General features: G+C 33.7%; 13 protein-coding genes and 1 long non-coding RNA gene across 26 annotated transcripts in view; 9 read left to right on the plus strand and 5 right to left on the minus strand.

The window, feature by feature from the left end:
* The window catches only part of LOC111695281 (uncharacterized), a 14215-nt gene extending 14022 nt beyond the window's left edge, over positions 1–193 (plus strand). For both annotated transcript variants that reach the window (XM_023464539.1, XM_023464540.1), the window contains one exon: positions 1–193. This exon is cut by the window's left edge and continues 116 nt beyond it. The gene's annotated coding sequence lies outside the window, so the exon portion shown is untranslated.
* A 998-nt stretch (positions 194–1191) lies between these two features.
* Positions 1192–10542, plus strand: LOC111695309 (acyl-CoA:lysophosphatidylglycerol acyltransferase 1). 3 transcript variants are annotated; one of them, XM_023464582.1, is made up of 14 exons: positions 1192–1215; positions 1534–1635; positions 2221–2326; positions 3464–3564; positions 4044–4090; positions 5074–5147; positions 5482–5582; positions 6291–6375; positions 7005–7085; positions 7379–7438; positions 7802–7902; positions 9429–9498; positions 9707–9949; positions 10165–10542. In XM_023464582.1, the coding sequence occupies exons 2-13, from the start codon at positions 1583–1585 to the stop codon at positions 9908–9910; spliced, it is 1083 nt and encodes a 360-aa protein (XP_023320350.1). In that variant the 5' UTR covers positions 1192–1215; positions 1534–1582; the 3' UTR covers positions 9911–9949; positions 10165–10542. The 3 variants fall into 3 exon arrangements, with proteins under 3 accessions (XP_023320350.1, XP_023320349.1, XP_023320348.1); XM_023464581.1 differs by having other exon boundaries at positions 9707–9948; positions 10154–10542; XM_023464580.1 differs by having other exon boundaries at positions 9707–10542.
* LOC111695302 (uncharacterized) lies at positions 10473–28613 on the plus strand. 3 transcript variants are annotated; one of them, XM_023464568.1, is made up of 17 exons: positions 10473–10557; positions 10891–10968; positions 12119–12157; positions 12857–12976; positions 13204–13420; positions 13774–14987; positions 15444–15621; positions 15951–16238; positions 17607–17824; positions 18337–18601; positions 19664–19803; positions 20855–20958; positions 22323–22636; positions 23195–23336; positions 24318–24496; positions 25895–26031; positions 28053–28613. In XM_023464568.1, exons 2-17 carry the CDS (start codon positions 10894–10896, stop codon positions 28320–28322), a joined length of 3900 nt encoding a protein of 1299 aa, XP_023320336.1. In that variant the 5' UTR covers positions 10473–10557; positions 10891–10893; the 3' UTR covers positions 28323–28613. The 3 variants fall into 3 exon arrangements, with proteins under 3 accessions (XP_023320336.1, XP_023320338.1, XP_023320337.1); XM_023464570.1 differs by having other exon boundaries at positions 20858–20958; XM_023464569.1 differs by having other exon boundaries at positions 10502–10557; positions 10885–10968.
* LOC111695312 (phosphopantothenoylcysteine decarboxylase) lies at positions 24693–42105 on the plus strand. Of its 2 annotated transcripts, XM_023464586.1 has the most exons (10): positions 28745–29722; positions 30372–30476; positions 30819–30871; positions 34072–34131; positions 37544–38399; positions 38530–38617; positions 39258–39351; positions 40231–40292; positions 41127–41235; positions 41869–42105. In XM_023464586.1, exons 5-10 carry the CDS (start codon positions 38297–38299, stop codon positions 41956–41958), a joined length of 546 nt encoding a protein of 181 aa, XP_023320354.1. In that variant the 5' UTR covers positions 28745–29722; positions 30372–30476; positions 30819–30871; positions 34072–34131; positions 37544–38296; the 3' UTR covers positions 41959–42105. The 2 variants fall into 2 exon arrangements, with proteins under 2 accessions (XP_023320355.1, XP_023320354.1); XM_023464587.1 differs by lacking the exons at positions 28745–29722; positions 30372–30476; positions 30819–30871; positions 34072–34131 and adding exons at positions 24693–24697; positions 35589–35594 and having other exon boundaries at positions 38295–38399.
* LOC111695305 (cytokine receptor) lies at positions 41969–50120 on the plus strand. The gene is made up of 8 exons (XM_023464574.1): positions 41969–43587; positions 43763–43910; positions 44918–45017; positions 45782–46071; positions 46429–46606; positions 46759–48009; positions 49019–49098; positions 49450–50120. Exons 1-8 carry the CDS (start codon positions 41988–41990, stop codon positions 49547–49549), a joined length of 3747 nt encoding a protein of 1248 aa, XP_023320342.1. The 5' UTR covers positions 41969–41987; the 3' UTR covers positions 49550–50120.
* Positions 45746–67823, plus strand: LOC111695307 (late secretory pathway protein AVL9 homolog). Its single transcript, XM_023464576.1, has 13 exons — positions 45746–45751; positions 56567–56719; positions 59005–59093; positions 59595–59684; positions 59959–60048; positions 60168–60420; positions 60849–60979; positions 61363–61618; positions 61710–61775; positions 62903–63130; positions 63354–63557; positions 65938–66104; positions 66254–67823. Exons 2-13 carry the CDS (start codon positions 56572–56574, stop codon positions 66458–66460), a joined length of 1929 nt encoding a protein of 642 aa, XP_023320344.1. The 5' UTR covers positions 45746–45751; positions 56567–56571; the 3' UTR covers positions 66461–67823.
* LOC111695308 (39S ribosomal protein L38, mitochondrial) lies at positions 51149–56567 on the plus strand. 3 transcript variants are annotated; one of them, XM_023464577.1, is made up of 10 exons: positions 51149–51294; positions 52347–52472; positions 52584–52645; positions 53103–53208; positions 53476–53579; positions 54218–54593; positions 54792–54941; positions 55358–55498; positions 55862–56002; positions 56291–56567. In XM_023464577.1, exons 1-10 carry the CDS (start codon positions 51181–51183, stop codon positions 56396–56398), a joined length of 1428 nt encoding a protein of 475 aa, XP_023320345.1. In that variant the 5' UTR covers positions 51149–51180; the 3' UTR covers positions 56399–56567. The 3 variants fall into 3 exon arrangements, with proteins under 3 accessions (XP_023320345.1, XP_023320346.1, XP_023320347.1); XM_023464578.1 differs by having other exon boundaries at positions 54218–54588; positions 54787–54941; XM_023464579.1 differs by having other exon boundaries at positions 51205–51287; positions 52340–52472.
* LOC111695313 (uncharacterized) lies at positions 64059–64990 on the minus strand. Of its 2 annotated transcripts, XR_002763840.1 has the most exons (4): positions 64905–64990; positions 64443–64843; positions 64255–64335; positions 64059–64105 (listed from the first exon to the last, which is right to left on the minus strand). It is a non-coding gene; the product is annotated as an uncharacterized LOC111695313 (long non-coding RNA). The 2 variants fall into 2 exon arrangements; XR_002763839.1 differs by having other exon boundaries at positions 64255–64843.
* On the plus strand, positions 67803–98149 carry LOC111695303 (putative elongator complex protein 1). Of its 2 annotated transcripts, XM_023464571.1 has the most exons (19): positions 67803–67911; positions 68879–68947; positions 69030–69138; positions 69539–69709; positions 70298–71452; positions 71524–71647; positions 71982–72069; positions 72369–72464; positions 72801–72917; positions 73564–73765; positions 75710–75820; positions 76032–76197; positions 92389–92534; positions 93398–93607; positions 93710–94153; positions 95238–95413; positions 96144–96342; positions 96566–96741; positions 97972–98149. In XM_023464571.1, exons 1-19 carry the CDS (start codon positions 67823–67825, stop codon positions 98021–98023), a joined length of 3900 nt encoding a protein of 1299 aa, XP_023320339.1. In that variant the 5' UTR covers positions 67803–67822; the 3' UTR covers positions 98024–98149. The 2 variants fall into 2 exon arrangements, with proteins under 2 accessions (XP_023320339.1, XP_023320340.1); XM_023464572.1 differs by lacking the exons at positions 67803–67911; positions 68879–68947; positions 69030–69138; positions 69539–69709 and adding an exon at positions 69920–69965.
* LOC111695306 (papilin) lies at positions 76199–82699 on the minus strand. Its single transcript, XM_023464575.1, has 11 exons — positions 82490–82699; positions 82003–82186; positions 81261–81654; positions 81001–81190; positions 80706–80828; positions 80205–80373; positions 79489–79646; positions 78731–79250; positions 78222–78351; positions 77497–77680; positions 76199–76723 (listed from the first exon to the last, which is right to left on the minus strand). The coding sequence occupies exons 1-11, from the start codon at positions 82500–82502 to the stop codon at positions 76494–76496; spliced, it is 2295 nt and encodes a 764-aa protein (XP_023320343.1). The 5' UTR covers positions 82503–82699; the 3' UTR covers positions 76199–76493.
* On the minus strand, positions 86065–90492 carry LOC111695311 (cyclin-dependent kinase 20). 2 transcript variants are annotated; one of them, XM_023464583.1, is made up of 9 exons: positions 90160–90492; positions 89769–89902; positions 89460–89571; positions 88835–89014; positions 88134–88319; positions 87913–88005; positions 87092–87164; positions 86976–87027; positions 86065–86541 (listed from the first exon to the last, which is right to left on the minus strand). In XM_023464583.1, exons 1-9 carry the CDS (start codon positions 90274–90276, stop codon positions 86442–86444), a joined length of 1047 nt encoding a protein of 348 aa, XP_023320351.1. In that variant the 5' UTR covers positions 90277–90492; the 3' UTR covers positions 86065–86441. The 2 variants fall into 2 exon arrangements, with proteins under 2 accessions (XP_023320351.1, XP_023320352.1); XM_023464584.1 differs by lacking the exon at positions 87092–87164 and having other exon boundaries at positions 86452–86541; positions 90160–90491.
* A 7646-nt stretch (positions 98150–105795) lies between the features above and the next one.
* Positions 105796–115053, minus strand: LOC111695325 (histone-lysine N-methyltransferase ASHR1). 2 transcript variants are annotated; one of them, XM_023464604.1, is made up of 10 exons: positions 114920–115053; positions 114272–114507; positions 114086–114166; positions 110364–110572; positions 109150–109183; positions 108537–108636; positions 107996–108041; positions 107649–107735; positions 106788–106915; positions 105796–106077 (listed from the first exon to the last, which is right to left on the minus strand). In XM_023464604.1, exons 1-10 carry the CDS (start codon positions 115033–115035, stop codon positions 105903–105905), a joined length of 1212 nt encoding a protein of 403 aa, XP_023320372.1. In that variant the 5' UTR covers positions 115036–115053; the 3' UTR covers positions 105796–105902. The 2 variants fall into 2 exon arrangements, with proteins under 2 accessions (XP_023320372.1, XP_023320371.1); XM_023464603.1 differs by having other exon boundaries at positions 114086–114175.
* Positions 115054–119549: 4496 nt separating this feature from the next.
* Positions 119550–128359, plus strand: LOC111695284 (S-modulin). The gene is made up of 10 exons (XM_023464541.1): positions 119550–119860; positions 120586–120703; positions 121665–121783; positions 122598–122713; positions 123623–123723; positions 125025–125035; positions 126214–126363; positions 126805–126891; positions 127818–127892; positions 128037–128359. The coding sequence occupies exons 1-10, from the start codon at positions 119799–119801 to the stop codon at positions 128107–128109; spliced, it is 912 nt and encodes a 303-aa protein (XP_023320309.1). The 5' UTR covers positions 119550–119798; the 3' UTR covers positions 128110–128359.
* A 6378-nt stretch (positions 128360–134737) lies between these two features.
* Positions 134738–135524, minus strand: LOC111695285 (uncharacterized). The gene is made up of 2 exons (XM_023464542.1): positions 135352–135524; positions 134738–135188 (listed from the first exon to the last, which is right to left on the minus strand). Exons 1-2 carry the CDS (start codon positions 135522–135524, stop codon positions 134738–134740), a joined length of 624 nt encoding a protein of 207 aa, XP_023320310.1.
* Positions 135525–142402: the final 6878 nt, after the last annotated feature.

Here is a 142402-nt window from a genome sequence, read left to right on the forward strand (position 1 = left end):
ACTTGTGAGAAAGTATATATTGTATATATATATATATATATTATCAAATGCATTTCAAAATTAAAGTGGGAAAAATTGTCAGTTAAAATATTTATCATCGTAGATAAAGCAGTGCCTAATAATTGGGAAGTAAAAGTTACTACTAATGTTTTTATGAAAATTTTGTATGAAAATATAAATACAATTTAAATAATATCATAAATGTAGAATGAAGAGTTATCTGAACATTCCCTTCTATCTGGGGACCAATTCCACGGGGTGGGGGGTCAGTTTTTTCTTTTTATTCTAATGCGTATGAAACCTGATAGTCTGGATAGGAAGATTACTTAGTTTTAGAATCTGAAATTTTGCGGTTAAGGAAAGATACGAAGGTGATAAAAACCATAGTGTAATTGGCATTTTTTTTGCGTTGTAGCCTAATTTAAAAATATGAAAAATACTAGCCTAATTTTAATACACACATATAAAATATACAGGGTGTTCCACATCAGATTTTAGATCGTCATCGAGTCTAAATTAAGATTTTCGGGACTAATTAGAAAATTTAAGAAGAATGAAAAATCAACATTTCTTGTAGAAAATATTAGGTTTTTCGAACATTATTTGTTTATTTTGACGTTAAAGTTTGGAGCTATCTGATATGACATGTGATGCTCAGAACTAAGTTAATATTAATCTTGGGAGTTTTCTTCTTCAGTTGGACGAGTTGGACAGTCGGTTGAATGTTAGATAGTTTATATTGAATCCTACAGAAATTTACGCTCTGCGCAGAGCACGGGCTGGTTGCCGTAAATAGTTCTCGTAAAACTTTGTGTATTTTAAGACTGTAAATTGAGACGCTTAAACCAAGTGTTAAATGCATTAAAATGGTTCAATTTGTGGATAAAATTAATTAGATTTTTGCTTTTGCTTTTTTCATTTTTTCTGATAAAATGTAATTTAAATCTATAGCATCTTGGAGGTAATATCGAGGCGGGGAATGTCAATGAACCGGTTATAGAAATTAAAATAGATAATTCTACTATACTGTAGTTCAAATGCATTACTTGGGTCCGTCCTAGAAAATGATTTTTGGGCCCCCGCCCTCGGGTCTGTCCTAGTATACGATTTTTGGTCGTTTACTAGGACAGAGCGATATTATTATTTCTATAAAAATTATTTTAGGGTTTTGTTAGGTTAAGACAATGTCTGGGCCGAGCGCTGCGGCTAGGACAGGTTAGGGGGCTGAGAGCCGCGACTAGGACAGGCTAGGGGGCCGGACGCATGATAAGATGTATCAATGTGTTACATAAGATATACCATGTACAAAATTGATCGGAGGGGGGAGGGGGATTTATAGATATTTTAAAATTGATAGTGTTTATTTTTGGATTAAATGTGGAAAAAATGTTTACTTTCTCCCAGTGAAATATAGTGTTTGTTTTTAGAATTTTTGTCACAAGGTTTAGAATGTACAGATTATCATTTTTATCTCAGTTTTTTTTGAAGTTGCAAATGCTATTTTTATATTTACTGAAAATGATTTTTTTTCAGTATGCTTAAGCTTTGCTTAGTATAGCTTGATCGAACAAATAGAAGTAAAATGGAAACTCGAACCAAAGAGATATTGGTTCGTTGGGCCACCTACTTCGGCAGGTATGTTTCTTGCAGGACTTACTCCAGGGATGTATATTTTCTTCAATACTTCCCTTTAGAAGATCATTCAACCCAGAAAATAGGTTAAGAGAAGTATCAAAAAGAAAGTATAACTTGCATTTTGATGTAAAATTTGTTATTCCCCCCCCCCTCCCACATCATTAAGAATAATTTCCCCCATCCCTATTATAGCCCATTAGTAAATTCAGGGTGGGGGGGGGGGGGTTACTCATATTTAAACAAACTTGAAATAAAATATCAACCCTTCATTAATTTTTGTTGCACCATGGATGATATATTATTATTATTATCTTTATTACAGTATAAAAGAAAGACTTAACTTTCTTTTAGTGGGTATACTCGAAACAGTTAACGCAAAACCAGTTAGATGAACAAATATTAACTAGATGGTCAGAATTCATTTTTAAAAAGTAAATAATATTTCCAGGCCCCAGTGAAAATATTTACTCCAGTTTTTATCTGTTTTAAGACATCCCTCAAATTATCTAAATTGGATCCTTAAGGTCGTCTTCTACTTCCAAATATATTCTTGCGACCACTTAACTATGTGTTTAAATGTTTTAGGACGGTTTGGGTAGTGCTCAACAACCTTTATGTAATTCCAGCCCATATTATTATACTCACTCTCTTCTCTCCTTTAGTCTACTTTCTTCCTCAACTTTACTACTTGGTGAGTTAAGTAAAATGTTTATTCATACACATTGATTGATCATTGAAACAATGTTGTACGTTGAATTTATTCTCTATATCATAATAATTTCTTAAATTTAGTGAACAAACCAACTAAAGATGCGAACAAATAATACAAAATTTTACATTTTTGTCATATCAGAGAAAAAGTATTCAATGAAATATTTCTCAATTTTGAATTTGACATTAAACGTTTTTTTTAATGTAATATGATAAGAAAAGTTGGGTTCTTTTCAACACTAAGAAGAATTGTTCTGTTATCAAGTATCTTTTCAAAAACAAATTGGGAATTAATAAAGTATTATTTCTCAAATATTCAGCCAGGTACTTAGTTGACATGTATATTAAATCTAGATATCTATAAGTATACACGTTTTACATCATTGTATATTTGATTGCATTTTGATTTTATTCACAATTAACAAATTCATTTAATAAAATCTAATGAAATATAATAATACTAGGCTTTTAGGTCGCCCGTCTTCTATTTAAATTGTGAACATGTTCTTTTTGTTTACATTTTAAAACAAAGAAGAAAAAAATGTTGCGGATTTTTAAAAAAAAATTGCGGATTTTTAAGAATTTAATTTTTTTTACAAAATTAAAAACCTTTAAAACACATTTATTTTTTATTTTTATCATTCATAAACCTTCCATGTGGTCACGTGATGTCCCACACAAAATTTGGGTCCGATCGGTTCAGTCGTTTTGACGTTTATTGGATACAAACAAACAGACAAGCCAAATTTATATATAGACTAGAAATTTTGTCTCTTACATTCATTATATATTTGAATACATTTGTCTATTACATTTATTTCAATACANTTAATGACAATCGAATTTTGATAGAGACAAATATTTGAAATTTTGATTTTTCATAAACCTTCCCTGGGGTCCCTAGATGTCCCACAAAAAATTTGGGCCCGACCGGTTCAGCCGTTTTGACGTTTATCGGATACAAACAGACAGACAAACAGACAGACAGACAAGCCAAATTTATATATAGATGTTTCCAGTATGATTGCTCAAATGTATAAAGTAAAGTTTTTTTGGAAAAGCAAAACTTCTATATTATATTTTATTTTTATTTTGATATGATTTGTTCTTGTTAAAGCTGGAGGAGACAATGTTTACCTGGATGCTGTCCATGGTATCCTGCTGGATTTGGAGTGCCGGATACACTATACTAGAGTCAGGAGACTCATTAGATCAAAGGTTGGTGGGAGAGTAGGAGAGGGTTTGAGTTGTGTTGGGTTTGGTAGGGTGGGGTTAGAGAAGAAGTAGAGAGAGTGGGAGACTAGGCGCTGTATATTACTTGAGGTGAGTCGAGGAATATAGAATATAGATTTAAAGCCCATATAGACAGGGGGCCTGGGTGCAAATGACAATTTAAGGAAGGGGGAGAGAGGGGGTGGGGGAGTGAGTTGAGATTAATTATGCTTACAACGGAATGGAAATTTTAACCTTTTAATTTAAATGGGTAAATCACTATTGCTGGTATTGTTTTTTGGTCTTCTGAGTTTTGGAGAGTTGAAAAAACCAAAAATTTGATTTATTTAACACTTTCATTATCAACAAGATTTAAAAATTTTCAACGTTAATAAATGAGATTTTAGAACTGCAAGGTGTTCATGAAATGAAAAACTTGTTTTAGAAATAAAAAATTGAAAATTTTGAATGTTTTTATGTTTTAGTTTGAGGGAACGAATTCTCTTCATGCCTAACCATCAGTCCACTGCAGGAAACCTTTATACACCTAGCAGTTACTTCTGGACAAATCGCGTTGTTTGGAGTAAACTTCCATGCAAAGAAAGAGAGCATGCCCGAATCACATTGTTTCCCTTGAAGTCAGTGCTTAGGATCCGGATCCGTTGGATCCGCAACATTTGGGCTGCCTGGATCACTCTTGAAAATCAAATCTAAATTCTTAAAAAAGAGATTATCAAAACTTATCGCTGAATGATTCATCAAGTTTAAGCAATGAAATAAGCGAAAAAAAGAAGATTAAATGGAAAATTATTGAATTTTATGACCTGGAAACCTGATCCGTCCGGATTTGGATCCGGATCGATATTTTTCCATTGCGGATACAGTATCCGGATCCGCATTAAAATTATATGGATCCTTTGCACTGCTTGAAATCTTTATCTGATCAATAATGTGTGAGATATTGTCGGTTTTCTAGATTAAACGTGTTTTAATTCTGATAATTCTATGATGTTTTCCTGCAGGAGAAATGTTCAAGCTTTTTTGTAGAGAAACCACAGTTGAAAATAAATATTTTTCAAAATCATAAGCATTGATTTATAATTATGCTTGATCTGACAAAGTTTTAAGGGTACTGTTGTGAATGAGGCATTGCCACCTTTTCACGGAGTGACACTTGAAATTACACTTACAGTTCCCCTGTGATACTTTAATTTGTGAAAAAGAATTATGGTTTTCCCGGGATTAAATTATAAATATTTCTAAATTTTTTATTGATTCATTTCGTTTTTAGATTTTTAAACCATATTTATTTTTATAAATTCGGATTCATTTATTGCGGCTAAAGTTCTAACACCATTTCCGTTATGTATTTAATGATTATTATGCAAAAATGTTATAAATAATTAAAACTTTCAAATATCCGAACGCGGCTTTTTAAACACAGTTCGAAAATTAAGATCTACATTGATATTTCTACCCTTTCATATTGTTTGTTGAGTATAAAGGTGTTGTTAGATGTTCCGTTCCTGATGACCTTGTTCACCCCGAGGTTTGGTATGGGGGGAAGGGTCATGTGGCTCATGGATAAGGAAACCTATATTCTTTCTCACTTCTTTATAATTCATGATGATTGATGCATTTCACTTTAGTCATAGAAACCTTAAAAATTAATTAGTTATCAAACTTAATTGGTCATAATCTTTTTTTCCCCAATATACCGGGGTATGTTTTTTTATTGAAAAATTACCCCCCCCCCATCCCCGCCCTGTTTAAGATAATGTTTTATGAATTATGTCAGGTTTGATGTGTGTGAAAAAATAACGATTTTTTAATGAATTCTGGAATACAAATTTATATTTTTACTTTTTGGTCAAACTTCTGAAGTTGTTGTATATTTGTTTGAGAAGAATATATAAATATTAGGTTTTCAAATACACAAATTTCGGAGCTTGCTCCTGGATTCATGATGATTTTTTTATCCAAGCTGGCAAACAAACCAGAGATCGATCCTTAGTTGAACTCAGGTAAAATTTCAGTTGATATTTGAGAAATAAATCATTTAATCAAATACTGTACCCCCCCNTCCTTTCTTAAGAGTTAAAAACTAATAACTTGCTGTTACGGTCATTGATTGTTTTTTTTTAACCCAAGAAATCAGTTTTAAAACCATTTTTCTGTTATCTTACAATCTAGTAAAAAGGACGTTTAATTGTTTAGTCGATTTAAAAAATAACATTTAAACAAATTTAAACTTTTCAGAAATGCATAATTCTAGCATGGATAAAAATATGATTGAATAAAATGTATATTTTGAAGGAAGTTTTATTTTAGGAAATATCTTGACTTCTTTCAATCCAATATTCTTTAAATATTCCTCTTCAAAAATATACTTGAAATTTACTTAAAATTCATCATATTGGCAAGTCTCAGGGACAAATGTTAACACTGATAACTTTTCGCAAAGACATTTAAAAATGATAAATTTTTTTGTTCATTTTGAAAAAAAAAGAAAATGTGAAAACGAGAAACGTATCTGCATAACCAAAGTTTTAAAGAATTAACGTAGCGTAGGTTAAAAATTTAAAATGTTTTTATTTTTAGGGATGAAATTTAAGATTTGTTCTTTTTAAAAGTTCTAAATCTAAGAATGTTTTTCTTGTTTTAAAGTCGTGAGAAATATCCATATAATTTGAAATTATATTTTCCCGATTAACACACTGATCGTAACCTAGGGAGCACTTGACCCGTGTATTCCAAACCAAGCAACGTGACTGCCTTGTTCTATTCCCCGAAGGAGGATTCCTAAGGAAAAGAAAGGTTAAGTTTTTACCCGTTTAGGGGTATATATTTTCTTAAAAAATCATTTCCACCTCCTCCCCCTTGTTCGATGACAATTTATCTACATAGGTTTCATTTGCAATATTAGATAAATTCTTAGAAAATTTTGTTCTTTGGTCATTTTTACAATAGTCGGATGCTTAGCTTGGAACATTTACAGATAGATTCGAAAATGATACAAATCGGCTACACAACATAATTTTAAACGAATTTGCTCAGAAATTTATTAAAAAAACTATCTAATAGTTTGTCGTGGTAAACCAAATAAAAAATGAATAGCAGTGTTCCAAGAAGTACAGGGTGTCCCACGAAACATGACAGTATGCAAGAGGCCTTGAATGTCGTCTTGATTTTTGATATAATTTGCTGCTTTTATTTGTCAACCTAATTTTAGAAGTAAATTTCTAGAGATAATAATCACAAAATTCCCCTAGTCCTGCCATTTCCAAAATGTGGTCTGCATTTTTTGTGCTTTCAATATTGCCCGAGATATGAACAATTTCTAATAATAATAATAATAATAATAATAATAATAATAATAATAATAATGAATATAATGATAATAATAATGACAATAATAATAATACGCTTGAAAACCCCAATTTCAGGCTGTAAGTCAGAGTTTTGCAAAAAAGAACGATCTACCTCTGTTTGAACACGTGACAGTACCTAGAACTGGAGCACTCAAGGTAGAGTTTCCACCAGAATTCCGGGTTAAGGTTTACGTAGGAAATCATTCGGATTTTTTCCTTATTTCCATTACACTAATGGAACGGAATTCCGAATCAGTTTTGGACCGATCGTTTTTCCGGAACCAGGAAAATTTTTCGGGTTATGTAACGTATAAACTCGGAGAAATTCCGGTTTCAGTTTAATTTGGTATTATCCCGGAAGGAATTCCACTGAACGAAACAAATTTCCGGATAATTTAATTTCTAAAATAGAATTTTCCACCCCGGAATTATGGAAACTCTAACTCAAGGTTATTATGGATGTACTCGGTCCATCAGGAACCTCTCCTACCTCCACTCATATTAAAAAGGTACAACTGGATTTATTAAACGGGGGTTTGTTCACAGGAACCTCATTGGGCCTGAAACAGAGTATCGCAATAAAACCCAGTATCGGAAACACGGTTTCATGAATTGGGTCAGGAAGTTTTGTAGATACAAATATCATATCAATATGAAAATGATTTAATAGGTTAGTATTTTTGACATATTTTTTTCTTCGGTCAGTTTCTTTTTTTTTCTTCAAATTTTTGAGGAGAAATTCTTGACCAAAATTTACATATTTTGGATTTGTAGGATTCAGCATTAATTGTACTTTTAGCATTTGGTTTTGAAATGAGATATTTCTGGTCAACAATTGATCTACTAACCGACTTTCATTACTTTCCCTCCAGGTTGTTGATGTCACAATTGCCTACCCTGAAGGAAAACCTTTGGATCTTGTTTCAATTATCACCGGCTGGAGACCACCATGTACTTCTCATGTACACTACAGGTAAACAATGTAAACGTACAACTTTTTGAACTGTACAAATAAATCGTCCATCTTTTTTTGTTGCCTCGATTTTTCTCTCTACCATATTTTTCAAAGATAAATCCTAAAATATTGACATTCTTTAGTTTTCAACATTGATATTTGTCGTGATAAAATATTTGTCAAGTCTAAAAATGAATTCAAGAACGGTTGTAAATGTATATGTTGTATATTTTTTATCCCGTGAATGTCTGGACTATGTTTGTACAGATCAGCAATTTAATAAAATCATCACCCCGATCTCTCTCTAATTTTTCCTTATTATACATCTATGCATTATCGATATCTCTGTAGGGGTAACTTTAATTGAAGGATTAAGCATAAATCCTCAATTTTAAAATTGCCCACATTGGATGTAAAATCAAGCGTCCACACAACTAGCTTTTCTTAAACGTTTAGAATTATTTTAAAGGGAGTGACCGGCTATGTAAGGTAGTTGAACTGAGTATGCAGTATGCAGATTCATTTGAGACATATTAAACTCATTAAAGATCTGTAAATCCTGAGTTTGAGCGCAAATTCGACGTTCAAAACTCCATTTTTGGGGGTGGATACGTTTTCAGAATTAGTTTTTTAAAATTATTAAATACCGACGACATAAAATGTAAAAAAAGTTCTACAATAAACTGCAGACGTCATGTATAGGAACACGTTGAGAAAATAAAAATTAATCTTATCATCGAAAATAAGTAATCTTGTTCAATTATTAGTTTCTATTTTCTCATTATTCTGGTTCCTCATTATTCACAAAGATCTTCACAGATTTTCTAGAATTATTATTGAAAAGACGACATTTGAAGAATTTGAAGAAATCTGCGAATAAATTCAAAGAAAATTAGAAATTCAATATAATAATGAAAACGAAATAATGGATTTTAGCGTTGATTTATTGACAAATTTCTTTTGAGAAATATGTTCCTAACCATCTAATTAGATTACTTTATAATTTTTACTTTATTTTTCGTTGTCGTTATTTAATAATTTAAAAAAAAAACTATTTCTGAAAACGTATCCAACTCCAAAGTAGGAGTTTTGATAGTCGAATTTGCGCTCAAACTCAGGATTTATAGATCTTTAAAAAGTTTTATAAGTTTGAGTTGAAGATAAGACTTGAGTAGAAAACTCATGAAAGTAATGGTTGACAATTTAGATAGAAGTTCTACGTCGTGTCTGTATATTGTATATTCAAATACTGTATATTGTATAAACTCTATCAATTTGTTCCAGCATTTAAGTAAGTAGGTGTATAGTGGAATATTATAGTGGATATTTCATAAATCTTAAGATTAAAAATAGTATTAAAACTTCAGCAAATTGGTTTTCGTAATTGATGGATAATGGGAGCATTCTTCAGATAGATCACAGACTATGTCTGAGACACGCTTGGACTGAAAGATGGAGCCCTAAATGTATCCAGAAGAAATTCTGTGTCTATACATTCTTTGGATTGTGTAATCTATCCAGAGATAAAAGAATATTATATCTAGGGTGTTTGATGTGGAAGAGTTGCCGATGGATCCTGACGAAATGTTTAAGTGGATGGTTCAGCTTTATCAGGAAACCTTCTCTTGATAATTTCTAATTTAAACTTTTAAGTTTTAGAAAAGTTAGTTTTCCATGTAGAATTTATTTATCTTACTTGTGAATTAAATGATTTTGAGCCCAAGTCTTATTTTTAATAATGAAAGGTTGACAGCTACTATTATTATTATGATAAACAAATTATTTACAAATCTGGTTAAATGAAGAGAAGAGTTTGGTTTAGGACAAGGAGAAGATGCTAGAGGAGTTCTACCGGACCGGAGAGTTTCCTTACACCATGTTCAATCCCGGAGCTGAAGCTCCTAAACCCATCCAACATATTCCGCTCCGCTACGCTCTACTCAACTCTATCTTTATATTTGCAACTCTCTCCTTGATTCTAATAACTTACAGTCTAGTCACCTCTCTTAAAAACTCGATATATTAGATATTCAGTATTCTATTCGGCAACTATGTTGAAATACAGGGATTAAAAAAACATTAGGATTAAGTTACGACCTTTAATCTACTTTAAAATTAACACACTAGGATTCAAAATTCTAGAGTAGCTTTTTCTCCGGCTCAATGGGTTCCGAAAGTGTCTTACTGAAGCTGTGCAGATTTTAATGTCACAAATATTAAATAATGACAATTTCTTTTAATCTTCACTTAATTCCCATGTTTTTTTACCGCCCTGTACATATTGTTAAACGGTCTGTGTACTCAGTACACAAGTTTCGATATTATATTATTGATTGATAAACTGCACAATGCAATATTACAATATTTATTCATATCCGGCATTAATTAAACTGCTTTCTTTTTACATCACACTATACTACTTATGATCACAATTCAGCCATATTAAAGGGATTGCTCACGGTTTTATTTAGAATATCGGCCTAAACAAAGCAAAATATGTCTTAGTTCATGTACTGTTTTAAGATCGTGGGCAGTCCCTTTAAGCCCGAATCAATTGAATAACCACATCGCTATTCTAGTTTTTCAAATTATGGTCTCGTTAATTTGTTTGTCTCGTTATTATTCTGTTATTGGTCCAAAATTCTGTATACTTTCAGATAGATCGATAGCAAGGCAGCTATGCATTCAATTCAGACGAAAGTAATATCGTAGTTCCGCGCAAATCAATAGATTCATCACATTTACATCTAACTTTTCCATTTAAGCATGTTCAATCAATGACATCTAATTGGGGATCTGTCACATTTTTCTCTCTATTTTATGTCATGCTAGTTGGACGAACATCAAATAAATCTATTAGAATTATTAATTAATGACTTCTAGATTTAATTCCAACTATTTTTATGATTTTAAGTAAACCTGGTTTTACCTGTTCCTTGTTCNGAGATCTTTACTTCTATAGTATTTATTATTATTGACTGAATTGAATGTATGGTGTAACTGTAGACAATGTTTGGTTCTCCGGGGGAGGGGGTAGTTAGCTCCACCTCCCAAACTTTACACTCACTTGAAGAAGAGAGTAAGGTAAGTTTTCGATTATTCTGAATACCCCCCCTTTCCCCCCATTTCAATTTCTTCAATAAAATCTAAAATCGTTATATTTAATCTTTTAAAAGCTACCAATTTTAGATTTTAACTGCTGTTCTGAAAGTCGCCATTTTTAAATAGGCGCATTTTCAAAAATAATAAATGTCGACATTTTCAGCTTTGACCATAAATCTTCTCTTGGGTCATGCGAGTTCCCACTTAAATTTTGGGCTTGATTGGTTTAGCCGTTTCGACGTTCGTTGCACACAGACAGTAATGAAAAGGGGATGGTGAAGATGTCCTTTTTGATGAGGGGGGGGGGCGGTCCCTGCCTTTATTTTTTGTTTAAATCTTCAAACAAATGCATATCAAACGAAAGCTAGGAACCCAGGCAATACTATGGCAGTAACGAATTCAGTGTTTGACCTTCTAATTATCATTAATGACCTTAAATGACCTCCAAATTGAATATTTATTGACCTTGTAACAATGAACTATAGGCACTTAATATAAAAAAAATTAAACACACACATTAGTTGCAAGGATTATGTTTGCCCTATTCATTAAACACCCAGCTTCTACTTTCCTTGATACTACTTAATTCCCTGGGTTCCTAGCTTTCTTTTGATATGCATAAAGCTATAGTTAAAACATTTTCAATTTGGAGGTCATTATAGGTCCTTATAGGTCATTAGAAGGTCAAACACTGGATTCGTTTCTTCTACTTTATTCCTTGGGTTCCTATCTTTCTTTTGATAATTATATGCATAAAGCCATAGTTTAAACATTTTCATTTTAGAGGTTATTATAGGTTGTTAGAGGTCATTAGAAGGTAAAACACTGGATTCGTTGCTGCAACTGTATTCCTGAGGTTCCTAGTTTTCGTTTGATATATATAAAGCCATAGTTGAAACATTTTTATTTGTCAAGATCATTAGAGGTCATTTAGGTCATTAGAGGTCATGAGAAGTCATTATTGTCTAATTTTAGTCTTATTTAGGAAATTCAAACACAAATTAGACGTGCAGCCAAAAAATTGGACGATTTCAACCAAAAATGAAGGCAGGGACCCCCCCCCCTCATCAAATAGGATATCTCCACCATCCCTTTTGATATTTAATTTTTCTACTAAATCTTATTTTTTAAGAGCAAACTGAAGGATACTAAACCTGACTCCACAACACAGGTTTAAATATTTCATAATTATTTGTTTAAGTGATGTGATTTTTCTCAGTTCAACAAAGTCTTCATTATTACTCCCCCCCTTTCCCAACCAATCTCAGGGAAGGGGGGGGGGGAGTGGGGAGAAATAACGTGAGAGTTCAGAAAAAAATGTCTGAAATGAGAAGAAAAAACTAGAAATATCCAGAAATATTTAGTTTTCTCCAAATTTTTAAGTTTTTCCTTGTTTTGTCAGTATAAACCAGATTTTTCATATTATTTTCAATTTTATTTTCATTCAAATATTAACTTTTCTCTCTCAATTATTAATTTAATGGAGTGTTTTATCAAGAGAAATCTAGGGTTTAATCAAATTGTTATTCTTTTTTATCCCTGGTGAACCATCATAAATCTTTCGTGTTTGTTTAATTACCAGTTGTAATGGCTTCGGATTCTATATAAAAAAATGATGTATTTTTTAACTCTAAGGGAGATTTAAGAGAGGCGCAATGAATAAAAAGTGTGTTTACAATTAACAAAAATAAAATCAAGTATTTTCATAAACCCTTCTCTGCAGATTCTTAAAGCTTGATTAAAACCCGATTTTTACAGAAACATCAGATGTACTAACTTTCACTTTTGTGATGATTTCATAAAAGATCATGTTCAAGGAACACTGGACCTTAAGATAAAAGAATTTTTAAAAATCATACCGAATGTATAGGACGGGACTAGTGCTGAGTTTGCTGCGGCGCTGACCGCTAAGCTTCATGACCTGGATACTCTCCGTGCATCTCCGGATCCTCTTGGGGATTATGAAAATCCCTCCAGTATGGAAACTCAGGTAATATATGCTCGCGCTGCTCCACCCCTTGCAGTCAAAATAAAACAAAATTCTCATTTTTGTAGCGAAATAAACTTGTCTTTGCTTATTCAATAAAAGTGTTAGGAAACGAAATTCTGAATGAATTAACAAGAAGTTAACAGTAAACGGTACTTTTGGTAAATATTAAGTGTCATAATCTTGTTAGACAAAATGTTCTAAATTTGTTACCTTAGTTATATTACCAGGGGGACGCACTGTGCAACTTATCCGGACCTCCCAGTGTAGACTCTATAGATCCTATAGATGTTGATCTACCCGTCTCTCCAGACTCATACGTTGTACCAGACTGTCCTTCCTACCTACCTGTCCTCCAGGACTACGGTCCTGTTTTAGAGTACGGTCCTCCCACCAACCCTGATATTGGAGATCTAGAGGTTCTAACAGTCGATGATACCATCACAGGTAGAGTTGAAAATTCAGTCTTTAGAAATACAATTTGAAATATCTTTTCCTTTATTAATAACTAGCTGAAGTGCCCGACGTTGCCCAGGATACTCATTTTTAATTCCGCCGTTTACCCGCACTTGGTCGATTTTACCGGGAAACTAAATTTTCGCTTTAAAAGTTGACCCACTCAACTATGAGTCTCAAAATCAAGCCAAGACCATTTACGTGGTTCTCCCGAATTTACAATTATATATATATATATTTATATATATATATAGAAGATTATCACGTTTTATCAGAATACTTCGTTTTGATAAAAATATAGAAATGCTGATTTCATTTATTAAAGTGCGTTTTATTGAATTCAGGAAGTCTGTTTGCTGATGACTCTGAGAACCGGAACGGTGATGTGATGAGCGAGGATGCAGAGGCTGGAGTTTGTGGACTTCGGAACCTGGGTAACACATGTTTCATGAACAGTGGCCTCCAGTGTGTCCTCGCTACCCCCAGTATCATCCAGTTCTTCCTGAACTTCTCCCCCTCTGAGTTGAGTATGAAGGAAGTTGACCGGAAGAATAACACTGGAATTGCTCTCTCTAAATCCTTCGCAGCTTTAACCAGACAAATATACAGTGGAAAATACAGTGTGATACAACCAAATAAATTCAAGGATACATTGTCAGAAAACCATTCTCAGTTCAAGGGGTTTAGACAGCACGACTGTCAGGAGTTTCTAGCACTCCTACTTGATTCTCTTCATGAACAATTGATAAATATTCAACCTGAACACAAGGGTCCACTATCCGAGTGCACAAGTATGGAACTCCACACTCCTCACTCAACTGAAGTTTCCTGTGACGGGAAGGATACTCTTTTCAGCTTTAATGACAGCGGAAAACTCCTAAAAGACGTTGATAGCGTTTCCGACTTGGATCGTGCCTATCCTTGCCAGGACCTGGAGAGCGTGTCAAACCTCGAGACCAACGTGAACGGAGACGGGATGGAGTCTCGAGGTTCAGCTTCTCCTAAATCCTACACCAGTCATAGTTCTCTAGAGGATAAGTTTCCCTCGAATATCCGTATGGCTCCTATACCAGAGTGCATTAAGACGACCTGGAACGGCGGGTCCCGAGCCAGTATTGCAAGCCTGGACAGTCACACCACCGAGTCTGATCTAGATCTTGTAGACGATGATAGCGTGGGACTAGTGACAAGTAATCTGGTCTCAAACGATCAGCTGAAGAAGAAGCAGGTCGTGTTTTGTGAGAACAGTGTCTCCCTGAACTGTGGCGAGGAGTCCAGGAATAACGCCGTGTCTCCGATGAATGTCGGAATAGAGGATTTTCTGAAAGAGCATAAAACCCTGAACGTGAACATGAATATTACAGAGGGTTCAGGTTCATCCCTCAACAACAAGATTAACTTTGACAGTGAAAAGTTCTCTAGGCACGGGTATATGGATAACACCCGTCCATCCGCCACCATTGAAAACCTGAATGCCAGGGAGTCCCACAGTTTAGAGAAGAACATGAATGTAAAGCGGGTGAAAAGCTGTAATATTGAGGTCGAGGAATCTAAGCAGGTAAATAACTTAAATTTTTAACCGACGGATCTCAGACCATTTGGTAAAAGATTTATCTCCACGCGTGAAAAAAAAGAATTTAAACTCATTTCATCCATTTAAAATCTTGGATGCACGATGGTTGGAATACCTAAACCCCAAGTTTCCAGAAGAAATTCTGTGCCTTTGCATTTTTCGGGATGTTTAATGCAAATTTTTTATCAAGAACTTAAAAATTGTTAAAAGCATCTTCTATCAAGTGTTTGTAGTTTTTTTTTCTTTGGATTGAAGATTTTTGTTCATTATGATATATTGCACCAATATATCTTCTTCAATTTGTTAATAGAATTCAGAAAAAAATTTCTTTTAAATTTTAAATCTTGAAACTGCAGAATGGAAGTAGGACAGTCCTAGAGGCAAGAAGTCTGGTTTGATTTGAATTTAAGAATCTTTTTAAAAAAGAAGTATTTTTTCTAGTTTGAGCGGGAGGATAAGTTTGGGAAGAGAATACGGTTGGAGTCCAACGAGAAGAATGTGTTAATGGAGACGGAGAGAAGAGAATGCGAACAGGACAGAAGGGAGGGTGAACAGGAGAGGAAGGAATGTGAGCAGGATGTACTGGATAGTCAAACAGAGCCCCCTTCATGCTGCTCAGGTATCCTTGACTGATTTTGACCGTCACTGAAGCTTTTTTCTAAAGAAATTGGGGGAAAATCAAATAATTTTGGGAAAAGTACGAAAACTCGATAAAAAAGGTTACAAGTTAAATTCCGTTCTTTTTTTGAAAATTATTAACCCTTAATTTTGCTTCCTTCTTTTCACTGAGGACAAAAAATTGTTTTCTTTTTCTTTGCAAAATGCCAATTAAGATCCTTCTTAAATTTCTTTTGAAATTGGTTTTAACTTCGCAATTAATTAAATGTTGGGAACATTTTATAAAATATTCGAACTATATATAAAATTCCATGTTTCTTTTTATTTTAGAAACAGCTCGGGATCCTGCTCGACTCAAGGAAGCTATAGAGGCGGACAGGTACTGGGAAAAATATCTGTCCTTGAACTCCACCGTCCTCGCGCACACCTTCCAGGGTCAGTTCAAGAACACAATCATCTGCTCACAGTGTTCACACATCTCCGTATCTTTCGAACCCTTTATGTACCTCTCTGTTCCTCTGCCTAGAGCTAACGATCTACAGATAGAGGTTACTCTGGTTCAGGCCAGGAAGATTCCTGTCCAACACCTCGTTACAGTCTCCAAACATGATACTATAGGTAAGCTCATGGAGTATATATTTCATTTTAGAATTTTCCCCCCCTCCTCCTTAATTCTTTTATTTACAAAATTAGAAACAAGGGTTTGATCAAAAAGTATCAAAAGGGGAAAATCCTTCAATTTAATCTCCGTTTTTCTATTTGTTCTACCTAAATCTTTGAAAATTATGGTATGGGGAGGGGAAGGGGGTATAAAGTATTAACCCCTGGTTAGTCAGGTCTCAATGGTTAGTTCCAATTGATGTTACCTAATGATTAATATGTTAGTTTGTAATATAGTTATTCAGATCTTAATATTTAGCGGATTTTATAAAAAAAAGTTTCGTGGATTTACAAAAGATTCAGAAATCGAATTTTTTAGACTTAAATTTTTGAAAATTTGATCATCCATAAACCTTCCCTGGGGTCACGTGATGTCCCACAAAAAATTTGGGCCCGATCGGTGCAGCGGTTTTGACGTTTATTGGATACAAATAAACAATCAGACAGACAAGCAAAGTATATTTATAATTAAAGTATTTAAAACATTAAAAATACGATTATATTTCTACGTATCATTATTAATTCATCTTGAATGAATGTTAATTGTTAAAAAATATATTTTTTAAATATATTATTCTTTGAATCTTTCTTAATTAATTCATGAAACAGAACATTTGTTCTTTGAATTGTGGTACAGGTTCATCAGTTTGATTTTGCTGCAAACAAAAGATAAAGTAATCAACTCAATTAAAATTAACAGTTATAATGACGTATTTGTCAATGATTTTGCACCTAAACTTGCAAATATAGATTTTAATTAAAGCAGTTCACACCTAGCTACGTTCAATGTTCATTATAATGGTTCAATTATTTTATCTTGCACAACAGGGCTAATTTAAGTAAAAATGTTTATTTTAGGCCAAAGAATATTTAGTGATGTGCTTTCAATTGGTCGTCGTCTTCTTTTATTTTCTTTCATTCCCAAAGTTTTAAGAAAGTTTTCTAAACTTTTCATCCTAAACATTTGCTTCTGTACACAAAATCAAGATTTGCAAGAACACGTTGCAAAAGCTATCCCCAAAACGATGCAGAAACGAATGTGTTGTAACGATAGTTTTTCGATCGTGTTTCCATTTTTTATGGTAACGATATTGGAAACACTGAGTATATTTAATTCTTATGATTGGTTTAATGCACTTACTCCGAGTTTTTAGGAATATCTGCAAAAGATGACTAAAGATTTATTCTGTCATTTGTGCATTACACTCTTCCAATCATGTACTCAATGACTTTAAATGTATAACACATCAAACGAACGAACACATCAAATACGGTTAAATAATACAAATTTTTTTGTTTGAAAATATTTTTAAGTTAATTATTTAGGAGAAATCCGTTGTCAGATAGAGAGACGGTTGAGCGGTTGTGATTCTAAGATTATATTTGGTGAGGTAACCAAGCATAGGTTGACCAGACAGCTGGAGGACACGGTCTGGGTCAAGTTTATAAACACAACCAATAGGAAACTCTACGCTATAGAACTTCTAGAACTATCTCTGGAGGGGGAGGAAACGGCTGAACCTGATCCAATCAAATTAGCTCAGGTTAGTGCGTTAAAATATACAAGGATAGACAGATAAACGACAAGGTTGATTACAATAATTACAACTCAAATTTCATGATATTGATTTAGTTAGTACAATCGTTGGTTTTTGTTTCAAAGCAGATTGCAGGGGTGTATATTGTTAAAAAATAACCAAGGTTTTTTTTTCGAAAATTCTTTGGGAAACCCTTAACCATTGGATTTGAACTTATACTCTTTTATTTTCCAATAAAAATGTTTACTTTCCCTAACTCGCAAATAAAACACAGAAATTTTTTTATTCCTAACGTAATAAGGAAAATAGCAAATATTTTGAGGTGGAGGAGGAATGATTTTTAGAGAAATATTTATCCCTTGCATACTTTTACTTTGCTGCTAGGAAACTTCTGATCATAAATTTACAGATTGGGTATTAAGTTATCATTAAAACTAAAAATACACCATTTACATAGAGTACAGTCATACATTGCAGATCCAGTTGAAAAAGTTACAAAAAAGTTTTATCTTTTTCAGGATGAAGAGATTCCCGATCAAGAGGAGAATATGGAGGGTGTGAGCTCCTCAGTTCTTGGTTCATTATCCAGTCAGCTGTCGGTGGGAGATGGAGGGGGTCTTCTCTCTACTGGAGCAGATGGAGGTAGTCAGCTCTCTTCTGGAGGAGATGGTGTTAGCTCCAGTATGCTCTCCTCCTTGTCCAGTTCAAGATCTGATCTCGGAGCTACAGTTAGTTCTAGCACCAGTACAGGAACACTTACAGAGACAGGAACTCTTACTGAAGGTAAGTTCTAGCACCAGTACAGGAACCCTCACAGAGAAAGGAACTCTTACTGAAGGTTAGTTCTAGCACCAGTACAGGAACCCTCACAGAGAAATGAACTCATTCTGAAGGTTAGTTCTAACACCAGTACAGGAACCCTCACAGAGAAATGAACTCTTACTGAAGCTTAGTTCTAGAACCAGTACAGGAACCCTCACAGAGAAATGAACTCTTACTGAAGGTTAGTTCTAGCACCAGTACAGGAACCCTCACAGAGAAATGAACTCATACTGAAGGTTAGTTCTAACACCAGTACAGGAACCCTCATAGAGACAGGAGCTCTTACTGAAGGTTAGTTCTAGCACCAGTACAGGAACCCTCATAGAGACAGGAGCTCTTACTGAAGGTTAGTTCTAGCACCAGTACAGGAACCCTCACAGAGAAAGGAACTCATACTAAAGGTTAGTTCAAGCACCATTACACTCATAGTATCTTTAAGGATAAAATATATACTCCTAATTTTAAGTGGCGGAGTTCGCTAAAAAAAAAATAATTATTCAATCCATAAACCAATAAATTCAGCCTTTTACACATTTGATATTAAGAGAGGCTGGAGCTGGAATGTAGATTAAAAGTAGCTGAATTATCATTGTAATAAGAGGGACTGGAGTGTGGAGAATGGAAAATTATCATTGTGTGAGGAGGGACTGGAGTAGTAAGGGAGATTTACAGGAACACTCAATATTATCATTGTATTAGAAGAGACTGGAGCTTGAATAGAGGATTAGAGAAGCTGTAATATCTTTGTATTAGGAGAGACTGGAGCAGCAATGGAGGTTTAGAGGGGCTGTAATATCATTGTATTAGAAGAGACTGGAGCTTGAATAGAAGATTAGAGGAGCTGTAATATCATTGTAATAGGAGAGACTGGAGCAGCAATGGAGGTTTAGAGGGGCTGTAATATCATTGTATTAGGAGAAACTGGAGCTGGAACTGAGGGGTGGAGAAACTGTAATATCATTGTATTAGGAGAAACTGGAGCTGGAACTGAGGGGTGGAGAAACTGTAATATCATTGTATTAGGAGAAACTGGAGCTGGAATGGAGGGGTGGAGAAGCTGTAATATCTGCCTGGAGGATATGGCGGATTCCGACCTGATAACACACATACAGTGTAACTGTATTATCTGTAGAGACTGCCTAGAGAGAAGCATCAAGCATCAGGCACATTCACACTCTGAAATATAAAATTATAAGGAACTGTTAAACGTTTAGTTTAGTAGATCGCCATTTAATTAGTCACATCGAATAGTAACAGCATCACATTTTACTACTTTAAACTCGATCTGATTGAAATTATCATCGTTATTAAAAGAATGTTACAAGGTTCTTTTTACTACATACTTAAAAATTAAATTATGCTTTTAATTTTATGATAAGAATGTCCCCCACAAACTGTTTTGATTATCATCATGATGTTGAAAAATCTGAAATTTCATTTAAATATTTTTAAAATGTTAAATTTTTCATTTATCTGATAAAATATTTATAATTGGAATTCTCAAGTGGAAACTGCGCAAATATAACGTGACTTAAATTCTCGACGATAATTCTGTAAATGGGCGAAACATTTTGAATATTTTGGTAGCTTCTATATCTTAATATATAATAAAGTAGTAATCTCTGTTTGTTTGTACGTCCAAATCATAACTCGTAAATTTTACTCGATTGGCCTCACATTTTGATAGGATAACTTGGCAGAACCACGGGAATGTTCTTAACTTGGTTTAAAATTTAATGTTAAGTAAGTTGGCTTATTTAAAGAAATTTTAGTTGTTAGGCAAAGCTGGGTTCCCAAGCGAGTAGGAATATAAAGTTACTAGGCGGCGCCCATCTATTATTTCAACTTTTAATTGTGGCTCTATCTGTAAGCATCTTCTCTTTGTACAAAATAAAACAATTACGGGGATTTAATCATATTTTTCCGTGGATTTTCAAAATTTGACGAAAATCTAAATTTGTTGGAAACAAATTTTTCTAATTTTGAGCATCCATAAACCTTACCTGGGGTCATGTGAGGTCCCACAAAAGATGTGGGTCCTATCGGTTTATCTGTTTTGACGTTTATCGGTAACAAACTAACTGACAAGCAAAGTATATATTTATATATTTATATTTATATTGCAATATTAAAACATTTTTATTTAAGTGTATGTTAAATCTTATTGTTACTTCATTTTCCTTATATTCACATATTTGACGAGTGTGTGTGCAGCAGAGTTCTGAGTCCGGAGCAAAATGTCCGGTTTGTCTCCAGGAGTGCGAAGAGAGTGAGTGGTTACAGCTAGATCAGTCGGTCGGAGTCAAACCTCCGCTCAGGTTAGATTCTCTCTCAGGATTTACTCTAGCTCCGTAGAGATGAATATTAAGTTTGGAGACTGCTCTCTTATATTTCAACATTTAAGAGAGATCAAGTGTTAAAAATACTCAACTAATTAAATATTTAGAAAGACTCCAAAAGTTGGATTATGTATTATGTGTACCTGAGGCCAAATTAAAAGAATTTGAACCGCGGCTTAAATTTAAGCCGCGGCTCAAATATGGTTGGTTCCACTCATAACTGTATTCAATTTTTCAAGATTAAAGCAAGCGCTCACTTGAAACCGGTTTTTGGCAGATTTAAGTTGCGGCTCAAACTCATTAAATTCGGACACTGTTTTTATTCCTAACAATAACATCTCTTGAAATCAGAAGCCAGAAAAATATCTAATTTGACTAAACCGTAAACAAACAGCATCAAGATGGTTCTCTATATTTTAATTTCTATTATTTGAATCTGTTCAAGAAAACATTTTACATCAATTTTTCGTTAAATTTTTTTTCCAAGATAAATCTTTCTTTTCTACATTTGATTTTGGTTTGACAATCACGTAATATTTTAATTATAAATATTAAAAATTATAAAAATTAGGTTTTTGTTATTTATGCTTTAAACCCGTTGTTTTTTAGTTAAACAAATTAATTTATAATAATTATTAAAATCCCTCCATATCAGGTCGATATTTGATAGAAGTGAAAGCTTTTTTTGCAGATATGAATATTATATATCTATTGCACATTTTATTTACTTTCTACACTTAGCCTTTTGCAGACTAAATTTAAGACTTTACTCTCAAAAACCAAAACCATACTCGAAGGAAATTTATTAAAATATGTTTTAACTTAAATAAATATTCTTATTTTGTCGGCAAACGAAAGTTCTGGACGCAAGCAATGAACCGAACTTTGAACACTCGCTACAAATTCTGATTGGTTAATCCTTATATCTTTGCAACCTGGTACAGTCGATATTTCAATTTTTAGATTCTGCTAGATAAAATAATATAAGTTTGAAAGATTAAAAAGATTATCAGGTTGCCAAGATGTAGGGTTCAGAAAATTTGAATTTGTTTTGAGTTTACAGTTTCTTTAAGAGCTTTTTTTGCAATAAAATAATTCTTCCGATAAAATTAACTTACTGATAAAAGATATTTGATAGTTGAATTTTAATTCTACTACTGTTTGTGGTTCTAAAATATGCTTAATTCAGAGGGTTTTTATGAATATGTTTTAGTTTTTTCATTAATATATTTCTATTTAGAACGATAAGGGGGGGGGGTAGGGAGATTTATCTTAGCAGTGTAGTATAACTGATTTCCACGCAATCTTTTTGTTTGTTTTTATTATTCTAATTATTATTTCAGACTGTTGACAGTTCCTCTAGTTTTCCAAGTTGGAGTAGAAGATAAATTCACAAACTTCGGTCATCCTCGGGTTCTCAAGATTCCAAACTGTGTTAAATATTCTCGTTTGTTGAACCTGGTCCAGGGCCTGGTCCCCGGGGAGGAGGGGAACCTGGTCCTAGTCGACGAGAGCGGAGAGAAGTGTTCAAGGTGTGAGCACGGAAACAGGTGTCGAGGTTGCTCTGTGTCTAGTCTAGTAGATGCTGGAGATATAAATCTTAAACCTGGAGATAAACTTGCTCTCAGGATCAGAGCAGCAGAGAAGAATCTTTTAGGGAACTAGACAATAGAATCCAAGCTGATTATTGATTAATGGGATTTTTAATGTTAGTTTTGTGATATTTCTCCATCAACCATTAACAAATGGACCATTAGCTGACAAGGATAAAAGAGAGAGCTTAAGCAATGTTTCCATTATTCTTACTTGGATTTTGAGTTGAAGAAAGTCACAAAAATGTACTACGACAGCTCTTATGATTTTTCAGATTTTATAAGAACAAAAGTCCGTCATTAAACTTTTTCATGAACCTTGCGACTTCCTTAACAGAATAAAATGGTACCATTTACATTAAATTAAGTATTGTTATCACTTTTCGAAAATTAAGAGTTATGTTCTTTGGGGATCTTGGATTGGTTTACTGAATTTTTTAATTCAGGCTTTTTTCTTTAATTTTGTCTTAAATCTCAAACTTTTTTCATTGGACAAAACGCGATTAGGGCCATTTCTAACATTCAGTGTTAGGCATTTCTAACACTCAGTGTTAGAAATGGGCCATACACCTGTTTTGGAACTTATGTCCCCTGTTTTTATATTCTATTATGTCGGTTCTTAGAAGATTGGAGCAGGGTTCAACATGATCCATCCATGGAGGAAGAGAGGTTTAATACAAACCTAAACCTATATGACTGTCTCCAGGCCTTCTCCTGCAGAGAGCTCCTGGATGAGAATAATCCTTGGTTCTGTCCAGTCTGCAGGTGAACTAATACTAACAGCAACAAATCATCTAAAATTTAAAGGAATAAAGAAATAAAAAATAATCTAGATGTATAACTTCGAGAACTTGTAGAAGGTTTTTAGGGTAACTTATCTCGATTTATGAATTCAAAAACTTTTAATCGCTAAATATGAAATATGCATATTTAAAAAAACGCTAATTCCCGTCATTCCGTTAATTTAACCGCATTCTATTAGAATTATCGTTTTTATTTCCGAACTATTTGAACTGATAATTTTCATTCACTTTGCTGAAGAAATCCGTGACTCAATTTAAACTTATGTTGCAGTCACAGGGTCAAAATATTTTGTAAAGAAAGGCAAAGATTTTTTTCTTTCATTAAAAAAGATTTAAAGCATACCGCCATGAATCGCTAATGGAATGACATGTGATTTAAAAGAATGGATAAGTTAGAGTTAAAATGAAATTGGGTTGAGTTGAACTGACAGTGAATGAAAATGTTCTTGAGATAATGGTTGTAGCACATGCTTGGAACTATGCGGATATAATCTAATACGTGAGAGATATAAGTTAGCAGTGCGTCTAATACTTTTCCAACAAATATAGAGGAATAGAAGAACCTTATCATTAGAACCGGGGGGGGTGGAGGGGGATTTTATTTGAAAAGTAAATCTAGAATCTTAAAAAATGGAAGTTTGAGGTGAGTTCATGTGCCATTTTTAAAGAAAATCTTTAATTAAAGTAAATATTTTAAATATTTTAAATAGAAATTGTTCATATTTTTTCTTTCAGTCTATAGAAAATATTATTTCTAACGTATTTTGAGGTGACACAATATACAATCGGCGGGCTGTAATTTATTTTACAGATTAAAAAACCTTCATTTCTATGTTCATCATCGATGCTTTGGAAAAGGTTTCAAGGTTGCCGTTGTTAATCATGGATGTCACTATTAACCAAGAATGAATTTATTTACGTTAACAGCCCCTTTAATAATTAGGAAGAACCAGACTGCTACGAAGACCCTGACAGTATGGAGATATCCTGATTTTCTCATCATTATTCTCAAAAGATTTGTATACCTGGAGAAGGGACCTGGAGGGACGGCTGGTAGTGTCAAGCTAGATAATAGAGTGGAATTCCCAATTAAAGATCTGGATCTAAACCCATTCCTCTCAGGTTAATCTTATAGTTTTAATAACACTGTAAACTCTGGTTTCTTTCAAACACCCGACCGACTTTTAAGCTGCTAAAGCACGCAGTATAGTAAACGGCATACAGACTATATAAGGCGAACCGAAACAGTGCACCTTCTAGGGATATTTTAGCGGCAAGCTCTCTTGATATAGATAATTTTATCTTCTAAATGTTGGTTCACTTGTGACTATTTTTTATATTATAAAGATTTATTCACACACAAAGATTTAAATACATATATAAATGGTGTAGTTTAAATTTGTTTCAATAAATTTTTGAAAATACAGGTTTCCAAAAGAAAAGAGAAAAATATGCAAAATTATGCACAAATAGACGACATTGATCATTACTCATTACATAACATATTTATCATTTTAGTTATTACATAATCATCGAATCCTTCATCATATAAATTATTCGTTCTTGTATTCGGGCTGTAGATACAGGTCACGGTAGTTAGGGCTTTACGGCTCAGGAGGCAGATAATAGAAGGAAGGGTGGGTACCTAGTAGCATTTGTGCTGTTAGGAAGGCATAATAGATAGATAGAAATATCGAACTAGACGACAACCATGAATCTGATGTGATAAAGGAGAACATTTTTAAAAGCGAGGGGGGGTATATTGCGAATTAATGCAACAAAAAAAGCTTTGTTTACAATAAATCCCCTGTAAAATATCTATTTTTGAATGGTTTTGTAACTGTATCCATTAGGAGTAATTATTAATCCCGGCCTACGCGTTAAATTAGGATGAAATAACAAAAATATCAAATATGAGTGGCACTGGCCACTGCCTACTCTTCTCTCTTTGCACTTTTCAAAACTTGACTTTCAGGATTCTTCGCAACCTTTCGTCAATAAATAATTTTAGTTTTGAATGTTACTTCACCTTCGAACTAACAGTGAAACATTTTTTCGATTTGCTTCAAGAATTTTCTAATAATTAGATAAATAAAAGGTTTTTGTGAGCGGTATCTTAAAATACTTAACCATTCATAAAATCCTCCGGATCGGTTCAGCCGTTCGATGGTTTTTTTTTATCCCAACAAGCAGAGAAGCAAAGTTGAGAAAGACGAGAGGTCCCCCCCCCCCCCTGCAAAATCAAAATACTCTTTCATGGACTATGGATATGCTGAAATATAAACAGTGTTTTTAAAGTTTTGCCTGCCCATTTTTCAATGTCAACTTATATTATATTTTTTTCATATTATTTTATAAACAAAGGGTTTACATATTTTTTTACATACATATTTTTATTCAACTACATAGCACAAGATAATACAAATAAAAAAATCACAATTTACTATGTAGTTTGGACCCGCCTAACCAGAGTAGGTTGTTATTGTTATTGTAGTATTTTTATAATTTTCTTTTGTCTAGGTCCCCTGCAGCAGGGCGGAGAACTATTTGAATTATACGCCAGTATCTGTCACACCGGATCCCCGTCTGGCGGACACTATACCGCATACGCCAAACATCCTCTCTCTACCTCATGGCACTACTTTAATGACTCCCAGGTAATGTCAAGAGTCATGAACCTTCAGATTCTTTAATTTATTGGGTGGGGGGGGGGTACTCTTTTATATTTTTCCATATTAAATTTACAAATTAGTATGACATACTTGAAAATGAAATAATGAGTTAATTCTTCAATATTAGCCAGATCTTATTATTTGTGCCAGCAACAACAACATAATAATGTTAATGTTGAATTTTTATTTTGACCAGCTAGATAGAAATATTTTAGACAAAGTCTTCATTCCTCTTCTCTAACCTGCCACAAAATCTTGTTTAACCAAAATGTTTTAAGTTTTAACCAATCTTGTTTAAATAAAATGTTTTAACCAATCTTGTTTAACCAAAATGTTTTAACCAATCTTGTTTAAACAAAATGTTTTAACCAATCTTGTTTGAACAAAATGTTTTAACCAATCTTGTTTGAACAAAATGTTATAACCAATCTTGATTAAACAAAATGTTTTAACCAATCTTTTTTAAACAAAATGTTTAAACCAATCTTGTTTGAACAAAATATTTTAACCAATTTTGTTTGAACAAAATGTTTTAACCAATCTTGTTTAAACAAGATTTTTTAACCAATCTTGTTTAAACAAATGTTTACACAAAATGGTTTAACCAATCTTGTTTAAACAAAATGTTTTAACCAATCTTTTTTAACCAAAATGTTTTAACCAATCTTGTTTAACCAAAATGTTTTAACCCATCTTGTCTAAACAAAATGTTTTAACCAATCTTGTCTAAACAAAATGTTTTAACCAATCTTGTTTGAACAAAATGTTTTAACCAATCTTGTTTGAACAAAATGTTTTAACCAATCTTGTTTAACCAAAATATTTTAACCAATCTTGTTTAAACAAAATGTTTTAACCAATCTTGTTTAAACAAAATGTTTTAACCAATCTTGTTTCACCAAAATGTTTAAACCAATCTTCTTTAAACAAAATGTTTTAACCCATCTTGTTAAAACAAAATGTTTTAACCAATCTTGTTTAAACAAAATGTTTTAACAAATCTTGTTTGAACAAAATGTTTTAACCAATCTTGTTTAAACAAAATGTTTTAACCAATCTTGTCTAATCAAAATATTATCTTGGAAAAACTAGGTTATTAAAATGTTCACAAAGAAGGATGGAAGGAACTGTAAGTGTAAACGTAAGTTCAGGTGTTCCTCGTCCTATAGAGCGGCATGTCTGATTCATAACGGCAACTTCACAAGCTTTGTTTGATCAATAATCTATAAAAGATGTCCGTCCATATTAATATTTTCTTTTTTAAACCTTATTTTTAATTTGTCTCTATAAGAATCTCTCGGCAATTTCTGCTCTAAAAGTAAAGAATGAAATTGTCCAAATTTAGCACTTTTTAATTAGAAAAACGACATTATTGGTCGGATAAAGATTTACACCATAATTTTAAAGGCCCTCTCAAAATGTTTAAAAATATCCCATTTTTTCGTAATTTTGAAAATTTATGCAAGTGTTAAATATGTTTTTTTTGGTACTTTGGATTTTGGTAATTTGAAATTAAAAATAAGTAATTTTCTTTTAGTTATATTTAGGAAATTAACAACATGCACAAGGAATACCAATGTTAACAGGGTTTAATTGTTAGTTTCTTTCATTATTTTTTTTCTTAAGAAACTCTAGGATGGCCATTTTAGGTATATTTAACTGAGATTTTATCAACATGTTATTAGAAAGAGAAAATCCTGGAAACGAATGGTTTAAATGTTTTAAATGGGGTTTTGTCACTTGTTTGAAGGATGCAGGTGTGCAGAAGGGTCAAGGAGATGATGTCCTTGATGCACTAGGGTTGATATTCCTAAGCCTAATTCTGAGGCAGTACAAACTTCGGATTGTATAATGCATAAACAAATTTAAAGGATACTGCTGTGAATGGGGCACGGACATGCCCCTCCTAATATAGCGAGTCACATGAACTTACAACGACTGTCGTTTTGAGTCGTAGGGAGATTGCGCCATTTTGATATTTTAATCTGAGTTGTTTAATTATTCAGGTTGACCGTAAGATACCTGAAGGAGAAGGTCAAGAAGACGCGTATGTTCTCTTCTACCGAAGATCAGGACTCTCCTTCACGGTGAACCTGCCTGAGAACCAGGGGACGGAGGACGTCAAAATGGAGAACGCAAATGCTTTTCCTGAAGATAGAAGAATTGAAAATGTAAATGAGAATGCTGGAGATAAGCCAAGTGAAATCGAGATGGAGGGTGAAAGGATCTCTCTTGAAAATGATCAAACAGATCCTCTTGTAACGATCGGAGACTAGAGTTCTCTTTATTCAACCCAAAGCTATAAAAATTTAAAAGCCGGAAAAATGCATCCCAATTATTTTCTACCCTGCGTAGAACCATTTTAATAGGAATTCTGGTTAAACAATTTTAAATTATCTCGAACCTTCTTTTTGTGACGTCAGTAGGACACAAGTTTAGACAGTTCAAGAGAAAACCCAGTTATTAGGATTTTAAGCTTTTCTGTTTTCCTTATCCCTAAAAAAATAAAAAATTTGAAATATTAAAAAAAATTATTAGAAAAAAATAAAAAAATTTGACTTTTAAAGTACGTAATATAAGTTTAAGAAAGGTCATAAATAACATAGATCAAAGAAAAATTTTTATTTATTTTTGACATTTGTTTTAATTTATATTATAATAAGTTTGAAGGAAAAACTATTGTATACCTGGAGTAAAAGAAAAATGAATATTTTAGATTAGATTCTTGTTGAATGAATTACATTGAAAGGGAGAAAAAATTGAATTTACATTCTGTATTTATTTCTGCTATGCAGATTTCAGGATTTCCTTTTACTTTCATCCTGTCATCCTGTTTATTATGGTTAACTAATATTACAAAGGAGACTGGGGTTTTTCGGCTTTAAAAGTTTACAATTGGACTCTTTATTCTTTTTAGGAAGTGGGTAAAATGAAAAGTTTGATTTTGAATGCTTCTCAATATCTTAAATGTTAAGATTTTCATCTCATGCTGTAACTGCCGAACGTTTCATAAATTTCTACGAATCACTATATTTGTTTTATACCTAGCTATTGTCGATTATAAACTTACTTTGTTTAAGTAGATTTTATAAAGTGACAAGATTTAGAAATGAGTAATTGTGGAATATAGCTTGTATGTATATGTTGAACTCTTTTGTATTTGACTTTGCTTTGATGTATATTATTCTACTTAGAAAATCAGATTGTTATTTAACTAGAAAAATAGTTTGCGCCTCAGTTACTCAGCTAATAAGCTAGCTTGAACGCTTTATAGTTTGTTAGCTATTCATTTAGTTATCTAACTTGCACAATCGGTTAGTTTGTCTTAGAACTAGCTATAATGCTTGTCAGGATAAATTAGGCAATTGTGACTAGGTTAACGCTCTATAAAGCTAGTTATGAAGTGATCTAGCAAGCTAGTGAATAAACCTTGTCAATCTATTCATGCTGAAAACTAGGCCACACCCTTTCCAATCTTAATATATCTTTTTACAGAGAAACCTCTATAATGTTCTGCGCAGATGCGAACAAGAATTCGTCATGTTCTGCGCAGATTATATTTCTGCCTTCATCTTTCATGGAATTGTAAGCTATGGTATGATACAGTATACACTAAGAAAGGATGAGAAACTGTACTCTATCCCAGGATTCCCTTTTCTGCATGGAGGATTGTCAGGTTAATATTATTCTACATTTCTTCATTTTTTTTCCGCATTATATACTCTTGTTTTTCCTTAGTTTTCATATTTCTATTCTGTTTTAACAGCCCATCTCATTTTCCTTGTTATTGTATAAAGTAAAATATTCTTAATTGTACTACATAGATGGAATTTTGTTGTACATCGGTCTTGCCATTGGGCTGCTTTACGTGAACTATATTTTTGATTTTTAGTTTTTGATTTTCTAATTATTCCAAAAAAATAAATCTTTGAAATTTTTATATTTTAATATTAAATTTCATTTTTTAATTTTTTGATGATTTGGTAAATTAACACGTTTCAAATTTATTTTATCCTATTATTACGCCCGGTAATAAACCACTTTAGGATGATAATTTTAGGTATTTTTACGAGTTTACTCTCATCTTTTCATTGAAACGTAGTTTCTTTATTCAAATAAAGAACTGGGAGTAAATGTATATTAATATCTTGTCTACGGACCAATGAAGAAGAAAACCTCTAGGGTCGATCTACTAATATAGAAGTGTACAGTACTTGTCATAAGTTATGTACTTTTATCTAGTTTAACAGCCCATATCATTTTCCTTCTTATTTTACATGATATTTTTCATTATATTTCTTATTGTTTAAAAAGAGTACCTATAGGATTTCTTGGAGCTGGGGCCGTCTTTCCTTTCGACTTCGTGAGACGAGGAGTTATCGAGGGACAGATTAAATTCAGAAATTCTCTCTCTACGGTTCCATACGCAGGTATTTGATTTAAATACATTTATAATTAGGGTTTATACAATAGATCCGATAGAAGATAAATTAAAAAAATATTCTTAAAATCTAAATGAGAAATCTTAAATTATCAAAAAAAATAATCACTTTTTTATTTTAAAAGTAGGAAAAGATTAAAAAGAGCGTATTTGGAAGAAAAAAAATATTATATTTATTTCTTTTTTCTATTTAAAATATGATCAGAAATATTTATTTTTCCCAAAATTTAGATTTTTTAATTCTTTTTCCAATAATATTACGTCTAGTACTCAGATTTAAGAAATATAGAACAAATTAACCACTACACATTTATAAAAGTGCATTTTTCAGGAGTGTTTTTTGGACTTTACTTTTCGTGTAGGGAGGAAAATATTCGGAGTCAGGTAAATCGAATATTTGCTGTACACTGTACAGTGTACAACTGTACATTGTACAGTGTAAACTTAGAGTAAATAATATTTTCATCTTTACAAACCGTGTAAACGGTTATAAGTTTCAAATTTTAAATTTTTTTTCAAATTGGGTTTTTCAACTTTTGCAATTGTGTTTTCCCATTTTATGTAATTTCTCTATTGTCTGTTGTCATTTTGTAATGTGTGAACATTAGGATGAAAGAATCTGAACCTTTTTTTATTAGATAGGCGACCCCCATTCCACTAAATGATTGGTCTTCTGAGAATAGAACTTCTCTTTCTCCTCCGGTTGTTTTCATACTTATTTTAATAATATAACTTTTTGTATACTTTATTTTTCTTTTCCCTTTGTTAGACTGGGGTTATTATTATGATAACACTTTTTTTTGCCAATTAAAATTTGATTAAAATCTTTTTCTTTCATTATATTACAAAGAGTTTTTGAAAACTTACAATCTCAGGAGTTTTCTTTAGAAGCCATTTATTTTTCTTTACTTTGATTTTTTAAACTTAGAAACTTGATATATAACTAGTTTTATAAATTTTCTGTTTTTACCTTCCTTAATACTTAACTTCCTAAAACTTTAATGATCCAAATTTGTTTTTGTGAAAAGGATTGCATACTGACGGGAACTCCAGTATTTCCAGTTTTTAAGAAAAATTGAGTTATTTTTTAGCTTACTAGCTTTGGGAACCCAGCTTTATCTGGAAACTAAACTAAACATTTTCATGGTTCTCCCGAGCTTCCCAATGCAAATTTGAGGCAAATCGGTCGACGGGTTCATGAGATGATGGGACAAACAGACAGGGATTACTACTATATAATAAAGGCTGTACATAAAAAAGGTTCCCACTTACATTTTGAAATCTAGAACTCTCAATATTGGAAATAAAAGCTTGTGAATTCATATTTATCTAATATTTGTAACAATGAAACTGTTCCATGCAAAAAAAAATCGGATTTGAAAATGATAAAATAGTTGTTTTTTAAGAACAGTTACGATGAAAAATGTCGAGCATACATAGTTTAATGAACTATCCAATTTAAGAATTGCTTTTTATTTCCTAAAATGGTATCTAAGCGAAACCAGAACAATATAACAATAAAATGTTAAAATTTATGAACATCTGCGACCCGACACTGCAAATTGCAGCTGCCACCTAGCTGGACAGAGACATTACATAGACTCCATCAACCTTCTACAGAGGTTCTTATTTGCGTCCATCTCCTTCTTCTCTTTAATGATGTTTCTATTGAGGGTTGACAGGACAGGGATTATACTGTTATCTCTATCTGGTTTGCTTTTTTATGAAATCAGTTATTCAAGTTGTTTGACTTTGAAAGGTACAGTTGAAAGCTGTACATTTTAATATACTTAGTAGAGCTAATTACCCTGTTTTCACTGTGAACATCTAAAAACTTTTAGTTTTGTATTGATGATAAGGCTTTTTTCCGTACTTCCTTTAAATATCCTTTTCACTTAATTTAGTCACCTGAATGCGAGAGAAAATCTTTCCTGATTTGTTTTTATTTTTCCTTGGATTGGGCCTGAAATATCTAAAAGAAAAGTTTCTCCATTTCAAATGTATAGACAAATAGCGCCATGGCTTTAACTTCTTCTTTTTGTGAATATAAACTTATAAAAGATTCTTAACACTGTGATTTACAACCTGGCAATCTGTATCCGACTAGAAAAACTTTTTCATACTTCTAGCACCCTGGGAAATGGAAGCTTCTGAATGAAGTCACCATAGTCACCTCTTGGACTTTTAATACGGAATCTATAATTGGTCTGTGCAAACTTCTTCCTTGTGTATTTCTATGATTTAGAAAATGTTCAGCTTAATATTCGTAGATTTACATAAATCAGAGAAGAAATTGTACGTGGTAAACTTTTTTAATGTACAGTGTACACCCTAATACGTAAATGATGTCAGACCATATATTATAAATATTATGAATACTTGAAAAGGGTAACATACCCTGAAAGGCGATGCATTACATCGTCCCACTTCTATGAATAACCAAATTATTTTAACTAACTTACAATTAACGATATTTTTGTCTCAGAATCTATTTTTTATTGTGGATGGGGGGCCGGGGGGGTCAGACCTAACGCTTATTTTACATTACGCTAATCGTGCCTAGAAACAAAATGCAAAATATTTTTTTTTTATATCTGCAGTATTAATTATACTGAGTAACATGATTCCTAAGATTACATCTGTTACTTATCTTGACAGAGAGAAATTTCATAATCCACTGCATGGGGTGTATAATTTCTAGGATTCTTACCCCCCTCCCATCAATTCAATTTAGACGACGATTTACCTTGTTCGTATTCCTCCCAAAAAAGTTTGCGATTTGATTTCATTTACGTGGAAAAATTGAAAATCTTTTAAACTGCATCAGACAAATAAATATTCTTTTACTTTCTTTATACCTGTTTCCATCTATTCCCCTTTGATATCTCTTGAATTTTCTTGAATAACTTTTTTCTCAATTATTTGTTGATATTTTTTTGTAGGATTTTTCGATCTTCCAAAATCACTTGAATGAAAAAATCTTTTCATTGATTGCATATTTTAGCGTTTTCTATTTTAGGTATTCTACAAAAATAAACTTCATAGCACTTTCCAGGGTTAACAGTACAGTACACAGTTTACTTTGTCAAATTAGTCAGCAAATTTTTTTATGCATTTTTAGCCTAGAGCAATATACTTTAGGCGCCTTTCTCAAGTCTTAGTATTGTTAAGCCATTATGAAATTGGATTATGGAATTATGATTTGATTCGGACAAGAATTCAAATCCCTTTGATAACTAGGGATAGGAATCGTTTCGAGTTCCGTTTTCTCACATTTGGGGATTTTTTAGCATTAATGGAGTTGGCCTGAAAGTTTCTGAGATTTTTAGCACATAACAAAATCCGATTTTCTATAAGTTTGCTATTATCCCATAACAGACCAAAGATAAAATAGTTTTGGTTGATATCTATGGCTAGACTAAAAATGTTGTATAATGTAATAAACACAAACTTTTTGAGCATACAATTTCAAAATAGGTTTTTCATCTTAGATTGTTGTGAAGTCTTATAAAACTCGAATAACCTTAAACAATCTTAAACCTGCGCTTCCCGTCGTCGTCTGTTATTAATTTAAACATGTGTAGGTAGGATGGGCGCTTCTCTCCTCCTGCTCAGCTTGTCTGGCAGAGATTCCCTTCGATAAGGTAAATACTTATTTTGTTAGGGGATTTTTCTGGTTTGTAGCATTATGGACTTAAGTAAGGTTTTCATCTAGGATCAATTTGAAATAATATTTGTACAGTGTACAATGTATTGTACAGCCCCCAAAACGCCCATTAACAACAATTAGACACATAAAATATGACACAAATAGTGTCTTCAGTCGATTACTTCTGCCACAATTAAACTCTCATTATGAAGATTTTATATAATAAAGTGAGCACAGAACAAATTATATACAGTACTAGCTTGGGAACCCAGCGTTGCACATGTGGGTCATGTTGTTGTTGATGTTGTTCTAGCCAATCATCAGGTCATTTAATAGGTCTTCTTCATGTAGTCTAAGGAAAGACTGCTTAGGGTTAGGTGGGTGGGTTTGGAAGTGCAATTGAATGTGGTGGTTTGTATTATGTGGAGTTCCTTGGCAGTTAAAGCAGATATTTGTTATGTTGCTGTTTATTCTAGAAATGTGAAAGTTTAGGTAGGTACTGTATCCTGATCTTAGTTTAGATAGTGGGCAACTTGTCTTCCTTGAGAGTAATTTTTCCTGAAACTACAGGGGGATCATAGTTAGTCCCACCGATTACCCACGCGCTTTGTCCTAAACTACGATTTTAACTATTTTTCCCTATAAAGTCGTAAAAGTCGATTCAATTAATTTAGAATCTCAAAACCAAGCTAAGAACATTCTTGTGGTTTTAATCCTATATTTGATGTAACCAGAAACTTTCTTTTTTAGAATTTTTAGTGTACATTTTTACTCAGTCCACTTTTTACAGCTCAGATAATTTCTAATTTTTCATTTTTTTGTAAATGGAACAATATTGACTGGTCCGTCATCATTTTACNCCCTCCTCCTCGTTAATCAATGATTGAGGAAAGGTATTTTTAACCCAACACCTGTTAAGTATTATATTTATACAGAATATACAGTTGGAATTTTTGTCTGTCTGTTTTTTTGTTCGATCATAACTCGTGAGACCCTTGATTCGCTTTAAATCTTGATTAAAGAACTCGTAAGAACCACGAAAATATTCTAAGCTTAGTTTAAATGTTTTAAGTTTAGTTTTCGGGCAAAGCTGGGTTTCAAAGCTAGTAAATACATACAAGAAGATATAAAATCGATTTTGAGATATTCTTAAAGAGAAACCATGTCAGAAAATTCCGGGGTGATTTGTTTTAAGTTACTTTATTAATTTCAAGCGCCCCTCCATGCAAAGATGGCTATGCATGCCCGATTTATAACGACACCCTTAAAACCTTATTTTGATAAAACATGTAAAGATACCGTCGTTTATCTGACTCAAAAAAGTGTTTATATCTTTGAGTTTCTCCATTGCTTCTTTAAGCAAGAAATGCGCCAGTCACTTTCGTAGAGATACCCCAAACGAAAACAAATTAAAGAAACAAAAACATTGTAATTAAATTTTTACTATATCAGCTAAAGCTTTTAAGAGATATCGTTGTTAACATAATTGCATAGAGGGTCACTTGAAATTACGCCTTTTGTCTCTTTAACTGATATCTTGGGGNGGTTGGAACATCAAATTGGTGGATTTTTAATAGAATATATCTTCCACCCGAAAACAGTACGCATTTTACAAGCTGATGAACATGCGAGCAATCATTTGTACAAAAATGTAAACTTCCAGACTACTCTCAATAAAGGAATAAGAAATATATTTGAACGATAATTTCATGTGATTCTTTAGTTTTAGATTTCCCTTCTGGGTTCCCCTTCCCTTGCCTGTCCTTTCCCTTTCGTACCGTTGTGCATCGGACACGTCCCCATTTTTGAATGGAAGGTCACGTGAAATTACAATGTCAGTCCTTTTAATAATAAAAAACCATCCTTATATAATAAACCATATACTGAGCGGGGTTCTTCTTATGATGTAAACTCTCTAGCGGTAGTAATTATATTTAAGTGGTGCCTAAATACCACATCATCTATTCAATTAACGAGATTGAATTTATTCTACCGAATATTAAAAAATTAATTAAAATATTAAATGTATATTGACTAGTTAATATGTAACCTCACGTAAAAATCGATCGTAAAAAATTCTATTAACATATAATATTGTGACAAAAAACTTAATTAAGGATATTATTTCTTTATATTAATATTATTATAAAGATTTATTCACACACAAAGATATAAATACATATATAAATGGTGTAGGTATATAAGTTTTCTATGTTTATNATGATCTATTAACTTGTTTGATGCATTAATTAAGCAGTCAGAGCTGAAGTCAAATAATGCATCACTTTTCATTGCTTTCATTTTATTTAGTGCATCTTTGACTGACTGGCTGTTAACTTTATTTATATCATCCTGTAATCCATGATGAACTCTTTCTTGTATATTTTGCTGCACTTTATCAAAATCTTCTCCTAGAGTATGCTGGGAGTACAGATTTTCATAGATTTCTTGAAAGTGATTTGCAATATTCTGGGCCCCAACTTCTCCATCTATACAATTTGAAATTGTTGTATTTTGTCCCCGGAATTTCTTAATTTCTTTGAATATATCACCTCCTCCATTGAGCAATTTTTGAGTAAATTTATCTTGAAGTAATTGACTTTTGGCTCTCTTTAATCTTCTTATAGAATATTTATACTGCATGTGAGCATTTCGCTGCAAAATAAACAGTTCTCCCTCTCTTGGCCTCCCAGCTGCTTGCCAAACACCAAACCAGAACTTACTTTCAGCCTGATATGGTTTTACATATTCATTCCAACCTAAGATCCCTTTTGATTTTTCATTTGCCAGTCCTCCTGATTTTGGTAGGCACAACTTTGCTGCATTATCTATAGCTTCACATATTCCAGTAGCATACTCATCAATACTGGCATCATGATTCTGACAATGGAGAGTGTAGCAAAGGTTGCATTCCTGTGGTAAGCCTAGAGTATTAAGTCTTGTATCTAGATTATCTCTATAATATAGGATGCAATAATAATAAGATACCTTCTAATCTATCCCATTATTGCTGGAGCAAACCCGGGAATCGACTTTGAATTGCATTTCTTGTTTGCTAGGTAGCTCAAGCTAAACAGATAATATATTGAGGTCCTTGGAGGATGGTTTAAATCTAATTCTCACAACCAAACGACAGTTAGAAATAAAAAAAGTGCCATTTTTCGCAAACACTCCCTTTAAAATACTAAATAGATAAATATATATATGAGACGTGGAACAATATGTTAAGTAGAATTTTTAAAAAATAAAATGTGAAATTTAAAAACTGAAATATATAAATATATATATTTTACTTCAATTGTAGAAAACCAAGGATTTTAAGAGTTCTCGACACACAAGTGGAGACTGATATGGTATTTTCAACTTTATATATATTATATAAATTATCAGTTTTGTTGTACTCCTAGGCGAAGCGTGTGATGATGGGAAGCATGAGGAACATGTTGGTGATGAACGGTCTCTACATCCCCTTCGGTGCTCTTATCCTTGTTATGTACGACAAGGCGCTGATAAACTATACAAATAATCAGAATAATATCAGATTTAGTGAGACTCAAAAAACTGTGGAATAAAAAGACTACTAGAAGACTTCAGTTATGATTTTAATTAGTCCAAGAACATAAAACACATTATTTGCATAGTTAATAAGTTGACTTTAAAGCAACTGACAAAACTGTTTACTTATAACAACATAAAAGTCACATAAGATTGCTGAAATTTTGTCTCATTCAAAATTTGTATGGGGCCCACTGTATATTTCATCAATCGCCCCCCTGCTGGGATGAATAGTCATATAGTCACTAGTCAATATTTTGTATACGATGTTAACAAGCTTTTCTTGGAATTACTCGTTATGACCTTTGCAAGATTACAAGAAAAAAGGTTTAATTTCTTATTGAGTTAAAATTATATTTGATTTTTTTCACATATAATTTTAAAAAATTGATTATAATTAATAGTTAAAGTTAGCTATTATACCTAGATTCTTTTTTTGTTTAATGCAGGGATTTAAATTTTCTTGAATAATCATATCCCTGACCAACACAAAACAACAATACATTCAGATAAACCTAGCTATTCGAACTGAACCACATAATCCATGCTGTTAACAATTTGTTATTGTTAAAGTGTGCTGTACTGTACACAAGAACTTGTTTCAGATGAAAAATGTTCTTCTGGGCTGCACAGGAAGTGTAGCTAGTATTAAAATACCTGAAATCCTCGAGAAACTAAAAGAAAACTCTGAAATATCCGTTAAACTAGGTAAATTTATTCAAACATATATATTTTGATCGTTGAAAGATAAATCTGCTGGCACATTTGTAACTTCAGCATAAAATATTATTTTTAAAGATTCATATTGCCTTAAAAAATTGTTATTCTTTGTTTTAAGTTGTGACAGAGCATTCTCAGCATTTCCTGCCCCCGTTGGAATCTCTAGGAGTGGATTATCTAACTGATACTCACGAGTGGGATTGCTGGTATTTATATATTTTGCTTGTGAGTTTGTTTGTTTGTCTGTTTGTATCAAATACCGGTCAAAACGGTTGAACCATTTTTTTGTGGCAACTCTCATGACCACAGGAAAGGTTTATGGACGGTCAAATTAAAGAAACTTACCTGGAAAAAATGTTTTGAAAAGCTTCTAATGTATTCCGAAAAATCCAGGAAAATTGAAAAAGTGAAGACTTAGAAAGTAAGAGTTACAATTTTTTCTAGAAAAGGAAGTGCCCTCTTATTATAATAAGAAGTGTATAATAGGACTTATTTTTCCTGATCTATCTTTTGAAATAGTAAGATCATATTCTTTGTATTATTTTGTATCTGTTGTTTTTGATTTGATTTGTATCATGCTGTATTCTTTGTATAACTTTGTATTACAAAATATAGACATAACGCCATTATACATCATGTACACTGTTCTAGGCTACAGAAACAGAAAAAAAAAATTTTAACAAGCCAATGAAAAAGTAAAAGTATACATTTACCAATATTGTTATTCTTTTAAATAGTTGAAATATACAGCTTTCCAATTGGTTGCAATAATTAAAAAATCAATCTTCTACAGCAAAGATCTATTTGTGACACCCTGTATGCTGGTACTAACTGTACACTGTTAAGGAAGAGTAGAGGAGATCCTGTACTACATATAGAGCTGAGAAAGTGGGCAGATATCTGTATAGTTGCTCCCCTAGACGCTAACACACTTGCTAAGGTGAACTGAGAAAATAAAATGATTATTTTTTTATAAAATAACTTATTTTTCAATCTGACTTCATAACAACTATTTATAAACATTCTGTTGTGAAGCTTCGGAGGAGTCTTACAGAAATTTTTGAATAATAGTTAAAACAAATAAAAAACACGTGTTGTCAATATTTTGATATTTATAAGATTTATACTCTTGTGGAGTTATAACGGTTTATGTAAAGATATTAATTATATGTAACTAGGTTACTAATCTTTTATGTTAAGATATCAACTATATGTAACTATGTTACTAATCTTTTATGTAAAGATATCAACTATATGTAACTAGGTCTCTTAATGTTTTATGTTAAGATATCAACTATATGTAACTAGGTTACTAATGGCTTATGTAAAGATATCACTATATGTAACTAGGTTACTGAAGTTTTATGTTAAGATATCAACTATATGTAACTAGGTTACTCAAGTTTTATGTTAAGATATCAACTATATGTAACTAGGTTACTAATCTTTTATGTTCAGATATCAACTATATGTAACTTGGTTACTAAAGTTTTATGTTAAGATATCAACAATATGTAACTTGGTTACTAATGTTTTATGTTAAGATATCAACTATATTTAAGTAGGTTACTAATGATTTATGAAATAGTATTATTATATGAAATCATACTATCATAGTTTAAGAGAAATATTAAATTAAACAGACAGGAGGGCTAAAGATAGCAGTCATAGGTAGATAGGGATTCGGCACTCGCTACTTCTACTCGCGCATAACACTTAATGAGTATAAGATGGATCGGTGGGATGAGTAGATACCTGGTAAACATTCTTGTAAAAAGGGATTCATAGTAAATAAATAAATAGATAAGTAACTAACTAGGTTGCTAATGGTCAAGCTGATAACCTGCTAACCTGTGTACTTAGAGCATGGGACTTCACGAAGTAAGATATTTTTTATCATATTTGCAGACATTTCTTTTGTCTGCAATATTTGGTAGATATTGTAATTTTTGCAATTTTGCTGAATTGTGTTATGTCCCAGGAGAATGAAGCTGAAAATTTGGAGTGGATTTAAAATTATTTAAGTTGAGTCGCATCTTATTGGATTTTATTTTGAAGTTACTTACCAGGACCGGTATTTTGACCAAAAAATTCCTTCCATGTAGATGATTTTAGTTTTTAATCTAGTCCAAGAACCCCTATCGGGATGTGGTAGGCAGAATTCACGCATATTCGTGTTAATGATATAAAAAATGGTTTAGCTAATTATTTTAGGACATATCACTAATTATTGTTTGTGACTGCCTCAAAATCCTATTAAAGATTGATAAGAAAGTTAATCTGAAGAGGCTCACCCTCAGAGGCATTTTAAAGAGGGGAAGGGGGACGTCCCACTTGGAAAATTGGGTGGACTACCCCTCCCTGGAAAACTGGGGGAACGCCCCCTCCCCTGGTAAAATTAAGGAGCGCAAGAAGAGAGAGCAGACATTTTTTTAAAATAGATTTTCAAATAAAATATTCACTGTTTTTTTAAAATTTTTTTAAAATAGATTTTCAAATAAAATATTCACTTAAAATAAGTTTTTAAAAAGAAATCCAAATCCTGCTAACACATTTTCCTCCTTCCTCCCCCCTCCACCTGGTCATGGTTTTAACATAAAATTGACCGATTTCCCTGTAAAAATTTCCAGGGGGATCAAAAATGTTGGCGCAATAATTCATTTATTCCCCCCCCCCCCCGGTCCCTGCTCACCCTGTATTTGTTAAAATGTTTAGACCTATTGTTGTTGCTCCTGCAATGAATACCTATATGTTTGAGCACCCTGTTACCCGTCCACAGCTTCAGACTATTCAGGGATGGGGATATACAGTTCTAGAACCACAGGTGCAAACATATCCAACACATTAGGATAGGAAAACCTGGCCGGCGTTATTTATGTTGAGGGGTGCATTTATTGAAGAATTTCTGAAGAGGTAATTCTTGAAAGACACTTCTTCGCTGTTCTCAAAACTGTTATCTACTACAAGTTCTTTGCTTCAAATTTAATGTTACAGTAATAGGGGAAACTGTTTTAATCTACAGTTTATTCGTGATTCGCATGATATCACTATGTTAGTTCTACTAAAAGGCTGAAGGCGTACTTTTAGTGACACTCCATTTTTCGAGTGCATGTCAGATTCAGAGCGGTACCCTTTAAACCTTTAAATCTGTTTTCATAGCCTAAAATTGTTCGTTTCTAATTAAAGTTTCTCAATAACGCGACTGGCTGATTTTTACAACTGATATAAAGAAGGAAATGAAACAATTGAACAGGTTCAAGAAAGATAAACAACGATATCTTCCACATTATTGAAATTATAACGGCAATATCTTGAAGTTTGTTTTATTCTTAATAATGTTGTAGATACTTATATCGCTTCAAGCATAATGTTCCATTAATCAGCTCATTGGGTTAGATTTACAGCATATTCGTAATGTTATATTTTAAGCTTTACATTTTCTATAGTTGATATTTAGGTTAAGACTTTAGTCTGCGGGGATAAAGGAACTGGAGCTATGGCCAGTGTTGAAACCATCCTGGAGTCAATCAATTCCGTCCTGGTGTAATAAACATGGATCCAAAGTGATAAAAAGTGATGAAGACTCTACTAATAGCATTTAGTTTATTTGTAGGAGTATGGAGCATGGATTATACATGTCTCCCTGGATCATCTCCCTCCGGTGTATCCTTACCCAGGGGAGATATCTACCTGCAACACAACTCAAACAAAACCTTGTTCTGTCTACTCAACCCGGACCATGATTACTATGCCAAGCAAGGATTTAGAGCTGAGGATTTGTATTTCTGGACTCCACACGGAAATCTGGAATCTAGGATTGTTAATAGCACAACAATATCTACCAACTTTATAGCTAATACAGTAGGTACTGTAGATGTCCAGTGCCAGGTTCAGAATAAGAACCGAAGTATTGGAATCTGTAAACAGAGGTTGTTTGTTGGTTTCCCTCCACTTAATGTTACAAATTTCTCGTGTGTATCTGAGAATTGGCATAACCTTAACTGTACCTGGGACGAAGCCTTTAACCCGGTTCCCACGGTATACGATGTATCCTTCATGGAACCTGGAGCATATTCTCATCCTAAATACTGTCCTAGAGATGAAGATCTACCTCTTCATGTAGAGCATGTCCCGGAGCAATCTTGTTATCTTGATCTAACAACCCATCCGCCGTATAGACAAGCTGTATCAACCTATAAGTTCTACATCAACGCTTCCAATCCTCTTGTTCCCGGTGGAACTGTTTATCAAATATCCGTTGAGCACACTTCTATCGTGAAACCAGGAAAAGCTGTGAATCTAAACTTAACAAGTAAATCTTCAAGTCAGCTAGTTCTCTCTTACAGTGTACCAAATGAAATGCGAACCTTTAGTCCTGGAATTGTCCAACATGTGAGGTATATCGACGAATGGACGAGAAAGTGGACCATTGTGGACATGTCCAACTTCAGTTTACACCAAGATGATTTTGATATTGAAGTATCCGAGCTGAAGTTCCCCTACTCCAACTATACTTTTGAGATCAAGATGGTTTCCGGAAGTGCGGATCCGACAAATCTAAATGTCTGGTCAGACCTGACCTATATCTCAGGGAGAACCAATGCAACTGTTCCAGCCCAGGCTCCAACTATAACCCTGGGTAGTTTTGAGGTTCTGAATACAGGATCTGACAGGACTGTGTTTGCATACTGGAAAATCATGCGTCACAGAGATTTTAACGGTCCAGGGTTCAGATATCTGGCTTCCGTAAACAAGGTTCCGATACCAACATCATCTTCCTACGCCAGGTTTGACAAGGTTTCTGTCTCCGAGTTCCAGGTTCAGATCTCTGCTGAGAACAATGTTGGCATGGCTCCGGTAGTCTCCACCTTAATAATACCACAGAAGGAGTTCCTGTACGGCCTCCAGCCGAAGTCACTGACCAAGATCTGGAAAGGGGTCGGTCGGTATGAGATCGCCTGGCGATCTCCGGACCGAGATGAAGAGGTTACGTCCTATACTCTGTTCTGGTGTAAGTCCGAGGATGGAAAGGATCGTCCGTATCAATGTGACGGAGAACTGGATTGGAAAACCTTGGAACCTTGCGAGGGAACTGTGCAGAGTCATCCTCTCATTCTTCCCTCGGAGAATGTTTATCAAATAGCTGTGTCCGCCAACACTAATACTCTCTCATCAGGTTAAACATTATCTTATTAATCTTATGAATGACGTCTAATCAATCAAGTAGGTTGTTATTGTTGCCAAGAATTGATTATATTTAACTGTTTGTCATAAAGACAGCTGAAACCTTACTTTTTATTAAGATTAAATTAGGAAAAGTTAATAATCAAGATTAAATGATGTTTGTCTAGGTATGGTTTGGTCAACCTGTACAGTAATCAAGGATCGTCTAGTGTCTCGAGTTACTCAGATTGAAATCCTTCATCAGAAACCTACCTCAGTAACAGTGAGATGGAGTCTAGACTGCAGGGATCAGGCGGGGATAGTTTACGGATACAGGTACTTGTCAATATTATCAGGGTGGATTCAGAGCTTAGTTTACGGATACAGGTACTAGTCAGTATTATCAGGGTGCGTTCAGAGCTTAGTTTACGGATACAGGTACTAGTCAATATTATCAGGGTGCATTCAGAGCTTAGTTTACGGATACAGGTACTTGTCAATATTATCAGACTGGATTCAGAGCTTAGTTTACGGATACAGGTACTAGTCAATATTATCAGGGTTCATTCAGAGCTTAGTTTATGGATACAGGTATTATCTGGGTAGGTTCAGAGCTTAGTTTACGGATACAGAGGTACTAGTCAATATTATCAGGGTAGGTTCAGAGCTTAGTTTACGGATAAGGTACTAGTCAATATTATCAGGGTAGGTTCAGAGCTTAGTTTACGGATACAGGTACTGTTCAATCTTATCAGGGTAGGTTCAGACTCTTAGTTTACGGATACAGGTACTTGTCAATATTATCAGGGTAGGTTCAGAGCTTAGTTTACGGATACAGGTACTGTTCAATCTTATCAGGGTTGGTTCAAGGCTTAGTTTACGGATACAGGTACTTATCAAATCTTATCAGGGTTTGTTAAGAGCTTAGCTTAGGTATACAGGACCTTATCAATCTTATCAGGGTGGGTTCAGAGCTTAGTTTACTGATGCAGTCACTTGTCAACCTGTATGTTGTTGTTTAATTGATTTAGAAGCTACACCATTTAAGAATTTCTTTTGTTACACTAAGGCAAATTTTTACCCTGAAAGAAAAAAACACCCAAAAACGTAATTTCTGAAGGCAGTTTACTAGATGCAGAGAATTGTGAATATAAGGAAATATATATATTGAACTGGTAGAGGAGTCAGCACCTGACTGAGACCCTTACTCCGGATGGTGGTCTGGGGATCCCACATTGGGGATCTCTCATGATCTTTTTCTTATCTTATATAAGACAGTCGTCTCCTAAAGTCTTATCCTGTGTGGGTAACCCTGTATTTTTTATCATAATATTTATGTTTAGGGTTGAATATTGTACTGGTGAGGTCTGTAAAGCGATGAACGTGAGTCCAGATCATGATAGAATACAGATAGGTGGACTCATCCCATTTACTCAGTACAAGGTAACTTATTGCAATATTTATTCAATTTCTTTATATTCTCCTTTATTCATGTAATCTTCGATATTAACCCTTCTCAGTAAGTAATCCTGTGTCTACTGGATTAACAGAATTATAGGCTAGTCGCAAACAAATACGCTATAGTTAGGCGCAAACTATTTTAAACCTTGAATTTTATTTGCGTCAGAATCTGTATTTTTAGATGGATAGTCTATCTAGTCATGTGGGTCAATTATTTGCAATGATTTATTTTTTGTAAAATAAAATTGTTTTGTTCCTAAACTTATTTAACATCCTTAACGAATTTGATATCATTTTTGTAAAGGATTAAGACAAATTTTTTCAAAATCAATTCTTAATGCATTTTAAAAAACTTCCTTGAATTTATGCGCAACACTACATTTCTAGGAGAGATGGTTTATAGTTTTCAAACAAAGGAACTTAGTTCTTCCCAAAATCTAAAATGTTCTAATCCCTATTTATTTGCAACCAGGTGGTGTAAATCTTTTGTATTTCAAACTTTTTGCAAAGATTAAGGATTTAAAACATTATAGTTTGTGGTAAGAACTCAGCTTCTTTATTTTCTTGATGTGACGACTAAACCTTTCATTAACCACTGACAATGAATTTAATTTAATCTATTCAGTTAATATGTTTTTTTAAAGAAACATCATCTATTAGATTTCATTTTCAGTTTGCTCTTAATGGATTAAATATGAAAAAGTATTCAAAAAGAGGTTTTGATTTGATTTTTTTTTTTTATTAAGATCGGAGTGAGAATAAAAGACAAGGAAGAATACGGGGAGCTTGGAACTATGGTAAAAGGAGAAACTCTGCCTGATAAGCCGGGTTCTCCGCCCCTCCGCCTTCAAGTAGACGAGATCACCTCAAGCTCCGCCTTGATCTCGTGGGAACCTCCGGCAGTGCCGAATGGAATAATCGGCGAATACCGTGTTCAATACGTGTACTTTAACTCCGAGAATAAGCGAGAGGGAAGACATGATGTGTTTATAAACTCAACTAGCGCAGTGCTAACAAACCTTATCAGCTACTCAAGGTACAGAGATCAATAAAAAAAGTTTGGGTGGGGGTTGATCATAAAATTCCATTTGTCTCGTTATCCACGACGGGACCCAGAAAACTCTGTATAAGGAAGATGACATTAAAGCAATACTTGAGTGTACTTGCTCTACTAGTAAGAAATAAGTGAAATGAGTCTGTTTACACAACAAACTTGCTGTGTCTAATGTTCTTAGAACTATTTCAAATTAACACTTGAGTTTATCAGTAGTCTTCCTATTCCAGAGTTTTCTGGTTCTCACTGTATATCTATTTAAGTAATCTGTAAAAAATAGAGCTGATAGATTTACACATTGGCAAAGTTATAACATGATTTACGTTGTGTACTGTCCAGGTACGAGGTGAATGTTACAGCATGTACCGTACTGCAGGAAGGTGCACTTGGTTGCAGTCACCACTACGCCGTGCACGGATTTAAAACAAAAATTGGACCCCCGGCTAAACCTCCTCCTCCTAGGATAGAGTTTGAAAACTCTACCTTAGTTAAGATTAATTGGAATAAACAATTCCAGGTAATTATAGCAATATATTGTATTCGTTATTTTGTTTGTTAGTGTAGGTCTTAGTAATTATGTTCACTAATTATGACCTTTTTAAAACTATTATTGTCAAAATATTCTAGAATGATATTAATTAATTCTAATTATAACAATTTTTAATTTAGATCGGAGCCCCGGAGGCGCTGAAATGGGAGGTTAAGGTTCGACGCGCCGGCTCAGCTTGGGATACAACCAAACCTTACACCAAGAATATTACTGGAGCTCTAGATCAGTTCTTTCTCCACCTGGACCATATCATGGATATAAAGGGCTGGTCACCAGACTGTGAGAACGAGACGAACACAAACAAGTTTGAGTTTGCGGTTCGAGCGATCGTTAAAGATTTAAAAGAGGTTGAGTACGCAGGGAACTGGAGTGAGAGTGTACCTGCAGCAGCTTACTGTAGTCAGGTTCCTGCCTGGGGACTTATTACTCTAGTTTGTGTTGTTGTCTCGATAGCGGCGGTTTTTGCTGCTTTTCTCTGCTGCAGGTTTTACCAGTTCTGGTATAAAACTAAAGATTTCTTCGGCCAGGTTGGAAAGGAGTTGGATACTAAGTTTGTTCTAGCCTCTACGGATAATCTTGATCCTGGATCCCCGGGTCCAGAGTTCGAGATGAATCAGTTCTCCGGGAACTCCGTTAGAAAGGATGATAACGATGATGATGATACGGATACTTTGCTGCTAGAGAATACAACCCCGGAGCAGAAAAATCACAGACAAAAATCCGCGAGTGAGTCTGCCACGTCTGATTTAACATCGGGTTGTGAATCTCAAGGTGGAAAGAGTTGCACTGACCGAGTATCCGACTGTTCAAGTAGATCTCACCTTCCTGTTCAAGCAGATCTCGCTAGCACCTGCAGTGGATACGTATCTATGCATCGAGCTGATTCGGGAGGATCCGGATCCAACTATACTCAGCTGTCAGGAACACCGTCAAGGCCCTGTAGTAATCCGGCATCAATACATCCAGTTAATATTGATGTTACCCCTGCAACCTCCTCCTTCTCCGCCCAGTATTCTAACGGATTTGGCCCGGGCCTGGTATCCAGTGCTCCGTATCTAAGTAGAGCTGGGAATCAAACCTTCGGGAACCGTCTTTCTAGCTCTCACCAACCTGAGGTGCTTGGAGCTATGCTAGAGGAAACTTGTCTCACTGAGTCAAACAATCCAGGATATTCTCTTTTCACTGGGACGGTATCCGTCCCGATATCCTTTCCAGAAGAGCGTTCTGTTACTGTCCCAGGTTCAGGATATGTATCCGCTGGAGTAGCAAACCGTCCTTTAGAAACAAATAATTTACACCTTAGCTCCCAACATGTAGAGAGTAATATTCCTCAACGATTAGGAATAGCAGAGCAGTTGAACTTTATACAGGTAAATAATGATTGGCATGCATTACTTTCCTTCTATTAATTTGATTTGTTATGCGATATTTCTTTCGTTTTTATTCTCAAACCATTCAACGACTGTATCATCTTTTTATGTAAAGAATTGAATCATCCACCTTCACAAAATTACGAGGGAGGGGGGTGGGGTGGGGGCAAAATTTCTTTTTGATTTGATAAAAGATTTTTTTGGAAGTGTTAACCTAAAGGGAATGTTCGCGAAAAATGAACGGGGGTATACTGTATAGTGTATAGGCTTACATCAAAAAATATTCGATGGTGATTGCTATTAATCTTACTTCTATCCTGTTGCGTCTATAAGGAGAAAATTGTAAGAAACGACTCATAGTCATACCGAAGAACGCAGCGTCCACGCAAATTCAGAAAGTTGCAATATTAGACTTGGATAGTAAAAAATTCACTTAAATTCTAAACAACTCATTCAGATATTACAACCTTTAATCATCGATTTTTTTAGACGCATTCGTATATATAGTTGATATTTCATAATATTTTTTATTTGTTTTATATGCAATGCATTTAAAACGACGATTTTTTGTCCGCAAGATGTCTCTCCCACGTGGAACCAGAGAAACATCGAGAGCAGAGACACCTGGGGGCCAACTAGTCGTTTGAATTGCATCATATAAAAATCAAAAACAAAATATAATGAAATATCAACTTTACACGAATGCGTCGAGAAAAAAATCGATGATTAAAGGTTGTGTTGTCAATGATTTGTTTGGAACTAATTGAATTATGTAAAATCTGAGTCGAATGTTGCAACTTTCTGAATTTGCATGGACGCTACGTTCTTTGGTATGAGACGTTTTTAACAATTTTCTGCTTAAAGACGTAACTGTAAGAAAAGTCCTCAAATGCCAAAATCATTAATCAACCAATTAAGTGATATATTAAGTGATATATTAAGTGTTAATCAATCACCGAATTCAGCAGTTTTTCTTCCCTAAAAATATCATTTACTGTTCTCTATTTAGAATGATACCGGATACATTACTGTACAACAAGCCCAGGAACTAGTTCTTCAACCAAACCCGGCCTCGCGTCAATATTCAAGGTAAAATTTCCTCTTTTAAAAAAAGTTCCTGAACAGAATTCTTTTAGTATGTACTACAGTGCGAACATTTGTTTAAAATACTTTAAATCTTTAGTTTAAAGACTTTTTCTCTTTTAATTTAAAAAAATCAATAACAAAAAACGTGACAATTTATCGATATTTTTTGTGGATTTTGACAAATTTAAGTTTTTTAAAAGTTTTTTTTTAATTCTGAACATCCATAAACCTTCCATCCCTCGGGTCATGAAAGGTCCCACAAAAAAATTGGTCAGGATCAGTTTAGCCATTTTTACGTTTATTGGATACAAACAAGCAAAGTGTATATATATTAAAGTAAAATGTTTTCTCTAGACTTGCTCCGAAGCTTGAGTCTGCGAAGTTTGAAGAACCTGAACCTGGATTCAGTCCTCCGGGTCCTCCTGGAAATTATATCAGTCCGTCATACGTCTGACCGGAACTGAAACCTAGAACTCATTCAATGATGAGCATGAAAATATCCGAGTGAACTGTTTCTCATCCAACTTGAATCCCCGTGTCCTGTGTACCTGTACTTCGTCTATTTAGTATTTTTAGTGTTAAAGTTCGTTTGTATTATTGAGTACATTCAGTACAATGCAGTACAAGCTTTGTCACGTGTGTATTTGTCAACACAGTACACAAAAACACTCAATACTTGCTATTTAGCTACAACGCTACACCTTTATCTTGCTCAAAACCATTGTTATCTCACGCTTCTGATATCCCTAGTTCCTAACTCTCAACCTGGTTCTTCGACGTGATGTTAGTGAACTCATTAGTGATTAATGTTGGGCTAATTGAGGGTTCGTCAGTGCTGTTCTTCTAGTTATTTAATTCATAAAGGGACTGTTCAGTATTTTTTTCTAAATTTTCTAAGTTATTCTTGTTATCTCCCCATCAAAACAACAAGTTTTATCGTCAGATATAATCTATATATCGCCGATCCATCACAGTTTAAGAAATCACAAAAACATCCAACAATTTAAAACATTCTAGCAATATTGTTTCAGTCATAACCTTTCCATGATTTATTTTTCCTGGAGTAGTTTTCACTTGCAAAATTAATTTTCTAAATAAAACAATTTTTAGTCTAAATCCCTCCAAAACATAAACCTCTTAGCTTAAATACAAACCGTAAAAAGATTTCTTCCAGTTTTTTTTGATAATTTAGAGTTAATTCGTACGGTATTAGGAGATGTTGAGGTTCATCTCGAGTTTTGCAAATGATAATAATTTTATGTTGGGATGCTGCTTGGAAACTTTTTTATTTAAAAATTCTACAAAATTTAGAAGAAAGTATTTACATATATTTATGAATCAGTGTAAATACATGTATGTAAAAGATGATTGCATATCAGGGAAAAATTTAAATTTTCGTTTTCTAAAATTATGATTGTAAATTAAACAAATTTTCGTTAGAATATTTAATATGTATAAAATTGTCAGTACATAAATGTGAGCGTAAACTTACCGTCCATTGTTTCTATGTTCGTGCTGTAGATTTGTCAGCATATCTTAACCCTCTAAAAGTCTAGAAGTCAATGAGCAACTACGCCCTTTTTTTGATTTACTGGTTTAAATAATAATTTTTCTGTCAATTGCATAATAAAGTAAATACAATTCTTCCCCCCATCCCTGATACCTTCCTTCCCCCCACCCTGATACCTTCCTTCCCTTCCCTGAGTCCCTGATACAATTGTTATCCTCCCTATCATCTTAATATTAAACGTTATTATTATCTATTCTATGAATCCTAAGTTTGCGTTACCAAGATAGTTGCTTTTTATTCCAAAGGCTTGTTCACAAAGCAAACTTTGATGTTCAAAATTAGTGAATAAATTTCATTGTTCTTTGTTTTCAAAACTGCAGTCTTATTATACTTCACCTTCGAGCTTGCAGCAGCAGAAGCACAATTGTTCAACAATAGCTTTACTACAGTCATTCATCTCAATATAAATTATATGTATTAATTAATAAAATTAATTATATATATATATATAAACATATACATATATAAACACAAGTATATTAAGAGTTGACCTGCAGTGATGTAATATTTCAGATATGTGTAGCCTAGGACGGAGCGGGGTGACCCGTCTCTCACAATGTCTGACGTTCTCCGCACCCTACTCAGTACCTGGATCCAAACCCTGGCTTCTCACTGTTTCAACAATACAGGAAAAGTCATTCTAGCAATTTATATCTTAGAAGATGGATTAACATTGAAAATCAGCTAAATAAGAGATTCAATGACGAAGTTCTGTAAGAAAAGGAGTCTTCATATATTATGTGTAGTAGATAATTTTTTATTATATTCTCATTTACGGTGGCTTCGTTTTGTAAATCTTTGACAGACCTCTTAACAGTATTTTTTTTTACTAAACTACAGCCTTATTTTAACAAAATATTGTTATAATTATTTGGTTGAAAAATTTTTTCGGTTATTTATCTTGTGATCATTAAACGACATAATTTCTCAAATATCCATCTAATTACGTTGAACGATTTCTTAGCTTTTTGTGAAACTTTCAGAGAGTATAGATAGAAGACTAAAATAATATTTTTTTCTCCGAAAATCGAGATTATTTTTTTTGAGATAAAGAAAGAAAATACACCCTAAAGTGTGACCTTTAAAAGTAAAACAAACAATAAGTTGTTTTGGGTCAAAAGTCTGGAACTAACAATTTTTCCAATTTGAGCTAATTATTCATTGACAGTACATAAAACAATATATGCAAAATTTGAGCATGTGTTGTATGGTTAAGACAGGTTTGGTCGTTGCCTAATATTCTGACTGTTAGAATCTAGATTTAGATTATGATGAGTAACAAACTTCAGTTTTGTTTACATTTTTTTGTATTATTTTGATATATCTGTTGAGTGGAAAAGTTGCAAAGTTTTTATGTTTTGTGAAAAAGTGCATTTGATAAATTCTTTTGTAATATTTTACTTATTTTACGGAACTCAATGCATCAGGGGTAAAATCATCCCCCATCTCCCCTCTTGAAAAGAATTTTTTCTCTCAGATGTAAAATACGCCTGGATAAACGTAAAAAAATAGGGTTGTATTGCTAGATTGGGATAAATAAATGCTTTTTGGGTAGATTTTTATTTCGCAAAAAGGTGATTAAACTTGCCAGTTTATGTCGGGGGGGGGGGGGAATCTTGTAAATGTAAATCCTTGCAATGCATTTTGGTCTATAAAAGAACCGAATGATTTGTGTATATAGAGGATAGAGAGCAGATCCTGTAGGAGCAGGCAACCTACAGGGATGGCAGGACAAAACTCTCCTTATGTCAGGGTTCCATTTTTTGACGAGAGAGGACCAGGAGTAGGAGTAGACCAATCCTTACAGGTACTGATACAATTTTAGGTTTTTTAGGTTTTGGAATTCTAGTGAAGTTCTTAAAATTTTGAAATTTCAGAAAAAGAGCAAACCCTTGGCATTCTATTTTTTTTGTTTTAGGAACGCCTGGACGAAATTTTTCAAAAAGAAAATAACATAGAACGAATTAATATTGGATTTAAGTAAGTATCTTTATGAATTCGGAAGTCTTTTATTCTGTTGTAGGATCCAAAATCCTACAGTCTGTATTCTTTTTCCTTCATCGTAAATCCTGTATCTTAAATCCTTTTTGGTTTGTTCTGCATCCTGTCTCTATCCAGTATATAGAGGAAGGTAGAAGCTGTTGCATTCAGTATTGTGTTTAGTATCCTGTATCCTGAAGGGGCCAAGGTTCGTTAATAAGGTTGTTAACTCCGGATGCGCTCCAATGTACGGAAAATGTCGTCTCCTAAAAACCTCATATGACGTCAGTGATTATAGAGGCGAGAGTGGAGGTTTTATCTTTCTATATTAGGAGACTACATTTTCCGTAAAGAGCTCATCCTTTAATAACCTTGGTGTGGACCGGAATGAAATGGATAAAGGACATTTGTAACCATATTGTGCATTTTGCTTTGGGTCTTATGAATCCTATTATAGGAAGGTTGGAGGAGAGAAGCTGGACCGGGACCAGGTTCTCCAGTGGAGAAGAGAAACACGTAAAGACAGAGCTCTGGAGAAAGCTGCAAGAGAAGAAACTCTAACGGTAAGTTTTATTGGCAACGAACTTCAATTCCGGTTTAAAAAAAAGTTTTTTTACGTCCGTAAATTTTTTTATTCAAAATTAAAAAATTTGAAGTATTTTTAAAATTCCACGGGCAACGCTGGGCACTTCAGCTAGTAATTTGTATGCACACAATAACTCTTGCGTATTTATAACTTTGAAATTATTGGGTATAGACCACCGCGTTGATAATTCATCATATAAACAAATACTTAAGTAATTAAATATATCTATATTTCTAACTCTAAGGTTGATCTGGGTAAGGTTCGGCAGGAGTGGATTGAATCCGGAGCTGTGTTCGAAGATATTTATAAATCTGCTGAACTATACGGAATATATGAAGATTTATTCAGGTCTAAACTTAGAGTTTTAATCATAGATAAAGATAGATTGCGCATAAGACGACATTTTTCATTTTGAAAGATATAAATGTACACAGATGTTTTAAAGATATTCCTATTATATAGATATATATAATTTGATATTCTCAAAATAAAATTCACTCCTGAGTGGTTTAATAATTATGAAATCCATTAAAACACCAAACCACCCCGCTTATCATTATAGTACACTTTGACCCCTAGAAGTATGAGTTCGCGGACTGTACAATTCTTGGTGTTTTTGCGTACATAAGCTATCTTTGTTTATTTATTTATCTATGGTTTTAATTTTTAATATTCTGAGGGGTGGAAAATTGGACTTCGATTAGTAAGCATGACTTCTATTTTATACTTTTTATCAATTCATTAATCTTTTTCCAATAGCGATAAAAAAACTTTTGAATGTACGCTCCCTGCAAACACGATTGGAAATGATAAACTTCAAAATATTTGAAGAATTAAAAAAAAATTAATTAAAAAGAAATAATGTTTTAAAAAATGAATTATCAAATAACAATTTTGAAGCGGGAAGTTGATTTAAAATTTGAAAACTAAGCGAATAATATTGCAAGTATTGTAAATTTATGGTTCTAAACCATATTCCTGTTCAGACATGGATATTTCTATCCTTGTGTTGACCTGAATATTGCCTTCTCACTGGAGAATGATATGATGGCTCCGGTATACCGGGGAAACATAATTAAACCCGGAGAAGCTGGAACCCAACCTGAAGTATCCTGGCGGAGTAAAGACGATGATCTCTGGACTCTAGTTCTCACTGCCCCAGACTCTCATTTAGTAGAGGAGGGTGCGGAGTACCTACACTGGATGGTTACAAATATACGAGGTTCAGATTTAAACTCCGGAGAGGAAATAGCAAACTACCTTCAACCTTTTCCTCCATTTGGAACAGGATTCCATAGATTTGCTTTTGTTTTGTATAAACAGGAGACAAGAATAAACCTTGGTGTGATCTCTAAACCTGAGGAAATTAATTGGTTAATCTTGATTTAATGGGGCTGTAAACGTGATTTCAAGTAATCTTTCACCAAAACCGTGGCATGCCCATCCTTAACGTTACCCTGAAAAGCTATATTTGATCCAAGTATGAATTAGATATTCATGTAAAATTTTTTGAAAACTGATTATTTTCATTATTTGTTGTTTTTCACTAATTAATCTCAGGATACGGTTGAGTTGGCGAAGAGAACGTTTAATACATTTGATTTTTATTCTGAGCATCAGGAGAACCTGACTCCGGCAGGACTAGCATTCTTCCAGTCAGATTATGAACCGTCTCTCAGAGATTTCTTTCATAACGTCCTAAATATGAAGGTTAGAGACCATGAACGTTCATTCCGTTAGAATTTCTTTTTTTTCTTTTTCTTCGCGTTTTAATGTTATTAGAAACACAAAGAAAAGTTGACATTTTAGTAGGATAATATTTTGTTGTTAAACAATCTCTTTTTTTACCAGCGAGATGTCTATTAGAATTAAATATAAGAGAAGCTGAATATCAATTAATATCTTTCGTTATTATTATTATTATTAATACATTACTTAGTCCTATTAAACATTGAATATAGTATTTTTGGTAACAATAAAAAATCGATTACCCGCCTTTCACTGTACTCATAGGTTTACACTCTCAGGTTGCAAAATGTAGGGGTTAGAAAATTTGAGTTTGATGCGAATTATTAGTTTCTTTCCTTACTTAATAATTACTGAAAAACTTTATATCTTGTTTTCAGGAACCTAGATATGAATACGAGTTTCCTCTTCCGTTCATTAAACCCTGGAACCAGTTCTTCGAGATGAACAAGGCCAAGGGGTTTAACGAGTTCATGGACAGGCATAGGGACCCAAAGGATATAGAGAAGGAAGTTTTAATTGTTAGTATATTTATTTTTGGGACTTTGATGATAAATATGTTCAGATCCTTCTATGATTTTGAAATTTTGCGCTGATCCTAGAAAAATATCCGAATTTTTTTTTGTATGTTAGAATGAACAATTATTGGTTTTTCTTGATTATAAAATATAGAAAAGAAATGATATTGTCCCATGATGACAATTTTATATGGTACTATTTAAAAAAAAAGATATATTTGTTTGAAATTGGTATTTATTTTAAAGTTAAATGTCTAGCATCTATCTACATGAGGGATTTGGTTTAAAATTGTCATTTTGTATTTAATTTTTATCATTTATATGCTTGTATGGCAAATATTATCATTAACTTACGAACATTTTTAGAAAAAGTTGAAGCACACCCATCCGTTCAAAGGAGATACAAGAGAATTTATGGACTATCCTGAAGCACATGCTGATGATCTTCTTGAAGTGTTCCCTGGGCCTGTTGGAGAAAAATCTCTCAATCCCAGACAGAGTTATAAAGTAAGTCAAAGATGTTTTGCAGGGTTATATTTTTGGAGAAATTCTCCTCCAATAAGCTATTATGTTATGTTTTTAGATCTATTGGGAAACTATAAAAATAGATGAAGTTTTTTAGAGCAAATTGGCGTTAAAATTTGGTTTTGTGGATAAATTGATAAAATAGAAACTTATTTTCTAAGCATTCAATAAAAAAACAAAACCATTTCTTAAGATTTGTTGTTCATCCCGTCCTATAGATAACAAAAATCTATTTAGATCCCGTCCTATAGATAACAATCATCTATTTAGATCCCATCCTGGAGAAGACACGCGATACTCCGAGAACAGTCCCAGGACGGATATTTCAAATCCACAAAACATTCAGATCTAAGACGGGATCCACAACTTGTGGAGTAATCAAAATAAACACTTTTTTCGGAACTAAAAACATTTTCTCTTCGGGTCCTGAGTAAGGCAACGTTAATCTTAATGTTGTTCTCAGATTTTGGAAGTTTTGTACATCTAGCTGATATAAATATATGAAAATTTTTTGGTTTTATCAATAACAACATTGAGTTGTTTCAGATTTAATGAATGAAAATGATTCTCCGAGGGAGGGAGTGTCCCCCTCCCTCTCTAACTATGATACTAGCTCCCCTGTTCTTCATGTAGTTGTGGTCGGGTTCCATCATAAGAAAGGTTGCCAAGTGGAATACGCGCACCCTCCCCTTATTCCAGGTAAACTGAGTCAGCTAATTAGCATGGGTGTATATTTTTATTACCCCCCCTCCTCTAATTGTTTTTTTATTTCGACCTTCCACTACCATTATCTTTCGTCCTACACTTTTCCCATTATAGATAAAATATTTGTCAAAAACAATGTAATTTTTCCACTTGCTTGAAGCTAAGCCTTTCAGAAAAATAAATTTTTTTATTTTTTAGTGTTAAGAGAAGCGTGAAATAATGACCACAAAAAAAATCATATTTATTTTTATTAATATACAGTATAAATAGCATAAGCTAAAATATTAACTTAGAAGACTGAATAATTAATAATATGATCAAGAGATAATAAATAATCAATAATATGATCAAGAGATAATAAATAATCAATAATATGATCAAGAGATAATAAATATAATATGATCAAGAGATAATAAATAATCAATAATATGATCAAGAGATAATAAATGATCTATTATGTGATCAAGAGATAATAAATAATCAATAATATGATCAAGAGATAATAAATGATCTATAATATGATCAAGAGATAATAAATGATCTATTATATGATCAAGAGATAATAAATAATCAATAATATGATCAAGAGATAATAAATGATCTATTATATGATCAAGAGATAATAAATAATCAATAATATGATCAAGAGATAATAAATGATCTATAATAATCCGACTATTTCAAGTTGGATCAGTTAACGTTTTGAACGGTTTCTAAAAAATATTATGCTCTTGTCCTGACTATTACTGTTTTTTGTTTTGTTTTTTTTCTAATGTTACAATGCTAAAATGTTAAAACCCATTTTATAAGTGAAAATTGGTTCTTAATTTGAAAGTAATGCATTCAATGCATGTGCTGTGATTGTTTCCTTAGTTTAGTTTGTTTGTTAACCAATTTCTAATGAATTGCTTGTTTTTTCAAGTTGATACTACATTTTGATAAAACATGTTGAATGTGCCCTGAATTAGATGGGATGAGGGTATAGTAATGGGTTGTCTTAATCCTACTGAACAAAATCGTGAAATCATTTACAGAAGAAATCATGTCCTGGATATTAGATCCTAAATCTTCCAAAAAGAGGAGTTCTAGTAAGAACCAGTTCGTCATGAAGATCCCTGCCTTTTATTCATGAAGCAAGATTTGTTGGTTTGTTTTCATTGCTATGGAGTATGGAGTGCTAAGACCCCACTAAAAGTTCGTGACACTAGTACTTTAATGATAAGTTTTTATAAACTAAACTTTGTTGGTTTTGATTGAGGTTTCACTTCATCATCTCGAGCTATGCGAGATTTGATGACTGCTGACTCAAGCTGAGGTGTACTTTAAAACCTTTTAAAGTAAGAAAACAATTGATTGAAATCGTGAACACATGACAAACCTTTCCATTTTTAAAAAGCTCTGACCCCACTATTACAAATAGGCAAAGATTTGCTATGAAGAAAAAGTAAAAAAAAAAGTTGACTAAAGTAGGCAGTCGGAGCAGGGCAGTATGCTTTGAGACTCAGTAGTTTGATGAAAATGTCCAATGGAAGGCAAGTACATTGTTCATTTGTTAGAATTCCCATTATTCCAGGATTCAGGAGAAAAAATTTCCAATATTGTTTGCTTCTTAGCGTTTAAGAATGCTTATTCTTACACGCTCAAAGCATTAAAGAATGGAAATTATTACACTAGTTATTCATTCTTACACGCTCCTTACATTGATCTTTTCAACATAGATCAGTATTGATATTAACTAAATTATTTTGTACGAACAACATGCACACTCACCTTGTTCTTATTTTAATACATGCAAACTTACCTTTTTATACTTAACAACAACATGCTCACTTACCTTTTTCTTTTATATTAAAACGTGCAAATTTATCTTTTTGTACTTTGTAAGACCATGCACACTTACCTTTTTTATATTAAAACATGCAACATGCATGTTGATGCACTGCACCCTGAGGACGGTCTGGGATTCCATGTCGGGGTTCCTTGCAGATCTTATAATTATTCTTATTCTTAATAAAACAAGACATTCATATATATGTTGCATATAGCCGACCATACGGCTGGACCAAATGGACTGACATTTTTTGTGGACATTCATGGGTGGCCGGGGGATGTTAAAGGCTAAAAAAAATCTGTTTTTTTCAAAACAACACCGAGCCCTTCAGCTAGTTTGATATATATTATTAAATAAGGCTGTAAATTAAGTATGTTTTTATAATTCAAATGTCGAATGTCGATGCTTATTGAGTTGAAAAATAGGCAAATAATCAATAATTGATCAGGTGGACAGAGTTTCTCAAATGAGATTCCATCCCAGTGGAGAAACCTTCCTTCGCTAGCTCTTCCAGATGGATCTCATAATTTCACACAGGCAGCTTATATTCATTAGTTAGTTTTTGAAAAGATGTGCGAGTTTTAAAAAAATAGTTTTTTAGTGTTAAATCACGAGACGCATCTTTTGATACCCATATCAACATTTTTAGACAAATTAAAAAATCTATCATCTCAATGACTTGTATTTTTTTTTTATTCGTTAATTACAGAATATGTTTAAGTTTTAATTTTTCTCTTTGTTTTTTAACAAATGTTGCTTCTTTTTTTTCTGCTGTAAAAATAAAAATACGACAAGTATTTGACCTTTTTGATGAAATAGTCTTACTTAAAGTAAAGGTTAGATAAAGTTATAAAGACGTCCAAGGCCATATAAATTAAATTTGAAAAAACTTATTAAAACCCACTCTAACTCGTCCGTTTCCGAATTAACCCTGTTAAGCTATGACCTAAAAACGAAAAAAAAACATTTATCGTGAATTAATTTTGTTAAACCTTTAAAACATCTTTAAATCTTGATAGTTTGAATATTGTATTTGAGGATACTGTTTTCTTTCATCTCCCCGCTCTACACAATCCTCGACAAACAGTCTTTGGAATATCCTGCTACAGACAAATAGATGCAGATAAGGTTTCTACACATGTTTAATATTGTGTAAATATTGTTATTCTTGAATACTTGATTTTAATATCCAACGTGGGAACTGTTTAACTTCAGGATCAATTCTTAATCCCTTAATTAAAGTCATCCCTTCAGGGTAATGAACATTGAGGAATTGAATTAATCTGGAGGTCTGCATAAGATGGAGATCAATGAATAATGATTGATCATGATATTGATAGAGGCGCAGCTGTGATTTTTGAAAATCAGTCACTCTTAGATGTTCAAAGACACAGATTTTCAGGTTAAAATCAAGACCGATGATATAACACGTGGCACTGTACAGAAATCTGTTTGTGTGCTCAGTCGTCTTCCACTTTACGGCCAGATCCAGGTACAGATTATCTTCATTAAGTTTTAGATAATTCACAAATCACAAAACTTAAATCTTTAATTTGAAACTTCCAAATAAAATCAATGATTTTATTTGATTTCCAGATTTTATCATTCTAGGTTAAAATGTCGTTGATCACCCAAGCTTACTTTGAAGAAGGAGATTTCTCCAAGACTGAGTTGATCAAGGAAACCTACGAGAACCTGAACGAGTGTCTCTCCGACGACATGTTGCACACCCAGCAGTTGTATGTTGGGCTCTCCGCCAGGGAGTTTGTGTCGAGATATAAACAGAAATGTCTTCAGCTGTTTAAACTTGTTCTATTAGAGAGAAAACTTTTGTTTTTTAAATCTCCAGTCTCTGAGCTCTCAGGTTAATTATGTTATATAATATATATATTGAAAATTAGTTTTTATATTCGAAGTGTCAAGGTTGTTTATTCATTTTTTTTTTAATTGACTTTGTATAATCCAAAATAATTCGTACTATTTAATACAAAATGGGTATCTAAATATGCATGAGAATCCAGTGAAGATTTCGAGATCGGCTTATAAATGATTATCGATTAAGTATTTACTTATTGTATACAAGCAAAGTACAGTTGACCTTCATAGTTCATTGGTTCATTTTGCAGAAATTTATTAAAGAAATCATGCAATTTTTGTAGAATAAAACCTAGCTTTTACTGACTAACATTACTATGACTCTTAAAATTGGGCATTACAATTCTTATTCCTAACAAAGACAATCTCGAAGTCGTCACTGAATTCCCATGTTTAATGGGACACCCTGTATTTCAGGTGATATATTGACCCTGTTATCCTTGTTCCCTGGTTTACTAGAGGAAGGATTAGCGGAGTCCTCTTGTATAGTTCCAGAGGATACTCCAGAACATACTCCGGAGCATAGTATAGTTGATCCTGCCCTAGAGGTAGATATAGAGGTAGAGGGGGGGGGGTAGCGGAGTCCTTCTGTATAGTTCCAGAGGATACTCCAGAACATACTCCGGAGCATAGTATAGTTGATTAAAAAACTGAATTTATTTTAAGTAACATAAAAAATAGTTTTACTCTAAGAAGAAAAAGATGTAACTTTTTTAAATCTTTAGAAAAGCTGCTCTGCAAAACTTTGAAAAAATATTGTCTTTGTTTATATTCTAATTTCTAATTTGTAAAATTCTTACTTTTTAAAATTTAATTCTTAATAATCTTGATCTTTTAACATTTTTTCGTTCATCCCCGACCCTTCTATACTCACTCCTAGTATGTATCTAAGTCCCTGTATATTATTTTAATATTGATCTTTATTTCTCAGGCTGACAATGAGAGTGTAAAAAGTATCAGTCCTTCACCATCCGTGAATTCCTTCATCCCGCATTCAGACAGTCTCCAGTCCCTCTCCTCAAGGGTTAAAGATCGGTTATCTGGAGCTCTAGGTTATATCTCCAGTGGGAAAACTCCCTCCGGAGAGAACCCTGGTTTCCCTGAACCTGCAGAGGAGGTTAAAGAAGAGACGGTTCAAGAGTTACCAAACTTTACGCAAACAGCGTCAATACCTATCCATGAATTAGGTACGTCGACTTGTCAGATTGGCGTTCAGCTTCAAATTAAATAAAGTATTTTTTCTGCGTTGATTAAGAGTTTAATAGTTTTATATTTTAGATTTACCTTTGAAGATTTTTACAGCTGGAAACTTGTGCCATCCATATCTCTCTCTTCCTTATTTAGGTGAACAGTTCATTAAATATAATGAAAATATTAAATATACAAACTTTCATTCTATGATTGAGCCAGCGTTTTATCAAACATAACTGTCACTATAGAAGAAAAAAGTTCTTGTTTTAACTAACTAAACTTTTGGTGAAAATAAATTAGTTTGGAGGGAAATATCAAGTAACAACCAAAACTTTCAAACTGAAATTGCATTTTTAAACTTTCTTCATCTGGAAAACCATTCCACTCCTAATATAAATATTAACAACATAAGATAAGAATGATGAATGTTAAACAAGTTTGAAATGTTAGATTTTTATCAATATTTATCAAGTTTTTAAAGGTCATTTGTAACCTATGAATTAATCTTAGGGGTTTAAGGGCCTTTGCATTTATGAGAGCTTTCTTTTAGGCCTGAAAGGGGTCAGACGGTAGACTTAACATTAATTGACCTCCCATTTATGAAGTGTCATGTTAGATTCACCACGTTACCATTTAAACCTATGCCTTATCATTGATGATATAGGAAATTGTCAGAATTGAACATGTTAGATAGAAAGTGAGGATATTTTCATCATTGTTTCACAGATAAAGGTTCAAAGGAACTGTTGTGAATCAAAAATTCCAGTCTTTAAATGTTAGGGTCACTTAAAATTACGCCCACAGCCTCTTTCAGGCGAAAAAGAACGCTTATTTAATCTCATATTTTTTATACATTTGAAGTTTAGTTTATATTTTGAAACTCTAAACATAGTACAAGTTCATGTATTATCATGAATACGAAATATAATATGATTTGATTTGATTTGATTTGATTTGATTTGATTTGATTTGATTTGATTTGATTTGATTTGATTTGATTTGATTTGATTTGATTTGATTTGATTTGATAAAAAAGGTTCTTAATCTAATAATCTTTATTTTTTATTGGATTTTATTTGAAATATATCAGCATACGAATTGGTATGATAAGAATCATAAATCTGCAACAAATTTAAATAAAATATTTCAAGCAAAGGTGAAAATATCGAGCCAGGAAGTAAAGTGTGGACGAGATTTTTAAATTAGTCTTCACAAAATAATGTTTTATCTAACACCACTTTTCATAACTTATGAACCTTCCTTTTACACCTGAATTTTAGATGTTTTGATGCAACCCAGTATTCACGGATACATCATCGGAGCCACGAATGCGTTGTTTAAAGCCAAGTCTGGTATATCTGATGTTATCCTGGAGATAGACGAGGATAGGTTGGAGGTTAATAATCCAGAACTACGAAGAGCAATATCTCTCACTACCGAGGACTTGAGATTTATTGATAATGTGATCAGAGTTGTATCAGAGGAAGGAAGGGATCAGTTTATGGAAGGTACATCATTGTTTTGTTCAAAAAGTATTACTTTTAGCTCACATAAGTCACAAATTAGTACAAACGTACCTAGGTTTTGTGTTTTATTCTGGTTGACAAACTGGTTCGTCCACCGGTTGATTGGGTTGATGGTTGGTTGGTTGGTTGTTTGGTTGGTTGGTTGGTTGGTTGGTTGGTTGGTTGGTTATGGATCGGATTGGTGGTTAATGTATCTAATATCTAGGTGTAGGCTGGGAAGGTGGAGATGAATGGGTTCGGGCTCAGTTCAGGTTCTATCTAATCTGCCTTCTCCGAACTAGTCTAGAGAGTAGAGATAAACCCGTGATGCATCATTTTAATTCTCAATTCTACTCCGCCCTAGACTCTACACTCTGGTACAGGAGCTGGGTGAGGAACCCTCCTGAAAAACTTGTTAACATTCCTCCAGGTAAAGTTACATCTATGCTTAACAAAGCACTATTTACGTTCAGATCCCCCTCCCCACCCCCCTTCTCTACTAATCAGTTTTCTGCCGTAATTCTTCTTAATCTTAGCAATAAGCACCCTTGATTTTGCTGTGTTTTCTATTTTCATCTCAGAGCGTGGATAAAATGTAGAACATTTTTCTTTTCTATTGTTTCAATTTTGAACCTTCTTCCAAGAAATTTATAAACCTTTGTTCGCTAATTCAACAGTTACCCTCAAAATATACTATTCAAACTTCCCATGTTAGGCTAATTTTATAAAAATCCACCTTTCCGCAACCCTGCCCTAAAAATACTAAGCAATATTTGTGATTTCCAGCCAAAGCTGGTTCGTTCGGTTTATTTTATACTCATTCGTGCTCCCACTTTACGAACGGGCACAATCAATGTACCCTGAAGATTTAGTTTATAATGGAATGCTATAAGCAAAGCTTCCTCTTTATCACTCGGATTAAAGACTCCTGTCAGTTTAGAATTTATTTATAGACAGCAATCCAAAAACAGGTGAAAACTGAAATATAAAATAATTTATAAAAATATAAAATATATACAAACAAGTACGAAAAATGCAATTTTTATAGCGCGGCTTTTTAGATTTTATAGGTTGGACTTTTTAGGACAATATAGTTTTTATGAAAGAATACAAAAATAAAAACTTACATTACGGTGGGTATCCATTTACATGAGAGCACAGTAGTTCACAGTTCAATGCTTGCATACTCATCAATCGATCAATAATGTCTAAACGAATTATTGATTAACTGATTATAAAAATATTTATATAAATCGTTTACAAATATTTTTTAATTATTTGTTTTAACATTTTCAGAAACAATTTATCTAATCACCTGTAGGACCATTTTAGTTTACATCGACCTACAGAGATTCTCAAACTCCACACCAAGAGTTCTAATTAAATAACAACGTTATTTATTTATTATTGAATTGTTAGATTTCAATAATATTAATTTTCACAAATTGTTCAGTGTTTTTTATTATGTGAAATTGATCTACCTTTCGGGACTTGAAGACTTGACAAAGTCCAGGTTGAGCACAGCAGTTTACACTGTACTAAAGGGTAGGTTTCCAGCACTGCCTCAGCACTGGTTTCAGTTTTCTATAAAAGTTACTTATAGAAAACCGTGGTGTATTTTTGTATGCATAATTAGAAAATACATTTTAGATTTAATACCTATTTAATCTTTGTCGAGAGAAACTTCGACCGTTCAACCTTTACACGCTGCTCAGTCTATAAAAATGCTTTATTAGTTTTTGCATATTTTTTAGAAGAATGTTTTTTCTTCTCTTACCCAAAAGGGAGTTTTAGACCACTGCAGCGCTTGTGTAAAAAGGTTGCCCAAGTTTCGGCAGAAACGCAGCCTCTACTTAGATCTATTAAAAAGGGTTTGTATTAAAATCTTTTTAAATGCATTTTTTACAAATGTACAATTTTTACAGCTTATAAACTCATACCTATATATATTCCAGGTACGAAGATTGTGATAGGTTTATACATCCTAATCACATAATTGTAGTCCAACTACGCGCTTTAAACTTTCTCATTCCTTCTGAAAAAGATTTCAGAAATTAATATTTTCTTTAATGAAAGTTTTTTAAATATAGGATAAATATTGATTAAATATTGGCTAGGTATCTTTTAGATAAAATCCATATAAAATTCATGGTTCTGAATATAAAATGTTTATGATTTCAGACAGTAAACTCAAAAGTTTTACATTTAAGTTTTAAGAATGAATTTTCATTTAAATAATTTTGAAGATTTTTTGAGTAAATATTTACTTTGACAATTAAGCAAAATCAAATATAATCAGATTGATTCTTGCTTTTATCTTCAATCTTCAGGTCTTGAATCATCTAGGATCATCCGAAGGGTTTACCGAATCGTCTTCACCTATACCGTAGAATTTACAATATTCACAATCCACATTATTTGACACATCGAATGTAAAATAGATTTATAAAAGGGTTTTTCAAGTTCCGCTTGGTCCCCCCTCCCCTTCTTTTCAAATGCTCAATCTTTATGAAACTATTACTATTACTATTACTATTACTATTACTATTACTATTACTATTACTATTACTATTACTATTACTATTACTATTATACTAATAATACTAATACTATTACTATTACTATTACTATTACTATTACTATTACCATTACCATTACCATTACCATTACCATTACCATTACCATTACCATTACCATTACCATTACCCTTACCCTTACCCTTACCCTTACCCTTACCCTTACCCTTACCCTTACCCTTACCCTTACTCTTACTCTTACTCTTACTCATCTATTTTTATTCGTATAATTAGGACATCCTTGCTCTGGTCAACTATCTGTATCTGATGTAAAACTTCGTCTATCTCACACTATGCACAACACCGAAGGCGGTAAAAGAGTGAGTGCGGCGGTTGCTTCTACTGGTCGAGCGGTAGCCGATACCGGTAAAGTCATGGCCGGCGGTATCGGCGCAGCTAAAGTAAGCTTTTTTACATGTAGTTGCTCTGATAAAAAGGTGTTACAATGAACATTGCAATTTTATAAAATTACTTAAAATATTCAAACTTATACGACAGTTACCTCGCCCCTGGAAGATTATTTTAACAAATGAATAATTGTATTACTCAGGGTGCACTCTCAGCCTGGTGGGGAGGGTTAAGACAGGATAAAAGTAAATCTCCAAGTCCCCCAGATGCCAGTCCGGCAGGTTCTCCTAGTTCTGAAAATCAGGTCCCATCAGAGACTAATCAAGAACCTTCTGATAAACCGGAGAGGAGAGAAGAAGCTTCTAACAGTAGAAACAAGGATCAGGAATCAGTGAAACATTCCAACTAAATAAATTTACCTGAAATTCAAGCCAAAGCTATAATTATATGTTAGGTCTTAAGCTTACATTATATGTCAACCCAATGTAGTATTTATGTATTGTATTTTGTAAAATTATCTGTTATATTTAATTCATTAGTTAAATGTATTGTTCACGTATTGATAATCACTAACCCACGGGGTCCACACATTTATTTACCAATATTTACCAATTAATCTGTTCCGATTCCAAGCTTTCACTTTTCTTTACATTTCCCATTATTAAAGTAAATGAAAAGAAACCTTTAGTTCTCCGCCATTGAAAATGCACGAGGAATCGTTGGCGTACTAATTAATCAGATTGTGCGAGCTTAAATATGTTTTTCGTCAAAGCAAAATATGATATTTTTACTAGATAAAGGACTTAAATATTTACTTGACTATAAATGAGACTATTAAATTCAATGGAGAAATTATTTTACTGTTTCTTTGTTTAATTGAGTAAAATTAAAAACCTGTCTGCCAAAAAATTTTCCTTTAAATCCGATTTCCTTGATCAGTTTGTCCTTATCTCTATGCTCTGAAACCTGGATGTTTTAAGGCAAAATTTTGGATATCGTGGTTAGGCGGGAATCTCCACTATTTATCGTAAAGTAATTGTAAACATTTATTCGTTTTGCAATTTCTAGATATGTATAGAAACAATTCTCCAAAAGTATAATATTACAACAATTTTTTCAATTTGTTCTTATTGACTTCAGATGCCTTTATATTACCTTCTCCAAAAAAACCTATTTTTTAAATTCTAGAAACAAAACAACTAATTTATTCCTTTTATCAAAATCATATTTTTCATTTATTCTCTTGTTATTTAATTTTTCATATACTATATCGTGGAATGAAAAGCTGTGTCTATTTTTAGCATGAATATGAAGGTTAGGGGGCCATATCTTATGAAAAAATAAAATATTATTAAAATGTCATTTAACACTTGGTTATTATGTCTTTTGGAGAATTTTCACGTTTAAAGTCGGGTCTTATTTTTTATTTTTATTTGTCATAATTGGTAAGCGAAAATTTTGAGAACATAGTGGTATTAACGGGCTTGGTAGTTAGAAAATAGATTTTGAATAAGAAGTCTTACAAAAAAAAAAATAGAAGACTCTTAGCTACTTAATATTTGAAAATGTATGTTGTATGAATCAGTCTTGTAACAATTGTCCTTTGTGCACTGTGCACCTACTAGTCCACTTTAGACGCATTTATTTTAGTTTTTATGCGATTGTTTCGATTATAAAAATAACTTAGAAATTATCTGATCGCACAATAATATTTTAGTAAAAAAAAACTTTATTTAAAATCTTTCTATAATTTGATAATCTTTCAGAAAAAATGAGAAATTTACAAATTCGGGTTCGGAGTAAGCGTGGAACAGGATTGTTAAATAAATCTGAAGCTTGGTGTAAAGATCCTGACTCAAGGTAACCAAGATACCATAAAGCGCTGGTTAAGAAGCTTTTAATTTCGCAGGGGTCTGTCAAATTAATTGAATTGTTTCGCAAGGTTAGCTAACATAGTTAGTTAACAGGGTTCAAAAGGTTGGTATCATAGTTTAAGGTTGGATAACATGGCTCGAGGTTGGGTAACATAGTTCAAGTTTAGTTAACAAGGCTCAAGGTTGGACAACATGGTACAAGGTTCGGTAACATGATTTAAGGTTGGTTAACATGGTTCCAGGTTGGTTAACATGGTTCAAGGTTGGTTAACATGGTTCAAGGCTGGGTAACTTTGTTCAAGGTTGGAAAACATAGTTTCAGGGTTGTTAACAGGGTTCAAGGTTGGGAAATATGGCTCAAGGTTGGTTTGTATGACTCGAGGTTGGTTCATGGTTCAAAGTTGGTGAACATGGTTCAAGGTTAGGTAACGTGGCTCAAGGTTGGGTAACATGGTTCAATGTTGGGTAACATGGTTCAAGGTTGGGTAACATGGCTCAAGGTTGGGTAACATGGCTCAAGGTTGGGTAACATGGTTCAATGTTGGATAACATTGCTCGAGGTTGGATAACATGTTTCAGGGTTGGGTAACATGTTTCAAGGCTGGGTAACATGGTTCAAGGTTGGTTAACATTGTTCAAGGTTGAGTAACATGGTTCAATGTTGGGTAACATGGTTCAAGGTTGGTTAACATGGTTCAAGGTTAGGTAACATGGCTCAAGGTTGGGTAACATCGTTCAAGGTGGGAAAACATGGCCCAAGGCTGGTTAAAATTGCTCAAGGTTGGTTAACATGGTTCAAAGTTGGGTAACATGGCTGAAGTTAGGATAACATAACTAAAGGTTAAGAATTATTACTGGCTGAGATAATACTTTGGTTTGTAAATATAAGTTAATTCAAGCTAGACTAAAAATGCATTAAAGTATGACTGCTACTCTATACCTACTGTGTAAAGGGAGGTTTACTGCCTGAATGAAGGGAAGATATGGAAGATCAAGGATGAGGAACCAGAGCTAACAGCTGAGTAAGTAACTGAATTTAATCAAAACTAAACATTCCATAGATTTTTACAAGAAATGTTTGTTTTTCATATTTATATTTTTTAGCTTACGTTCTGAAGGATATCTAAAGGAAGGATCTAAGTGTGTTGGGTTCTGTTCTATACCAGAACAACAATGTCTCCTAATGGGACTAAACACAGGGGAGCTTCTCCAGGTTGGTATCGGTGCTTAAATCCTAGATACTTGTGGCTTCACTCCACGATTCCATCCACTAAGAGCAAGACTTAAGGAACGATTGTGCTCTTTTAACTTCGTCTAATTTCTCAAATTCATGGTTTTATCTCATTTTGACCATGTAGAGTATAGTAAAGGGTGTAAAATTGAATTAGTTAAAGATATTCAATAAAGTCTCATTCTTTTGGGGAAACCCTTTAGGTCAGTATGTTCTCTCTCATGGGATAGTTAAAAATAGGAAAACGCTAAAATATGAAGGTTTTCTGTTATTTTCAGAAATATACCATTTTTTAAATTCTCTGAAAATGTGAATATATGCAGTCCTCGAGCTTTTTGAAAAAAATTAATAAATAAGATATAAAAAATTCGTATATTTTTAGATCGGAGTTCTGAGTCTGGGAGAGGTAGAGGAGGTTGGAGCTGTAGAGTCTGGTTTAGAACACCTGAGTTTATCCCAGGACCTAGAGATAATAACCCTGGTTACTGGAGATCTTAAGCTTATTCTCATGACTAGGGATTATACTCCATTATCTGAATCCAGTATTCACCAGGTAGGCATCCAATATTCTCATGACTAGGGATTATACTCCATTATCTGAATCCAGTATTCACCAGGTAGGGATCCAATAATCTCATGACTAGGGATTATACTCCATTATCTGAATCCAGTATTCACCAGGTAGGGATCCAATATTCTCATGACTAGGGATTATACTCCATTATCTGAATCCAGTATTCACCAGGTAGGGATCCAATATTCTCATGACTAGGGATTATACTCCATTATCTGAATCCAGTATTCACCAGGTAGGGATCCAATATTCTCATGACTAGGGATTAAACTCCATTATCTGAATCCAGTATTCACCAGGTAGGGATCCAATAATCTCATGACTAGGGATTATACTCCATTATCTGAATCCAGTATTCACCAGGTAAGGATCCAATAATCTCATGACTAGGGATTATACTCCATTATCTGAATTCAGTATTCACCAGGTTCTCATGACTAGGGATTATACTCCATTATCTGAATCCAGTATTCACCAAGTAGGGATCCAATTTTCTTATGTTTTGTACTTTAAACTTTAAAAATGAAAAAAAGAAAAAATGTTTTTGATTGAAATTTTATGATTTAGGAAGGTTTTGGCGAAGGTGAGTTTGTGAACGCGGGTTGGGGAAAGAAGGAAACTCAGTTCCACGGCAGTGAAGGAAAGGAAGCCAGGGTTGTCAAGATTGAGACTGCTGAACTCACGGCTGCAGATGATCAGAAGGTTAGGTTAAACTGGAGAGGAGACGGAGAGATGTTGGTTGTCAGCTACGTTACTCCAGGAGAGAACCCGGTTCGGAGACTCCGGGTCTTTGATAGACGTGGCATACTGTTCAGCACCAGTGAGCTGTGTCCAGGACTGGAGCAGGCCCTCTCCTGGAAACCGTCCGGAAACCTGATCGCAACTACGGTTCGGAAACATAATAAGCATTTTGTTGCGTTCTTTGAGAAGAATGGGCTTCAGCACGGAGAGTTTATTCTCCGGACTGAAATGGATGTAAAGGAGTTGGAGTGGAACTGTGATAGCTCCGTCCTACTGGTCTGGGGACACAAGGATACAGATAACTATCTCCAGTTTTGGACTATCGGAAACTATCATTGGTATCTCAAGCAATCCCTAACCTTGGACCAAGTTCGGAATCCTAGATGGGACATGGAGGATCCGAACCTGTTCCAGTTCCTAACTACTGACGGAGAAAAAGAATATATCAGCAGTCTTACTTTCTCTTGGGCCACAGATACCAGTCTAGGACGAACCGAAAAAGATCTGTCTCTTGTAGCATCAATCGATGGAAACTGTTTAAAAGTAACTCCTATGCGAGAAGCTATTATTCCACCTCCTATGAGCGCATATGAACTACATTTTGATTCACAAATTCTTCATGTTATGTTTCCCTTTACAGATGAATCCGCTTTGGGAGAGAACAATACTGAAACCCTGGATGAAAAGGATAAAAATGAGACCCTGGGAAGATTATGCCATGACAGCAACAATATTGCTGTGCACACCTCTACCAAACTATTTATATTCTCTGTATGTGACGGTAGCGAAGGAGAAGATAAATCTGGGATTGTCCGAATATCCGGGGCTGGAGGAACCGGATATAAAGTTAAGACAAGTAGGCATAGATTGATTCACACCATAGAAACGGGGTTAAAGGAGGAGTTGAGTAATTTCATCTGGTTTAGAAACTATTTAGTGTCAAGCACTGATCATCCAACTCCTGCACTTGTCTTTTTTAAGGTAGGATTCTTTAACATTTAAAAATATAATGAATAATGATGTAAAATATTATTAATTATCATCTCCGATAGGTTGAGGAAGGACGCCTAGTTGAGAGTTCAAGAATTGGTGTTGAATCTTCGATATATCTGGTTGCAGGAGGATACACTAATCTTGTAGTTCTCCTTCAGGATTCAACTCTTCTCACATTACAAGGTAAATATTACATTTTAAAAAACACACCATAGCTGTTAGTACTTTGAGACCAGATTTATTAAATTTGAACCGTGGAAACTAATTTGAGCCGCTTCTCTTTTTTCACGAGTTCAAGCTGAAGAGAAGTGGTTCATAAGTCAACGCGGTTCAACTATGTATGTCTCGGCATTAATTAAATCTAGTCTTAGGATAAGATAAGTAAGAACATCAGCATCGTGTCCAATGCCAATGGCTCTTCTTTCCCTACCCGTTAATTGATATCAACTATCTAGCTTTCTAGAAATGATAATAGTGAAATGCATGATTTTATTTGTAAATATTCATTTTTCTCCAGACGGATGTTTGACTCCTAGTTTTCAATTTCCTCGACTTTGTTCTCATCTTATCCAAACCAAACACGGAGTTCTTGGACTTCATCAGAGGTAATTGATTTTAGAGGATGGACAAGGGAGAAGGGACAGAAAAAGGAGGAGGAAGTGTAGATAACCCCTTAGCAGGCTTTGGGGTTCCGGGGTTTCGCACCCCCACCCTGGGGGATTTTGCTCTAGGGCTCTCGTTTTTTACGCTTTTAAATTTAAACTTCTTGACATTTTGTATAAAAAAAGACAACCGAAAGGCCGATCGGTGTTCCAAAGCCCTTGAAAATGGATATTGAAACATGTTAATATATGTAAAGATAAGGTGGTATTAAATTACCAAGATTTCATTGATAATGTTTTAGTTTTAAGCTGTACTTGAATGAGAAAGAAATTGCTAGTAACATCACATCCATGTTTTTACATTCTCACTTCCTTCTGGCAACTACCATGGATCACAGGTAACAAAAATAATTAAACAATATTTTTATTTTACTTATATAGTGTACAGTGTACACTGTACTGTACACAGTACACACCTGCATCATTTTAATCGAAAAATTGAAATTAAACTCTTTAGTTAAAAACTGACATGCATAAGGACACACAAAGTCTCACATACATACAATGCAGCTTAATTTGAACCGATATCAAGTTTTATCTAAAATTGTTAAAAAAAAATTATTATGCTGAATTTCTGAAACAAATGACATATTTGCTCATATTTTTTAATCTTTCTACTGCAATCCCTCAGCCCTGAATTTAATATTAAAATATTTACATTTTTCTGTGTGAAGATTGATAGCTGTTCCTACGGAGGATCTAGGAACCTCGAATCTGAAGTGGGAGGATGCAGGTTCAAGGAGAGTTGAACGTGGTTCAAGGCTGGTCACTGCAGTTCCCTTCCATTCAAGGTAAATTCCATTGCGAATAAGTAATTATTATTATGGCCGAATTTAAAAAATTTTAATCGCGTCTAGACGCGTTTCAAACATGAAATGCGGTTGATACAAGGATTAGAATTAAAGAAAAACCAGTTTGATGAATTTCTAAAAGAGAAAAAAATCTTGGTTTATTCGGTCCTCACTTTTTGTCTTTGCTTTACATATTTGGAATCCTATAAATGTTTCTGCTTTTGGTTAACTGTGCCCAGAATATCTTTTCACATAAAGAATTTACTTTCTCTTTTTCGCACATTTTAAAAGATATACTCTGTGTTGATGTGATGCCTGATTAAAGGGACTGTAAACGTAATTTCAAGTGACTCTCCATGGAAAGATGACAATGTCCGATTCATAATGATACCTCTAGGTTTTAAAGTGTTTAATTTTGATAATTCCATTATGCTTTCCTGCAGTTGAAATGCGCAAGTCACTTTTGTAGACAAAAAAACTGAACACAAACTAGCTTTCTAAATGAAAAAAAATTATATCTAACAAATACTTGATCAGACAAGGGTACTGTTGTGAATCGGGCATTGCCATATTTGCATGGAAAGTCACTAAAATTACGCTAGCAGTCCTTTTAAAATAAAAATGCTGAAAATGTTTATGTATTCAGAACGGTTCTCCAGATGCCACGAGGAAACCTTGAAAGTATCCAACCCCGATCCTTGACCGTTCTCCTGGTTCAGAACCTGCTTAACTCTTCAAGGTTCCAGGACGCGTTCTTACTCGCCAGGAGACAGAGGATCAACCTTAACCTCCTTGTAGATCATAATATTCAACATTTCATGAAGAACATTGATAAATTCGTTGAACAGGTCAGATATGTTTTTATTTCAATGGATTTTTTATGCGGTTTAAGATATTTATTAAGATCGTGACTATTCTTTAGAATGTCGATAATCTCCTAACTTTATCGTGATCAAGGAATATAGCAAGAATACCTATCTCTTGGTTTACACGAAAAGTGTACTGCATGCAGTTTCAGTGAGGAATAAAAACAAAACTCGACCTAAATAGAACTGTTCCAGTTTAAACTCCTCTAAGAAACTATTGTACAGTTTTATGTAATAAAAGATATGGTTGAAACTTGTTATATATTCCTTGGTTTCGATATTTTCAGAGTAAAGTTCAGTTCATGAATATTGAAACCAAGAAAGTTCACCCAACAAAGATATCATTAGGGCTTTATGTTATTTAAACGAACGGTAGCTCAAGTCTGATATCTTAGATTGAAGGATTGACCTTCATTATTATTGATAGTTTATATGCTTTAAAATGAAGTACTGAGTTTTGTTTTAAACTGCTTGATAATTTTTCTGTATAGTGAATAGTGTATATCCTTCGCGCCCATCCCCTCACTTCTACGGAATGATGGTTATTGCTTGCTTCTGTCTTTCCTTCAGTGCGATTTAATTTAGATTGATCACTTATAAACTTGTCTTAAGCTTTCCAATTATATTCATCATTTATAAATGTTTAAACCAAAATCACATTAAACAATATAAAAGTTTACAATTTTATACTAATACTCTTTTCGCTGGATATCGCATTTTATGATTAAAAAGATTTGCCAAAAAAAACAGGTGCCATACAAGACTTTTATCATGAGTATAGTTTAGTTATTTAGAGGTGGTTTTCAGAAATGGATGGAATTTTTTTTGCCCCCAGTCTAGTGTTTTTTGTTTTTTAAAATGTGGTAAAATTTTTTATATTTGTTTCCAATGAGACAGTAAGCTTAATAATATCCATCATTTCCTTCATTCTATGTTTACACAATGTTTACACCTTTTATAGAGTATATAGAAATAATTTCTAGTGACCCTCCATTTGAAGAGTGGCTTTTCACATTCACAACGGTACCCTTTTATACTTTGTCTGATAAAGAATGACGGACATAGCCTTTTTTCAAGTCATATCTTGGCCCATTTGACGTCATTCGCATTCGCAGACTGAGAGTTTAAATGTACTCGGTACCGTTGTACATCAGACATGCCACTCAATAAATATGAAATAGAGGATCACTTGAAATAGCGACTACAATCCCTTTAGATCAATCGTGAGTTTTGAAAGCATTCACTATCCTGGTGTTAACATTTAGTTTTTTATTGTTTATTTATTTAACATCTTGTGGGCAGTTCATCCTTCTTTGTTGAGACAGATTTGTTTACTATTCTAGTATTCATATACTTAACAATATTCAATCTTTCAATCTTTTAAACTTAAACTTTACTTAGTTAAACTCTAAAGGAGGGAATATTGAAATTAAACATATTTTCTTTCTTTTTTGACAGCCACAGTATGAAATAAGGTTTTAAGTGTTTTTTCTCGACATTTTCTGTTCGAAATCTTTTAATTATTTTAACCTTATCATACTTTCACTGTTTATCGTTAAAAATGACTTAGAAGTAACAAGAATGAAGAACCTTTTAAATCATTTTTTACTGATTTGACATTAATGTTATGACTTTGTGGAAGGATTTTTCCCCCCCCCCCCCCCCCGTGAAATAAAAATCAAAAATACTTCATTATATTATTAATGTTGAAAATGACATTTTCTTCACTGGAACTCCTAAATATATTTTGAAAATGTTTGATGTGTTTAGGTGTGTGTTGCTGAACATATAAACATATTTTGAATATGTTTGGTTTGTTTAGGTATTTGTTGCTGAACATATGAACATATTTTGAATATGTTTGGTATGTTTAGGTGTATGTTGCTGAGCATATAAACATATTTTGAAAATGCTTGATGTGTTCAGGTGTGTGTTGCTGAACATATGAACATATTCCTGGCAGAATTAATAGAAGAGGATGTATGTACAACTATGTATTCAGCTCAGTATCCGGATAGAAAACCAGAGAATATCAAGGTACAATATTAAACTAAACGATCCAACAGCTTAAATTCTATCTTAAAATATGAAATTCTATCTTAAAATATGAAATTATGAAATTCTATCTTAAAATATGAAATTCTATCTTAAAATATGAAATTATATCACATCATATCTAGATATAAAAAAAACACGGTTCCAAAACAATGAACAGTTTGTTTTAAAAGTTTTGACTACAATTGTTTAGGTTGAAAGTGGAAAGGTAGTTAAAGTGTGTACTGCAGTCAGAGAGGAATTGGAGAGACAGGATGGAACGGAGTTAAAGGAGAAAAACATCCTTCCTATTCTTGGAACCCTGGTCAGTTCAGGGAACAACCTGGAGGAGGCACTGGACAGAATAAAGAAACTGAGAGGTAGGAAGTTTATCTTTATTAAGCAGTAGGTTAAACTAAACATTTTAATTATATGATTACAAAAAAACACAGGTATGAACTAAAGTTTCTGGAAAAGTCAACTTGGAGCTTGATCAGATGAATAGTTTTATATTCCGCTTTAACTTACACACGTATTGTTTTTATTACTAAGTCTTGACAGGGTACATGTTAAAGTCACATTGTCACATACATAAAGCAAGGTTTAAACGGAAGCTCCACGATTTGAACGGAGTAAGGTTGAAGCGTTGAAGCGGGTGGTCCAGCGATAATAAGGTTTAAGCCGGAGGTCCAGCGATCTGACCGGAGTTAACACAGGACTGGCAGCATATCCTAGCAAAGTTTTCATTCCTCGCACAGTACTTGGCTCGCACTATGAGCGCGCAGTTTGCAAGTTTTGGTTGGTCCTGGCACTGTATTGGAACCTTACCCTGGAGTACGGTTATATCAACAACTGCTTGGTTCTGCATCTTTTCATTCCTAGCTCTGCAGATATAAAGCCCACCATCTGAAATATTATTATTTGTATGAAAGTAAAAAATCAGAAACTGCAAATTTTAAGGGTTTGGACAAAAATGTGAATCTGAAGTGTCATGGTAAAAGAGATTCAAGGTTTTTTTGTCAACATGTGTTTTATATAATTCCTGCAGGATAATTCTCTGAAACTGAGAATTAATTCCATTCACGATTACAACTTGCAAATTTAGAACAGTTTGCATGCAAAGTTCTTTTGAACATTTTAAATAGATTACATTTAGAATACATTTAGATACTGGGTATCCATTTTAGATAAACAAATGATAACAAAAAGATACTAAGTATTCATTATAGAAAAATAAATGATACATTTAGATATTGAGTATCCATAGGCGTACTTAAAGGGGGGCCTTGCCAACCAATATGGTGGTACGGTTTGATGAGAGCTTAACCCTGACTCCCATGGGATGATGGTTGACCATTTTATTTATTTATTTATTGGGGGTAATTACCCCATTCCCGAACATCCCAGGTCTCCCTTGGGATTCTTGAGCAAACGTAAAATTTAGGTGGTATCCTTTATAAACAAAAATAATTGATAAAATTTAGATACCCATTTTGAATATAAATAATCTTCATTCATCATCCATCGTTCATTCTTTTAACCTGTGATTGTGATCTATCACTCAACAATTAAACTGAACTTTGAATGTTTATAACATAGACATTTTATTTTAACCCTTCCTAGTTCCAAATCAGATTTTTAACACAACTTGTAAATAATATATAAATCAATATTTTTACCTATTGGGGAAGCTCGATTTATGACGAGAAATCTTTCATCTTCGACATAAATTCTTTTAGATTTGGGTAATTTAGCATTGTTCTTTAGCCAGGTTAGGGTTGGGATTGGAAATCCTTGTACTCTGCACTCTAGCCGGATATTCGTCCCGGTTGGGAAGGTTGTATTCTCCAGGGGGATCTCAACCTAGGATTTTATATCTTAGAATTTAGTTCTTATTTCCTACAGTGAATCCCAGATATATGAATACATAGACCGTCATATGTTATTTTATAATTCTAAAGAAAATTCTTTTTATTTTTAATTCAAGGTAAATAAACAGCCCTGAAATATGAATGCAATTGATATATTAATATTAAACTCATTTTCCCGCGGCATTTGATCGTAAATATGTAATACGATATTATAAAAAACTCTTGCTATATATTCATATATCTGGGATTCACTATAAATTAAAAAGTCATTGTTTCTTTTTCAAGGAGTTCTTATTTTAGTTTTTAGTTAAAGCTTTTTTTTGGGATCAAGTATTGATCTTTATCTTGTGAAGATCTGCAGATAAATTAAATCTCTCTGCGATATCCCGTATTGGACATATCTTCAGAGATAACTTTAACTGAGGGATCAAGCATTGATCCTCAAATTTAAAAGTGCCCACAATGTATTAAGATAAATTTAAGAAATATTATGGTTTACACAAAAGTTTCGACATCTGAGTAAACCTGTATACCTGGATAGGTATCTGACTTGGATACACAGAGAGAGATATTTGTCGTCTTGCAACCTTCCCTAATCCATTATCTGCAATCACAGTCCAGGATCCAGCATCAGCCATTGTAACATGGACCAGGATCAGGGACCTAAATAATAGAAGTTAGAATTTTAGACCAGAAAAGAAACAATTATATTATTTTTTGAAAAGCCTCAAACTTCTTTCATATGGGCTGCTTAGTAAACAATGCAAATTTTTATAATATGCAATACTTTTTTACATATATATATATATATATATAGATAAAAGGAATTGAGTCATTACCACAAACTAAAATTCTATATTCCTTATATCTTTGCATACTAATAGGGTAAACCTTAAACATTTAAAACTTAAATAAGTTAATCTAACAGAGTCTGTGGCAAAGATTCAATTCAAAGTCATTGAGATATTTAGACGAGGATTGAAAATTGCATTCTGTTTAGGATCAGAACTCGATATACACATTTCTCGTACTCAGTACTCACCTATCCTCTCTTAGTTTATATTTCTCTGAGATCTCAATAAGTTCTGAATCCTTCTCCCAGCTGATTTCAGGGAATGGATTTCCCTCCACTGTGATCTCGAGGACAGCCTCTGAACCCTCTTCAACATTTAGGATCTTACTGACAACCTCCAGCTCTGGAGGGAAAGCACTGGGACACCTACTCTCACACTCCTCTTGAGTTTCAAAACTGTTAGAGTTCCCGTCACAACCACTGTAGTAGAACGGGACACAAGTTCTAAGTTGTTCATTAAATCCCCATCTCGGATGAGACTCAGTACAGCTTCCAGTCTCAATCTCCTGTTTGCATATAGTTGCAGTCTGCAAAACTACCTTCTTATGCATACAAGAGTTATCACACTCCTCCTTGGTCATAAACCTATTCTGGTTTCCATGACAACCTCCGTAGGAGAAGGTTTCACATTCTCCGGTTTTCTCATCATAGAACCAGCGAGAAAAGTTTCCTAGACACGGACCAGGCTCTTGGGGCTGCTCACAGATAGCTGAAGATTAAAATAATGCTAATTTTATTCAAAGAAAATCTAAGCGTAATGGCAAATGATTCTCCATTAAAAAATAGCAATGTATCTTGAAAGCTTAATCTGATCAAGTATGAATTAGCTTTCAATGTTATCCACATTATTGATAAGACAACGTTTTCAAGAGTACCGTTGTTAATCGGACATTGTCATCTTTGTATTGAGGATCACTTGGAATTTTAAGAAAATATCTCTTTATTACCTAGGTTCTCAGATTTAACACATGCTTGCTCACACTCTAGTTTAGTGCTGAATCTATTTGCATTCCCTAGACAGCCTCCGTAGTTAAAACTGACGCACTGTTTGTAAGTGTGATCATAGTAGAACCTTTCGTAATCCCCATCACAAATTCCTTTTATTCTAAATAAATATAGTTATCTATTATACCAGAGGCGGCTTAAGGGTTGGGACGTCCCCTCTCTGGAAAATTGGGGGGACCTCTGCCTCCCTGGAAAACTGGGGGGACGTCCTCCTCCCCCCCCCCCGGAAAAATTAATAGCGCGAGAAGAGAGACCAGGCACCTTCTAGCCCTTTAAATTAGATTTTTTTTTCTGTGGCACCACTTATTCACTTTTAATAAAGATAATTTATAAAAATCCCAACCTTGTTTACATTGCTCACACATTTTCCACCTTCCACCCCCCAAAATTGACCAAATTTCCTTTTAAAAAAATCCAGGTGCGCTTCATGTACAATAACTTAATTAATTCCCCCCTGGAAAATATCATAAGCCACCCCTGCACTTTAAAAAATTGTTTACTTGGCAGTCAGCAAATTTAGCGATTTTTTGTTGAATATTAGCGATTTTTTTGTTTGCAAAATGTAAAGTATAGTTTCTGCAAAGATGTCTTGGGATTTAGATTGATAATAATCTTGTTTGTTTTTCCAGCATCCTCTGCATTATTGAGGTTTACTTACTTGGGTAGATAGCATCTGCCGGATCCTGGGGGATTTACACATGTTTCCTCGCACTCCTCGGCCTCATTGAACCTGTTAATATTACCCTCACAGCCTCCATACCAGAACCTCGAGCACCGACCCTCCTTCAGATCAAAATACCAGCGGACACTGAAGTCCTCGCATTTGCCTGATATAGAAAGATGGTCAAGGGAAAAAATTAGGTGTTAATCATTAGGTTTTTGGCTTGTTTGTCTGTATCCAATGAATGTTAAAACGGCTGAACCCATCGTACCCCGTTTTTTGTGGCAACTAACATGATCCAAGGGAAGGTTTATGGAAACAAATGACAACTTGAAGAGAGACATTCAAATGCTAAATTTGTTATTAGAAAATGGGGTGCTTAAAGTATAGTAGTTAAAAAATGAGAACAATAAATCAAATATAAGTTTTTAACCTTTTCTTGTCCTTGGATGGATTTTGATCCAGAGGTTTTACATGATATTCTTATTGAGTTCAAACCTTTCTCCTGTTTAATGTTGCAAGCCTCTCCAGGTTTAGTTTGACATCCTTCAAACTCTAATCCAGTAGCTTTCGTTAAACCATCCGGACAGCAACCGTACTCACTTCCGGCACATCCGCATCCTGTACAGTGTACAATTGGCTTATTTGTCATTGCTGATTGAATTTAAATTAAAAATTTAAGAAATGCAAACAACAAAAAGAAAGGGTTTCATTTGCAATTATATTAACAAAAAACTTTCAAGAGTAGAGAGAAAAATATGGTTTTTATTTTTAATAATTCAAATCATCCAACCTTCCATGTTTTCTCCCTGAGCTGAAGTAAACCCATCCTCACAACATCCAAACTGTGAACTCTGGCAACCAGAGCACTCGTCCTTGTTTGGTCCTTTAGCTATAGTTAAACCATCCTCACAGCATCCATAGTCAAATGTAAAACAAGGGCATCCCTCATGGTTAGGTCCAAGGGCCTCGGTATGCTGATCCTAAATATTTAAAAGTTTGTGAATCTTATACGCCCCTCATGTATTTACATTAACTAAAACTATTGCCTACCTGACAACAACCGTGTTCCGAGTGTACACATCCACACCCCTCTCCTCCAGGTCCTCTCTGGGTTGTCTTGTTATCTGGACAACATCCAAACTCAGAGCTTTCACAATCACATCCCTTCATCTCTGGTCCCTCTGCAGGACGAAGATTGTCAGGACAACATCCAAACTCTGATAGTAGACAACATCCTTCTCCTTTAGGACCGTGAGCTGGAAGCTCTGAGTTAGGACAGCAGCCAAATAACTTATTGTCGCATTCCTTCTTTTCTTCTTCTTCTTCTTCTTCTTCATCTGAATCATCATCTTCATCAGAATCTTCTTCTTCAAAACTTTCATCATCTTCATTCTCTCTGGATTCATTTTCAAGCATTTCTCTTTCCATATCGGAGACTAAATATCTAAATGAAAAATCATTAAAACACATTTTAACTTCGCAATCTATCTATATACTTTGCTTGTTTGTATCCAATAAAAAGTTCAAACGGATGAGCCGATAAGGCCCAAATTTGTTGGTGGCAACTCACTGACCCTAGGGAAGGTTCATGCATGCAGAGTTAAAGATGAACATTTTTGTCCGGAAAAATTGTTAAACTTTAAAGATTTGTGAAAATGGTCAAAGTTAAACCTAAAAATCCCCGATATACAATTTGCAAAGGAAATTGGCAGCTTGAAGAGCAACGGTTCACAGCCAAAATTATTAATATAAAAGAGGCGCGAAATGTCCTGAACTGAATTTATTTCTTTACCTTAAATCCTCCTCTTCTCCTGACCCTGTTATCAGATTATCTCCTGATCCTATAAGGTCATTTTCTGAACCTCCTGTCAGCTCCTGTCCTGAACCCTGCTCAAAGTCTGCCTGTGAATAGTCAAAGTCTGCCTCATCAACCTGTGCTCTAGTTTTACTCTGGAGAACCAGAACCAGGATCAATACTGTAAACCACAACTCTAAATCAAACCTGGAGTCTTCATGAACATGAAAACTAAAAGGGCGACTTTATATCGTTTTTAATACCAACATAAATTGAGTGGGAAAAAAACTGAAGTACAAATTAATGAAATTTTTTTACCTTGCTTGATTAGAAAACGATACTAAAAAACAAGTTTCAATTAGGAAATCCCAGCAATAGTTGCAAATTAAAGATAAATGGCTAAGGACTATGACGAATGCTGCATAAAAGAATGAAAGGTCGTTTCTAAATTGTAAAAATATATTGTTTTTTTAAAGTTATGTTCCTAGAATTTTCATTTTGAAGATTTATTTTTGTTTTGTTTTTAGTCCCAACTCGAATCACTGTAGATCCAACTAATCTGCTTAATCTCTGATCTTGTCTTCACACATATATATATGTTTCTATGTAGAAGTAAACGGATGCGAATTATTCTCCGAACTGAAACTAACTGTGGGTCCGCAGTTAACCATTCTCTCTGCATTATTCCACAGATTTTATTAAAGAACACAAGTGCATTTTCTTGCAATTCAGACAACCCGTGTTTTATTCAAATTTAAACATAACATTTAGGAAATTAAAAAAAATTATTGAAATAACTCCGCCTCCTTCTAGGAGTATAGGAGAAAAAATTATATATAAGTTAACCATCCCTCTTGGAGTATAAGAGATAATCTGATATATAGGTTAACCCTCCTTTTAGGAGTATAAGAGATAAACTGATATATAGGTTAACCCTCCTTTTAGGAGTATAAGAGACAAACTGATATATAGGTTAACCCTCCTTCTAGGAGTATAGGAGATAAACTGATATATAGGTTAACCCTCCTTCTAGGAGTATAAGAGATAAACTGATGTATAGGTTAACCCTCCTTCTAGGAGTATAGAAGATAAACTAATAAATAGGTTAACCCTCCTTCTAGGAGTATAGGAGATAAACTGATATATAGGTTAACCCTCCTTCTAGGAGTATAGAAGATAATCTGATATATATAGGTTAACCCTCCTTCTAGGAGAATAGGAGATAAACTGATAAATAGGTTGAGTATAGGAGATAAACTGATATATAGGTTTACCCTCCTTCTAGGAGTATAAGAGATAAACTGATATATAGGTTAACCCTCCTTCTAGGAGTATAGGAGATAAACTGATAAAAGCTTTCATTAGTATTCTCCTTAGAGCGTGTAGGAGACGGCTCGGCGGAACAAACAGACACACAGACAATTCCACACTCACGGGACAGGAAATGAACTTGTCGGGTTAAACTGAAGTCTAGAAGATGATAATTAATTTCTTCTGTCTCACTTTCAGTTTCACTTTTAGGTTACACCCTAGGTCATTACAATACTATTCTTATATTCCAAATATACAATTTATCTAGAAAAATATACAATACATGTTAGGTAAAAAACTAGAGTTTGGTTAGAACTTTGATTTGTTTACAAAAATGGTTGGGTTTTCAGAATTTCCGATATTCTGCTTTTACAATTAATCGGATCGAATAAAGGTTGTTCATTGAAATATTAGTTGAACTTTTGTCCTAGGGGTTTCTACAAGGATTAAATCTTCTTAAAGCAATTGTAAATATTTTCAAATGAACCTCCATATATTGAGCGATATTTCTGATTCTCAACAGTACCCTTTCAACCTTGGTTTGATGAGAAATGAATGAGGTATCCATGTTTCTCGTTTTTGAAATTTTATTATTTTCAACTGTGGTTTTATCTTTAAAAGAGACTTGCGGATTTCTGCTTACATAAACCATGAAGTCCGAATTTAAAAAAAAACTGTTCAGGCTTAAAAAACGACGATCTTTTCAACATCATCAATCAGATAAACTAGAGTGCCAGCAGGGGGGGCTATGGGGGCTTAGCCCCCCCCCCCTGTATCAGGATGCTTAGCCCATTGGGGCCCAAGATTTTCGTTCTAAAATTGAAGTATCCTGATTATGGGAAAATGAAACAGTTTTAAGGATTAAAGAATTTCGGAGATTTTTCAAATTTTTCACATTTTTCACATTTTTCAGTTTACAACTCGATGATTTATAAAATTGTTAAAATTAACAAATTGAGAAGCTTATGCAACTGGTCAACAAACTGGGTATATGTAATATATATATATATGTTACATGATGAAGGGGTATAGAAACATGACTTAAAAGACAGAAAAAAAATCTTGAAAACTAAGATGTTCAGCAAATAATTTTTAAATTTATTTTAAAATTATCTTATTGGTATAATTGGGTTCTTGTATGGTTAACGATTTCTGAGTAACTTGCTGATCAGATCTTTTTGTTTAAAAGTCGTCATTATATTCCAAGGTTTCACAGGAACCAATGTACCTAACTGATAGGAAACCGTAGAAGAACACAATGATGAAGTTCAGGTCTAAGGATATGGTATACAGTACCAACCAATTGCAGTTATATTAAACCAGCACGGGAACCAATGTACCTAACTGATAGGAAACCGTAGAAGAACACAATGATGAAGTTCAAGTCTAAGGATATGGTATAAAGTACCAACCAATCGTAGTTATATCTATATATAAATTTGGCTTGTCTGTCTGTTTGTTTGTTTGTTTGTCTGTCTGTCTGTTTGTATCCAATAAACGTCAAAACGGCTGAACCGATCGGGCCCAAATTTTTTGTGGGACATCTAGGGACCCCAGGGAAGGTTTATGAATGATTGAAATTTTAAATATTTGTCTCCATCAAAATTCGATCTTCATTAAATTTTTTAAAATTTTGAAAATCCACGAAATTTTTTGTGAAAATCCGCGAATTATTTTTGTTTTGTTTTACGATGTACACAAAGAGAACATGTTCACAATTAATTTAGAAGATGTTATATTTAGAAGAATTTAGAAGAAGGCTAGTTATACTAAATGACGACAACGAAAAATAAAGTAAAAATGGTGAGGAACATATTCGTCAAAAAATCAATGCTAAAATCGATTATTTCGATTTATTCGCAGATTTCTTCAATTTCTTCAAATGTCGTCTTTTCAATAATAATTCTAGAAAATCTGCGAAAATCTTTGTGAATAATGAGAAACCGGAATAATGTGAAAATAGAAACTAATACTTGAACAAGATTACTTATTTTCGATGATGAGATTAATTTTATTTTCTCAACATGGTCCCATACATGACGTCTGTAGTTTATTGTAGAACGTTTTTTTACATTTTATGTCGTCGTTATTCAATAATTTGATAAAACTAATTCTGAAAACGTATCCACCCCCAAAGTAGTAGTTTTGAACGTCGAATTTGCGCTCAAACTCAGGATTTACAGATTTTTAAAAAGTTTAATATGTCTCAAATGAATTCGAAAGAAGTTTTCCACAACACTGCATACTCAGTTACACTACCTTACATAGCTGGTCACTCCCTTTAAGTATACAGATAATGACTAAACGTTACGTATTCTATGAACTCAGGGTTCATGGGTTTTTTTTTACCAGCAATGCATAAAAAGCAATTCATTCGGCCTACGTAGCTGATGTGAAGCAGCACAGACCAGATTATTTCCAATTTTCCTAAGAACTAGAAATGTTCTGCTTTTTTAAAAATGCACAAGAAAGGTGCGAAATACTTCAAAATCAAAATTACTCCGAAATTTTTTCTTATATTTTCTCTCCATGACAAGTTCTTCCCCCTCCTATATTCCCTCCCCTTCCCCCATTCTTGCTCTAATAGTAACAAAAAGTTAAGTTATTTTAACGATATGTTCAATACAAACATTTATGTATACAATACTCACACAGATTTATTATTCTTCTAACTAAAACTAACATAACCTTCAACATTTAAAAATGTACAAAAATATATTTTTTCAATTAGTTTTAAAAATTACAGAAATTACTAAAAGATAAATCACAATTATAAACACAAATCTGTTTAATTTTCTCGCCATATGCATTATGCAATTGAAATTTTTAACTTTAATGCTCTAGAGATAACACAAAACAAATGTCTTTTGGGAATGATTATTTTATATTCCTCGTTTTTACGCAATATCTTCATAGCTAGGGCCATCAATTATTTTAATAGAAGTGTAAAGACTTTTTTTGTAAAGGGGGGGGGGGCATGCAGTTTGTAAAAATACCTTTTTAGACTTGTAATTGCTAAATCTTGGATTAAATTTTAAATAATCGTTTTGAACTTCGATATAAACAAAACAATTTTAAAATGCTTGTTTCCGGAAATTATATTTTTATGAAATATAATCATATGATTAAATATATAGATGCTTGAAATGATCTCTGAATGAAACATCAACCTCTATTTCTTTACTCCTTAAACCAAGTTTCTTTTCACCAGGGGTTGGCATATCTCTAAAAATTGTTAATTTAATTTCCCTACATTTTCTCCATGCTATCTTTAAATTAGGTTAAATTTTTTAATGCTTTAAAAAAAATTATAGACTGTAAAGGTTATTTCAAGATGGCAATGTCTGATTCACAGCTGTACCCATAAAAGCTTTGTCTGATCAGGTCTGAATCAGATATTCATGTTTTCGGTTTTTACAAACTGAGCATTTTCATTCGTGGTTTCTCTACAAAAGTGACTTGCGCATTTTTTCCTTGATAAGTAGTTTTGGCGAAATTAACAGAATCAAATAGTTTTCAGACTCGAGTATATCTTCTATATTATTGACCCAATGAAGGTTTTAAGGGTACCGTTGTTAATCGGGGATTGTCATATTTGTTTGGAAGATCACTAAAACATCCGCTCACAGTCCCTTTAATGGTGAAAAAAAAAGACTTACTTCAGTTTTGCTGGGAAGGGTAGAGTGTAAAAATATTCATGTTCCAGAGCCTCTAAAAACATTCATTAATAATATTAATCCTCAACATTTTTAAAAAATGATAATGTTATTTTTACCTTTTGCGCTTAACCGTTTATCACTGTCGTAAACTATGAATTGACTTAGATAATCTACTTCAATTGGATTCGCCTAAGATAGATGTTTTGATAAATAAATATAGATTCCTTAGAGTTAATGTGCGAGTTCAATGTTTTTTCTCTCTGAACTTACAAAAAAGAGTTTCAAAGGATACTCCAGTTGTATCTGAACCTAGCTCCGGTACCATCTCTAGATAGGATACTCCAGCCGTATCTGGGAATATATTTACTCAGAACCTACCTCTGGTACCATCTCTAGATAGGATACTCCAGCTGTATCTGGGAATATATTTACTCTGAACCTACCTCTGTTACCATCTCTAGATAGGATACTCCAGCAGTATCTGGGAATATATTTACTCTTAACCTACCTCTGTTACCATCTCTAGATAGGATACTCCAGCTGTATCCGGTAATATATTCACTCTGAACATACCTCTGGTACCATCTCCAGATAGGATACTCCAGCTGTATCTGGGAATATATTTACTCCTAACCTACCTCTGTTACCATCTCTAGATAGGATACTCCAGCTGTATCTGGGAATATATTTACTCTGAGCCTACCTCTGGCACCATCTCCAGATAGGATACTTCAGCTGTATCTGGGTATATATATACTCTGAACCTACCTCTGGTACCATCTCCAGCAGTATCCGGGAATATATTTACTCTGAACCTACCTCTGGTACCATCTCCAGATAGGATACTCCAGTTGTATCTGGGAATATATTTAACCTACTTTTGGTACCATCTCTATATAGGATTCTCCAGCTGTATTTGGGAATATATTTAACCTACCTCTGGTACCATCTCCAGATAGGATACTCCAGCTGTATCCGGGAACGTTATTTTACTATAGTCTGGTAACTGTGTTATACCAGGCCAGCTTTCCTGAAGACAAAAAATCTCGTATTTAGGTTTTTCGATCACATTTATATATTTGTGTATATAGTTCACTGAAAGAGATGACAATTATTTTGCTTTTTTTACATTGTCTTGCGCATTGAAAAAAAAATTACCTCGGACGGGGTACCAAGTTTCCGGATTACTATTCCAAGTTGATCAATGTCATTTTCTCCCGGGAAGAGCGGAGAGTTGTTGAGAAGTTCTCCGAATATGCAACCAACAGCCCATAGATCTACTCCTTCAGTATATTTCCTAGCTCCATATAGTAGTTCAGGGGCTCGGTACCATCTAGTAGCAACCTGACGTAAGTTCTTATTAGTTTTGTGCAGGACTTAGTTTCAAGAACATCTGTACCAGTATGCACAATCCACATCTTTAAAGAGATTGCAACAGTTCTAAAGGGACTTTAAACTAAATTTAAATATCCAAATGTTGAAAATAGCCTCGTTTTCCTGTCTGAAAATGGATAATTTCTTATTGTGGTTTCTTTATAAAAGTTACTTTCAAACTTTTTTGCAGTAGTTACAATGAATTTAAATGACAAAATTCAACTCTTATTACTATGGAAAAACAACCATATCTTCCAAATTGTGGCTTAGATAAAGAATTTAAGGTTATCATTATGAATGGGAGAGCCGCTCTATAAGTGGAGGTTCACTTGAAATTATGTCTACAGTACCTTTGAGTAGTTATTATTTTCTATCCCTCCAATCAAATTTACGAGATTACGGTGTGGTTGGGTATTTGTTCGCCAAATTGGGCATATGTTTTTCAGTTTGGTTGTGTTTGTTTGTTTGTTTGTTTGTTTGTTTACCTGGTGACTGTACTGTCTCCCATCCTCGTTGGTATGTACACGACTAAGTCCAAAGTCTGCAATCTTCAACCTTCCTTCTCTGCTGATGAGAAGGTTTGCTGGTTTCATGTCTCTATGCATCACATTCTTCCCGTGTAAATATGCTACTCCCCGTAGCAACATCTGCATATAGCTTTTTATCTGTCAAATAACATATTTATAATTCTGTTCTTTTTATTATATCTTTATTTGACAAATGAGAACTTTTAAACAATTCAGTTGTTTTCTTGTTTCTTGTCCATTTACTATTTTTTTTTTGTTAAGAGAATTTGATATATAATCTCTCATCTACAGACTCCAATATGCTACAGGCTGTGTGAGCAGCACAGGCAAAGTTTTTTTTTGGAAAGCAAAATACCGGACGATTCAAATTCATTTTATACCCTTTTTTGGTAAACATCCCCTTTACAGTAAAAACTATCTTTGTTTTTCAACGGTCAGATTTTTAATGTGGTATATTATACGCAAATTTTCTGTGGTCCCGTCAAAAGTATTTATGTTTTTAACTTTTAAAGATATTTTTGTTTGAAGCTGAAACTGAAAAGAAGAGGGAGAAAAAGATAACTTTTATTTTAAATATTTATTCCTGTGGAGTTGTGAGAGGATTTGTTGCATCCCGTATCATCTCGGATAAATCTGTAACCATGAACTCAAAAACCAGGACGAATCCCATACCCTGGGGAAATACGTCGAACAATCTAGATACAATCAGACAGATTAGATAATTTGAAATTAATACATACAATAAAATATATTCATCACAATAAAACTAAAGTATGATTGAAGTCTTACATGTTTTTGATCATAACTCCTCTTATTGATGATCAATGGAGGAGAACAAAAATGTTTTTAATTTCTCAAACGCAACCTGACAAACTTGATCATTCATACTTACTTAACAACATGCACGCTTTCCAGTTCCTGGAGTGCTTTAATCTCCCGTATAGTGGCCTCGGATATACCATCCTCCAGCCTCTTGAGGGCAACCTTCTTCAGAGCAACTACTTCTCCGCTCAATTTTCTACGACCCTATCGATAAAGTAATAAAGAAATATACGCGATAGAAAATATTAAAAGAAACTGTTAAAAATGCTTTCCGTTTACAAACTTAAATATTCTAATGCTTATGTCTTTGCAATCTGATGGTGTAAACCTTTGATATCTCAATTATTAGTTTGTAATTCTAGGGTCTACGACACTGTGTTGCAAAGATATAGGGATTAGATAATCGGAGTTTGTTCAAAGTCTCAAATCCTTCAGTGAAGATTTGTTGTATTATTCTATACCTTCATGACTATTCCGTGAGCTCCTTCTCCTATTCTTCCCAATACTACATAATCTTCCATTCTTAACCTGTACAGTGTATAGTGTAAAGGTTTAACCGAATTGGAAATGAAGGACATAAATGTGGTTGAACGGAATTTAACTTTTTGGATTGAGGAAAGCTATTACTAGGTTTAACTGGGTGAGAAAGTGAATCTGGATTTTACTGTTAAAAAAAAAAAACAATTGAATCAAACAATGTTAACCAGACCGAATCAAATTAGGACCAACTGGATCAAACAAAGTTAAAGAGTAGGCTCATCTATTAAATAAGGTTTAACTTGAATAAGTTTGACCAAGGTTCAATAGGAAGAACTAAGGTTTACTCTGCATCTATATATAAATTTGGCTTGTCTGTCTGTTTGTTTGTATCCAATACACGTCAAAACGGCTGAACCGATCGGGCCCAAATTTTTTGTGGGACATCACGTGACCACAGGGAAGGTTTATGAATGATCTAAATTTCAATTATTTGTCTCCATCAAAATTCGATCTTCATTAAATTTTTGAAAATTTTGAAAATCCACGAAATTTTTTGTGAAAATCCGCAAATTATTTTTGTTTTGTTTTACTATTAGATGTACACAAAGAGAACATGTTCACAATTAATTTAGAAGATGGGCGCGAAGCGCCCCCTAAGGCTAGTCTATACATAAATTTGGCTTGTCTGTCTGTCTGTTTGTATCCAATAAACGTCAAAACGGCTGAACCGATCGGGCCCAAATTTTTTGTGGGACATCTAGGGACCCCAGGGAAGGTTTATGAATGATTGAAATTTTAAATATTTGTCTCCATCAAAATTTGATCTTCATTAAATTTTTGAAAATTTTAAAAAATCCACGAAATTTTTTGTGAAAATCCGCGAATTATTTTTGTTTTGTTTTACGATGTAAACAAAGAGAACATGTTCACAATTAATTTCTAAGGCTAGTATAACTATTCTAAACTAGATCAAATATGTCTTTAACTTAATAAAACAAAGTTAAACTTAAAAAAAAAACGTGTTAAATTGGATCAAACAAGATTCAAGTGGACCTGCCAAGGTTCGACTGGATCAAACAAGGTTTTAAAAGGATTGTAAGCAAAATTTCAAGTGACCCTCCATGCAAAAATGGCAATGCACGATTTACAACGGTACCCTTGAAAGCTTTTTCTGATGAAGTATGAATTAGATATCAATGTTTTTCTTCCTTTAAACTCTTTATTTTCATTTGCGGTTTGTCTGCGAAAGTGACAACGGTATCTTCCACATTTTTGATCAGATAAAGGTTTTAAGGGTTCCATTGCAAATCGGACATCGCCATTTTTGCATGGAAAAATCAATTGAAGATTTGAAGTTGAAATTACGTTTACAGGTTAGAATGGACTAACAAGGGTCTGTATACAGTTATGTTAAACTGGATCAAACTAGATTTAACTATTTAAATTGTATTTAACTAGGAATATATTGATAATTGTGTTGCATATTCCCCTGTAAACAATACTGTTTAAGGGTAGTATTTGATGGAACGGTATTCTAGTGTATATTGAGTACCTGCTTTCCATCTATACTATACTTACAAATATACTCATGGAAAGGAATTCTCAAATATTTAAACGGAATATTTTTGTAATGATATCATTAACTGTGTTTATACTCTTCCATCATATTCAACTTCACTTCCCCACTATCCTCTACGTTTTATGTTGTATTATCTTCGAAGACTCTTTATTCTCTTGGGTTGGGGCGGTTTGACGAGAGCTTATTTTAATGGAATGATGGTCGACAGTTTGATTTATTTGTTTTTATATAGCTATATATTTATAACACCTTGGGTACCCAGCTGTGCATGGAAACTAAGTCTCCCCTAAAAAAAGTCAACCAACTTCACTTTTAAACCCAAACGAAGAACATTTCCGTGGTTCAACTATTTAGGCAACTCGTTTAAGGGGTTCCTGAGTTTTGATCGGACATACAAACAAACCAACACCCAAACAGATATTACTACTTTATACATATAGTTGTGTTTTTTTTGTTTTTTTGTTTTTGTTGACGTCAATGCCTTTTGTTCGTTTTTAAAAGTTTTTTTAGTTATTTTCAATATTATTTTCAATTTAATGAAAATAAAGTTTTTAAATTAAAATAATTTTTACATAAATAAGACATAAGACATATTTAAAAACCAACAGTTGATCATTCTATTTATGTTTAGATGGTGGTAAGGACGGATTATGCGATGAAGCTCTCCGGTATATCCTGTACAGTGTAGATGTAAACCTTCTCTTTAATGTAGCTTTGGGTACATATGATTTCCAGCTCGTGCTCATGGTTGCAGAGAAGTCTCAACAGGATCCTAAAGTAAGTAGAAAGTGATAAAAATGTGAAAATGTGTAAATATGTGCTTCCCCTCCCCCCTTCCTCCTCTTTCTCTTAGAGTATGCTGAATGCTAATGGAAATAACTTCTCTGTAAAAATTAATCACGCTTACCTATCTCTTTTTGAATATTTCTCTTTGTCTCCCTTCTTCTCCTCTCCCCCCCCCCACACTTCTCCCCCCGCCCGGCGCCCCCCTCCTACAAGATATTAACAGAAGCCGAGGTATGTCTATTGTCTGTACTTAACTTTTATCTACTTGAACAAAACCTCATGAGGAGGGAATATTCGTAATATAACAAGATACATAATCACGTTCTTATGACGTTATAATAGGTTTAGAATACCCACCCCCCCTTTTTCGTTCATTTTTTCAACATTTTTCAACATTTTTCAACATCCAAATGTAATAAAACTACAAAAAAAAACTCCAATCTGAAGTCAAAACATTTTTATAATTAGGTTTGTTGATATAACGGTACGATTATCAGCATTGTCTCATCAAGCATGAAATTATAATTTTCCATACTGTGGTTCTCAACACAAGTGACCTGGACATTTCTACTGCCGGAAAACATATAAGAGTTATCAGAATTAAACAATTTTAAACATTGAAAAAGTCTACATCTTCCACATTATTGATAAGATAAAGGTTTCAAGGGTACCTTTGTGAATCTGACATTGGCATCTTTGCAATTTTTAACCACTTTTAAAATTAGCCTTAAAGTTCCTTTAACTCTATCATTATGTAAGGGTATTGATTTTAAATTGTTTCTCCCAAATGCTTTAAAACAGAGTTTCCTCTTAATTATCAAAGTGTACTTAAAAAATATTTATTCTTTGTTTAGGAATATTTGCCGATATTGAACAGATATAAAGCAATGCCTGAGAACTACATGAAGTACAGCATAGACAAGCAGCTGAAGAGGTTCGAGTCCGCCCTCGTCAACATCTCCAGGTGTGAGGATAGGTTTGAAGAGTGTTTAGCTCTGGTACAGGAGAACAGGATGTATAAGCAGGCGCTGAAACTATTCTTACCTGGCTCAGAACATTTTAAGGTATAGAAGAATTCAGTTTTTCTAAATATATTATTAATAAATGTAAATATTATAAACAAGAGTTTGTAATCCTAACTTTAAATATTACTTTTTTTCTTAAAGAGTATTTGTGGTGCTTACGCGACTTACTTGGAGTCTAAACGGTACTACCTGGAGTCCAGCTACATGTACGAGAAGGCCGGCCAGCTGGACCAGGCAGTTAACCTGGCGGACCAGGCCGGGAGCTGGGAGCGGGCCGGTACACTGGCCCGTCGCTCCGGTTGGAGACAGGACCGTCTGGTGGAGTTGTGGAAGAAGATGGCGGTCAGGTTGGAGGAACAGAATAGAGGACTAGAGAGTGCTGCTATCTGGAGGGATTGGCTCCATGATCCTGAGGAGGCTATTGCCGTTCTCTCGAGATCCAGGTCCTGGGATGAGAGTATCCGATTGTGTAGGGATCAGGATAGGTCGGATCTCCTTGAAACTCATGTTCTCCCGGCACTAAAGGAGAGAAGACTTGTTCTAGAGTCTACTATAGAATCTACGCAAGAAAAAATTACATCGCAGGTTAGTTTCTGCAGATTTTTTTAGACGAATCAAACTTGAGGAAAAAATAAAGATTTTAAGTTTATGATGCATAAACGAAGATGTCTGTCCGGATAAATTTAAAGTGTCTCCAGTACTTAAGATTGATATAGTTCACTTATAAGAATTTTAAAAGGTTTTGGTTAGTAACAATTCTAGAGGAAATATTTTGGGTACCTTTAATTTTGTGGTTTAAGTTAAAAATCTTGAATGAACTAATCAATTATCAGATTGCGAAATATAGATTTATTTACTTTGGCTGCGTTTTTATTCAGGGTAACCAACAGAGGATAAGACTTTAATAACAAAGTTTAACTCTTTACATACGGTGGTAGGCGATTATATCTAAAATTCGGTGATGGTGATGGACCAAACCTCTGTAGGGTAAAAAAGTAGATGTTAGTTCCACATTTATTGAAAATATATTTCGGTCTGGGTTGACCCTCGTTGTTCTAACAATATAATAACCATCAAAATCGATAAAAAAAAAATTTTTAAATGTAAAAAATCACAAGAAGATAAACAAACAAAAAAGATTAATAAAAATAAAAATTTGGGCTGTCAAATGGACATAAGGGAATTGAACTCAGATTATGAGATGGAAAAAAGATAATTTGCAAATATTCACTTTAAAAAAAAAATGTTTTAAGACTATTATTATTCCTGAGATTGTTTCTTCACAAAGATTAAAAACAAACTGTGTAGATGTGTGTGTATAGAGTGGGGGTGGGGGTCGATCTTATTAACGAACTTTTGCAAGTCGGGGGTAGGGGGAGGGGCGGAAACGGCTTGTTTAAGGAGGGGTATTTAAACCTTTTAAAGAATTGGACATGAAAAAAACTCTTTTTTAAACATACGGAATTACAGTTAACAATTAAACCAAGTTGTTAAACAGCATGGACACACATAAACAGAGAAGTCTTTTTTTGTATTGATATAATCGCTTACCACCGTTTGACGATATGAATGTCAATTTTTATTCTCGGGCCTTAAACATTATTTTGTAGTGGTAATCTAAATGGGTTTCCTCTGTGGGTAACCATGTAACCCAGATTCGTTTGTTCAGGTTGAGCGTTTGCTCCAGGTTCGACTAGACCGGAGTAAGGTTGCGGATGAGGATGATGAGGATGAGGAGAGAAACCTCGAGGATGCAGATATGTTCTCCGAAACTACATCTGTCGGAGGAAGTGTTGCAACTACAACCAAATCCAAATCAACTCTGGCAACCCGTCAGTCTAGTAGGTTAGTTACTATTGGTTTAAATGTCGTCTTCGGTGAATTTATTTCTAAAATATTAACGATTTGAAATTTTGCGAGCTTTACTACCTTTTTTACCTTTATTGGAAACCAACTGACGAGAAAAGTCAATATATATTCAGATAACGGTCTGGTTACAGATTATCTATATATATATATAAAGTAGTAATCTTTATATATTGTTTGTATGATCGAGCTTAGCTCATAAACCCCTTGACCAACTTGCCCCAAATTTTGATTGGAGAATCCAGATTTTAGTGGGATTTGGTTTTATTTGGAAAATTTAGTTTCCTGACAGAGCTGGGAGTGGGATCCCATGCTATTTATTGTTTTTATGAGTAATTTTCTCGTTTTTGTACAATAAGAATGCAACTCATTATTATATTTGGTTGTCTTCTTTAATTTTCCTGTTTAGTAGGACATATTACATAGTACATAGAGTTACTGATGCGGCATCGTTTTGAGATACGTTTTGAGGCACGTTTTGAGGTCCGTTTCGAGGTCCGTTTTGAGATACGTTTCGAGGTCCGTTTTGAGGTCCGTTTTGATGTCAGTTTAGAGGTCCGTTTAGTTGTCCGTTTTGAGATACGTTTTAAGGTACGTTTTGAGGCCTGTTTTGAGACATATAGGATTTTTTGACCAGAAATCGATACCCATCAGATCAGTACATAAAGGGCACTTATTGTTAAATATAATGATTGATTATTAATTGTAGGAGTAAGTCCAGTAAGAACAGGAGGAAGCAGGATAGGAAGATGTATAGTACAAGAGAGGGGAGTCAATACGAGGACCTGGGACTTATTGCAGAACTTCATGAAGCTATATCAGCAGTTCCTGGACTTGTTCAAGAGGTTTCTAATATTCTGCGTGGACTACTGGAGCTAGAGCAGGAGGACGGATTAAAAGAGCTTCAGGTTTGAGATAATTTTCTAAAATTACAGTGGTCCCTATAGAGCTATGGAATAAAACGACGACTTTTGGACTAAAAATTTGATTTTGAATTATCCAATGAACATTGATCAAGAGACACTGCAATTCTGCAGTGTACACGAACGCGGGGGGGGGGGAGCGACCCGCACCTGTTTTAACCTCCGACCCGCAGATAATAATTATATCCCGCAGTAATTATTATATCAGGAGGGAACTGAGTGCTTGTTAAAACTATGCGAGGACGTGAAACCTAAGATTTGGCCTGGACAGGAACCTGTCAAAGAGAGGTTTGGTCCTGAGTCTACAGTTGAAGATATTGTTCGGGGTACAGCTCCTAGTACAGAGTATAGATCTCCACTAGAGCTCATGGAACCTTATCTCAGGTAGTTTTCATCCTTAAAGGAAGTGACTGGCTATGTAAGGTAGTTGAACTGAGTATGCAGTGTTGTGGAAAACTTCGTTTGAGCGCAAATTCAACACTGCATACACAGTTCAACTACCTTACATAGCCGGTCACTCCCTTTTAGAGATTATCGACAAGACTGAGTCAGGTTTTTAGAGTTAAGTAAGATGTGCACACTCTAACGCAAAAATCTATCAGTATTTTGAATATCACTTATTTTAAACTTAAGCTAGAAACAAGAGAGGCTGCTAAAAAGTATACGTAAGTTTAAACTAAAGCTAGAAACAAGAGAGGCTGCTAAAAAGTATACGTAAGTTTAAACTAAAGCTAGAAATAAGAGGGACTGCTAAAAAGTATACGTAAGTTGCTGATGTAAAAGCAAAGGCTAAGGCGAGGCGCTGCGTCACTTTCTTGTCGAGTCTGTCTAAAATTTGATCAATAATTTTCAGAATTGTCTAAATCTCAGTGTCATCTACCCTTTTTTTTGCGCAATGTCAAACTCCTGGGGAATAAAATTGTTCTGCACCTAATTCTGCCCTAGCTTCACGGTAAACTAAAGTAAATTGGACGTCAGATTTAAATCTTTTATGTTTTCAATCATAAATCTTTCAATTAAAGAGCTATTTAGAAGAGCAGAAATGTTTTGCATTTTTTATATGTAACCATATGAATTTGCTTCTCTCATACTTGTGCGTAAAATCAACAGTAGAGGCGCTAAGAGGTCTCAAAGTCGTAACTGCAATGTCGGATAAATTTTACCTTTTCCTTCTGTCTCTGTCTGTAGTGGGTTGCAGCTTACGGCGGCACAGAATACTTGACATTACCTTTAAGTACAGTGAAACCCTTAATAACGAATACATCGGAAGAATTTATCAAATGTCGTCTTGACAATTTATATTACGTAAATTTCAGTATTTGCGAAAATAAATAAATAGCCATGAATATGCGGGAACAGTTTTTAAGAGTTCCATATAATCATTTAATTAAAAAACCAAATATCTGCAACATTCCATTATCAGGAAGTGAAGAATACGACATTTGATGAATTCTTTCGATGTATTCGTTGTATTCGTTATTAAGGGTTTCACTGTATAATAAAGTAAATCGTGTATTTGACTCCAGTTTGTCTTACAGATGATTGTCTCTTCAGGAGTTTGTCATATCTATATTTGAAATCTAAATTTTGTAATAATAATTCTATATTTGCTAGGTTTGCTCCGAGGTTCTCCATTAATCCATACTGGAAACTTGAAATACTGTGATAATATATTTTTTATTGATTAAACCCTTGAGTTGAGTTTATTTACATGTTTATGTTTATTGTTTTTAATTCATGTTTTTATTTACTCTCTTGTATAAATAAACTAATGGTAATATTGAAAACACAATTAGGTTTTCGTTTTGTTTAAATCCACAAACACTGAAAGTTTCCGGTACTTCCCGTATGCAAAATAATCTATTTGCATAAAATTGGTGCAATTTGTCCAGACCTTATTTGGTTAAGTTTCCCACTTGCATTGAAATTGTGGGTTTTAAATTACTGTTCAATCTTAACACGGGCTTACACGCGGTGCACCCTCAAAGATGCAAATCTCAATAGTACCTAAGTGGGCATGGAAGATTTTTAAAAATATTTTCTTAATTAAATTATGATTTTTTAAGTTAAAATATCTTAAAGTAGTAAATAAAACTTTCTTTGCCGGTGAAAATGACATTTATTCGATCTTAAATCAATTTTTATTTGAAAGAATTGGTTTTTTATAAATTAGCCAACATATGTTAAAATTTTCTATTTATGTAACAGACCATATCTCAAGTATCCTACAGATTTCCAAGCTTTTTTAACAGATTTTTCATTTACATTTTTTTTTCTTTCCAGGGGGGGTGCTCAGCGCCCATTTGGACCCGAAAAAAATATATATTTCTGTGCATTTAATACCATTGTATAACAGAGGCCTTCTGGGATTTAACATTATATTTACATTACTACGTTGTAGTTCCTTATTATGTGCCAAGTTTGTTTGTAAGTCCCCAGGGGGATATTTGAACGAAATTAACATTGACAAATAGATGAACATTTATTTAATTGTTACAGTAAACTTTATCTAGTCCAAGGTGTTAAATTACAGGGCTGGGTGTTCGAAAAAAACAAGGTGTTTTATCACATGCCTGGGTGTTCGGAATACAAGGTGTTCTATTACATGACTGGGTGTCCGGACTACAAGGTGTTATATTACATGCCTGGGTGTCCGGACTACAAGGTGTTATTTTACCTGCCTGGGTGTTCGAATAAAACAAGGTGTTCTATTACATGCCTGGGTGTCCGGAATACAAGGTGTTCTATTACATGGTTAGGTGTCCGGAAGACAAGGTGTTCTAGTACATGCCTGGGTGTCTGGAAGACAAGGTGTTATATTACATGGTTAGGTGTCCGAAAATAAAGTGTTATATTACAGGGCTGGGTATCCGGAGAACAAGGTGTTCTATTACATGACTGGGTGTCCGTAAAACTAGTTGTTCTATTACATGGCTATGTGTCAGGAAAACAACGTGTTGTATTACATGGCTATGTGTCAGGAAAACAAGGTGTTGTATTACATGGCTATGTGTCAGGAAAATAAGGTGTTGTATTACATGGCTATGTGTCAGGAAAACAAGGTGTTCTATTACATGGCTATGTGTCAGGAATACAAGGTGTTCTATTACATGGCTGTGTGTCAGGAAAACAAGGTGTTCTATTACAAGGCTCTGTGTCAGGAAAACAACGTGTTGTATTACATGGCTATGTGTCAGGAATACAAGGTGTTGTATTACATGGCTATGTGTCAGGAATACAAGGTGTTCTATTACATGGCTATGTGTCAGGAAAACAAGGTGTTCTATTACAAGGCTCTGTGTCAGGAAAACAACGTGTTGTATTACATGGCTATGTGTCAGGAATACAAGGTGTTGTATTACATGGCTATGTGTCAGGAAAACAAGGTGTTCTATTACATGGCTGTGTGTCAGGAAAACAAGGTGTTCTATTACAGGGCTGGGTGTCTGAAAAACAAGGTGTTCTTTTACATGGCTGGTTGTTCCGAAAATAATGTGTGCTATTATATGCCTGGGTGTCCGGAAAACAAGGTGTTCTATTACATGGCTGGGTGTTCCGAAATAATGTGTAATATTACAGGGCTGGGTGTCCGGAAAACATGGTGTTACAATACAGGGCCGGATGTCCGAAAACCAGCAATTCTATTATAGAGCCGGGTGTTTGGAAAACAAGGTGTTATATTACATGCCTGGGTGTCCGGAATGCAAGGTGTAATTTTACCTGCTGTGTTCAGAAAACAAGGTGTTCTATTACATGCCTGGGTGTCCAGAATACAAGGTGTTATGTTACATGGCTAGGTGACCGAAAGACAAGGTGTTCTAGTCATAGAGAATAGAATAGAATATATAGAGAGGAATTAAAAGAATCTCTCGGTATGAATTTTTTCAGTCCCTTTCAGCCTGAAAGGGAGTTCAAAGTGTACAAATCATGTAAATGTTCACAAATTATATGCAGTAGAGTATATTGAGTATATTAATACAGTATGTTCCCTAGACTATTCATTTTAATTTCGAAATTTTTTAAGCTGTTAAATAAACTTTATAATGAATTAGGTGAATAAAAACATCATTTGATTTATAGTTATAACGGAAAATCATCGTTTGTAAAGTGGAAGGCATAGAGTCTATGTGAAATGATCATTGGTCAATTATGAAACCAGCCTATTTCATAATTTGGCTTTCTTTTAACAATAATTTTAGATTTTCTATAAAATGATATTCCAGGGTCCAACAGGTTATATAGCATAAATATGTGAATTACACTTGCAGTATGGAAACAGTACAACAAAATGGCCGTTTTACACTTTTTTCTAGTAAATTCCTCTCTATATATTCTATTCTCTATGGTTCAAGTACAGGTTCACTTGTCCGGAAAATGTTACATTTTAAAGAAGTTTGGAACCAGTTTTAATGAAAAGCGAGACATACAGGATGTCCCACGAAACATGAGAGTAGCAAGACGATTTGAAGGTCGTCCATAATTTTAATTTTTAAATAATTTGTGACATTTATTCGTAAAACTAGTCTAATTAGTAAAATTCTTGAGTTAATGATCACAAAATACCCCCAATCTTACCATTTCCAAAATGTGCTCTGCATTTTTGAGCTTCCAATATTACCGGATATGAAAAATTTCGTTCAGATTTCGATAATTTTCGTTTTTTAATAAAATTTAAATCTGAGATTTTCAATATATCAGGTAATATTGATAGGATAAGAAAGGTAGACCACATTTTGGAAATGCCAGGACTAAGATAGTATTTCAAATCAATTTAATGTTTCAGACGACTTTCAAGTCGCCTTGATGCTGTCATGATGTCTTTGAACTACGTAAACGTGGTTCAACTACTTTTCTTCCAATTGAACCAGTGCTTTGAAAATCTGCACAGTCGAACTCGAAAATCAATCAGAATTTTACCAATACTCTTTCAAACTAAAAAACAAGCGCTTGGCACTTTTTATATCCTCATATTGTCACTGTGGGTAACACTTAATTTAGCAAAATCTTCAGAGCTTAAAACTTTAGAAAGGAATAGCCTTAATTCCGACGGGTTAATTAATCTGGAGATTAATAACAATAGGAGAACAAGCATTATCTAATCTGGAGATTAAGAAAAAGAGGAGATCAAGCATTAATCTCGATATCCACCATTCTAAAGTTTTCAGCTCAGATCTCTTTTTAATTTACGATTATTGTTGTATTGCCTGTTTGATTAAAGGTACTAAGCATTAATCTTAATCCTTTGAATTTAAAATATAAAGTTTTAGAAGTACATAGATTGCTTCTAGATGAAAATACATGATAAATAACGAGTGTATAAAAGAAAAAGGAAGATGAGTAGGTTCCAGGATCCGACGCAACTGACGCGGATTTTATAATCCTCTTTCGGGAATTTCATCCTCTACAGATGGAGTCGAGACTGATACTTATCAACCTTATGTAAGGCTGGCCAAAGGCCATTTGAAGAGATCAGGAGTAGCTGAGGTTCAGCTTATTAGCTCCAGGAGTAGCTAAGGTTTAGCTCCTTAGAAACAAATATAGGAACATTTTAAGCAAGTTACAACAAAAATGAAAGAACTGGGAACGTAACTCGTAAAACATGAAATGATGATCAACACATGAAGCTACAAAAAAAGGAAGCATACGCAAAAAATGTCATTCATACTGTACATGAGTTAGGATTTATAGTCAATAACAGGAACAACCTTTAGTTATTAATTTTGACCCTGTTTGTATCCACCCCTGATTTAGGTCATCACTTATAACTTAATAATAGGTTATTATCACATTTGTTACTAACTTTTCCTAACTTTCCTAACTAGTCTAAATTAATCAAACGTAAACCTTTTTAGAAAAAAGGTTGATTCATGAATTAATTTTCAATTGTTATAGATGTACCATTATGCCACCCAGCTTTATTTGCTTATATACACGTCCCCCCCCCTCTCTGCAGCTGGTTATATATATGCAGGGTCAGGGAGGGGGGGGGGGGGATGAGTAGTCGATCCGTCTTCAATACTAATGAATGAATGGCTGATGGTCAACTTCTTATACATGTATCCAATCTATGAAAAAATCTACGAATAATATAAGAATGAAAGGTTGACAAAGGAGTCGGAATGGATTGAATGAGGATTGGATTTATAAAGCTGTATGCGAAGAACCAATGGTTATAGTTAAATAGTGAACATTTTGATTAAACATATTAATCCTGATCTCGGAATTAATGAATTAGTTAAAATACATTGGGGAACAGCAAATTCTGGAACATAAAGACGACTTTCAGACTCAAATTTTGACTTTAAATGAAACAATGAACATGGGACAAAGCAATTGTGTAGTGTGACCAGACCCATTTAACTTAATAAACTTATTCGATAAGTTACTGGTAGATTTAACTATTTTCTTTGCAAACATATCGAATACACAAATTATTGCTATAATGTCGTCTTTCTATCCCACAGTTTTCTCGTTTTTGTTGTTCTCAGTACAACTATTTCTCACTAATTATCCATTTCGACCTCCTCCGACTCCTAGCTTGCAAAGATATGGGGATTTGAAAATCAGAGTTTGTGGCAAAGATTCAATTCCTTTGACGATTTGATGGAAAATTCATACAAAACAATTTGAGAACAAAATACATTTGCACAGCCGTCGCTGTAATCTGGATTTGTCCGTGACATGAGAATGTCTGTCTGTGAGATATCTAAACCTGAGATAATATTTGTAAAATTGTCTTGTTCTAAGAAGAATGAGAGGGAGGAACCTAATAATATATATTCTCCGCTCCAACCCTGATTGCCGTAATTCAAGATGTGCAATCCTAAACGTTTCTATTATTCAGCTCTTCACACTTGATTCAGGATTCATGGAGGGGTCAATTCATACATTGATCTCATCAATATATACTCAGTTAGATATCATATAAAGATACAGGCTGTTCCAAACAAAATGGAAATTAAATGACTTTTAAAACTTCTTTGGTTTTCCGTAAAGAATGAATTTCAAAGAGATTTTTTTTTAAATGCATATTTTTTTGTGTTAAAAAAGTGCAGATTTACGACACTAAAAAAACGTCTCTCAAATGCCATGTTTTTTGGGATATAATGTAATAAAACACTCATTCTTCAAGGGATATTCCGACAATGTAAGGTAGTTAAACTGAGTATGCAGTGTTGTGGACACATTCTTTAGGATTCATTTGAGACAAAATAAAATGTTTCCACGATGTATAATTACTGAGTTTGAGCGCAAAGTCGACGTTCAAAGTCTAAAAGTGTGCCTAAAGTTTAGTCCTCATTCTCTTTCTTCTTAATGTATTTATTAGATGCTTGATTTTATTTATAAACCGTGCACAATGCTCAAATGCATGATTTCTTTTCCCCCTGTAATGGTATACGCCTGAGCTGTTATTTCCTGCATTAAAACAAGGGAACGCGCCTAATTCTTGCATGTTTAAACCTGATGGGTTGAGTAAAGAATTGTAAATAATCTGCTTGCTACGGATCCATATTTGTAGCGCGGCATTATCGCTGGTTCCGCCCACTACAATATTCCCTAAATATCTGAGGGATTGGTCTGGAACTGACCCAAGTTAACCTCTCTTCTTGAACCCATCAACATTCAATCCGACAACAGAGTTGCGGATATTTTAAACTAAACTCTCCGCTCCATATTAGAACACGGGACACAGAACAGATATCACAAAGATACACATTTTCTATAAATTACAAGGTTATCTTACGATTCATCCCAGACAAGATAAAGATATAAAGGAAATAGTAAAACTTCATCTTCAGCTTTTCTCTGCCATACAATCTCAGCTAAAAGAAGGAATACAGAAACTCAAAAATCAGGGATTAAGTACACGCTGATCCAGAGTTGGATATAAAAAGGATATTTGTACTCCTCATATGCATAATGTGGTACAAAACTACAGTGAAACCCTTAATAACGAATACATCGAAAGAATTCATCAAATGTCGTATTCTTCACTTTCTCATAATGGAATGTTGCAGATATTTAGTTTTTTAATTAAATGATTATATGGAACTCTTTAAAACTGTTCCCGCATATTCATGGCTATTTATTTATTTTCGCAAATACTGAAATTTACGTAATATAATATAAAACTTATTGAAAAATTGTCAAGACGACATTTGATAAATTCTTCCGATGTATTCGTTATTAAGGGTTTCACTGTATAAAAGTTGGAAATGACTATAAATCGAGGAACTAGTAGGCTTTTTTCAGCAATAAAAAATTCCTCAATACGCCTCTTCCGAACCTATTCCAAACTTCCAACTCCTCCAAATTATCCATACCTCGCCATCAAAAGAATTAGTCAAAAACATCCAAAAGTAAAGAAGATAAAAGAGTACAAAAAATGCATGCTGGCATGCCTAATTTTAGATTTAGCTTAAATACAATTGCAGAAACCTACTTCACCCTGGCCCCTTTCCACCCCTCCCTTTTGATTCAAAACAGTCTTATCAGCTGTAATGAGTCAGGATTCCTGGTAAATGCAATAAGGAAAGCGAAATATAAAACCAAGACATGCAAGACGGGGGTTTTTTTCTTCAAAAATCATTTTTATTTCAGCTAGTATTCCACAAAAGGAATTTAGTTTTAATCACAAACTTTGATATTATAATCCCTATTTCTTAAAAGCCCAATGTCGTAGAACTTATATATTTCAAACTATAAATGCTGTTAGATCAGATAATCTAAGTTTGAAGTATCTATGGTTTACACCATCAGGTTGCTAAGATATAGAGATTAGATCATTCGAGTTTGTGGCTCAATTCCTTTACATTGTTCTAGATCACACTAAGCTGAATTATGATTATAGTTTGTAGTTCAGGTTCGGCATCGAGAGCAAATAAATCGCTTAAATTCGCGACATTTTACCTGCATGGTTAAAAATCTAGAGATAGATATAAAAGTTACAATACAACACAAAAAAAAGCATAAATTCTAACTAAATGCGCGCTATTTGCGCATAAATCAAGGAAATTTTACATTATCAATTTGCTTTATATATCTTTCCATGTATGAACGATTAAAAAATATTCATTATGAACTTTTAAATCTAAAAAGTTAATTTATAAAAATCCTACGTCAATAAAACTCTGTTGTATTACTACACTGTGGTTTAGTCTGACCAGAGAGCACAGTTCATCTTACAGTTCGGAAACATGACGATGACAAGCTTTAATCTTACATATCCTCACTTCCTTACGCCATAACACATCATAGATTTATGATACAGAAATATTTTTTATAAAAATTATATAAAATTAAAAATGGAAGACATAAAATTAGATTAAATGAATTGAATCTTTGCCCCAAACTCAAATATTATAATCCCTATATCTTTGCAACCTGATGGTGTAAACCTTTGACATTTCAAACTTTGACTATTTGATCTAGCAGAACTCATATTTTGAAATATATAAGGTCTACGGCATTGGGTTGCAAAGATACAGGGATTAGAAATCAGAGTTTGTGGCAGCAGAGACTCCATTCCTTTGTTAACTCTTTGATTATAAAGATTTGTTGTGCTTGTTCGTAATAAGCTCCAGGATGGATTTATATCGGGAGTAAGGTCTACTATTTTCTCCGAGTAAGGTTTCCAAGGTTCGGAGTAAAATTTCTCCTCTCGTCTTCAGTTTTAAAATCAGATCTTCATTTAAACTCTGAAAGCAGGTATCTAGTAATCTAAAATAAAATTAATTAAATTCTAAAAGTTCAATTTATCCAAATATTTTCAAAAGTTAGAAATATATTCCGACAAAGAGTTCCATTTCCTTGGATTTTTTACTGTGACTATTCTTCCGTTAAAATAAACTTCCTTTATAACTCTGAAATAGAATTAAAAACACCATTATTTCCAAAAAAGGGTTTTCCTGATTTATACCTTCAAAACTAATTATCTTTGTCGAATTTTTATTAAATTTAAAAAATCAAAAATTTGAAAGTTACTCAACACTGATTTAACTTAGGACAGGCATGGTCGGACAATGAATAGACAAGAGAAGAAACGAGTATTTGGACAGGCATGGAAAAAACGGAAATTGAACATACATGGAGGGAGACGGATATTTGGAGAAACTTGGACGGAGACAGATTTTTGGACAGAAAAGAAAAAAAGGACGGAGACGAACAGTAGGACAGATAAGGAAACAAGGACGGAGACGGACAGTAGGACAGATAAGGAAACAAGGACAGAGACGGACAGTAGGAAAGATAAGGAAACAAGGACGGAGACGGACAGTAGGACAGATAAGGAAACAAGGACTGAGACGGACAGTATAGGACAAATAAGGAAACGAGAGATTGTTTCTGACAAACGGTAATTTAGACTGTTTTGTCAATCTTTGCAGGGTTTCATCTAGTATTAAATAACCCCTAGAAAGAGGAGCTATAACCTCATAGTTATCCTGGAGTATATATGATGACTAGGATGATAATGAGAATTGGATTCTAATCTCTCAACCAACTTGATTATCTCATCTGAGCCATACAATCGTATCTGCTCAACTAGATCAACACTTTCCTAAACATTAAATATTTTTAACACATAAAAAAGGTGAAATCGGATTAAATCACGAAAGAGTAAAAGTATTTTTGTTTAAAAAATAGAATTTGACTGTAGAGGGATTATCTGATATCTATACATAGAAGCAATAGATGCTGTTTCAGTAATTCGAACTTTCAATTTGACATATGGATAAATAAGGAAATAGATTTTAGCGAAGAAAAAGTGGATTTTTTTTATATTTTGATAAGTTGTGCGATTACCAAAAAGAATGATAAAAATAAAAATCATAACGCGCGAGCTTTATCGCACTAAATCCCTAATGTGGGTTAACTTAAAGTGGAAGAAAAAACTATGGAATAGGAAGACGACATTTAAGCAGTACCATATGTTTTGCTATCAAAAAAGAAAATAGTTTTACCATAGTTAAAAATCAACTGATTAAGTGAAATAGGTCTGTGTACACTGCACAGTTTCTGTGATTCACAATCATTTGACTATTTCAAATTGCAAGAGTCTTTTTTCACAGTTGTATGGGTCTCACTGCCATGCAGTCTTTCGTTTTCTAATTTCAATTGAAATTGTATTTAGATTTAGGAAGATTAAATGCAGATTTATATATTTTATGTTTGTATCACACAATTAATCTAATCTCAGAAGAACGTTCTGTCCTCTGGTGCTCATCAATCTATTATGTAATTATATACTGTACAATATATAATGTACATGTAAAATGAATGTATAATTTAACCTGGACTATATTTGTATTCTCCTTATCTCCACAAAGTAAACAAATATTTCCCTCATTTCTCTCAACTAAATATCCTCCACATGCACACTGCAAAATAGAATCAAAATTCAAAATTAGAAAAGGTCATTTTATTTTAGATTAAAGTTTGTAATTTCAGTAGCTAAATAAATGTTTAATTATCTAATTAAAAATCATCTTGAAATTAAGATTAATTTCTAAAACACCTCTAAAATAAAAAGTTTCAAGACATTTTTATTTTTGAGAAAATTATGAAAAGATAACTTGAGATTAATATTCTCTCCAACTTCTAATCTTTTTTTCGTAATGTAGTAATTTACTAGTTTTACCTTAGTGGAAGAAAAAAATGTTCCAAATTCTGTTGGATCCGAACATCTAAAATATCATCAGATTTTCTCAATGATTTCAACATGGGGGNCATACGCATGCAAGTTAGAAACTGTTTTGGTAAACACGAATAAATATGAAATTGATTTCGATCCCTTTATTATTGTTTTTTAAAGGGTTCACTTAGAAACTGCAGCGAATTGTTTTCTATAGTCCATTTTAAAGATTTAATGGAATAAAGACGTCATTTTAAGTTATCCTCTGTATATTCAACGTAGTATCAAAAAACCTTTGTCTGATCAAGATCAAATGAATTATTAACATTTTTCTAAATGAAAATTGACTATTTTCAGTTGTGGTTACGCTTTAAAAGTGACTTGCGGATTTCTACTGCAGAAATAATGTAGAAATAAACACTTTTTAAGCTTTAAAACCGCATTATTTCCACATTCACTAATTAAATAAATAGAAGGCTACTTAAAAAAACGAAAGTCTCTTTAATATCGAAACTTTAAAAGAGGAGGTGTCCTTATCTGAAGATACCTGGAACAAGTACATTCAAACATCCAGGTTTCCTTTAATCTCTCCCGAATCCTACTCCGGGTATCTAGAACACTGGTGTAGCTCCAGGTTAACTCTTCACCTAGAAACCAGATTTTTAACCGAAACCACACACATACAGGGTTTCTCATAAAGGATGAGATGGTATAAAGACGACTTGGAACTTTTAAGATTTTGACGATCACCAGGTTCAGTTAAGTCTTCCGGCTGGAAAAAGTCTTGAAATGACTGTTTAAGTTATTTGGCAAAGAAAGACACAATCTTGAACATGAGAAACAGACTTTTACATTTCTTATTGTCGTCTTTGAAGTCTTATCCTTTTTGGGTAACACTTGTACTGTATATACACTTGTACTGTAAATACACTTGTACTGTATATACACTTGTACTGTATATAGTTCTTAATAATTGGGAATTGGAAATGTATGTGTGTTAGTTTAAGATACCGGAGTAATTATAATGAATAGACTTAAATTAAGTATTCATCAAGTAGAATTATAAACAAGTTCAATGGTTTTCCGCAATTTAGTATTAACGTATGTTATATGAATGAAGTTGTAAAGGAACTCTATACTATAAAACTGTATTTTATTACCTGCTAAAATGTGTGTTTTCGCTCTAAACTGAATCTGTAACTTAAGAGGAAATCAAAGAATTGAAAAGATCGAACAAAAAACCAGAAGAGAGTTTACAGGAGAGTTTTAAATATAAAACCAAGGTATACGTGAGATGTGATCGAAACTTTTGGATTTTAAGAGACATTTTACGGCATGGTCTAAATTTTGATGTAAAGTTTTTTTTAGATTTTTATATGACAATAGAAAAAATATTTAGTAAGGAACTGAGTTCTTACCACAAACTCCTATTTTCTTAATCTTTGCAACTTGGTAGTGTAAACATTTGATATTCTAACCTAAAGTATTTGACCCAACAATGTTCATTTTGATATATTGAAGGTCTACGACATCGGACACCAAAGATATAGAGATTAGAAAATCAGAGTTTGTGACAAGAACTCATTTCTTTTGTTTCTAAAGAACAGCAAAATAGATTTGTTGACAAAAATCTCAAAATTTCTTTAATTGCTCAGGATTTGAGGTTTAATCTTATCCCTGAGTACCATGGGTTCCAACTATCTCAGGGTTTGAGGTTAAATTCTATAGATTTAATCTTATCCCTGAGTACCATGGGTTCCAACTATCTCAGGGTTTGAGGTTAAATTCTATAGATTTAATCTTATCCCTGAGTACCATGGGTTCCAACTATCTCAGGGTTTCAGGTTAAGTTCTATAGATTTAATCTTATCCCTGAGTACCATGGATTCCAACTATCTCAGGGTTTTAGGTTAAGTTCTATAGATTTAATCTTATCCCTGAGTACCAGGGGTTCCAACTATCTCAGGTTTTCAGGTTTAGTTCTATAGATTTAATCTTATCCCTGAGTACCAGGGGTTCCAAATATCTCAGGGTTTCAGGTTAAGTTCTATAGATTTAATCTTATCCCTGAGTACCAGGGGTTCCAACTATCTCAGGGTTTCAGGTTAAGTTCTATAGATTTAATCTTATCCCTGAGTACCAGGGGTTCCAACTATCTCAGGGTTTCAGGTTAAGTTCTATAGATTTAATCTTATCCCTGAGTACCAGGGGTTCCAACTATCTCAGGGTTTGAGATTTAATTCTATAGATTTAATCCTATCCCTGAGTACCAGGGGTTCCAACTATCTCAGGATTTGAGATTTAATTCTATAGATTTAATCTTATCCCTGAGTACCATGGGTTCAGGTTAAATTCTATAGATTTAATCTTATCCCTGAGTACCAGGGGTTCCAACTATCTCCAGGTTGGACCGACATGCATGAGACATGAGAGATACTATTGGATAAATATAACAGGCACGGCCAGCCCCCTGTCCAACCCCGTTTGTCTTGAGAACCCCGAACACGTGTTCAACCTCGGCATCTGACACGTGCTGGAGGCCGAGACGTTTTCTGATCAGAGCTCCGATATACTTAACCATGCCTAGAATGCATTCAAAGGATGAGACATTACACTTAAAAATAAACCTGAAGTAAAAAGACGGATTTAAGAATAAAATATAATTTTGTAATTACTCATCAAGAGGAACATGAAACGTGTACAGCACTTGCAATCATTACCAAACTATGAACTTGGAAAATATCTGAAGTAACATTACTTGTACACTGTACAAAGTGTCCCACGACACTTACAGTTGAGAGACGACTTGAAGGTCGTCTTAGAGCTTTGAAGTAATTTGTGGTATTCAGTTTTTAACCTACTTTTATATGTTTATTCTTGAAACCATAATCACAAACATACTCTAATCCTGGTATTTACAAAATGTAGTCTGACTTCCCGTGTAAACCTCAAGTCACCCTCTTTCGACTTTAAGTTGACTTTTATCATGCAGAATTAGTAGACTAAAAGTACATGAATCTTAAGTAGTGTTTCTGACTTTTTGGGCCTCGATCACCAACAATCTAGCTATACCTCAAAACGGAAAGGGTCGGGTTTCATACCCACCTCTGTGCATTACCCCCCATCATAAATCATCATGTTGCCATGTGTTTATTTTTAGTAGCTGCAGCTGCTAGCTGACAGCTTGGACAGTTTGCTAACTTATTTAGTCTTTTTCAGGTTGATTAAAGGCTAGCTTTTTTTAATTTAAAAAGCTAGTGTTAATACACGTCAATTTGAATTATCAGCGTTTAGATGTCACTCAGATAAAAGCATGTCATTGATATGTGCCTCCAAAGGTTGCCCATAACCAGTTCTTTTCGGAAATGATTCCTGTTTCAGTGTAAACATTTCACCAATGATATAATTGTCAAAGAGTCTTAAAAGATACATAAAACATCCTGAGAGAAAATTCAGTGCATTTTCTTAATGAAATTATTATATTTAGAAAAAATTAAAATTTTTTTAAACCCAAATCTTCACTTCTAAATTATAAACTTTTATTAAGAAAATTGAATCTTAAAATTTCTTACTTTTTTAGTTTTATGGAAAACTTTTAGAGACACCTAGTGGTGAAAATAAAAACTAAAAAGATTCAAGTTTTGAGTCAACAGCTTGTATATTTTACAAACACACAAAATTAGACATGCACAAACATATGCATATGTTAACAGAGTGCTGGGGTAAGGGGGGGGGGGTAGAGGAGGGGAAATTTTCTCACAGCTGGAAACATATCTGAAATTTGATCCGGATGTATCATGAGGGGTAACTTTTTTCTAACTAAATTAGACATCTAGCCAATAATGGGGAAAAGGGAAGCAGCATATTGGAGGGGTAACACATGTGTTAATTATAAAGGATATATTGAGGTATAACTTTCTTGGTCGGGTTGTCAGCTAAATTATACATCCAGGCTAAAAATGGAAATAGGGAAGTAGGGGGGGTAGTGGGGGAAAATATATTTACAAAATTGTATCAAGTTACAGAGATTCCATGCTTCATCTTGATTTTGTCGACCAGTAAGTCAGGAAAGTCGCAGTAGTCTATGAATTAGACCTCTTGGGTTTACACGGGTTGTTGTGCTTTTAATATTACCGGAGATAATTCAATTCGATTTATTCAGTAAAACAAAAATTGTTGAATTCTGACTAAAATGCTGCACATCTCAGGCTGGTAGGCAGACCACCCATTTTAGAATTACAAAGACGAGGGGTATTTTGTGATTATTAATTCTGCAAACTATTTCAAACATTACAGACGACCTTAAATCTTCTCTCGGCTGTATTTTTTGTGGGACACCCTGTATTTAGAGTATTTCAATATTTAAAAACAAGAGAGACTGTATTTTTTGTAGGACACTCTGTATTAAGCGTATTTCAATAATTACAAACAAGAGAGACTGTTTTTTTTGTAGGACACTCTGTATTAAGCGTATTTCAATAATTACAAACAAGAGAGACTGTATTTTTTGTGGGACAACCTGTATTAATATAAGCATATTTCAATAATTACAAACGAGAGAGATTGTATTTTTTGTGGGACACGCTGTATAAAGCATATTTCAATAATTACGAACAAGAGATCTGCACCAGAAAACCCCTTATTTTATACCCATAATTTTATTAAAAAGTATAAATCCTGATTATAAAATATAAATATCGTCTTTTCTAGGACGCAAAACTTGTTTTCGTCTTATTAAAGAACCAAATATTGGTTTCATAATATAAATACTTTGTAAAATAATCACTATAACGATTTTACGATAAAGATCTGTTAATAATACATTTGAAGGTAAAGGTTTTGTATCCTCGGTAAACTTGGAACTTTCTCGATTAATTATTAATGATATTAGAGACCAGGGGGATCTTAAAATCATAAATACGAAATCAACAAAATAGTAATTTTTCCATTTGAAAAGAAATTGAAGAATGGAGAAGAAATATATTACAAAAATGGAGAAAGAAATTGGGATAAAGAAATGAGGATGTTACCTTAAACCTAGAACTAAAGAATGGAGTGTCAGAAATGTTATCTCCAACCTAGGATTAAAGGATGGAGGAGGAGTAATGTTACCTCCATCATTAGAATCAAAGGATGGAGGATGAGAAATGTTATCTCCAACCTAGGATTAAAGGATGAAGGAGGAGTAATGTTACCTCCATCATTAGAATTAAAGGATGGAGGAGAAGAAATGTTATCTCCAACCTAGGATTAAAGGATGAAGGAGGAATATTGTTACCTCCAATCTAGTATTAAAGGATGGAGGAGGAGTAATGTTACCTCCAACCTAGGATTAAAGAATGAAGGAGGAATATTGTTACCTCCACTCTAGTATTAAAGGATGGAGAATAAGTAATATTACCTCCAATCTAGTATTTAAGACTGGAGAAGGATTAATGTTACCTTCAGCCTAGGATTAAATGATGGAAGAGGAGTAATGTTACCTCCAATCTAGGATTAAAGGATGAAGGAGGAGTAATGTTACCTCCATCATTAGAATTAAAGGATGGAGGAGGAGTAATGTTACCTCCAACCTAGGATTAAAGGATGGAGGAGGAATGCTGGTATCTCCAACCTAGGATTAAAGAATGAAGGAGGAGTAATGTTACCTTCACCTTGGATTAAAGAATGAAGGAGGAGTAATGTTACCTCCACTCTAGTATTAAAGGATGGAGGAGGAGTAATGTTACCTCCAATCTAGTATTTAAGAATGGAGAAGGATTAATGTTACCTACAACCTAGGATTAAAGAATGAAGGAGGATTGTTACCTCCAATCTAGTATTAAAGGATGGAGGATGAGTAATGTTACCTACAATCTAGTATTTAAGAATGGAGAAGGATTAATGTTACCTACAACCAAGGATTAAATGATGGAATAGGAGTGATGTTACCTCCAACCTAGGATGACAAGGATGGAGTATGAGAAATGTTACCTCCAACCTAGGATTAAAGAATGGAGTGTGAGAAATGTTACCTCCAACCTAGGATTAAAGAATGGAGTGTGAGAAATGTTACCCCCAACCTAGGATTAAAGAATGGAGTGTGAGAAATGTTACCTCCAACCTGGAGATCTTTTCTACGCTCCTCCCAGTGATCCATCAGGGTTTCAATAATCTCATATTTCTCAGGGTTCTCAGCTAAACATGCTTATATGGAATCTATGGTTGTCCTGGTTACTGCTATGCTAAAAAAGGTTTTAAGAATGAGATTCAAAAACTCAGTTGATATTTTTATTTATTTACCTTTAAAAAGAAGAGTTTTTAAAATCGCTATAACAGAGTACAAAATATTAGGTTTCCCAAACTCCTTGATATCTACTCTCAACCCTGCTGAGGTTAGTATCTTGCACTCTAATCTATGGTTCTCCTCCTGAGGACAGAGATCGGAGCAGGACAGCCAGGAGCAGGACGGACAGGGAGGAGAAGAGGACTGCACAGGAGTCAGGCAACCCAAGCAGACGGGTAAACCATCCGGGAGACTGCATAAGACAAAAAATAACAAAAAACTTCTTATAGTGAAGGGAATGGAACTTTTGTACCGTTAATCCATTCATAAAGAACCAATCCGACGGATTAGGATAAATCTTTTTCTTAATATCTTACAGCTTGGGTACCCAACTTTAACTGGAAACTAAACGTTTGCTACAGTGAAACCCTTAATAACGAATACATCGAAAGAATTCATCAAATGTCGTCTTCTTGCCTTTCTGATAATGGAATGTTGCAGATATTTAGTTTTTTAATTAAATGATTATATGGAACTCTTTAAAACTGTTCCCGCATATTCATGGCTATTTATTACCGACCACTGTAGTTCAGCTGCAATTAACAACTCAGTACAGCAACATTTTATGTAACCTTTTTACATTTTTGGAAATATAAATTCTAAACCTGAGTAAAGCTGAGTCTGTAAGAACGGTTTGGTTTGGATAAATATCCTTGGTTGCAACCAGGATCCGTCCTTTACCCTCGGCATACGAGGCAATCCAAGCACAAGATTCCGCCATTAGTTCGACATTTTTATAAAATCTTAAATTTTGAGAAATGAAAATTAATACCGTGGAAACCATAAATTTTGGAAACGGAAGACGACTGTTAGACTCAAAATAAACCTTTCTGAATCCCACTGTGTGAAAATTGAACTGTTAAGAATTGTAGCATGCGCATCAGGAATGTGCAGTAATGCTTGCTGTAATGCATAATTGGCTTGAATTCATTGACAAATACTTTAAACATTCTTGTAAAGTTTAGAAGATTTTCAAAATTCGAATATCTAAGAACTACCGGAGAAATGATGTCTCCGTAAACTATCTAAGAACTACCGGAGAACTGATGTCTCCGTGAACTATCTAAGAACTACCGGAGAACTGATGTCTCCGTGAACTATCAAAGAACTACCGGAGAACTGATGTCTACGTAAACTATCTAAGAACTACCGGAGAACTGATGTCTCCGTAAACTATCTAAGAACTACGGAGAACTGATGTCTCTGTAAACTATCTAAGAACTACCGGAGAACCGATGCGTAAACTATCTAAGAACTACCGGAGAACTGATGTCTCCGTAAACTATCTAAGAACTACTGGAGAAATAATGTCTCCATAAATTATGTAAGAACTACCGGAGAACTGATGTCTCCGTAAATTATCTAAGAACTTCCGGAGAACTGATGTCTTCGTGAACTATCTAAGAACTACCGGAGAACGGATGTCTACGTGAAGTATCTAAGAACTACTGGAGAACTGATGTCTACGTGAAGTATCTAAGAACTACCGGAGAACTGATGTCTACGTGAAGTATCTAAGAACTACCGGAGCGCGGATGACTACATGAACTATCTAAGAACTAACGGAGAACTGATGTCTACGTGAAGTATCTAAGAACTACCGGAGAATTGATGTCTCCGTGAACTATCTAAGAACTACCGGAGAACTGATGTCTCCGTGAACTATCTAAGAACTACCATGGAGAACGGATGACTACATGAACTATCTAAGAACTACCGGAGAACTGATGTCTCCGTAAATTATGTAAGAACTACCGGAGAACGGATGACTATATGAACTATCTAAGAACTACCGGAGAACTGATGTCTCCGTAAATTATCCAAGAACTACCGGAGAACTGATGTTTTCGTAAACAAAATAAAATTTAATGTTATTGCCTGCACATATGAACTGAGAGAATAAAAGAAAGATATTAATTCATTGAGAAAACTCGTAAATAGTCTGTTTAAATTCCAGCTAAAAGTTCCGGCACACCAAGAGACAAAAAGAGACGAGAGGTTTAGGTTCAGATTTGACTCCCATCCACTACTAAATTTAGATCTCTTAAAGGAACTGTAAGTAATTGCAAGTGACCCATAATGCATAGATGGCAATATCCTATTCGCAACAATTAACGGTACATTTGCAAGTCACAATTTAAAAAAGTTTATCCAAATTATAAACGTTGATAAATATAATTCATACTTTATCAGACAAAGCTTTTAAATTTTTACCGTTAGGAATAGATTGTTGACATGTTTGCATGGAGGGTCACTTGGAACTACTTATACAGATCCTTTCATCCAGATACGTTTTCCTTTCAATCAGATATGTTTTCCTTTCATCCAGATTCGTTTTCCTTTCATCCAGATACGTTTTCCTTTCATCCAGATACGTTTTCCTTTCATCCAGATACGTTTTCCTTTTATTCAGATACGTTTTCCTTTCATCCAGATACGTTTTCTTTTCATCCAGATACGTTTTCCTTCCATCCAGATACGTTTCCCTTTCTGTCTCCATATTTTTTTTAATGTCATTTTCCCATATACTCACAATTCATTTTCTCCCTACTTTCACTACTGAGCTGTAATCTAAAAATATCCCCCTAAAAGTTCAAATTTCGTCCGACCCACAATACATGTATTTGCCCGCAGTTTTCCCTATAAAAGTCAACTCACTCAATTTAGAATTTTAAACCAGGATAAGAACATATTCCGTTGATCCTACCAAGTTCGCCGATCAAAATTTAAGGAAGATCGGTTCAGAGGTTTCTGGGAGACTGAGCTATGCTTGGACATTTAAATAAACAAACAAACATCGATTTCTACTTTGTATACAAATATAAATATTGTATAATGTTTATCCAACAGTTTGTTTATTCTAAATGTTCTCGACTTCACACTAAAGAACAATAAATTGAATTAAGGTATTCTAAACATCAAATTCTTAAAGATTTAAGTAAATCCGGAAAACTAATAAATATCTTCCAAAAACTCCAGCACAATTTATTTTGTTTACTTTTGTGATGTTTTATTAGAAATTCGGGGCACTTTGCGCCACTAAGTTTACGTGAGCTTTGGGATCCCTTATTTTTAATAACCAAGATCTTTCGGAGAATTTATCAACTGATGTCTCCGTAAACTATATAAGAACTGGTGGAGACATGATGTCTCCGTAAACTATCTAAGAACTTCCAGAAAACTGATGTCTCCGTGAACTACCGGAGAACTGATGTTTACGTGAACTATCTAAGAACTACCGGAGAACTGATGTCTCCGTAAACTATCTAAGAACTACCGGAGAACTGATGTCTACGTGAAGTATCTAAGAACTACCGGAGAACTGATGTCTCTATAAACTATCTAAGAACTACCGGAGAACTGATGTCTCCGTAAACTATCCAAGAACTATCGGAGAACTGATCTAAGAACTACCGGAGAACTGATGTCTCCGTAAACTATCTAAGAACTACCGGAGAACTGATGTCTCCGTAAACTATCTAAGAACTACCGGAGAACTGATGTCTCCGTAAACTATCCAAGAACTATCGGAGAACTGATGTCTCTGTAAACTATCTAAGAACTACCGGAGAACTGGTGTCTCCGTAAGCTATCTAAGAACTACTGGAGAACTGATGTCTCCGTAACTATCTAAGAACTACCGGAGAACTGATGTCTCCGTAAACACTCTAAGAACTACTAGAGAAATAATGTCTCCGTAAATTATCTAAGAACTACCGGAGAACTGATGTCTCCGTGAACTATCTAAGAACTACCATGGAGAACGGATGACTACATGAACTATCTAAGAACTACCGGAGAACTGATGTCTACGTGAACTATCTAAGATTTACCGGAGAACTGATGTCTACGTAAAGTATCTAAGAACTAAGATCTGGATTGAACTCTATGTTGACCGGAATAGATTGTCGGACATAATAAGACTGATTACTTTTAGTTCAAGAATACACTAGATTGCAGGGCATAATGCCAGATTTTAAAACAAATATATTCATTTAGCAAAACAAGTTCAACCCTTTTTGTTCCATACAAATTATACTGGGAAAGTAATTCTAACTTTATTTTTTTTATGAATTTTATCGTTAGTTTAAAAAAAATAAATAAACGAATGCAATCACGTTGCAAAAAAGTTTGAAATATTAGGAATTATTAAAGTTTGCCTCGATGTCGTTAATAATTAGGTTTTAATGTAAGAATTACCAGTTTTTTAGCTAATTGTAAAATCGGAGTTGATGCAAACTTTGATATCCCTTGAACTATGCAAACTTGAAATTACGGCGCCATAAGATCAATTTTCGTCTTGAATTCATTTTTATTAAAGAAACTTTACAAGTACAACTCAAAGATAAAGTTCAGCGGGGTTAATTATTTGACAAGGTTTGAGAGAAAACTGAAAGATTTTCAAAACTGGGACGGATTAACATTATCCAAGGAGTATGAAATAGAAGGGAGATACAACTGACGCGGCCCGCCCTGCCCCTACCATATGATTATGCATGCATTGCAGACGGCACTACATTTGTATAAGACATATTCAGAATAGGTTATTGTATACGCGGTCGGACAAATATTTCTTATAAAAATGGAGTACCGTCTGCAAAGCATCTATAATCGTATGGTAGGGCGGGCTGCGTCAGTGGTATCTCCCTTCTATTTCATACTCCTTGACATTATCTCAGTTTTACACACAGTAAACTTTAGTATACGGAGTCCAATGCTGTGAATCCTATACTATATGTACACCGATCCTTGCTGTATATTGTCTGAAGCTGATGTGGGGGGGTGGGTATAAACTTTTCTCGTCGTAGCTAAAAAGTTTTCAAGCTCTAGTGTCAATCAATGTTTCTTTAGTGTTGGATTAGATTCAGTTCTTTATCAAACCTTCTACATAGAACTTGGTTAGGACGAAGAGTGTGGAATATTTTTTCAAATTTCTGGATACAAAGGTTTTAAATGAAATGAGTTTTTGCCACAAACTCTATATCTTTTCAACACTATTTCGGGAACCTTTAATATTTCAAATTTTAAATTCTGTTAGATCAAAAAGTTTGTAATATCAAAGGTTTACACTGTCAGGTTGAAAAAATCTAAGGATTTGAAAATTTTAGTTTTTGGTAAAAACTCAAGATTTTTGATTTCACCGGAATGCAAGGTTCCAAGTTTTCTAGAAATCAAGATTTTATTTTTTTTTTCTTCTAGATATTCAGGTTTTAGATTTCACTAGATCTTTTTCTAGCTCTTGAGGTTAAAGCTTTTCTAGATATAAAAGTTCTAGGTCCATATGCTTCTCAAGAAGGTTTTAAGATTTCAATCTTCTATGTTTTGAGAATCTCCTGTTCTCAATGTTTAGTTATTATAATCCTTTTGCCTTTTATAATATAAAAAGTAGAACGAAAAAACCATAGAACTATAAAAAATATCCCCAGGGTGTCCAGAGAACATTTCTCCAGGTACTCAGGTGCTTCAAGGACTATAGGTGATCCCATGGATAGAAGAGCAGGGTTGAGAAGGAAGAGCAAACATGTAGAGTATCCAGACCATCTCAGGTATTAAATAATACTCAACAAGAGTATTTTCAGGATTCATTTTTGTAAATATATTTCGTCTTAGTTTTTGTTGTTAATCTCATTTTATCTAATTCTCATGTTCAAACGAATGTATACAATACATACTTTCAACAAAGGAATTGATTTTTTCCCACAAACTTTGAATTTTAAATCCTATATCTCAACAACCCAATGATATAGACCTTAGATATTTCAAACTATGACTTTTCTTATATCAAACAATATTTTGAAATATCAAAGGTTTACATCATTTGGTTGTAGAAATATAGGTATTAGAAAATTGGGATTTGTGGCAAAGATTCAATTCCTTTATTAAATTGAAATAAAAAGAAATGAATTGAGTCTTCGCCACAAACTCTGCTTTTCTAAATCCTATATCTTTGGATTCCAATGTCGTAGACCTTAGATATTTCAAACTATGAATTCTGTTAGATCAAACAATATAAGTTTGAAATATCAAAGTTTTACGACGTTGGGTTTCAAAGATATAGGGGTTATAAAATCAGAGTTTGTGGCAAAGACTCAATTTCTTTGTATATTGTCCAATATGAGAAATACAAGATGCATATTTGCAGACCATCTTGCAATCTGCCAAAATCATTTAGATTTACTTTACAATTCTTAAATTTTGACTGAGGCGAAAGTTTAAAAATCAGTATTTGTTAATATTAATGAATTTTTAAATTCTATTGATCTGTTTTCAGGGATTTTATTGACTCCATAGTTCTGAAAGAAGATAATGATCCTAAACAAAGAATGAAGAGAGCAAATGAAAAAAGAAGAAAAGTAGAAACTGAAAAAAATACAAGAAAGAAAGTGTTTGTAAGTGTAATATATACTTTTGAGATTATGAACTTAACACGCACCCCTGACCCTTAAGTTAAAGTAAATTCAACCTAAAGTCTGACCGCGTCAACCTTGTTGCACCGGCTAGTCCTATTTATTGTCTGCTTTATTTAACCAATGTCCAGGCGATACAGTACAAACTGGGATCGGAAAGGTTGACCCGGCTCGGAAATTCAAATGTACTACGGCTGCCCGTGTTAACTGATGGCCATGATCTGTAGTTTATTCAAACTCAGAATATTATATTTTCCATAATAACATGATTTTAAAACAAATGAGCCGGAAATGTAAAAGAGTAGTGTTGAATAAAACTCCCGAGTTTTCTTTCTGAGATCTACAGATGTTAACCCAGAAAATGATAATATACTACAAAGCCAACCACATAAAATAATACTTCCAGCCAAAAAGTGACGGGCTGCCGTAGTAAATTTGAATTTCCGAGCCAGGTCAACCTTTCCTGTCCCAGTTTGTACTGTATAGCCCGGACATTGGGTAAATAAAGCAGACACTCAATAGGACTAGCCGGAGCAACAAGGTTGACGCGGTCAGACTTTAGGTTGAATTTACTTTTACTAAAGGATCAGTTGTGCGTGTTAAGTGATGATAGCTGGATCAAACTTATCTTAAACCCCATTCACGAAACCTAGGTTCCGATTCCGGGTTTTATATCGATGTTTTAAATTTCAAGCTCTGGTAAAATTGTTTGCTTTATAACAACATCAAATACAGATTAGATCGCTTAAATATCATCATCAAATTCTACAGTTTTATGAGTCCCACTGTATACACATGTAAACTTGCAGTACAGTACAGAAGAAGATATAATCGCACTGTACAGTACAGCATATGTTTAGAACGGATTGATTACAGAAGAAGATATAATCGCACTGTATACACATGTAAACTTGCAATACAGTACAGTACAGTATATGTTTAGAACGGATTGATTACAGAAGAAGATATAATCGCACTGGGGAAAAGTTTGAAAGTAGAGTTTCCTAGCGGAAATATCAGTAAACCCCAGACAAAGGAGATTGTAAGCAAAATTTTCCCAAGGTATTTTAGAACTATTTAAAAAAAAAAATTTTAGTTTACTAAATAAATTTTTTAAATTGTTAAAAGTTTGAAATATTAAAGGTTTATAAGAATATAAAACTATAGTTTTCAGTTCCTTTGTGATCTTTAAAGAGGAGTTGAAACGTTTAGAGTTTTTGTAAATTTAGATTGAATTTACAAAGAGAAAAGTTCGATGTTAAAAAAATTGTTAATTAGTGTTTGAAAATATTAAGACATCAGTCATTAATTTTTAGTTTAACTTCTGCTATAAATCCTTGAGAAGAGAAATAAGATTCTAGAATTAATGGAGTTTAAGGGGAGGAAAGAGAAATAACATTAAACAAAAATTGCCCGAAATTTGTCACTTCCTAACTGAGAGTTTGCAAGAAAGCCGGAATTTATTTTTCAAACATAAACATATTTCAAGAAACATAAACAAACAGAGACTACATCAGAGAGGGCTAAATATACAGATTGAAGGAAAAAGTCGTCTTTGTTAGTACAGGGTCATGATGTCGATTAACAGTACAAAATGGGAATGGTATTTTTCGATTGAACCCGTCGACTTAGCACGTCAGATCGACCTAACACGTCGGGTCGACCATTGATATAAGGATTAGAACATTAGAGTTTGAGGCGAGTGTTTAAATTTTTTATTTAGTAAAAGCTTTTTGTTAATATTTTGATAATCATTATTGGAGCAACAACAACATTATAAATTTGTTCAAATTTTCCAAAATAAGTTTCTTAATTTAGCAATAGTTTAAAAACGGAACTATAATATTTTTTAATATTAGTCATATTAAATTTTTAGATTTGACGCTGGTATAGTGATGAAGAATATATTTCAAGTATTTGATACTTCAAATACAGGCAAAATATTTCCAAACGAACTGATCTGGGTTTTCTCAATGTCCATTCAAGGGAAAGGTAAAACATATTCGAATTAAATAATTAAAAATAAATGAAAGTTATTGAGTCTTTGCCACCAACTCAAATAGACTAATTCTACGATAGCCGGACGTTTCACCTTCTTGTGTTGGCGGCAAATTACTGAAACTGCAGTCAGGGCTGCTTTTTTAACACAACATAATTTCTTCAATATTAGTGTTCATACGAAATGAACTTAAAATTACAGTAATGAATAACACTAATAATTTGACAAAAAATTATTATTTATTATTTGTAAAAGATAATTTAAATTGCATACATCAAAAGAATTTACAATTAGTTTAAATCGAACATTTCTTTCAAGAATTCTTGCCGATTGAGCTGGCTTCGGATCAGTGTAGGTCGTGAGGACTTTCCTGCAGTCTGTACTTCAGGCTGGTCAGCTGTAAAACTAACTTCTAAACCATCTTTCAGTTTGGTTGTTTGTGGTGGGTTCATTATTTAAAATTTCATCACAGACATTCCAAATTTCTAAAGGAAGCCTCGGGGGTTTTCTGAAGCTCTTGGTTCCCTTTCCAATGTAAGTATTCTCTAAATAATTCTGGCAGTACTGGAAAAAATCTCTATCCTGGAGAATATTTTTTCCGCATTTTCCGAAAACAAAACAGCCTTGATATATATTTAAAAACAATTTCATTAAAAAAACATAATAATTGGTTTAATTTTTCGATCGGTATCTTCTATATATTTTTTCTAAAATTTTTCATGTAAGCGAACTTAATATCGCATTCACTATTCATTATTAGAAAATGTTCAAAAAACGCCTTTGCAATAAAATCTGGAATTCAATTCAAAAACCTTTCAAACTTTTAGGAATTTATAAGGATTTTTCTTTTCAAGTCTAAATTTAATAGAAATTTCTCAAATTGAAGTTTCAATTTTTTTTAGTTGAGGAGAAGTTAAAATGGATGTTTAAACTGTATGACAAGGATGGAAACGGAGAAATAGATCCTGAAGAAATGGAAGATATATTTACTAAACTTTGTAAGGTTAGATCATATATTAGATATATCCTAGATAGAGGATATATTTACTAAACTTTGTAAGGTTAGATCATATATTAGATATATCCTAGATAGAGGATATATTTACTAAACTTTGTAAGGTTAGATCATATATTAGATATATCCTAGATAGAGGATATATTTACTAAACTTTGTAAGGTTAGATCATATATTAGATATATCCTAGATAGAGGATATATTTACTAAACTTTGTAAGGTTAGATCATATATTAGATATATCCTAGATAGAGGATATATTTACTAAACTTTGTAAGGTTAGATCATATATTAGATATATCCTAGATAGAGGATATATTTACTAAACTTTGTAAGGTTAGATCATATATTAGATATATCCTAGATAGAGGATATATTTACTAAACTTTGTAAGGTTAGATCATATATTAGATATATCCTAGATAGAGGATATATTTACTAAACTTTGTAAGGTTAGATCATATATTAGATATATCCTAGATAGAGGATATATTTACTAAACTTTGTAAGGTTAGATCATATATTAGATATATCCTAGATAGAGGATATATTTACTAAACTTTGTAAGGTTAGATCATATATTAGATATATCCTAGATAGAGGATATATTTACTAAACTTTGTAAGGTTAGATCATATATTAGATATATCCTAGATAGAGGATATATTTACTAAACTTTGTAAGGTTAGATCATATATTAGATATATCCTAGATAGAGGATATATTTACTAAACTTTGTAAGGTTAGATCATATATTAGATATATCCTAGATAGAGGATATATTTACTAAACTTTGTAAGGTTAGATCATATATTAGATATATCCTAGATAGAGGATATATTTACTAAACTTTGTANAAATTCTTTATATCTCTGGTTATATTGAAATTCTTTATATCTCTGGTTATATTGAAATTCTTTATATCTCTGGTTATATTGAAATTCTTTATATCTCTTTATATCTCTGGTAATATTGAAATTCTTTATATCTCTGGTAATATTGAAATTCTTAACATCTCTGGTAATTTTGAAATTCTTTATATCTCTAGTAATATTAAAATTCTTTATATCTCTGGTAATATTGAAATTCTTTATATCTCTGGTAATATTGAAATTCTTTATATCTCTGGTAATTTGAAATTCTCAATATCTCTGGTAATATTGAAATTCTTTATATCTCTGGCAAACCAATGACTAGGGACAATTTGTAATTATTCCGGCTTTTGAAATACGGTTTTTTGATAATGTAATTTTATGCATGTTTTTTTTTTGATATTCATTGATATTTAGGAATTTACATCGTTAGCGGTAAACTTAGGTTTGAAATATTAATCAAATAAAATGTAATTGATCCGAACAATGTTTATTGTGTAACCATGTCATGTGTGTTCTAGAGCATGCAATAATAGTTTGAATAAAAATGAGTGTCCTAGTATCTAAATATTAAATAATTTGCATATTTGTTTCCCTGTGCACATTTTATAGACTTGAATTAAACTGTGACTAATTAGTCTGATTATATTACGACTAATGAGACTAATTGTAAAAATATTTTAAATCCTTAGATTTGCTGAGGTGTACACTGATACATCTTCCTGGTCTTGCATGCATTATGTCCTGTTATATAAGTACAGAAAATCCCAAAAAATTGTATTTTTATACATTATTGAATATACATGAGTTCTTTTAAATTTTACTATCAATCAGCTCTGCAAATTCCTTCGTAAGGATTGCAGAATTGCAGATATTTCATTCGATTATTGTTCCCATCAATTTCATAGATACTCTCTTCCTTTTAATCGCATATTTCCTGGGACTCCCTGTTCATTAATAAATATTACCTCATGTTACGGTGTTTGCTGCATAATCTTCCAGTATTTAGATCAAATATATTTGAGAGGAAGTATTTATTAGAAGCTAGTTCCTAGTTAATCTTGGCTTCTGGGTCGTATGCAAACCTGTTCACAGTTGTTTTAAACTGGTTTTGCTAATCAAGGGAAGTATAGGCATTGCTACATTCAAGTGACAACTGCCCAGGCCACGTGAGCTCACTGTTTTCTGTCATTTTTTAATTTAGGTGTTTTAAGAATCTGAAAATAGATTCTCAAGTTTTCATTTCGAAAAGTATTTAAAGTTCTAGGAGAAAATATTTTTATCATCTTAGATTTTTATCGAAATGTGAAAAAATAATAATACATAGCTGAAGTTGCTCGTGGAAAAAATAAAAAATTTTTTTAAAAAATTAAAAAATTAGAGATTTTTTTTTCAAATATGAACAAAAATATTTTTGAGTGTCAACAAAAAATTTCAGCCCATTCGGTCCAAAAGTATTTTTGGACACTATTGAGAAGTTTATGGCCAATGTGGATAAGTTACGGGTTCTCCTTCAGATTAAAAAAAACATCTGTGTGTTTTTTCTTAATTTTTTGTAAATAACTCTCCTAAATCATACATTAATTAATAAAATTATTGTGTTTAGAGATGAATTGTATGACGAGAAAAACAGCTGGATGATCATGATTTCACAAAAGAAAAGACAAGGAGAAGAGTTGAAGAAGAATTTACAAAAATCTACAAAAAAATTAAAGAAAAAACAGTTCAAGAAACCGCAAGAATACGAAAAGGAAAGGTAAAAAAAATGAGTTCAAATAAAATACTTTAACGTTATTTTTTAACTTTTTAAATTTTTGTTTACAGCTAGTGCAGGGCCCAAACTTACATGTTTCATCTTTAGATAATGATCAACATTACTTTCAAATTAAAATTAGAAAATAAATTGGGAAACCGTATTTCCAACGATGGCGTTTAACTGCCTGTTTTATGCTCTGTAATTCTGAAAATATCGGCCTATTTCTATCAACAAATAAAATCTTATGAAAAGGGACTGAATGCTTGGAACAAACTCTTATTTTCTAATCCCTATATCTTTAAAACCATCAGAATTCATTCATTGAAATATCAAAGATCTACGAAGTGAGGTCGCAAAGATATATGGATCAGAATATCAGAATTCAGAAAAAAATCATTTATGCTTAATTTTCCGTTTCTACATAATATTTTTATATCCTAGTGATGATGAAGATAGAGTTGAGATATTAAAAATTGTTGCTCAGCAGCTTAAAGATCCACAGAGAGATTGTAAAAAGTTTGATCCAAGGTAGGAGATTAAAGATACAAGGTAGGAGATTAAAGATACAAGGTAGGAGATTAAAGATACAAAGTAGGAGATTAAAGATTCCAGGGTAGGAGATTAAAGATACAAGGGTAGGAGATTAAAGATACAAGGTAGGAGATTAAAGATACAAGGTATGAGTTTAAAGATACTAAGGAGGAGATTAAAGATACAAGGTAGGAGATTAAGAATACAAGGTAGGAGATTAAAGATTCGAGGTAGGAGATTAAAGATTCCAGGGTAGGAGATTAAAGATCCAAGGTAGGAGATTAAGAATACAAGGTAGGAGATTAAAGATACAAGGTAGGAGATTAAAGATTCAAGGTAGGAGATTAAAGATTCAAGGTAGGTGATTAAAGATAGGAGTTCAAAGATCTGAAAACATGAACTCAAAACAAGATCAAGAGCTTGAAGAACATTACCATGGATACAAACATGAACACAAACAAGAGCTTAATGAACATTATAATAGATACAAACATAAACACAAACAAGAGCTTAATGAACATTATAATGGATACAAACATAAACACAAACAAGAGCTTAATGAACATTATAATGGATACAAACATAAAAACAAACAAGAGCTTAATGAACATTATAATGGATACATACATGAACACAAACAAGAGCTTAATGAACATTATAATGGATACATACATAAACACAAACATGAACATGAGTACAAATATTCACATATGTATTTTACAATTAATGACGTATATACATGGAAATTGGACAAACATGAAAATAAAGATAAAGAAAGATTGAGAAAGGACAAAAACACAAAATTTTAAGAGAAAGATAGACATTAACGTATTAACAAAAACATTTATCAACATGAACATTGAATAAAAATGCAGAAATAAAGAATAATAAACGAGAAGATAGAAAATAACATCAAATTTTAGTAAAAGAGCCAAAGAAATCTTCTCAGCGTTGGACCTGAACGGGGATGGATCAGTGACTGAAGATGAATTTATCAGGAAAATAATTATTCTTTAAAATAATTTAAAATGAAATTTCATGATTTTTTTCTGATTTTTTGTTTAAACTCTAGAATTCGAATTAAATTTTTTTCTACAAAAACCCTAGATTAATCTTTAAGGTTTTGAATAATGAATTCATAGTGGATGTATGAGTGATGAGGCCTTTGTCAAGGTTATTGATGAATTCAGTATGGATTTTATTTGGAGCTCTTAATAACAGATTCATACGTTAGTTACTATAGTAATTAGTAGCAAGTAATTAGTGACTAGTAATTCGTAACTAGTAAGTAGTAACTAGTAACTAGTAGTTAGTACCCTAGTAACTAGTAACTTATAACCAGTAACTAGCTACTAGTAACTAGTAATTAGTACCTTAGTAACTAGTAATTAGTAACTAGTGACTAGTAATTAGTAATTAGTACCCTAGTAACTAGTAACTAGCAACTAGTAACAAGTAATTAGTACACAAGTAACTACAAACTACTAACTAGTGACTAGTAATTAGTAACTAGTTACTAATTACTAGTTGCTAGTTACTAGGTAGTACTAGCTACTAGTATACTAGTTAATAGTTACTAGTTACTAGATACTAGTTACTAGTTACTAGATACTAGTTACTAGTTACTAGATACTAAATACTAGTTACTAGATACTAGTTACTAGTTACTAGATACTAGTTACTAGTTACTAGATACTAGTTACTAGTTACTAGATACCAGTTACTAGTTAATATATACTAGTTACTAGTTACTAGATACTAGTTACTAGTTACTATAGTCACTAGTTACTAGTTGCAAGGTACTAGTTGCAACTAGTGACTAGTTAATAGTTACTAGTTAATATAGTCACTAGTTACCAGTTGCAACTATTGACTAGTTACTAGTTACTGGTTGCAAGGTACTAGTTGCGACTAGTGACTAGTTACTAGTTACTATAGTCACTAGTTACTAGTTACTAGTTACTATAGTCACTAGTTACTAGTTGCAACTAGTGACAAGTTACTAGTTACTATAGTCACTTGTTACTAGTTGCAACTAGTACCTTGCAACTACTAGTACCTTGCAACTAGTACTATTTAGTTACCTAAATATTAAAAGCTAAATATGAAAATGTCAATTCCTAAATCTAAAAATTGAATGTGCTAGTTAACAAAATATCAATGATGTGAAATATCTACAAATTGACAAGAAAGTTGAATTAGCAAGCTATGGAAATATCAACAGCCTCATGCGGATAAAAATTTAAATAACTGGAATTACATTCAGCTTCATACGGAAATAAAATTAGCTAAATAAACCATGGATGTATATTAAACCATGGATATATGATTTGTTAATAACCATCTATGTATTAGTAAAATTTAAAATGTATCCTTATCCAGTTTTGTAAACATCAGTAGATAGCAACGATACCTTGAGCACGTTATCTCACCTAAATTTCAATTCCGATTCAAACATTTTTGTAAACTAAATAGCTTTTGTAATTGTTTATATGTATGTAATATGACAGTGTTTTTATTTTATCCCATTACTTTTAATTTGTGCATATATTGCTACTATTTGAACTGCTATCTAGTTTAAAATATACATTATTTATATTATTATTAATACTTGTATTGGCCCTTTATTAAAAAAATTGTTATTTCATAATTTAAAGAATAAAGCGGAGCCTTTGTATGTGAACTGATACTTGAAATTGTATACACTATGTGCATGCTTGAATGCGTGTTAATAAAAGTCAAAATTTTCAAAGAATTTAATGTCGAAGTTTCATGGTTAAACTTTAAATATCATCGGATAAACATTTTTCAACCCGTCCTGCTCCGGCACCAGATGATGGCATTGTTTAGGGATGGAACTCAGTTTCAGAACAATACAGAATATACAGTCTTTGTTTACTGATTATTCCTTTCAGATCCAGTCCTTCTCATGGATTGAGGAGCATAGGAGTAGGTGTAGTATCCATGCTGTTGTAGGACTGGATATGATGGATAGGATGGATAGGAATGATTATATGGATAGGAATGATTATATGGATAGGATAGATAGGATGGATAGGATGGATAGGAGGAAAAAGATGTATAGGATGGATAGGATGGATAGGAATGATTATATGGATAGAAATGATTAGATGGATAGGATAGATAGGATGGATAGGATGGATAGGAGGAAAAAGATGGATAGGATGGATAGGATGGAAAGAATGGATTGGAATGATTAGATGGATAGGAATAATTAGATGGATAGGAGGAAAAAGATGAATAGGATAGATAGGATGGATAGGATGGATAGGATGGATAGGATGGATAGGATGGATGGGATGGTTGGGATGGATGGGATGGATGGGATGAATAGGATGGATAGGATGAATAGAATGGATAGGATGGATAGGAAGGACAGTAGGAATGGGATGGGTGGGATTGTATGGCTATCTAAGCTTATGTGTTAAAAGAGTGTTAGATACCTATAATTAAACATGCAAATTGTTGTAACTATAAAAAGTTATAAAACAATAACCATAAATGTTGCACTATGCACATTGCGAATATAAATGCATTTACAGCGAACAAGATTCTTTCATTAATGCGCGCTAACATAATTAATAAATAATAAAATCAAATTTTCCCGTTCAAGCATCGTTTAAACATTTTCTGTTTCATCTCTATTTTATTATATTTTCTCATTTTCATTAGATTTAGGAGAGAAATTTTCCCTGTTCAGCTTGCTTATTTTTAATTATTTTGTATTTAAACTTTGTCAAATTTTTTATCTAATTTATACTTGATCAGACAAAGCTTTTAAGGGTACCGTTGTGAGGTTTACTTGAAATCACGCGTACAGTCCCTTTAATATTGTTTTTGAACAGTTACATAAAAAATTGCATATTAGTATTGATTGACATAATTGATTGATTGAATTGTTAAATATAAGTTTCATCACGCAATATCAAATATTATCATGACAAACAAAATAAAACTGTAAAAAATATTTAATCAAATTTAAAATTAGAAACTTATTCAGCGTTAAAGGGACTGTAAGCGTAATTTCAAGTGAACCTCACAACGGTACCCTTAAAAGCTTTGTCTGATCAAGTATAAATTATAAATAAATGTTTAAAGTTTTAAAAAGGGACTATTTTTAATGGTGACTAACACATTTCGACTTCAGGAAAATATACGGTTGTTATCAGAATTAAAAACTTGTCAAGCTAGAAAATGTCACTTTAAGTGTCTCGAGATGGAATTTAAAGAATTTGAGCTGCGGTTTAAATCAGCAAACCCGGTTTATATTAAGCGCCGGCTTAAATCTTGAAACATTTGATACAATTTTAAGTGGAACCAACCATATTTAAGCCGCGGCTTAAATTTAAACCGTCGCTCAAATTCTTTAAATTCGGCCACCGGATAAATAAAAGAAAAAACCTAATTTTTCAGTTAAATTATTTTTTGTAAAAAGAGACTTTTGGAGGAACTCGTTAAACCAATCCACGAGACGTTTAAACGGATTACTTTTTTATAGCAGATCCAACTTTATTTACTTCCTTGACAAATTATAAAATATAACTTGAAGATACTATATCTAAGGCAGACGAATGTGCTATAAGAATTTCAGGTAGTCTTTAAAGTCTGATCCATTGTGGGTAATTATCTTGATGCCAAGAAACGTCCATGTAGGGTCAGTTAAAAATATTTAGTTTTACATGTTGAATAAATTTCCCAAATTTCAACGGATGTTTATTGTTTGACCGATCACAGATTTTCCAAGAATTTGATCTGGATTCAAGCTTTGTAAAGTTTCCCGGCATTGCGCATGAGAAAATGGCGCGTGTGTTGCACGCGTGGGTTGAAAACTGTTGCCTCGAGAAAGAGAGAATCTGGATTTTACGGAATAATTGATTCAAGATCAAGGTTGGGATTAGTATAATCTTGATCAAGAATTAATAAATAAGAAGTTTTTTTATTTCAGACATTGTTCATCATGATGCCTAGAAGAGAAAACTTATTTATATTACAAAGAAATTGACTCTTTGCCAAAAACTCAAACTTTCTGATCCCTTTTATCTTTGCAACCTGATAATGTAAACCTTTGATTTTTCTTAGATCGTATGATCCAACAGAATGCATAGTTTGAAATCTACGACATTGTATTGCAATGATACAGGGATTAGAAAATCAGAGTTTGTGATAAAGACTCAATTTCTTTTCTAAAACTTTTTTATGAGCAACGTTAACGGAAATCCATTTATTCTTGATCTAATACTATCCTCTCCTCCTATCTTTATATTGTATCCCCTCCCTCTCTTTACCCTAGAATATTTATCTACTGTGTTCCCTGCAATTGTGTAGAATTGAACACGTTTCTAAGATTATATGTAAATTGTATAAAATCTAGTGTATCTAGGGAGGATAAAGGTAGAAAAGGGAACTTTGGGGAAAATGGAGATCATGATTTATTGAGGGGGGGGGGGGAGCTTCATGAATTTCTATGTTGTGCATTTCTCTCAATCAACATACAGCATCCAAAAATCGTTACGATAGAAAGAAAAATAATTTGTATAATTTAAACTACAACGAGGTAAAAAGAAGGATGTTTTTTTTCTCAGAACTTTCAGAAAATTTGTTAGTTTTTTTCCGAATTTTTAATTATTTTTTTTTCAAAGACTTTCTTTCCCATGATTATAATATAAACCCATTGGGTCTGAGAATAAGTTTGTCATTCAAGAAGGGTTTGTAGAATGGAATGAGTAGGAATAAGGGTGGAAATGAATATTAAAGAATAAGAATAATGGAATGAGTAGGAATATGGAATGGAATGAATATTGAAGAATAAGAAGAATGGAATGAGTAGGAATATGGAATGAAATGAATATTAAAGAATAAGAAGAATGGAATGAGTAGGAATAAGGATGGAATGAATATAGAAGAATAAGAAGAATGGAATGAGTAGGAATATGGAATGGAATGAATATTGAAGAATAAGAATAATGGAATGAGTAGGAATAAGGAATGGAATGAATATAGAAGGAAGAGAAGAATGGAATGAGTATAGAAATATGGAATGGAATGAATATATAAGGATGAGAAGAATGAAATGAGTATAGGAATATGGAATGGAATGAATATTGAAGGTTGGATCTGGGTTGGATGTATTGAGAATATAGGAAGGGTGGAGCTCACGATTCTCCAGTATAGCGCTACAACACAACCAGGATCTTAACAAATCTATATCAATACCATTTACCATCCATACCATTAACTATGCATCGAAGACTTTACATGGAAAAATGTCAGAGGCCGGGGGGAAACGTTGATCTCAACATATACAGGGTTATCCACAAAGGATGAGATTTAGATTTTTTATTTTTCTACCATTGATGGTTTCCTATTCACTAAACTGTTTGTTTCCCTTACCAAATCAATTATATTTAGTGAGTTGTAAAAGAGTATGTTTCAGACCCTATTAGTTTAACATTTAGGTCGTCATTTAGATCTCATTCTTTGTGGGACACCCTGTATGTATGTACAAAACTGAATTGAATAAAATACTTAATGAACTAAGATTTGAGATTCTACAAATAACAAATATAGAGTGAGACAAACTGCTGAAACCTTGTTGTAACCAAAATATGATCTGTTGAGTTGATAAATTCTAAGTTTAAAGGTTTAGGGTTTCGCAGTATAGAAATGATTTAAGACTATTTTATGCTAGGTTTTACTTTAGATCAGTGAAAATATTGAATGTAATTCCTGTATGTTTACTATGGGTGAAACATTGATGTGATGGAAAAATACCCTAAAAGAGACATTAAAAGTGATATTTCATTTAAAAATGGGGCTTATCCGATTCACACGGTTCCTTTAAACTTTTGTTTTCTCGTTTTTCTATCGTAACATTTAATAACTTCTTTTTTCGGTTTCTCTATTGGAGTGATGTGCGGTTGTTAACCATTTGAGATGGAGAACTACCGTAACTTCCTTCTAGTTTCTAGTTGAACAAATAAATATTTGAAGGGTAACGTTGTGAATATCGCAATATGAAGAGTAGCTTAAAATTACGTGCACAGTCCCTTTTAATGTTTGAATTTGTTGATTTTTTTTATCAGACACAAGATACATACATAGATTGTATACAGTCAGGCCCATTAAACTATAGAATAGGAAGACGACTTTTAGACTCAAATTGACTTTAGAACAGTAAGTAAAACAGCAATTGTGTAGTTTACACAGACCCATTTAACTTAACAAGATGGTTTTCAAGCAACAGGTAAAACTGTTTGCCTTATAACAGCATATAATACTGCTAATTTTGCTGAAATGTCGTCTTCATATTTCTACGTATTACGGGTCTTACTGCATGCAATCCTACTGCCATAAATTCTCATTTCTTGTATTTGAAGAATTAATTATTAAATAGGTACATTCTCTCATTACAATAACAACGGTTTTCTACCCTCAAGCAGAATATAAGTTTATAAAGATGACAATATAGAGGACGTGAGTCAGACTCTAATAAAAACGCATAAATAACTTCCAGTATATATATATTTCTTATAACTTATTACTAGAGGGTTCAGAACTAGAGTCAATATCGATATCGCACGTGTAGACTGTATATGATGGTATCAGTACTATGCCCCGTATCCGTTCTATCTCATTCTGTTGAACCTTGTGGAACTAGTTTAACGCGGCCAGGTATCGTCTTCCACATTACCCCCCCCCCCAGCGGAGAGGCCGGAGGATGAAGTCGGAGGCTGAAGGCGGAGAATGAAGGCGGAGGCTAGCGATAAAAAACTTTTTTAACGTTGAAGCCTTTGGTGTAAAATCTTTGGTTTTAGGTTGAAAGTTACTCTTCTCCTCTTTGGCGGAGCAACGGCGGAGGCTTCTGCAACAGCTTTTCGAGGTGTCCTCTACGTCTAGGGGGATCAGGAGGGACTGGAGGAGGTTGGCGTGGGGGTCTGCCTCGTCGTGGAGGTTCTACTGGAGCCTCATCCTCTGCCGTGAAAGCTGGTTTGAGGCGTTGGACTGAAACCACTTCTACTCTCTTGCCAACTTGGAGCTGGAAGGTTTTAAGGGAGCGGGACAAAACCTTGTAAGGACCTTCGTAGAGGGGGGCTAGAGGAGCAACATGTCCATCCTTACGTATAAAAACCATTGGGCATGATGAGAGTTCTGCAGGAATAACTTCTGGGAGATTTTCTGCTGCAGGAGTGTTATGACGAGGCGGAGTAGGTTGAAAACCAGACATAGACTTCTTAAGGTTTTCATAGAACAATTGGTTGGAGGATCTTGTACATCTAGGAATTGACCAGGCAATGTTAATACAGAGCCATAAACTGCTTCCGAGGCGGAGTGGCGGAGTCTTCTCTGGGAGATGTACGTAGACCTAACAAAACCCATGGCAGGTGTTCAAACCAATCGGAGGAGGCTAGACGAGCACGTAAGGAATTCTTTAACTGCCTGTGGAACCTTTCCACCATGCCGTTGGACTGAGGGTGGAAAGCTGTGGTGGTCTTGTGCTTGATCTTGAGTAGGGAGCAGATGGCGGACCATAGGGATGAAGTGAACTGGGCTCCTCTGTCACTTGTAATCACTGCAGGTACGCCAAACCTTGAGATCCATCCATGGAACATGGCGGAGGCACACTCCACCGCAGAAATCCCAGTTAGAGGTATAGCCTCAGGCCATCTTGTTGATCTGTCGATGCATGTGAAAAGGTATGTAAAACCATTAGATGAGGGTAAGGTACTATGTCCCGTATTCGTTCTATCTCATTCTGTTGAACCTTGTGGAACTAGTTTAACGCGGCCAGGTATCGTCTTCCACAACAATATCATATATGTAATCTACTTAAACACAATGCCTACTGCAAATACACGATGCGTACTGCAAATCATATATAATGTGTTCTGAATATAAAAATGTGTATTGCAAATGTACAATTTGTAGTGTTTACTGCAAATAGATATATATGATTTGTACTACAAATGTACTCTACGTACTACAAATATACAATGCGTACTACAAATATACTATGCGTACTACAAATATACAATGTGTACTACAAATATACAATGCGTACTACAAGTATACAATGTGTACTACAAATATACAATGCGTACTACAAATATACAATGCGTACTACAAATATACAATGTGTACTACAAATATACAATGCGTACTACAAGTATACAATGTGTACTACAAATATACAATGCGTACTACAAATATACAATGCGTACTACAAAAATACAATGCGTACTACAAATATACAATGCGTACTACAAACATACAATGCGTACTACAAATATACAACTATACTAATTTGTTTTATTTAATGTAGATATGGCTTGGCTATATTTACTAATAGCTCGACTTGTAGAATAAACGTTTAGAAATCACCGAACCTCTCATCTGTTCATCAATACAATACTATATTCTTGTAGAATGTACACATGTCATATTTGATCGTTTATAGATCTAAATCTAATCACAAAATTTAAAATAAAAAATATAAGGCTAAAATCAAAAGAATTCTTGCAGAAAATGACAGGTTTTCGAGTCTTATTTTGGCGTTACAGCTTGGAGATTAACCACACCACCGTAGTTTCAAGAGTCCATTAGGATTTTTCTCCAATAAAACACAAGCGCGATTTTTCGACCAATAGTGATAGTGTGCTATCTATCTATCTTCAGCGCTTAATGGCGCCGGTGAATTTATCTATCTATCTTCTTGTATCTAACTATCTTTCTTGCTATCGCTGCAGTAAACATGTGGCGGTAATCGCCGCAAGGACGCCAGGATCCATCAGATTTTTGAACCATATGCAGAGGTGAGGCCCAAGGACTATCAGAACGGCGGATAACCCCCGTCAATTCTAATTTTTGGAACTCAGCTTTAGCTTGTGCCAACTTAATTAGATCCAAACGGCGGGGGCAAGCATAAAAAGGTTGTCCTTCTGTTTCAATCACATGCTCCACATTGTGCTCAGGGAGTTTACCAGGTGTTCGTGGATTCCAGGCTGCAGGAAACCCATCCAGGAGAGAGGCAACATCAGGGGCAAGTTAACACACAGAGGCAACGGAAGAATCGGCAGGAGAAAACCTAGGTGGTGCAAGAGGTTCAAAGTGCCAGAAAGTCTGCTCCCAGGATAGGTTGGTCCACGTCGGCGAGGAGGAACTGGAAACGGCAGGAACCAAACTGTAGAGGAATCAATCTGGAACCCCAAGCTTTAGTTGGACGTCCATCAGCCATCAGGAGGCGGGGGCCTGTCGGTGCAGCTGAGGAACGATGAGGAAACACAGATCTTGACGCTCCAGTTTCAAATGAATAATCGCGGTTTGACAGGGCATCTTGAAGGTACACGAGATAACCGCTGACGGGAGGGCTGTTTAATTTTTCCTCCTCCCGTCAGCTCTGGCGTTTCCCTGGAAACTTCAAGGAGGGCGACAATTGTTGGCTGCAGGACCAAAACTTTTGTGGAAATAACACCATGAGTTTGATGGACCTGGGGTTTGACTGTGGCGGTTTGGTGATGGGCTTCTGCGGTCCTGAGCTCTTCCACATGATGGGGAAGATGATGAGGTCGATGCTGCGGCTAGGAGGTGGTCAGTAGGTATAGCTTTCCTGGCGTCCCACAAACTATCAGCATATAACGCCAATTCACTAGGGTTTTTGAATTCCCAGGAGACTAGATGGTCCCTCATATCGACGGGCAACCTCTCCAGAAATAAACCTTGGAACAGGCAACCTGGTTTCTTGTCCTCTGGGAGAAGGGCCAACATGGCGTCCATGAGAGCAGTAGGGCGTCGGTCTCCCAGCCCAGGGTGATGAATTAGTTTGGAAACCTTCTGCCAGCGTGATAGAGTATACGAGGAGACAAGTTTGGCCTTTAAATCCTCATAAGGGGTTTCTGAGGAGGCAGCAGAACCCATGATAAGGCTGCGTACCGAGAACATAATCTTCTGGGGAAGTTTCTGCACGATGTGGTCGAATTTGGTTATTGACTGTGTGATTTGGGCGTTTCTGAAGGCCGCCTCTGCATGAAGGAACCACAGGTCGGGGTCCTCTGTCCAGAAATCCAGGAGCTTGACGGAGACTTTGGCGACAAACTCGGTTGGAGTTCCTTTCTTGTCGGTCATGATGCTCGGATGTATCACTTAATGTTCAAAGTTCAAGAAAATCACGCAACTGGATAGCGTTTAACTGTATGTTCAAAGTCAGGGGTCACCAATATAGAGGACGGGAGTCAGACTCTAATAAAAACGCATAAATAACTTCCAGTATATATATATTTCTTATAACTTATTACTACAGGGTTCAGAACTAGAGTCAATATTGATATCACACGTGTAGATGATTTGTGTAACCCTTTAATGACCCTTTAATGACCCTTTAAGAATTACCCCATTTAAAGTATGACTAAATCTGAATAAGTTCTTTTAAAAATATACTGCTTTTAACACTTAAATAAATCTCTCTCTCTATTCTATCCAGGAAACTCTCAAGTGAAAATAAACCCTTTTCATATAGAATCAATTCTCTAAACTAAAGCTTCTAAAACTCTGTCTTAAACTTATCAAGAAAAATACCTTGAAACATATATATTGAAGATATGGTAGAGACAAACATACAGGAAAAACTGGGCCGTTATAAAGCGTTGCTAACCCTTTTTATACCCAGCGAGCGCAGCCTAGCTGAGCAAGCCTGTTTTGTAGAAAAAGGGTTTTCAACATAAAAAGAAAGAGTTGCTGCAATATTCCCCCCCTTGTCCAATCTGGACCGGGAAAAAATATTGAAGCCTCTCTTTATATATACTATGATACAAAAATTCTTTTAAAAAATTACTATGATGATGATGGAATTTAACTTTTTTTTTTGTGGAAAGTTTTATTATCTGGTCCAGATCAGTAGCAGTGAACAACAGCGCTGCATAATCAATTGGAGCAGCAGGTATGACGTAAACAGGAGTATAAGCAGGTTGATGAGCAGTTTATGCAACATGGTTGGCATAAATAACATGAACATTTTGAACATCTGGGTAACCAACATAAGCTAGTTTCATAATCCTTAGAAGCTTATTCTCCTCACCGTTGGTAGTATTATCAGCAGCATACCTAATCATGTTGATTAGGAGTTCCCCCTACAACAGCTTTGCACAATCAATTGGAGCAGCTTGATTAGCAATTTATGCAACATGGTTGGCATAAATAACAGGAACAATAACTGGAACATAATAGTATAGCTGCTGCCACCTTTACAGTATCTTCAGCCTGTGTATTGTACTGAGAAAAGATGGGAGCAGTCTCAGATTAAATTGCAGCAATAGCGTCAGCAGGCTGGGAAGCATATGAAGTTTGCACTGATGTAGCAAAACAGCTTCTGCAATAGGAGCATCTTGAAATGCAGGGTCTGATTTGATGTACTGAGTAGAAACATCCTGATATTCATAGTATACTGTATAGGTCTGGTAAGCATAGGACCACTACAGGTGCAGCAGCTGTAGGTACCACAGAAATACCTTCCTCTTCAGCAGCTGTTGTAGCTATAGGAGAGCAGTAGGCCATTCTACATCATGAACAGGGAAATTGGTAGCTGTAATTCTAAAACAAGTAATCTGCTATTTACTCTATCTGTTGTGTCATAATTTTTCAGATATGTTGTAAGTTTTGGACCAGATTAACTTTCATTTATTTTATTCCATTAAAGAGTTTCTTCAATTTCGCATAAACTATTCTTTTCCAAAGTTTATTTTTCACTTTATAATATCTCACTATTATTAAAATATTATAATCAACATAAGTTTTAAATTTTAAATGTAAACCACATACGTTTTTAAATCATTCTGATTCAAACATTTTAACAATTTGCTATTGCAATGTTAATAAGTAAATTTAAGCAACGATAACATTCTATAACTAAATTCGTATTCATTTTCTGTTTTTATATTTTTTTTTGTTATGTATTTTTTCTTAAGCACATATAAAATATATTTAAACAAAACTACATATTTGTTTCCAAGAATTTAACGAACTCTATTGATCTAAAAATTTCCTGCAATAAAACAATACATCATCCTAACCATCGCCTGTTTGATGTCCCTGATGCTCGGGTACCTGAGAGAAATAATTTAATAATCTTAAATTCTCATCACTCAAACTTATGCACTCTATCATGTCTAAATCATGATAGAATGCATATACTAATAGCAAACATTTGAGATTATTAAAAAAACCACTTGTGTCATGGGAAGAAAAAATTTTAAAATTTACTGTTTTATTTCTTGAAGTAAGCTTAAAAACATCTCGGAACACTTCGAAAATAATTTCTATTGCAAATGTTACTTTACTTACTACTTCTTCAGTGCAAATATTTGCAAATACATTTATGTCATTTGATTTTTTTGAACCTATTATTATTACATTATGATTGTCAAATGGAAGTGTCATACAAAAGTAATTAGACAAATCTGTCCAATTTTCGGAGCGTTTCAACCTATTCTTAAGCTCAGCCAAGGACTCAGTGTTAAAACCACAAAAAGCATTTGCTATGCGTACGGAAATATCATTGTTTAAGAAGTCAACTGTTTTGTAAAAATTTACTACATTTTCCAAAAGTAATCTAAATTTAAAATTTGAAATATCAAACAGACAAATTTTTTCCAAAACTAGATCTTTATTTAACGTCTCGTAATCATAAGGATTTTCCTGCAAGTTGGTGAATTTTTCCCTCAGTTTGTGTACAAAGGAAGTCAAGTACGGGACTTCATTTCTGGGCCCCTGTAATGTTCCAAAGTTGACCCCCTCTCTATACAGGCTTGATTCGTCGTTCAGATAATAAGGAAGAAGTCTAAAACCTATATTTTCAACTTTTGCTTCAAATTTCTTTGCTATTCTTGTTGGATCATAAAAAATAAATGGAATTCCGTTTTTGCTTGGATATTTTGACCCAAAATTCTGAATCTTTGGAAAAATGAATGTTTCGATCTCATCAATTTTTGGAAAGATGAATTTTTCTATATTATCTGCATAATATTTAACCTGATTATAGTTCATTTCCTCTTTTAAGTTGGACACCATTAGAAAACCATTTTCAAAACCCGAGATTTTGCCTATAAAGTTTCTATTTCGCAATTTCCTAAAAATATTAATAAAATCCCAATTTTTTGCATAATCTTCTATAAGTTCCCCCCCCTCCCCCTTATCGTTTGTTACAACCTGGATGTAACCCCTTACGCAGCATATAATTGTTCCTATAAACCTAAGTCTAACAAGCTGTCCCAGGATGCTGTCCATGTTTCTGAAACCTATTTATATATATATATGTCTCCTTTTTACACTTACTGTTCAATGGGTCTACTGAATCTAACCCTAGTATTGTTTATGTTAATTACTCTACTGTTATTATTGTTTACGTTGCAACATTTTTTCTTTATTAGATATATGAGCAAGGTGGCCCCTATGAGACCTATTATCGCAGCACCTGTAATTACAATAATTTCTTTGTAGTCATTTATTAAAGTCCATACATCTGTAATGCTTTCTGTAGAACTTATTGGATAACTTACTATTTCTATGTCCCTAACTAAATTGTTTTCTAACAAAGTGTAATTTACTCCTTCAAAAATAAAAGTTATGGTATCCTTCGATCTGATCATGTAATTTTTATTCCTAACAAATGTTAAGTTAAACAAGTTTATTGTTTTCTTAGGATAGAGAAACATAACATTTTCAAAAATGATGATTTCATTTGTATGGGTAAGCTTTTTTATTACTTTGCAGGCCATATTTTTGCATAGTTCTACTTTTTTCGACTCTTCGCAATAATTTGAATTTCTGAATTCGCAATATTTTTCATTTATATATTCATTGTCATTTAGGATGTGCCCATTATATACTGGGTATGAGCATATAAGATTATTGCAGGTTGGAACTGGAATAACTGTTTTTAGCAGTAAGTCATTTTCTAAAATCTTTTCTTTTATGATGAATTTATTTAAACTTAATCTGAAAATTTTTCTTTCCCACGTGTTGATTTCTGATAAATAGTTCATGTTTTCTAGGTAATTAATTAACTCTTTTAGAAATACAAAAACTGCCATATTTGCATACTCATTCTGTTCAATACTTGATGTCCGTGTTTGGATTACGTTTAAATTCCCTTTAAGTTCATCTAGCTGTCCCTTTAATATTCCTATATCCCTTTCGTTTTCCACAACTTCGTTCACTATTTTAATGTCACTCTCTACTCTAGCTTGGTCAATGTCTGATGTCTGTATTTGTATTGCGTTAAAATTCCCTATCATTTCAGCTAACTGTCCCTTTAATATTCCTATATCTCTTTCATTTTCTAAGACCTCTTTTGTTATTTTAATATCGCTTTCTACTCTAGCTTGTTTTTCTCCTTCTAATGAGTTTTCAATGGGCATATCTGATTGTACCTGATATTTAATTTCATATTTTTCAGTTGTAGTTTCTATTTTACTATTCCTATTTTCTAGTTCCTGTCTTT

The sequence above is a fragment of the Eurytemora carolleeae genome, unplaced genomic scaffold (genome assembly GCF_000591075.1).
Source record: "Eurytemora carolleeae unplaced genomic scaffold, Eaff_2.0 scaffold95, whole genome shotgun sequence".
Lineage (NCBI taxonomy): Eukaryota > Metazoa > Arthropoda > Copepoda > Calanoida > Temoridae > Eurytemora > Eurytemora carolleeae.

Coding starts and splice junctions, on each gene's coding strand:
- LOC111695306 (XM_023464575.1), bottom strand. Junction 78,352..78,730: donor TATAAACTAAGAGAGGATAG/GTGAGTACTGAG, acceptor TCTATTATTTAG/GTCCCTGATCCTGGTCCATG. Junction 77,681..78,221: donor CAAGTCAGATACCTATCCAG/GTATACAGGTTT, acceptor ATAAAATCCTAG/GTTGAGATCCCCCTGGAGAA.
- LOC111695308 (XM_023464577.1), top strand. CDS start 51,181: ATGTGTAGCCTAGGACGGAGCGGGGTGACCCGTCTCTCACAATGTCTG. Junction 52,646..53,102: donor CGAATTAATATTGGATTTAA/GTAAGTATCTTT, acceptor ATCCTATTATAG/GAAGGTTGGAGGAGAGAAGC. Junction 54,942..55,357: donor ATAACGTCCTAAATATGAAG/GTTAGAGACCAT, acceptor TCTTGTTTTCAG/GAACCTAGATATGAATACGA.
- LOC111695305 (XM_023464574.1), top strand. CDS start 41,988: ATGAAGACTCTACTAATAGCATTTAGTTTATTTGTAGGAGTATGGAGC. Junction 46,607..46,758: donor ATTGGAATAAACAATTCCAG/GTAATTATAGCA, acceptor TTTTTAATTTAG/ATCGGAGCCCCGGAGGCGCT. Junction 49,099..49,449: donor GCCTCGCGTCAATATTCAAG/GTAAAATTTCCT, acceptor TGTTTTCTCTAG/ACTTGCTCCGAAGCTTGAGT.
- LOC111695311 (XM_023464583.1), bottom strand. CDS start 90,276: ATGTCCTTCATTTCCAATTCGGTTAAACCTTTACACTATACACTGTAC. Junction 88,320..88,834: donor GGAGACAGTACAGTCACCAG/GTAAACAAACAA, acceptor AACTTACGTCAG/GTTGCTACTAGATGGTACCG. Junction 87,165..87,912: donor ATCTGGAGATGGTACCAGAG/GTAGGTTAAATA, acceptor CATCTATCTTAG/GCGAATCCAATTGAAGTAGA.
- LOC111695284 (XM_023464541.1), top strand. CDS start 119,799: ATGGATAGAAGAGCAGGGTTGAGAAGGAAGAGCAAACATGTAGAGTAT. Junction 120,704..121,664: donor ATACAAGAAAGAAAGTGTTT/GTAAGTGTAATA, acceptor GTATATGTTTAG/AACGGATTGATTACAGAAGA. Junction 121,784..122,597: donor GTAAGCAAAATTTTCCCAAG/GTATTTTAGAAC, acceptor TTAAATTTTTAG/ATTTGACGCTGGTATAGTGA.
- LOC111695285 (XM_023464542.1), bottom strand. CDS start 135,524: ATGTTCCATGGATGGATCTCAAGGTTTGGCGTACCTGCAGTGATTACA. Junction 135,189..135,351: donor ATGGTGGAAAGGTTCCACAG/GCAGTTAAAGAA, acceptor GTCAATTCCTAG/ATGTACAAGATCCTCCAACC.
- LOC111695303 (XM_023464571.1), top strand. CDS start 67,823: ATGAGAAATTTACAAATTCGGGTTCGGAGTAAGCGTGGAACAGGATTG. Junction 69,139..69,538: donor ACACAGGGGAGCTTCTCCAG/GTTGGTATCGGT, acceptor GTATATTTTTAG/ATCGGAGTTCTGAGTCTGGG. Junction 72,465..72,800: donor GCAACTACCATGGATCACAG/GTAACAAAAATA, acceptor TTCTGTGTGAAG/ATTGATAGCTGTTCCTACGG.
- LOC111695309 (XM_023464580.1), top strand. CDS start 1,583: ATGGAAACTCGAACCAAAGAGATATTGGTTCGTTGGGCCACCTACTTC. Junction 3,565..4,043: donor GGAGACTCATTAGATCAAAG/GTTGGTGGGAGA, acceptor TTTATGTTTTAG/TTTGAGGGAACGAATTCTCT. Junction 4,091..5,073: donor TAACCATCAGTCCACTGCAG/GAAACCTTTATA, acceptor AGGTGTTGTTAG/ATGTTCCGTTCCTGATGACC.
- LOC111695312 (XM_023464587.1), top strand. CDS start 38,297: ATGAAAAATGTTCTTCTGGGCTGCACAGGAAGTGTAGCTAGTATTAAA. Junction 38,400..38,529: donor TGAAATATCCGTTAAACTAG/GTAAATTTATTC, acceptor CTTTGTTTTAAG/TTGTGACAGAGCATTCTCAG. Junction 41,236..41,868: donor ATACAGTTCTAGAACCACAG/GTGCAAACATAT, acceptor GTTGATATTTAG/GTTAAGACTTTAGTCTGCGG.
- LOC111695307 (XM_023464576.1), top strand. CDS start 56,572: ATGAATGAAAATGATTCTCCGAGGGAGGGAGTGTCCCCCTCCCTCTCT. Junction 56,720..59,004: donor GCACCCTCCCCTTATTCCAG/GTAAACTGAGTC, acceptor ATAATTGATCAG/GTGGACAGAGTTTCTCAAAT. Junction 61,619..61,709: donor AATACCTATCCATGAATTAG/GTACGTCGACTT, acceptor TTTATATTTTAG/ATTTACCTTTGAAGATTTTT.
- LOC111695302 (XM_023464568.1), top strand. CDS start 10,894: ATGTTTGGTTCTCCGGGGGAGGGGGTAGTTAGCTCCACCTCCCAAACT. Junction 23,337..24,317: donor TGGTTCTGTCCAGTCTGCAG/GTGAACTAATAC, acceptor TTTAATAATTAG/GAAGAACCAGACTGCTACGA. Junction 24,497..25,894: donor TCTAAACCCATTCCTCTCAG/GTTAATCTTATA, acceptor TCTTTTGTCTAG/GTCCCCTGCAGCAGGGCGGA.
- LOC111695325 (XM_023464603.1), bottom strand. CDS start 115,035: ATGGCGGAATCTTGTGCTTGGATTGCCTCGTATGCCGAGGGTAAAGGA. Junction 107,736..107,995: donor CATTTTTTTCTTCCACTAAG/GTAAAACTAGTA, acceptor TCTATTTTGCAG/TGTGCATGTGGAGGATATTT. Junction 106,078..106,787: donor TACTCCAGGATAACTATGAG/GTTATAGCTCCT, acceptor ATTTTATTTTAG/ATTACTAGATACCTGCTTTC.